The sequence below is a fragment of the Scophthalmus maximus genome, chromosome 22, assembly GCF_022379125.1.
Source record: "Scophthalmus maximus strain ysfricsl-2021 chromosome 22, ASM2237912v1, whole genome shotgun sequence".
NCBI lineage: Eukaryota > Metazoa > Chordata > Actinopteri > Pleuronectiformes > Scophthalmidae > Scophthalmus > Scophthalmus maximus.
Window position 1 is genome coordinate 10,253,634 of NC_061536.1, and position 142,392 is coordinate 10,396,025.

The 142,392-nt window shown below is 44.5% G+C and overlaps 9 protein-coding genes across 14 annotated transcripts in view; 5 read left to right on the forward strand and 4 right to left on the reverse strand.

Annotated features, from left to right (window-relative positions):
* The window catches only part of tfap2e (transcription factor AP-2 epsilon), a 13,423-nt gene extending 12,008 nt beyond the window's left edge, over positions 1-1,415 (forward strand). For both annotated transcript variants that reach the window (XM_035620383.2, XM_035620384.2), the window contains exon 7: positions 268-1,415. In XM_035620383.2, coding sequence (XP_035476276.1) covers positions 268-529 — 262 coding nt within the window. In that variant the 3' untranslated portion in view covers positions 530-1,415. The remainder of the gene's footprint in view (positions 1-267) is intronic.
* A 3,164-nt stretch (positions 1,416-4,579) lies between these two features.
* Positions 4,580-14,660, reverse strand: psmb2 (proteasome 20S subunit beta 2). Its single transcript, XM_035620726.2, has 6 exons — positions 14,532-14,660; positions 13,890-14,012; positions 13,511-13,581; positions 5,772-5,934; positions 5,414-5,463; positions 4,580-4,802 (listed from the first exon to the last, which is right to left on the reverse strand). The coding sequence occupies exons 1-6, from the start codon at positions 14,620-14,622 to the stop codon at positions 4,701-4,703; spliced, it is 600 nt and encodes a 199-aa protein (XP_035476619.1). The 5' UTR covers positions 14,623-14,660; the 3' UTR covers positions 4,580-4,700.
* Positions 14,661-14,735: 75 nt separating this feature from the next.
* Positions 14,736-16,749, forward strand: cdca5 (cell division cycle associated 5). The gene has a single exon (XM_035620724.2). The coding sequence runs from the start codon at positions 14,890-14,892 to the stop codon at positions 15,670-15,672; it is 783 nt and encodes a 260-aa protein (XP_035476617.1). The 5' UTR covers positions 14,736-14,889; the 3' UTR covers positions 15,673-16,749.
* Positions 16,750-28,893: 12,144 nt separating this feature from the next.
* Positions 28,894-32,612, reverse strand: LOC118292427 (UPF0500 protein C1orf216 homolog). 2 transcript variants are annotated; one of them, XM_035621365.2, is made up of 2 exons: positions 32,478-32,612; positions 28,894-30,503 (listed from the first exon to the last, which is right to left on the reverse strand). In XM_035621365.2, the coding sequence occupies exons 1-2, from the start codon at positions 32,480-32,482 to the stop codon at positions 29,384-29,386; spliced, it is 1,125 nt and encodes a 374-aa protein (XP_035477258.2). In that variant the 5' UTR covers positions 32,483-32,612; the 3' UTR covers positions 28,894-29,383. The 2 variants fall into 2 exon arrangements, with proteins under 2 accessions (XP_035477258.2, XP_035477257.2); XM_035621364.2 differs by lacking the exon at positions 32,478-32,612 and adding an exon at positions 31,852-32,050.
* A 6,580-nt stretch (positions 32,613-39,192) lies between these two features.
* Positions 39,193-50,333, reverse strand: LOC118292246 (claspin). Its single transcript, XM_035621010.2, has 24 exons — positions 50,053-50,333; positions 49,115-49,232; positions 48,333-48,757; positions 47,868-48,011; positions 47,577-47,639; positions 47,394-47,466; positions 47,157-47,259; positions 46,442-47,049; positions 46,157-46,345; positions 45,875-46,038; positions 45,610-45,782; positions 45,360-45,412; positions 44,451-44,644; positions 43,762-44,290; positions 43,553-43,577; positions 43,293-43,371; positions 43,076-43,209; positions 42,790-42,951; positions 42,491-42,612; positions 42,025-42,152; positions 41,723-41,843; positions 41,141-41,217; positions 40,479-40,640; positions 39,193-39,767 (listed from the first exon to the last, which is right to left on the reverse strand). The coding sequence occupies exons 1-24, from the start codon at positions 50,077-50,079 to the stop codon at positions 39,639-39,641; spliced, it is 4,002 nt and encodes a 1,333-aa protein (XP_035476903.2). The 5' UTR covers positions 50,080-50,333; the 3' UTR covers positions 39,193-39,638.
* A 917-nt stretch (positions 50,334-51,250) lies between these two features.
* On the forward strand, positions 51,251-71,697 carry ago4 (argonaute RISC component 4). 4 transcript variants are annotated; one of them, XM_035620577.2, is made up of 20 exons: positions 51,251-51,445; positions 54,302-54,364; positions 57,596-57,767; positions 58,036-58,156; positions 58,749-58,930; positions 59,536-59,672; positions 61,026-61,160; positions 61,922-62,009; positions 62,182-62,329; positions 62,433-62,552; positions 62,765-62,926; positions 64,105-64,253; positions 64,713-64,897; positions 64,976-65,135; positions 65,323-65,494; positions 65,761-65,904; positions 66,037-66,171; positions 66,299-66,400; positions 66,802-67,001; positions 67,195-71,697. In XM_035620577.2, the coding sequence occupies exons 1-20, from the start codon at positions 51,427-51,429 to the stop codon at positions 67,301-67,303; spliced, it is 2,703 nt and encodes a 900-aa protein (XP_035476470.1). In that variant the 5' UTR covers positions 51,251-51,426; the 3' UTR covers positions 67,304-71,697. The 4 variants fall into 4 exon arrangements, with proteins under 4 accessions (XP_035476470.1, XP_035476472.1, XP_035476473.1 ...); XM_035620579.2 differs by having other exon boundaries at positions 64,120-64,253; XM_035620580.2 differs by lacking the exon at positions 54,302-54,364.
* Positions 71,698-72,990: 1,293 nt separating this feature from the next.
* cldn35 (claudin 35) lies at positions 72,991-75,356 on the forward strand. The gene has a single exon (XM_035620975.2). It carries the CDS (start codon positions 74,185-74,187, stop codon positions 74,872-74,874), a length of 690 nt encoding a protein of 229 aa, XP_035476868.1. The 5' UTR covers positions 72,991-74,184; the 3' UTR covers positions 74,875-75,356.
* Positions 75,181-78,986, reverse strand: c19h1orf109 (c19h1orf109 homolog (H. sapiens)). Its single transcript, XM_035620976.2, has 4 exons — positions 77,882-78,986; positions 76,212-76,391; positions 76,000-76,118; positions 75,181-75,674 (listed from the first exon to the last, which is right to left on the reverse strand). Exons 1-4 carry the CDS (start codon positions 78,148-78,150, stop codon positions 75,634-75,636), a joined length of 609 nt encoding a protein of 202 aa, XP_035476869.1. The 5' UTR covers positions 78,151-78,986; the 3' UTR covers positions 75,181-75,633.
* On the forward strand, positions 78,855-82,729 carry cdca8 (cell division cycle associated 8). Its single transcript, XM_035620974.2, has 11 exons — positions 78,855-78,994; positions 79,279-79,384; positions 80,301-80,429; positions 80,591-80,631; positions 80,764-80,839; positions 81,047-81,114; positions 81,246-81,328; positions 81,411-81,509; positions 81,627-81,756; positions 81,884-81,970; positions 82,080-82,729. Exons 2-11 carry the CDS (start codon positions 79,294-79,296, stop codon positions 82,113-82,115), a joined length of 840 nt encoding a protein of 279 aa, XP_035476867.1. The 5' UTR covers positions 78,855-78,994; positions 79,279-79,293; the 3' UTR covers positions 82,116-82,729.
* The last annotated feature ends 59,663 nt before the right edge of the window (positions 82,730-142,392 follow it).

Below are 142,392 nucleotides of genomic sequence, written 5' to 3' on the forward strand. Positions count from 1 at the left end.
TTCTGTTTAATTTTTTCCTGTAGTCACGCTTACTGAATTACTTACAAAATTACTGAATGGAAAACAAGTTTACTCTTTAAACCCTGTCTCAATTATAAGTAAGCTTAGTTTCTTCAAAATAAAGCTGTGTCTCTGGTGTAGGTTGATCTGGAAAGGGTTCAGCCAGGTGTTGTACAAACACGACCGTGAACCACGAGCAACCTGTTGGAATGAATCTCCCCGTTCCCCAAAATAATTTGCGAAACAAATCTCCCTGTTTCTTCTCAGGGAAGTCTGCAAGGAGTTTGTGGATCTCATGTCCCAGGACCGCTCCCCGCTGGGTGGCAGCCGACCCAACCCGTGTCTGGAGCCCGGCGTCCAGGGCAGCCTCACCCACTTCAGCCTGCTCACGCACGGCTTCGGAGCGCCCGCCATCTGCGCGGCGCTGTCCGCCTTCCAGAGCTACCTGATGGAGGCGATCAAAATGCTGGACAAGGGAGAGGGTGGAGGGAAGAGCCACCACGACAAGGAGATGAAGCACCGCAAATAGAGGGGGGGGGGGGACAGATGTGTGGTTAAATGGATGGATGGATGGATGGGCGGATAGACGAGAGGCAGAAAGGAAGAGAAGAGAGGGGAAAAGACTGACTCGTGCCCCTCTGCGTCTTTACATCTGCCCTCAGGATAAAAAAAAAAAACTGAGACTTTTACCTCCCAGAAGCCCCCGCCCCGCGGTCCCTCTCATCAAGGAGGCGGGGCTGATGCTGATGCTGATGCTGATGCTGATGCTGATGATGATGATGATGATGATGATATCTGTACTGTAATATGTGTCCACAACCACCTCACTCAAGCTGACGCATGGACCTCTCTTCTCAGTAGTTGGTTTGTGTCACGATGGCGTCGGCAAAAAACATCTCTCCAGGATGAGTTCGCACACACGGCGGGACGCTTTCAATTTGTTTTGACCCTCTTTGATTTACTTACGTCACCTTAAATACCTTTATCTGTGTTTTAGGAGCCCCTGCCTTTATCAGTCTCCCACACACACACACACACACACACACACACACACATATTTTTATTTTATTTTCTTTTGGACTGAACTCATCTTGGGAAGCATCGTAAGCCATATCCTGGAGAATAACCTGCTCTTTTTGCTCCTCTGGAACTTTGGGAGACTTTTAACTCCACCTGTTTGGACAAAGCATAGCTTCCGTGTGTAGTTATCCTCAGTGGGTGGTCATGGGAAATTGAGTTCTCTGGGTTCTCTGGCAGCGGGCGGTAAACGGGAGTTGAAGGCAGCTAAAGGAGATTTGTTTTCTTTTATTTTTTGAAGTACTGCGTGTTGGTAACTAAAAAAGAAAAAAAAACACAAATCATTTTGTACTTTCTGTGTCTGTTTATTATTAATGTTATTACTGTTGTTATTATTATTGTATTACGGCATAAATGTAATATATTATTAAAGAATTAAGAAGTGATCGGTTGAGCGTTGCGAGTGACTTTTTACGTGTCAGGACGATGTAGAAGTAATGGCACCTTCAACTGCAAGTGCCCATGTATTATTTTTATTTTTTTTATTCCTGCAGGCAGAGCTGCAACAAAAATTTCCATTGCCGATTAAAATTACAAAGTGTTTAATTCAGGGATGAATTGCTTAGTTTCATAAAATTAGTTTCGAAAAATGTCCCAGAATCCAAAGTGACATCCTCACATTTTTTGTGTCCATTACTAAAAAACCAAAACATTAATAAGACACAATGATATTAAACAGGAAGAACAGATAAAAACCAGTGTTGTTTAATCCACCACTCTGATCCAGATTGTCTCATTGTCATGAAGTCTTGCGCAGACATTGATGGTCCCCAGAGGATGAATCCTATACTGACGCGTCTTCTTGATTAATCAGCAGTTGAATCAGAATCTTCTCGATGAGATTGGGACAAAACATTTCAGCAGAGACGTTCATGCCTCCCCCCGATGTTGTACCCCAATAACTTTGGTCACTTTTCCTAGAGGTCATCAGGTCGAAACTTCTGATTTTGTCTGATACTTTACCTGCAAAAATTGGTGACAAATTCCCATTTACCAGGCAGAGTGGACCTAAATTAAAGGAATTATGGGAAGTGTAGGATCCAGTGTTTTTGGAGCTTGGCCCACACCCTGATGTATATCCATCACAAAGTCCATCACAATTTCCAAGAGCCCAGGGTGACGTCTTCAAACGGCCCGTTTTGTCCAATTGTCCAAATTGTCTTTTGAAAGATTCTACAATCAAATTGAACCGAGAACCGCAGCAAATCTACATAAATATGAGAGCACTTGCTTTGTATTATTTTTCTTACTAATTACTTAATTAAGTATTTTATTAAAAACGGATTAATTTTCTGCCAACCGAACAATCAATTAATCAACTTACGGTTGAAACCCTTTTGGGCACAGGATCGGCTCCTGGAGCCTGAAGGAATCCATCGCTTTGCCAACACAGGACGCGGAACGCTGGCTTTACTTCCTCACACACACACACACACACACACACACACACACACACACACACACACTCGACTGTACTGTGTTGCGTGCTTTGGACAAATCTGCTGTGTCCACCCCAAGGGGCCTCTCAAGAAAATCAGGGCCCCGCTCTGCACGCAGGGGCTCGACCAGGGAGACGACGACATCACAGCTGCAGCCCTGAACACTGTACCCCCCCCCCCAGTGCCCAACAAGCCACACACACCTCAGTTCTCCCTCAAAGCATCTGCTTCACATTTCTCTCAAACCCCTGACCTCATGGCGGTCGTTCACTTTACTTAACCAGGATGAGGTACTCAAACGCAATCACGGCTTTCCAGGGACTGCACACACACACACACACACACACACACACACACACACACACACACACACACACACACACACACACACACACACACACACACACACACTCCACTTTTTTACCTGCCCTATCTCCCCCTTCTCTCCTCCCATCTCATTACCCTCCTGTGTCAATTCCTCCCCATCCCTTCATCTCCCTCTCTGTAACCTAACCACCACCACCACCGCCGCCACCACCACCACCCCTCCTCCTCCTCCCCCTCCTCCTCCTCCTCACCCCACCCTCTCCCCTATTCTCTCCCTCTCTATCTGACACTCAGCGGGGCTGCGCTCCATCTCTCCCTGTGCCTGCAGGCAAACATATGCTGCTCTTCCCGTCAGATTCCGGTGTGTTTGAGAGAGGAGGGATTGTTTAATGTTTATTAATCACCTGTCTGTGGTGCGGAGAGGAGACGGTGATAGAGCCACACACACACACACACACACACACACACAGGCAGGCACGCGTACGCACGCACACACACACACACACACACACACGCACACACACACACACACACACACAGTCTGTCTCTCTCTCTCACACCCCTATTCAGCTGTGATTTCACCAGCTTGGCCTGGTTTTCCCGTACACAGCTGTATACAAGTATGCTCATTTACTGTAACACTCCTTGTAAACAGAAATGAAGAAAATAAACCTTTTAAATTATCACAGCAGCTCCTTGTTGGTATATCAGTAAGGTTGTTTTTTTTGTTCATGTGAAAGCTCGTTGTTATTATTATTATTTTTTATTAAAAATATCAGCGTTAAGGACGTTTAAAATTCAATCACTTTGATACGATTACATCTCTTCGGAGCCTTTAGTTTGGAAACTACGTTTTGGTTCTAGACTTCGATTGGTTCTCATCGCCCAACAAGTAATGTAAAATTGGGAATGATTTGTACAATGTTCATGAAAATATATAAATAAACCTTTTCCAGAAAATGTATAAAATCAAAATTCATAAATTATACAAATACAAAAAGTATGAGCCTCATTGATCTAAGAATTACAACATGCAACACAACTGTTCATAAAATTCTATTGCATCTATTGCGCTTTTGCATCAATTCTTGATCTAGAGGGAAGTTTTCTCATATTTTGGACAAGTTTACCTTATAAATCTATTTTCATATAAAACTTTTATTGTACACCTTGGAAATAGCAGTGGTGAGAATTAAAAAATCTTAAATCACTGTCCATGTACAGGCTCTTTTTTAAACTTTCAATTACACTCATCACAGAATTTTCAGAATCTGTGTAACGATTCAAACATCTGTACAGTTAGCTCTTCAGTTATGACATTTACTGAAACGGTGTTACCGTAGTAATTTCATGGACCATATTTGTGACATTGCTTTGATTGAAAGCATGAAGACGCCACTATTAATAAACAACTTCTACTTTGAACTGTAAATCACAGCGAGGTGATACATGGCATTGAAACAAATTTAATGAATTGTCTGACATTTCTTTCGAGTTGGGTCATTCTGGGACAGCGGATAAACATTCTTTCACCCCCCCAATTCTCATCATATTTCCAGAAATGTTTTAGTCCACGTGTACAAGTGTGGGGAAGTGTACATTACCCGCACGCACCCTCACGGAGAACAAGTGCAGAAGTACACTGCAGAAGTACACAGCCGGGAGGCTGTTCTCTTTCTATGTGCAGATGAGCAGACTAGAGAGCAAGACGAGAAAGCACCACAGGGACAAAGAGCTTGTATCTCAACTGTGTGTGTCACTTTTTTTTATTGGAACAGAAAGAGCAAGGAGGTCAGCAGTACAAAAAAAAAAAAGAAAGATCGAGGGCGTCGGGGCTGGGAGTTAAGCAGTGAGCGGTCACTTGGCGCCGTGGGTGAGCTTCTCCAGGTCATGGATGCCCTCCTTGTCAATCAAACGGACGGTGAAGGAGGGGAGGTTCATGATGAAGCGCTTGTTCAGCTGGAGGAGGGAAAACGACAATGAATTATATATGAAATATTAAGAAGAAAAACATAATAATTATAAAGGAGCAGAACGAAAATTGTCGTGCAAATTGAAAACAAAACAATAAGGAAAAATCTGAGATAAAAAAAAAAGTGAAAGGACAAAGAAGCGTTTTTAATATACGTCAATAACAGAAGAAACTGATTTGAATTCATCAAATGTATAAATCCACACTGAATCCGACTCATTTTAATGCTATAAGTCTGTTTTTTCCAAAAATTTAAATTCCACAGTTTAAAATACACAAATCTCCTTCCGTCTCCATTCCCATAAAAAGAATCACTGACTCGATAAATAAAACAACGATGGCTTCTTCGCACGGTACTGGAACTATTTTTGTCCAGTGACATTCTGCTGCCAATCAGTCTGGTGAAAAGCGTGAAGACTGAACTGAGGTCAAAGTTTTCGTGTGGACAGAACCGGACAGAACGCTTCACTAGATCTCATGCGGCGCTCGCGTCTGGAATATTGAGCGGATTCTCAGTAATTCGAGGAAGTCAAACACAAATCGCAAAGACCGAGCAATGTACAGGACAATCAATCAAGATGCTTATTCTTCAACTCACTTCCTCGATGCACTTCTTCAGCAGATCCACTGCCTCCTCTCGGGTCAGATCTAAAGCAAGAAAAAGAACAGAAGAAAACGAGATTACGGAAATGGGAATAACAGACATGAATCAGATTTAAATAACAGTTTCATTACCAAGACAAAGGGTGTAGTTTGTGCTAAAGACCATTATGGAATTAATATTTCAGCTGTAGTCATATGCCAAAAGGTAAAATAATTTCCCAGAGTCTGTATCAAAGCGGGATTCGAATCGGTAACCTGTAACATGAATTATACTTTTCATTTTTCTTTGTCCAGTCAGACGCACAGGAACAATAAACAAAAGAAAAAAACAGCGGGTGTTTCTCTGCACCGACCTGGTTTGTAGTAGCGGTCAAGAATAGAGAGAGTGAGGAAGGCTCCGTAGCCGTGGGCAGCGAAGGGAGCCTTGGCCAGGGAGGACAGGTAGTCCATGTAGAAGAGACCCGGGCCATCTGTGTCATCGTAGCCCGCCAGCAACAGGTTCACATGGTACGGAGTCTGGAGACAGAGGAGGGAGGGAGGGAGGGAGGGGGGGAGTGGAGGAGTAATATTCAGATTTAAAACAAGGCTTCTTACAAGGTCTGAACCTGGGACGCAAAACTAGTAAACAAGGTCAATGTTCCTGATTAAATGTTGATGAAAATTAAATTTTTGCCACTTTTTATGGGCTTTATAAATAATGGCATCAGCTAATGTGGGGGTGAAATCGTTGGAAAAAAATTGTGAATCTCTTAGAAAATAAAAACTAACCCAATAAAGAAAATGAAATATCATATCCTTCAATTCATCAATATTTTTTTCCTGCTTTTTGCTGAAGAGAGAGAACAACCATGGTGTTTGTTGGCAAAATGAGTCCTCCATATTCATTTACAAGTTCCTAATTTGAGTGACATTAAAGGGGTATTCCAGCCATTTACTTTTGCACATCCATCAAGTTGGGGGACACATTAGGGGCAAGACAAAAGCAGCGGTGATCAAGGATATCGTGATTAAAAATTTTGAATCTACATGGGACTTGATAAACTGTTAAAATCTATGAATAAAATGTTTTATAAAAAAAAGAGGTGAGTGCCCCTTTACCTGCAGCAGGATGTGAAGAGAAGTAGCAGCATCACATGCTAATGAAGCTCTGTAATTTATAAATATGAGGTGGCAGAATTTCTGCATTTAGTTATTTTCTTATCTCTCTCCAATTAAAAGGTGCCAACATTTGCATCAGTGTATAGATTTGGCTCAATAGTGTCAATGACGGAGCCTCATCTCATGTAACTATTCCTCTCAACAGTCACGTTGAAACAAGGGGGGGGGGGGGGGGGGGGTTGCAAAGCGACCTCTCACTCGCATGAAAAGTACAACCTCTCTTCTCTCAACTTCTCCCAAATAAAACGCTGCTAATTATCGACTTTGATTTTCCCAACTCGGCACGCAGACTTGGAGTTGACGCGCACAGCGGCAACACTAACGCGGCATAAACACCGGAGAGACGGAGAGAGACACATGCACGCACGCACACACACACACACACACACACACACGAGAGGCTGACGTGAGAGCACGGGGAGGGGGGAGGACGGAGAGCGACGGAGGGAAAGGTGAAAGGGTGTCGCAGGACAGAGGCGGTGTGTGTGTGTGTGTGTTGGGGGGGAGCAGGGTGTCACTGGCAGTGTGACATCTGCTGGGAGTCAGCACCCCTGTTGCTCCCTCCATGCCGCTCCTCCCTCCCTCCCTCTTCATCCCTTCTTTTGCTCCCTTCCTTCCTCCCTCCCCTCTCTGCCGCCTTCACCCTGTGCCCTGGAGTAGTGCCAGGGCTCATTAAAAACTTCTAAAGTCGTTTCTTGCCCCTATACCCCCACCCCTCTCTTTTTAAATTACATCTTTTACGCTTCCAGCCTCTTCTCCCTTCTCTTTCTCCAAAACACTAATTTTCTCTCTTCGTTTTTTTTTTGCAAGGGCCTGTTCCTCATCATGAAAAAATATAAGAAACCCTTTAAAAGCCAGACAATTTTCAAAGCAACTCATACGGCCTGAATTCTTTGCGGAGATGTACCCAGTCGGATTGGTGTCTTTGATTAAAGTGCAACAAGAAAAATAAGAGAATGGCATTCTGGGGCCGTGCTGGAGAGGCAAACGTGATTGATGTGACGCCGGGCGAGTTGCGATCCACACACCTGCCCTCTCGTCTCAGTTTCGCTCCCAGCCGACCTGCTTATTCCTGTGACTTGTGTGTCAGAGCCACGTTTGCCACCAGGGCAATGATGATTGTTGCGCTCCCCGTGGAGTAGGCTTTAGTGTGTGTGTGTTAACGATGGTTTCTGAACACACACACACACACACGTGAGAAAGAGAAACAGTGTTTGTGAGTATGCACAAGGGGTGTGAATCTCAGGATAAAAATCTTTGTGTGTGTGTGTGTGTACGTGTTTTTAACTCCTCCGTGAGCCTGCGAACGCCCCAGTGGCGCCACCCCCACCCACCTGCCTCACTGGTTACATTGTAACAAATAATGCGGACTTGGCATCAAAATAACCTTCCCTTCCCATGTCACCTCGGAGGGAACCAGGCACCTTGTTAACCCCGCCACCTGAACTCACACCCAGGATCACATCGTATGTTTTCATCCCCCTACTGCGAGTCTCGCCCTCGGCCACGCAAGTCGAACGCCACAGTGCGCCACCGAAACAAAAGCTGCACCTGTGCATTACTGCCGTCGCCTCCTGTGGTTAGATGAGAAGCCGGAAAAAACTTTCATATCTGTTATTGTGATTACAGAGGAAGAAAAGATTAGCTAAAGACTTGGAGAAGGGGGAAACTGCTAGCCTGGTTCATACAAGAAAATGTCTGACGCATGAATCTTCGCTTAATATACACGGATGTGGTTTAAATTCAGATGGTTTATAACACAATTAATTCAAAAATAAATGCTGGTCATCTTTCTGTTATAAGCTAGCTTTAGGAGCGTTGATATTTGGATTTTGCTACCGTTGGATAACAGTTTCCAGCATTAAAGCTAAGCTAATTAGATTTTGGAAGTAGCTTCATATTTACAGAACGGACAGGAGTGATATCAATCCTCCCATCCAACGCGCAAAATGTTGAACTATTCCTTTGAGGCATCGGATTCGGAACAAAAACAGCGTTGGCTGTGACACAAATTAAGGTCATGTTGCTTGTAAAAACCCCCGCCACAAACTCATCCCCAAACTCGCCTCGTCCACGTTCCAGCACTCCCTCCCCTCTCATCCCTCCCCCTATTTTTGCACTCTGCCCTGGGGCATGTTCTCTTTATTGGCATTTCTCCTCAATCTGCTGTATTAATTGTTCATCTGTGCAGGAGCAGGGGAGCTGCGTGCAATATGGCGCCAGTAATTATTTGTGCCCATTGTGTGCTGAAAAATATTTTACAAACCCATATGGGGCCAGCTGTAGATCACCGCGGCACCGCGGCTAACTGTTGCTGTGGCCTCACAGAAAACTCTGAATAAATAAAATAACTCAATAGATAACTCTGCAGATTGACTGAATTCTACTTCTTTGGCGTACTGCAGCAAACATCCACATACATACAACAACTAATGACTCTGAGGCTTTTAGACTTCAACATAAACCTCTTAAAAAAAACTGAAATGTGATATTTATAAACTGTCAGCCTCCCCCGAGTTCCTCGCTTTCAATTTAACCTCACGTCTCCCGACACCTAACGAATCCCGCTAAACTTTTCAGACTACCTCGCTGCAGCATCTGTCAATATCCATCAGTTCAATCTGTATTTATCTTAAATATACACAAATATACCATCGCGGCACATGAAAAACGGGGGGGAAATAAAACAAACAGAATCAAAGGAAGGAGCTGGATTTTTCTATGCCCCCAAACTTTGCAGTTGCTGTTGTCTGTTCTGTGGTGAATTTCATGTGTATCATTACTGATATGCATGCAGCAGAGTCAGGGGGGCCTCAGGTGATTATGCTTACCGCCAGTGTTTTGTTTTTTTCTTCCCTTTCTTTGTCTCGCTCTCTAAAGCTTGGGTGAACGCAGCACTCCAGAGGTTAGCGTAGTTGTTTTTGTGGACGGCAGGCTGGTAACTACACAGTCGTATCTGAGCAGGGTTACGCTTCCCCTGCGCCGACATGCGCTGCTGACTTTAGCTAACTACACCTCCTGGAGGTCTGCAGCCACTTGGGTAATCTCATCTGTAATTTATCCTGCAGGAATAAGGCCATCAGAATTAACAATATACCACTGATTAATTTAGCAGTCAGTGGTTTATAACCTTGGGGTCTGGACGTGCAGGCAGGATCACATTATGGCTTTTTTTTTTAGAGAGGGTTCAGGAGATAAATTAAGGGTAGTAGGAAAAGAAGAAAAAAAAAGAGGTTTGCTATACGTAAAAGAGCAGATCATTATCTTGCCTTTCATCTGCAATGATTTAATCAGATTAATTAAAAACAGATTCAAATATATTCAGTCCCCAGTGATGACCTGAGCGAGGTCTGTTTTTCTCAGAAAAGAAAAAAAATCGACAAATAAAATTTTCTCTTTAAAAGAAAACAAATGAGCTTCATCATGTCTGAGAAACCAGCCTGCAGGGTAATGGACCATCTCTGCCGCACAGGTTGCGAGAGGACAATATTTTGCCTTTAAAGGTTATGGACCATAACAGGTGAACTGCACAACTGTTCATCTTTAATAATTTTCTGGAATTGTTGTTTCCATTAGAGTTAATTTCCCTTAAGAAGACTTGATAGAACGGGTAAAAGGCTGCAGTAAGCTTTCAGTCATTTTAAGACAAAATTCTTAAATTTCGCCAGTTCCATCTCCACAAATCTGAAGATTTCCTACTTTTCTGTTCTTTTTAAGTCATTTTAAATTTAATACATCTGTTTATTTGTCGTCCGCTCTAAAAAAAAAGGAGATTTGAAAGACATTTCACTATTTTCTGACACTACGGACAAAACAATAAATCTATTAATCAAAAGTGTAGATTTGACACTGATGAAAATAATCAACCATTGTACTAAATGATATACTTTCCAAAGAGAATAATTATTGACCCAAAATGTCAGATTCAAAATGCTTAATCTTGAAGTAAAGTTTCTGTCACACTTCTTAATATTATACAGCTCAATACTTTAGCAGATCCCATTCCACATTCAAATGGACAACAAACATTACGCATTCCACATACTCAGGATGTTCTGGAGGGGGAAAAGAAGAAAAAAAAAAACACCATAAAAAATGTTTATACAACATAATTTGCAAATGTCCGCGTACTCTGGAGGTTGATGGATGTGAAAAGAGCATAGCTGGAGGAAGGTGTGGGATGCAGAGGAGAAACTGCTACTGCTTCAATTTCTCAGCACTCCTGAGAACGTGGCTTTAGTGAATCCTGCACTCGTAAAAAAAAATCATAACCGCGAGGCACAAAAATAACGATACAGTTGCAACTTATGACAAGACATGAATATGAATGTTATCCTCCACAACATTTACAACCTTGACGGAGGAACAGGATTCCTGATCCTATAGGTCCCTCTGTATACATGTATGTTGTATCTGTGTGCGTGTTGATGTCATTCTCACACTCCGGTCTGTGCGCTGTTGTCTACTGGGCCTGGTTGTTCTCCCCTAGGAACCCCCCTCCCCTCCTCCTCCTCCTACTCTATCCCCCATTCGATGTGTCCCACATTCCCTTCTCTGCCGCACTAATTGTTTTTTGTAATTATTTTCACCCTTCTGCTATTGTGACAGGCAGCGGCTGCACAACTCTTAACAAATTAGTGCAAAAGATGCAGCGACTAGATACAAGGAGCTGGGACGTCTTGGGAAGAGTGTGTTACATCAAAAAAAAAAAATTGCGCGTGAAACCTCCCCCCCAAAAAAACAATGTTATGAAAGAGTTATCACCATTAGCGACTAACCTGCCATGTAGTTTCTTGATTAAGTGTATTTTTGTGTCCAAAATGCCAGAAAACAATAAGAAAGGTCTATAAGTTTCCTGAAGCACAAGACAAGGGCACGAAATTGTCGTTAATTTATTTAAGCAATCATCCAAAATATGAAAAATATTACATTTACTGCCGCAAGTTTAAGAAAAGAAGCAAACCCTCACAAAAATGTATCATTTAAGAAAACAATGGCTGGTAATGTTTCTAATCGATGAATAATTGGCTGCAGCTTTAACTGTGTACAGCAAGTTAACTGATTAATCAATGGGATGTGAATCATCAACTATTTTCTTCTGGAGTTATTGCAAATCAGATGTGAAGATTTGTTGTTTATCCGATTTCTTATGTGATATTAAAATGAATATCTTTGGACGCTGGACGTGTGGCCAGACAAAACAAGCTAGTTGCGGCGGTGGATTGATCAGCTGCAGTCAGGGCACACCTGGGACAGTTTGCCGGCCTATCCCATGGCTGACACAGAGGTAAAAGAATTGTTCACACTCACGTTCGCACCTTCGGGCAATTTGGAGTCGCCAATTAACCTACGCTAACCTATTGACCTAAATCTCTCCACCCACGTGGGAGGAGAGACACACACGTATGGGGAAAACATGCAAAATACACACAGGAAAGTCGATCAGTATGAATGTACCCAAATCTTGCTCGTTTGCCTTCTGCTGTTCTGCACAGTGATTGAGTGAAATGTGCCTCTGAGGGGCTCTCAAGTAAATGCAAAGACAGATAAACGATCTGGTTAACTTGCCCGTTTATAAATCCAAGCTTACATTAGTAAATGCTGCGCCGCCACATCTTTTTTTGGGGTTAAATTTTGGTGCTGGTGAGTACTGAAGGATAAATCCCTGATATTTTGATAATATACCCAGAGGAGCAGTGCAGTCGGGTGGGGGGTTGGGGGGGGGGGGCTGCTGCAGGCTCAGGTGTTGTGATACAGTCTCAAAGGGGAGAAACCTTTGTCACCACTCACAACAAGCTGACAAATGTACCTGCCTCTGTCAAAATGCATCTGCGGGTTCATCTCAGATGTCTTACGCTGATAACCACACAAACGCAGGTATAATTGTAGGCGGGACTCGATTCACACCTGAATTTACAAGTGACGGCTACTCCTCTGTCACTATCACGACTGTGTCACACCATCAAAACAAGCAAGGCCTCAGTTTGAGCCATTTCATTTCCTGTTTCCTGACCACAATAAAAAAACAAACAATTTCAAGCAGATATGTTAACATTTTGCCGATAAACATATGGTAACTGTACCTGCAATTTGCAGTAAGCATTACTTTAAGTTATGGAAATTAGTCTAGGGTTGCATCATTTGGTCCCTGGGGCAAAATGAGATTGAAAATGCTACAGGAATGTAATTAAGTTAAAAAAAAGGAAATTGGAATATTTATAGGTATATGTACTTATCACTCCACAATGAATGTGCATAATTCAGCGAATGACCACTGGTACAAGGGATTAATTAGCTACCGTTTTTTTAACTGAGAAAATAACCATGTGGAAAGTCTTTGCTGAATAGTCTGTTTGAGGACACGGGTAAAAATATTTGTGGAGAAACCATAGATCTGTTAGGCTTGTTTTGTGTGGATAATAACGTACGGCCTAATTTTCAGACAATATCACAGATTCATATCTGATAGTAACGTATGAACAATATTAAACAATTGACAATAAATGAAAACTATTACATTATATCGACTATCTTTTTGGCTTATAGAAATTATGAGTAACTGGTAACTGTTATATTATGTTAAAATGTGTTAAGCAGGTATGTGCACATCAATTGACTATACACCTAAGAGCTTGTTTCCTCGATCAAAGTATACTTTATAAAGTTGGCCCAAAAACTTGAGTGACATCACACGGAAATTGAACTATATTACTGGCAGTTGTGTGTAAATGTGCCTTTTTAAATTTTTAGAAAATCACAATGGATGGTGTTCACCGTTTACAAAAAGGTGTGAAATGGATCTACAAAGAAAGCTTTAAAACTTAAATTCATACTCATGGGATTATTTATTCAGTTTTCGGCTGTTCCCTCTCAGTAAAAAAGTATGTTGTAAATGGACTGTATTATTTTATGTAGACGTTTATGTATACGTTACCCTGCTCCGAAGGTAGTCTGCGAGGTTCTTTCGTGTGAAGTTTGCTGCTGCTGCTGGACTGAGTTCATAACCTAAGAAATGGAAAAGGGAACAAAATGACATCAGACACACCGTTTTGGGTGTGTGTGTTTATTCTTAGCAAACGTATTTTTCTTGCAAAACTAGACATTGATTCGTGATACTTTTTTGCAAAGCAGCAACAATTGTCGTCACTCGTGCTAGTTTTGTTAAATAACAGCTATTTTTTCAGTAAGACAAATATCTCCAAACAAGTATAGTGTGAGTATTTGAACCAAAAATTGCGTCGTGCATGGGAACCTGTATTGACAAAATGTCAACTAATATCCAGCTGCACTATTCAAGCATCGTGGTTACTTACCATTCCTCATCTTGTAGAGCTGAACATTCTTCTGGATGTACTCTGCAAACTGCACCGTGTCTCCTGCTTCTCCAACACACAGCAGCAAGATCTTCTCGCTGAGCTTGAACATCTTGTCATAGTCTGAAGGGAAAAAAACACAGAACACACAATAGGACTCGTTTATTCGTTTATTGATTACTCATTGAGATTTACAGTTTGAAAAAAAAAAACGCCGATGCACCAATGACTTTCACTTTCACTGTTACAGGTCTGCTAGAATAGCTTGTATTTTATAAAACACAGCCACTGGCTCAACTCAGAAGAACGTACATGTGGTTTTCCGTGCGCTGCTACAAGTTATGAAAATAGAAAGGTCCAAACTTAGCAAAAAACACATTGCTAGAGATTAACATGCTACGTAACTTAGCTCCAGTTAGCTTTGTTAGCTCGCATCATATTGAGACTGCGCGGTTAGGAAACATTGAGAGCCTGTAGGTGAAGTTACACATTTAAATACCGTAAGAAGATAAACGTATAGTAGTTGTCTGTCAGTGTGAAGGAAGAGGATAGATGTGTGCGTGTGTGTGTGTGTGTGTGTGTGTTAAATGATCTGCTAGCTACCGGCTGAATGGCTAATGCTAAGCTAACGCGTTGTCATACCGTGTTTCATCTGAATGATGCTGCTGGCTGCGACATTGTCGGCGGCGACGAGGACGAAATCCTTCCCCTGTATCCCGACTAAATACTCCATCGCGCGTATTCGCTGTGCGCTGGAATATGAATAGGATAATTTTGAAATAGCAGTCGACTGTCGGCCGCGGACGTGCAGATTACACAGCAAAAGTTTGAGACGCGCGGCGCACACTGGAATACGTCACCGGAAAACACACCCTGCGTCACTGCTACGCGACCAGGGCGGGCGATTTGAGCGGACTCGCCGAAACCAGGATAAGGACAGTTTGTATTTTTCTAAATACACGCGTCAAAAATCGACTCCTTCCCGCCGCCGAAGGTCGGTATGAACAGGGGGACACCTCGAAGTATAATGTCCGAGTCGAATAAGCTCGATAGTTCTCTGAGGAGACGCTCGCCGCGGTTGAGTTCTCCTCTCCGGGCCCCCTTGAAAATGGCGCCGGCGTCCGTCGCCGTGAAACGTTCAATAACCGTGAGGAAAATAGCTCCGAGGAAAACCGCTGCGCCGTCGGAGCACGACAAGGAGAACACGCCGAGGCGCCCGGAGACGGGAGGCAGCGAGCAGAAGAAGCACAAGGTCTCCACCCCGGGTCCTGTCCCGGGCCGCCGCGGCCGCTCCTCCTGCTCGGCTGAGGGGGAGAAGACGAAGGAGAAGGCCGCGATGCCCTCGCCGATCCTCCCCTCCTCGCCGCCGCCCTCCTGTCCCCTGCTGCCGGCGGCGGCTCCGGGGGACGCGGTGTGGTCGCAGAGAGTGCGCCGCTCCTACAGCCGGCTCGGCGACAAGTCCCCGAACAGCCCCGACTCCCGTGACACGCTGTTCGGCTTCGAGATGCTGCAGACGCCCGAGGTGGCCCGGCGGGTCCGGCCGGGCGCGGACGCCCCCGGCCCGCTGTCCTGTCTGAACTCATTCACGTCTCTGCTCGACGCGGACGACTGCGGCCCCGCCGTGCCCGAGCAGGATCCACACATCCCCGGCGTGGTCCTGGTGAAGGAGAGGAGGAGGAGGCGGAAGGTGCCGCAGATGGGCACCACCGAGCTGGACGCGCTGGCCGCGGAGATGAACGCGGTGTTCGAGGAGGCGGCGGAGTTCGAGCTGGTCGTGGAGTAGAACGTGAAGACCGAGAGACTTTGACGGGACTGGAGGAGTCTGTGATGGCTGGAGAGAGAGAGAGAGACAAGACTTACTGGTTGTGCTTATACTATGAAAGTGTTTGTATATTTCTTGCTCTTTCATATTGTATATTGATTCTTTGGAGCGTCCTGATTGGTTTGTTCATTTAAAGGCTCTTCAATGTGGTTGTTTGGGTCCTCACGTGCACAGTGGAGTCACACGTGGTGTTGTTGTTGTTGTTGTTGTTTTGATTTCAACATGATCAGTAGTTTGACCAATAAACAAAATGCATGCCACGCCCACACCTCCAATATAAATATAGCCTCTTATACACATTGTATTTTAGAGATGAAACAATTACTCGATTAGCTGATTTGACAGGGAAATAATCTGCGACCATAATCTGCGACCATTTGCTTCTAGTGGGGAAAATCCTAAATATTCTTTTGCTTGTCTTGGTTTGTTATTTATCACATCCGATCATTGCAACCTGAATATCTTTGGACTTTTGTTCGACGCCAACGACAGGTCAAAAGGTGTCGTACTTGATTACTGATCGAGAAAATAGTTGTCTCTACTTGTCGCGTCGACTTCGAATGATGAACCTGCGTTCGTACGTTTAGTTTTTTCAAATGGGCTTCGACCGTGATTGTTGTCTTCTGTTTATAGTTGTTTACCTGTTAGATTGTTCAGAAGGTTAAATCAAAGGGAAACTTGTGGTTTTAATATTGGTTATGAATACATGTGGAATCTGTAGGTGGTTTGTAAGAACACAGCCGTTGGCAGGACTGGTACAGTCGGATTTTCAGGAGTTTCTACCCTTTATAGACCAAACTAGTGTTTTGTTTCCCTCCTGTTTTTGTTGCCGAAGAACAACAGAAATGTGAGCAGCAGTTCAGAGGTCTCTCATCACTTTACTTCCTTTTTAATAATGTGTTGTCGTTCCCATTCAACTGACTGATAACATTGTACTATGAAGCAGCACCTATCCATGTTGCTCTTGGACTATCTTTTCTTTTCTACATACATTATTTTTGCTCGACTGTACATGTAAATAAATACTCAATGAAAAGATCTAAACTGAGAGGTTCTTTCAGTGACAAGAAAACACCCCCCCCCCCCCCCCCCCCCCCCCCCATGCATTTTGTTTTTTCATTCATCAAAAGGAAAACGGCCAGTTAGTTGTACAACCTGGGGAAAGAATCTAAATCTTTCTAAGTCTACTTTGAAAACATACTAATATAATCAGCACACACTATACTGAGCTTTGACATGTATTTGTTGAGTGAACAGTTTGTGGCCACTCGTGAAATTAAATGGTGTCTTTAAAAGAAGACACAAGCCAAACATGTTGACTGACATCACATTCCTGTACACGTGGTCTCCAGTGATGCTGATGAGACTGACTGACTGGCTGAATGAGTGGGTGGGTGATCTGTCTGGGTTTAATGAGAACGGTGGACAGGTAGAATCACTTTCCTCCAGAGTCTCTTAAAGGTCTAAGTGGATGTGTTGCAGGATTGACACAAACAAGGAGGGATGCCTTTTAATTTACAACCCATTGGTATGTATGACTGACTGCATATATGGAGAACCAGTATTGTCACGTATCAGCTCTGACAGTTTAATTGATTCATCGTTTGTTCATGAAACAAATGTTACCACAGTTTTTGACTGTACAGAGCAACAGTAGTGTTTCTTTTGATTTCAGCATAATTGTATGAAGTTGGGTTTGGACAGCGTTCAATATTTTGGATTTTGTCCAAGGTGAAAAGCAGGGTTTTTTCAATACAACTCAGGTACAATGCCGAGCTGCAACCAAACCGCTATTAATATTCACAGGCCAGATTTTATACTGTATCCTTGTGATGCCTTTTAAAAGAAGCTTTGGGAGACAAGTGGTTCATGCTGATGTGGAAGTTTTTCTTATACTCATGTTGTATATGTATTATTATGAAAACACTCTTTTCTTGAGTTATATGTACAACATGGGTCTGGGCCCCTGTTGTTGGGGGGGGGGGGGGGGGGGGGGGGGGGGGGGGGGGGGGGGGGGGGGGGGGGGGGGGGGGGGGGGGGGGGGGGGAATGAAGCAATTTGTTTAAACAACTTTAGAAACATATCTGCACAATATTTACTAAACATTAAATGAGACCATCAAGTTTTGCAAGATAGATTTTTGGACACAAGATGGAGGATGTAGGGCCTTGCCTTTTTTTTTACCCAGTTGTTTATCCAACCCATTGCTGTTAGTAAAGACCGAACACGCCACAGCTTCCACTGCAACACATTATCAGGTGGAATCATAATAAATAAACCATGAGGACTATTCTATTTGAATATAAACAAGTGATCCACGGCGTTGCCGAGGATGCTGACGAGTGTATCCTCACCCTACCAACCTTGGAAAAAAAGAAAAACACCCATGAATAAGCTATGAAGTTCGATGTTTACCTCTGCTTATGGCACGGAGGCATGCTGATAGTATTTGCGAGTGTGTGTGTGTGTGTGTGTGTGAGAACGAGACACTATAGGGAAATAATGAGTGTGTGTGCGAGCGAGTAAATCCACAATTTGCTCATGCATTTGTTTTCTTCCTCAGGTGCCATTTCATCTTCATACTCTTCATTTGGCATTTCAGCTCCCGAGGAGAGGAGGCGTCTTTTTTTTTTTTTGGCAATCTTCTTTTCCTTCTTTCTTTCTTTCTTCTTCTTTTTTTCTTCTTTTTTTGCTGCAGTGCACAACACATGGTGGCTTCGCCTCTTGTATATTTTTAACAAGGTATTCATGTCTACTTGACACTTCCACTGGAAGTTACAAACAGAGTGAAGCAGGAGGGTGTTTTTGAGCTGTCACTGCCAGAAACAGTTATTGATTTACAATGCTGCTGCTGCTACTTGCTTTGGAGTCTGTTCACATTTTGGGAGGTTGGATATTTTACACTCATATTCATGTGCCCCCCCCACCACCACCACACACACACACACACACACACCACCACATTTCACTCACGGCAGTTGTCGCTGGTTCAGCTTGACTGCTTCGTTAGGGCTCATCATTTGCATTCAGATTAATTATCTAATTACCGACAAATGTCCGGCGGCCACCCCACACTCCGGCTCGTCAGCTCTCAGCCTGTAATTATTTTAATCATTTACTTTCATCTGGAGCGTTCCTGCCATACTCCTGTGTTTAGAGGCCATTCTTAATTACCCTGCCAAGACACTCTTTTTCATGAGAGGGGGGGAGAGGGAGGGTTGGTTTGAGGGGAGAAGAGAGCAACTGGGTGAGGGAACGTGTGTGTGTGTGTGTGTGTGTGTGTGTGTGTGTGCGTGTGCGTGCAAGAGAAAGACCTATGGGGACATGATCCAGAGGCTTTGACAGCACAGAGGAAGCTCCCTGCACTGCTGGATGCTCTTTCCTCCCTCTCTCTCTCTCTCTCTCTCTCTTCTCCCATCCACCCCCACCCCCGCGTCCCCCTCACCCTGCCACCTCCCCCAACCAACTTCCTCATCTCCCCCCCCCACACACACACCCCCAGCCCCACCACCACCGCCCCCTCCTCCACGCCCCGCTTCCACCGTTATACTTCCTCCCTTTTTCCCTTTATCGCGAGCACACACAGGAATCGCCCGTGGGCTTCAGTGCTCTGACTGCTAATACACTGACGCACGCACCCACACACACACACACACACACACACACACACACACACACACACACAGAGAGGGAGAAGCAGGCAGACAAGAGAGTCATGCGCCCTGTTTGTGGCACTCATCACGTGGCACACATCTTTCCACTATCTGCCTGGAAAATCTATACTCTCTCTCTCTCTCTCTCTCTCTCTCTATGTTCATCCGTCTGCTCCTGTCTCTTCCTCCTGTCTCCCACCATCCCTCCATCCATCAAGACCCGCATGGCTGCACTCTACATATCTGTCTGCTGCCTGTCTCCCTCTCTGTCCGTCCCCTGCGTGGTCTGAATCCCGGTGTTGGGACAGCCCCGCGCCGGGCCCCGCCGCTCCCTGTCCTCCGCGAGGGACGGCGGGTCATCTCTTTCTTCCCCCCGTGTGACCGTTTCATAATGATGCTCTCACTCGAGCCTAAAGCCGCTCACCCCTTCTCCCCGACTGCTCTCGTTAAGAAAAACAGGAGTGAGGGGGAATGAGAGAAAGAGAGAGAGGGAGATACAAGCTCTGTAATTGGGCTCTTGAATATTTAAGTCACTGGGGATGAAAGTTTAATGAAAAGATGATTATCTACCAGTTTATCACACCACTGTTTCATATTTCATTTTCATATTCTCGTCGCGAGGCCTCGATGTCCATTTGGCTGCTGTAGATACAGAGCTCGGGATCCAGCGCGTGTCGGAAAAATACTGAGCCAGAAGAGGCAAAGATGGAGCCATGGACACTGTGAAGACATGTTCGGACCGGGTCCAACGTCTCACTGTTTGTGGGGTTTGGGTTGCTTTGACACATTTGTTTTGTCCGCGCTTCGTCCATTTTGACAGCTGCAAATTATCTGAGTTACAATCAACCCCCCCCCCCCCCCCCCCCCCCCCCCCCCCCCCCCCCCCCCCCCCGCCCCACACACACACACACAAAAAGATGATAGGGCTATGATACAAAGGAAAGTGTGAAAGGAAAGGCATAAGGGAAGTCATTGTCCCATGAAAAGGCTCCTAGCCAGGATTTTTAGAAATACTGAGGCTAAAATTACTTTCAATGCACCGTCCACAAGCATTCACAAACTTTTTTTTCCAGAAACCACAGGGACAATGTTCTTTCTTTTGTCAATATTTTTTAGACCTGGTGATGTATTCACCTACCGGAGTCCGTCTCCACAGTGGTGCAATTGCTTAACTCAGGGGGGAAAAAAAGGGAACAAGCTTGTCAGCGACTTGAACTGGACCGAATAATAATTCTGACCAGCAAAACCGTTCGCAATTTCCACCTCTGATTAAAACTCTTACGGGTCATTGTCCTTTTGTATTCTCCACATTTGCATGTGCATCAAGAGCAGACTGTTGGCGTCCCAGTGGAGTCATGGCCACCAAGTCTTGAATCTCACACACTTGCGAACCTGAACCCAGTCTATGATTGTGCGCGTGTTGGGCAGCGAGTCACAGATTGTTTGCGTAAAATCACTTATCGTCTGAAAAAAACAAAAAACCCAACGTGTAGAAAGCGTGAAACCACCATCTCCTTCAGATACGTATGGCCCTGCCCATGATGAGCTGTCATGAGCACGGATACACAACATTGGTGAAGTTTTCCACGCTTGTCATATAATAATTCTGATCTTCTGAGTCTGATCTGAGAGCGTCTACTTAGACATTAATGAAGAGATGGATTGACTGCCGGCTACCTTGGCTCGAAGCATCAGACGGGGGAACTTAACTCGCCGATTTCATCCCGCTCTGTTGATTGTGTGTCACCTCCACAAACCCCCTGGAGACAGTTCAATAAGAAGAGCACAAGGACACTCTTTTTTTCCTTCTATTCAATCGCGCCGGATAAACAGACGGCTGTTTGTTATTCATTCTCATTATTCATAATAGTCGAGACATTAATCCCCTTTTTGCTTGAAGATGGCGTGGAAAGAGAAGCCATTGAGCGTCGCGCCGCTTTGACATGTAGCACTTTTGCCAAACCCCAGTGGAATAGCAGGGGACCGCAGAGTTTTCGAGGGGGATTATGTTGAGAACCCACACATAGCCCCGGGCCACCGTTTGGAATGGGGACACAGTTGGGATGGTGGAGATTAGAGACCGTACCTTGTGTGGTGCAAAGAGGCCATTTCCAGGCACAGACACGTGGGGGGGGGGTGGCGGCTATCTTCTCTGATAAATCCATTCTGGTAATAAGACACAGGCGTTATTGTGAATGCATGAAAATAAAGATAAGAGGCGATTTCTTCCATTACAGGGCCGCATGACGAGAGATCAGTCTGTGAACTTAGACGGTGGACAATTCTTCTGGTTGTTCAGGGCGCAGCGACAGATTCACACGAGCCGCGCGACGCCAAAACAGTTTCATCCTCATCCACACACTCCTACATCCATACGCCAACATGTGTCGACGTCTGCCCTGCCAAATCTCCGAGATCTGAAATAACCTGTACGGAGAAGGGGTTCGCCGGGGGGGGGGGGGCTGGGGGGAGAAAAAGGCTGCGTTCACTCTCCCTTACGCGTAACTTGGCATTCACTGAGTTGCGCAAAAACCCCCATCGAAAGAAATCTATCACTCGTGTTGCTTATCACTTTAATCCACGATTACACGGCGCTGGGGCGGGCACGACCCTCACCGCTTGTCGCTTTTGTGGACAGGGTGTCACCGTTTAGCCCCATCTCCTCGGCTTGGAAGTGGGAGGAGAGGAGAGGGGGGGACCTGGGAGACCAGCTCCGTCTCTGGGTCCGGGGGGGTTGGCAGGGAGAGGAGAAAAGAAAAAAAGAGCAAGTTAAATGGAAGTGACAATCTGCAAACATTCCTGCCGGCAGCTGCGCAGCATTCTCCACAGTTTCACCCTGTGCACGGTGACCGTGACCCCCCGTGACCCCCCTGCGCCTGGCGCACGCACCTGCCGCTCGCAGCCGCGCTCTCACCGACAGCCAGATAATCTGTGGGCGGGTCGCAGCCGGGCCCCCTCTCAATGCGCTCTTGAGAAAACCCCTTATGCGTGAAAGAGCCCCCTTTCTCCGCCTTTTGTCCGACACAGTTTTACGGGACTCCATTGGGCATTATGAGGTCGGGGGGATTTTTCACGGGACTCTATAGAAGGGTATAATCCTTTCAGGCGCGGGACGAATAAAAAAGTTTTAACCTGCTGTTTTCATATTTATTAGCTGGTTATAGCAGGCGAGGCAGCTGAACCATCCACACACACACGACCCCTCCCTCCTCCTCTCACACACACACACACACACACACTCACACGGGCGCGCGCACACACAAGCTTCGCGTCCTGGAATTGACAAGCAACTTGAGTGGGGTCCTTATAATGGACCTGATTGCTTTAACTGAATTGGTCCAGAGAGTCAAGTGGGTGAGTGACACCCCGGGGTCACGAACTCGGGCCTGAGCTGCTTCTGTTGTGTCAGTCAACAGGTTGTGACGACACATTATCAGATGTTTCGGTTCATAACGTTTCAACGTTTCCAAGGAAGGGTTCGACCAGTTGTCTCCTTTGTCAATTTAAATTGAAGATAATGTTGGTGTCTTTTTCTTTTTTTTTTTTAAATTTCATTTAAGCTTCCGGTCAAGTCAAATTTTCAGAACAAAAGGTCACGAGGACAATTTGATTTTCTTAATATGTTGCTGGTGAGCCTGTGACTCGATCAAATTCAAGAGCGGTGCTCTGCTGGAATGAGCGGAAAAATTATGCAAAATCATAATTAATAGTTGAATTGATGAGCAATTTAATCAAACAGGTACATTTCCTGTCAGTTTAATTTCATTTTTGGAGCTTTCTGCCTTCTCTTTAAACTGTACTTATTACATATTTGGCTTGGTATTTAACCACGACAGTCTCTTGAGAGCAATAGAATACTGACATTTACAAAAAGGAACTTTCATGAAAGATTAGAGGGAAAAATAAATGGGAAAACTTATTTCAATCCATTTTAAGCCCAAGATTCCTGTAAATTATTGTTTGAAATCCTTTAATTCAACCAGCGTCCCGGTGATATTTAGATATTTATAACAGGAATGAAGAAAAGACTGATAAACTTGTGAGTAAATCCTCAAAACTATACGTGAAAATCGTTTGCACTTGCCCATTTCAAACCTCACATCGTCCACGAATGAATATACATATATATATATATATATATAGGTATGATAATTAGACATTTCAAAGTAACTCGGTTCTGTGCAAAACATCTTAACAAAGGTTGTGTCCTGATTATTTTAACATAAAATTACATTTTTAATTATTTCAGGCTGCTGTGAGAAAAAACAATATGATCATATGTTGGGCTTAGAAGCAAAAAGCTATCTATCCATCTATCGATCTATACATCTATCTATCATCTATCCATGTGTCTGTGTGTTGTGTTGTTTCTCCTCTGACGACTGGTCTTTCTATCCAGTTCATCATACTCAGGCCCCGGGCAGCAGCCTCCCCTCACCCCTCCTCACCCCGTCCCTCTCCCTTTATCCCCTCCCTCCCTCCCTCCCTCCCTGCTCCTCTTCCTCCCCTCCATCCCCATCCCCTCCACCACCACCACCACCACCACCCCCTTTCTGTCAGAGCTGATTGTTTCCACGCCAGCAGAGTGCTGCGGGCGAGCACACTGTCACACTACATCAGGCAGAGGGAAGAAGGGGAGAGAGAGTGTATGATAGGGTATATATATATATATATATATATGTATTTTCTCTGTTCAAAAAAAAAGCTCCGCACAACGGCTAAAGCCACGACTGCAGCAGGGATTCCCAAACTTTTCCATGTCAAGGGCACGCGAATGTAAGAAGAAAAAAAACCCACGGACCCCCAGAGTTGATCCCGAGGAATCTGAATAGTGAAAAAAGGGACTTTTAGAGAAGAAACCGTCTGTGCAGACGGGCACGTGAAATCTGACAGCAGGGAGAATTTAGACGTCACTGTGTCGTGACTGTACAAAAGGATGGTTTCCATTGCACTGCAGAGGATCTATGCGTTATGTCTTTTGTCTTGTTTTTCAGGCAATGTGCAAGAAATGCTTGGAAAAAAACCCAACAAGACTGAGGTGTAGAGAAGCCTTTTTGAACTTTTTAGACAATTATATAATGAATATTTTACCCCCTTTTTTTTTTATTCAAGCTGCTCGCTAAAAATTCACTGTGTGGAAATTGACCCAGTTTGAGTCGATGGGGCAGAGTCTCCGTGCCGGACCCAGTCATGGTGTGATGTTGGTGTTTCTTGTTGTTGTTGGATTTCTGTTAAACTGGGTCAAAATAGCGAGCGTTTCGCACAGACGAATTCAGGTTTCACCACAGCATCGTCACCAATGCATCGTGAGCTGTACAAAAGCTTCAGAGGAGACACATATTACTGACAGAACAGTGACACATAAGTTTAAAAAAGTGGGTCGATCTTTAACGTTAAGTGTTATTTGTATCATTTTATTTTTTTTTATCACTGGGTTATTTTACCCAAACTAAAATATGCAGTGTTGAGAACTTTGTCATAAAACAAACTTGGTGATTGGGTAACCTGTTTGGAATTGAAATTTCATCCGTCCAATGGGATCTGTCGTGTGTCTTGTAGTCTGTGGTTAATTGTGATGGACGTGCTCTGTGGAAGTGTTGTGGTTCTGCAGACGGAATGGGGATGTTTTTTTGATTGGTTGTCAGTGTTTCAGTCTTTGAGAACGATCCCAACAATACTGGTCGCCACTGACGTTGCCGTTTTTAGTTTAGCGGCGTGGACTCGGTTTTTAAAACGATTTACTCGTGGCCAATAGTTATCTCCAGAGTTCTTGGTGCGATGCTCTCACTATTGGGTTATTTACTTAAACTAAAATATGGTTTGAGTAAGAATCACTGTTAGACACAACGACGTCAAGTGTTGCCTTAAAACTGCCCCAATTATTTATTGTCAGTTTTTATTGTTATCTACAATAAGTAATAAATAGATAAGACTGCAAAGAGCTGGATTAGATTATCAGCTGCAAAATGTCTTTCTTTGTAATTTTAGCAAGATGAGACAAAAAAGAAATTCTTTATCGTACAGGGAAAATCGACTACCTCAAAAATTCTGTGTGAACAATCTGTGATCTTGAGGAAAACAAGAAAATGGCCACTAGCTGTATGAGTCATTTCCTGTTTTCTTTTCTGTCCCTTTCCTTTCTGTCTTTTTTCTCCCTGTTCATTTCTGGCAGGTCATCTACTTTTCTGGAAAAAGTAAGAATTGCAATAAAACTACAAAAACCTATAAACCTGGAATAAAGAGTGGTCCTGCCACGTTGTGTCAGTGTCTCTTGACCTTATTTGACTTCTGACCCCTGAACACAAAGTGCCCTTGCACGTGTCTGCTGAATCCAGGCAATTCAACCAAATTACTTTCCTCGTTTTATTTGAATTTAATTTTTGGAACCATCAAGAAGCAAATCAAAATGTGTATAAAAGATAGCATTTTTTTTATTTTATTTTTACTGTTACATAATAGCAATGTGGATTTTTTTTTGGTTTCGTTTGCATCTCTGTCCTGTTATCCATCAGATGTCTCTTGGCCCTGACCCCGGTGTTGCACTGCATGTCATTATTCAACATGCTGTGAAAAACAGTCTACTCCTCCCAGTGGGAATCCTTTCATGGATCCCAGGTGCCCCCCCACCACCCCACCCCCCTGTTAAGCGCACCACTGTTACACACTTAACCGGCGGATGAGGCCCCCACGTGCACACTGCTGCCCCCTGGCGTCACAACACGGAAACAAGCGCAGGTGACGTTCTGGTCGGAGCTGGTCTGTGATGGAGAGTCTCCCCCTAGTGGACACTGTTTCCTTATGTGTCCTCCGGGTCAGAAATGCCTGTGCGTTGGTGTTTGTGTGCGTGTGTGCGTGCGTGCGTGCGTGTGTGTGTGTGTGTGTGTGCGCTTGTGTGTGTGTGTGTCTTTTTTATGTGTTCAGGAGCAAACTTTTGGAAAGATTGTTTTGCCATTCGCTTTGTTGGGATATTGTCCTTGATGATTTACTGCTGCACAGAAATACCATTTTTTTTTTAATCATCCAATAGCCTAAATTCAATAATTGAATTAATATAGGTTTGGCAACTAGCTTACTACTCACTACCCCTTTTTCAAAAATGTTTTTTTTTAAATGATGTACATGAGATCTTTAATGGGATTATATCAATAAGCCTTTGCAAAGGCTAAAAGAAGTATCAAATGTCTGATTTGGGGAAAAAATATTACGTAAATACTATAGCCTATTTTGTATAGAGCATTAAATGAGCCCTAGCTCAGAAATATAAGAATGCCATTTAAAATCCTAATTGATAATTCAGATTTAAAAACCATTGACAAGATGTAGGCTATAGGCATTATAGTAATGTATCTGTGGAATACATAACTATAATGCGTTACAATCCATAACAGGATTTTTGTGCTCTCTCTGTTGTTCGGAGGTGAAGAAGGTGAAGTGTATTACAGAACAGAAACACGCAAGATCCTTCCTCCTGGCGCACCAACGTTGCCGTGGGGCTGCCACAAGGCCCAGCCGTGCGCGCTCCACTGCTCCCCAGGAAGTTTGGCATTGAATAAAAAAAAAAAAACATCTCACAATTAACATGTCTTGTTGTTTTTCTTCCCCTTTTTATAGCCGACTAAATTAGTAGGTTTGCGGAGAAAGACGGCGGTCAGCAGAAGCCCCAACGGTCACACCAACACCCTGCAATCTTAAACACCGATTTTCTAACAAGAAGGCATTTTTAAAAAGGTGTGTATGTTGTTATTGTGATGAAGTTATTGTTCATTATTAATTAGGATGCTTATCCTTCACTGGTGTGGACACTTTCTTTGACTTTTGAGCTCTTTGGTTCGTCAGGGAGGCCACATCATGACAGCGTATGACCTCTGACCTTCTGGAAAAATCTGTTCTGTCACAACTTTTTACGCTGAAATTTGTTGTCAGTGTTGTTGTTAATGCGTTTGTTATCAGGAAATGTGTGACACTTATTATTAGTTACATATTGACAATTATGGCTGCATCTTTCACTTGACTTTTTCTCCTTTTTCTTTCATTGATATCTCACCAAATAAAAATTTCACAACCTGGAGAACTGATTACAACTGGTACACAAAGCATTATTGATGAACTCTTACTAATCCATTTAGAAATTGTGCCGATAATCAGAAGGTGGCACCGAACATTTTAGAAATATTTGAGTCTGTGCCGCCACCTGCATATATTTTCATACTGTAAGATATTTCATGCTCACGTCAAAGATGCTGACAATGTTTTCTATCCTCGGGCACAGCTGGTCCGGCGCTGCCTTCTCCTGGGTGACTTTCAGTGTTATTGCAGCGTCCGGTCCTCGTTTATCTCCGTGTTCCATGAGCTTTATTTGGACGCATTCATAAACCCTCCCTAACTACCATGAAATCACGCCTCAGTCGTTTACAATATCACAGTCAAAGGCACGTTTGTTCTTCCTCTGAGGCCCCTTTCTTCTTCTTTTCGAGAGGGGATGCTGCCCTGCACGTTGCTTACGACAAGTCACCATTCCGGTGTAAACGTGTTATCCGCTCGGCCTTTGTTGAGGCCTCCGCAAACATCCACCTTCAGCCAGCGAACAAGGGATCAATATGTAAATGGCAACCCAGACTCTTCTGCGCAATGCCTGCGTCCAAGAGAGGCGATAAGCTTTCAAAAAAAAATAAATAAGTAAGATCGACGGGAGTTAGTTTGGGAGGCATTGCCTGGGATTATCCCAAACTTTGCCCGGGGGTTTGGCTCCTCATCATCCTCCTCCTCCTCCTCCTCCTCCTCCTCCTCCTCCTCCTCCTCCTGCGCGCAACCGGACCGCGGCGTCCGGATAGGACCTGCAGCGCCCCGGGGCGCAGACTTGCAGGCTCCCCGGGGGGGGCGGGGGGGGGGGGGGGGGGGGGGACCCTCCTGGGCGGCGTGTGCCCCCGAGACTCGGCTCATGGATTGGAGATTACAGGGTGGCAGTGCGGGGCTGGTATCATCTCTGAACACACACATATATAGGGAAGAAGAGGTGAGATGATGTCGCAGTGCCCGCGGGCTGCAGAGCCATGCCCTCAAAAAGATTGACGCTTGAGCCTCTCACGGCTATCACACTCCCTGCAGACAACACTCACACTCTCTCACACACACACACACACACACACACACACACACACACACACCACGGCCCCTTGTGATGAGCCGATACAAACCAACTTTGTTCGTCTGACAAAGGAGCAATTGTGAGCTGAAAAGGTCATTTGCCCCCAAGGGCTCCAGTACAGCAAGTATAGAAGATATAAATAAATAAAAAAAATAAAAAAAACTAGAGCCTCTTTTGAGTCATATCTGCACTGAGGGAGCTTTGATTAAACCTGCTCCTCGGAATCAACATGCTGATCTGGAATGAAACAAAGGGCTCTGAGCTCCAAACTCCAATCCGCAATCCCTTCAGATTAATATGTAAGAAATGTGATAAAAAATTTATTCAAATCTCATTAGAGCAAGTCTTATGGATGTATGGGGGGGGGGGGAAGAAGACACAATGTTGAGGTATAAGGTCATTTTATTTATACTTTCGTTTATCATAATTATGTACAGCATCTATAAATCATCTCTTACCCGGTTAAATCTATGATATTCTCTTTTTTTCTGGTAAAGTCAGAAGAGTTTTATTCTCATAAGTCAATACAAGCAACAACAAGAATGTGCACGTAGAACTTTTTTGATTTAAACATCATAATAAAATTTCACAATAAAGTGTTTCCATTGCTTCGATCAAAACACAAAATCCTGAACGTCATAGATTTGGTTTGGTGGTGACGTCGTCCTGAATGAAGACGAGTGGAACATCTATTGCTCTGGGTGGGACGCCAGAAAGAAAATAAGCAAAAACAATAACACGTTTTTGTGACGTCACAATCAGCTACATTAAAATGCCAAAGAGGATGATGGGAGATGTATTTTTTTTTTTTCTTCAGGGAAATTGTCCTCCACTTCCTGTCAGTCCCTCCCCCCCTCACACTCTCTCTCTCCGTTCATGACTGTCCGACGGCGGCGGCGGGAGCGGCGTTGGCCACGGCGGCGGCGTTGGCGGCGCCCATGCGCAGCAGTTCCTTCCTTTGAGTGAGGATGACGTCGAAGCTGGACTGCAGGCGGTTCTGCTGCTCCTGGACGCGTCCCTGCAGCGTGCGGACCCAGCGGATCAGCGCCAGGCGCCGGTACATGGTCAGCTGCACCTGGTGCTTCTCCATCTCCTGGGCCTTGAAGCGCTCGCGGTCGCGCAGCGTCCACACGGCGTCCATCAGCTCCGGCATCTGGCCGTCCGAGTCTGAAGACTGGTCATCCACGTCGTCTTGCTCTTCCGCTCTTTCCTCCAGAGGGTTGCCCACGACGCCTCCTGTCAGCGACTTGCGGCCGAAGCTCGGGTGTCTCGCAGCGACTTCGCCGTTGCCGTTTGTGCTCTGGTCGCTGTCCTGGTGGTTTGATTTTGGCTCGCCGACACCGATGCGGTCCCAGCCTCCCATCAGCGTCCCTTCTCCTCCGTTCTCCAAGTTGAGGGAGGACATGCTGCCGCCGGACCGGAAGCTGTACTCGGACTCAGAGTCGCTGTCTCCCCATTCGTCGCCGTCCTCCAGCTCCAGGACGCCATCCTCATCCTCTCCTCCTCTGAATCCCGAGCTGCCTTTCCTCTTCTGGGGCGGTTTGTCTCTCTGCTTCATCCCATTCTGCCTCATCATCATCATCCCTCTTCCCTCTTCCTCCATCCTCCCTTCCTCCGCTCCGTCCGGGGGAAACCGACCATAGCCGTCCTCCCCGCTCTCGATTTCGGGCAGGGGCTCCAGGGGGCTCCAGCAGGGCATGCGGGATCGCTGTGCGTTGTGGTGGTACCCAGGCGACGGCGAGGAGCTCGGAGGGTCCCGACTCAACGGGCCCAAGCTGCGGGGACGCACCTGGTTTCGGTTCTCGTCTCCTCCGCCGTTGCTCGTGAGGCCCTCGTCATCCTTCCCGGGCAGGAAGTTGAAGTTGCCATCTTTCTCGCACCTCCGGTTTCGAAGTGAAGAGGACGACTTGTTTTTGGCGCCTCCCTGCCCTCGGTGGCCCGAGTTCAGAGGTTGGTCCTGATGGTGAAGCATCACTGACCTCGACTGAGCCTCACTGAAACGACAGAGAGACAATATATCGTCATTCAGCCAAAGTTTTCTGTTCATATCCATAGAAGAAAAATCAACTTGCGGGGACAGGACATTTATTAACACACATCATTTTTAAACTTTCTGAGATCTCATGTATCAGTTTCGAGAATCCAATCAGATTGCAATGCAAAGCCGAGTCCATCTTATTTCTGCTGCCTGAAATCACAAATCATAACTTTACATCAAATAACTTTACAATCTCTTGTGCAGTATATGACACAAGCAACGAGGAGAGAGGAAGAAGAAAAAAAAGAAGAGCAACGGGAGAACAAACTATTGTTCGTGGGTGAGAGAGAGAGAAAAGAGAATGTAATGTTGAAATCGAACATTCCAGTCTTAAGTCAGGATATAACACCAGCCCTTTTGACGTGAAACCATGCCAAGGTCACACTGTCCTGGCCACAAAATGTGCTGTTCTGATTTCAGAAGCGTGACTCCGAGGACAAAACATTCTGTAGCTTGTTGATTCCCCCGTCTTGAATTCCAAGAAAAGTTCCGCGAGTTTTCGGAAAAACAAGTCAAGCTTTTCTACTGCGTTACCACGGCGGACATGACCAATTCAGACTTTTGGCAGCAAAGCAAGATGTTTCGCCGTGACACATTTTTCCAAAAAATTCTGTGTACAAACAGGGGTCAGCAGCACCGGCAGCTGTGTAATACGATAGACACATTAACGGGCAACTGTGCGGCTTTTGGGGGGGGAAATGTTCATCAAAAGATGTGAAGAAAAGAATCTCAGAACAACAGACTACACACACACGCACACACACACACACACACACACACACACTCCTGGGTCAGACCCAACTCCTTGTTTGTGTCTATAACTACAGGCTGGTCTGCGCACTCCACTTCTATCAGCATCAAATATTTACATGTCTCCTCAGAATGGAAATCTCTCTAATCCTGACTTCAGGCTGCTGTCAATCACTGCACCACTACCCCCCCCCCCCTCCCCCGCCCCTCCCCCTCCCACACCCCATCCACCCCCAAGTCCTCCTCCTCTGTGCACGCGCGTCCGTCCACGTGGTGCTGAAGGACAGCGACTGTGGCACTGTCGGGAGCGCGCACGCAGCAGCAGCAGCAGTAGAGGCGCAGACCGATGCTTGATCATCAGGAGGAGGAGAATTAAAATAAAGAAAAAGTGAAACATCTTCTCTAGCAGCTGAGCTGAATTCCTAAATGGGATATATGGTCAATATTGTCAGAATGGATAATGCGCATTCTGTCTAATATGAATACAGCCGTGCCCAGGCAAAACAGATATACAACAGCAACACGCGATGGATGAGAGAAAGGGAGAATAATACCGAAGGAGTCCCTCTGTGCCGCGGGCGTTTCTGATCGCGGCGCACAGACGCGTGTTTCCGCGCGGACGACGCCAGAAAGAGAGGAACACGCGGCCGATGGCGCGCGACGGCGGCTGCATGTTTACGCCCCGGCGATGGATGGATGGATGGATGGATGGTTGGATGGATCGACGGATGGATGGATCGACGGATGGTTGGATGGATCGACGGATGGATGGATGGACGGATGGATGATTGGATGGTTGGATGGATCGACGGATGGATGGATGGATGGATGGACGGATGGATGGATGGTTGGATGGATGGATCGACGGATGGATGGATGGATGGATCGACGGATGGATGGATGGACGGATGGATGGATCGACGGATGGATGGATGGACGGACAGACGGATGGATGGATCGACGGATGGATGGATGGATGGATGTCACGTTGACATCCACTCGAGACGCTTCACAATCCTAATAATCCACATACAGAAAAACCCAGAGTCTGAGGTTTAAAATGAAATGTAAAAATGAACCAAAACAACATTTGGCGCGATGAAAGAAAACGGGGGAGGAGAGAATAAAACAAACCAGAGAAGAGGGATATTTAATAATCGCTGCGTTATGTAACGCTCACCCCATGTCAGTGCCGTCTCCTTCTCTGTGCCCCTCTCAGTGTGAGAAGCCTCGCACCCTGCCTCGGTCATGTTGTCGTTGGCCGGTTGCATAAGTCGAGTGACTGACACACACATGTGGGGAGATATTTGCATGTTCCTACCGTCTTTTGGGGCTGGTCTGCTGCTCGCTGGCTCGGACGCTGCGCCCTCCCTGTGTTTTTCCCCTCCTCCGGTCCTCCTATCTCCTATGTGATGTTTGTCTTCCTGTTCCTCTCCCTCCCTCCCCCTCCTCCTCCTCCTCCTCCTCCTCCTCCTCATCCCCCCCCCCCCCCCACCTTCTCGCTGCCACTGTAGTTATGGGAAAAAAAATAAAATGAAGGGCTGACTAATAAGACTTCCTAAACTGGGCTGGGACAGGAGGAAGGGGGAATGAACAGAAACAATGGGAGGACCACAGAGGAATGTGACTCAGATGAATTTATTGTTTCACATTGTACTGTATTACATATTTAATAATAAAGGGTTGACTCTACAGCAACAAGCCTATTCTATAAACCTGTACAACACACATATATATATATATATGTATAGACATAGAAACACATATCTGTCTGTATGTGTGTGTGTGTTTGTAATGTATGTATATATTACATATATGTACATATGTGTATATGTATGTAAACATGTATGTATATATATATATATATATATACATACATACACACACATACACACACACCAATATATATATATATATACACACATATTCATTGCATGGTTGTACTCTCACACACACACACACACACACACACACATCTATACACTATACATATACACGCGCACACACATGATGTTAAATAATTACAAGGCTGCAGTTGTTCATGTTCTTTCAGCCCCATGGCAAAAAGAACATTTTAAGACAGTTTTACAATATGTCCAAAGATGCTCGACAGTGTTTCTGTGTTATGAATGACGTCTTTCAGGGGGACACAAAAACATCATCAAGAGGAGCAGGTGACATGTAGTAATATATCGGTAAATTATTCATGCCTGTGTGAAGTTTATGATTGAAATATAACGACATATAACCTAAATACTGAACGTCTTTGGGCTTAAAATGTTGTACTTTCACTTTATATAATATAATTTTTTTAAGGGGACATCATCATAATTATCCTTTGTAGATAAAATAAAACGTATTATTTTCTTTTTGTCGCCTGGAAAAGACGGATGTGTATGTGTTTTGTTCAAACAATAATCACCCAGCCCACTAATTTTAATCCAAATTTAATCTTTTTTTAACCACTTAGTTATGCTGTATTCTATGTGAGCTTGGGTAGTGGGGGTTTAACATGGTTTTTATAACATGATTTATGTATTTTCTTTTGTTAAATTCATTCTAGGCTCAACTCTGTGTGTGTTCTGTGTTTCACCGTGAACAACACAAATGTACCTGTGGGATCCAAAAAACAAAGCTACACTGCACACCTGCTCATCCGATGCTGTGTGGCAGCAGTGCGATCCATCAAAAACCACGGAGACGCAGGTCAGGAGCTTCAGCGGTCACATCCATCATCTGAGTGGCGAGAAGAAGAAGAAGAAGAAAAAAAGGGATCTCAGTGACTTTCACCATGTGATCTGCTGGGATTTCTTTACACAACAGTGTCTGGGAATTTACTCCCAATGGTGCGAGAGAGAAAAGAAACCCACAACAGCTTTTCGAGCGACAGCTTCTTGCTGGAGGAAATGCCTCATGCGCGACGGGGAGAGGTGACAGGTCCAGGCTGATGGTGGGGTAATAATAAAGACCTTTTCTTGGCCCCTTCATACCAGTCAATCACAGTTTGAATGTCAAGGCCTAACTGAGTATTACTGCTGAGCATAAACACCCGTTCATAGCCATCATCTAATGATGACTTCCCGCACTATAATGCACCATGTATGTCTCACACTGGTTTCACCGATATGACAACAAGTTCAGCGAATCCATGTATCCAGATCTATGTCCATTAGAAAACACCTTTGGTATCTCTAGGATGACACACAGCAGCATGAAATGATGTGATACACGTCAACTTGGATGCCACAAAGAGGAGAGGAGAGGGTGAGGCCTGTAACTTTTTTCGAAATTTCCAGATGCAATATAATCTTCGTTTGTCTTTTTCCCCCGACCTAAATGTGAGAATCAAAATAGGACAACGCAGGACAAGATGTGGGGGTGTCTCAAGGTGGAGAAGGAATGTAACCCAGTAGCAATATGTGACCCAACCAGCGGGTTTACAACACGGCTGTTTCCTTTCGCTGTGCTCATTTGCTGATCCGTGTGCTTGAATGTGCCGTGAGTCCATCTGCAGATGCTGAATTCAATTTTGCAATTGAAAGAATTGCAATTTGACCCTGGCATTAAAGACGCCCGTAATTTATACAAAACCTGCATCTTCTTCCCGCCATCACATAGACAAAAACACATGTGGAAGAAATGGGTGGGGAAATATGGTGTTCCTAATAAAGTGCTTGGTGAGTGTAGCTGTGAGAGAAACGTTCCTTCTTCAGCAGATGAATGCAAAAACGAACAGGGCGAACATATGTGATTCTGCACAAACAGGATTTTAAAGAAGATTTTGGAGTGGAGGGAGACTTTTGCTTGCAAATGGCCAAAAAACAAACAAAAAAGGTGTAAAAGTCAAAGCAGTAAGTAATTGCACCTTCCCTTTTTTGTCGTGATATCTTATATTGAGATATTTCCAGCTCAGCCAACGATGTTGGTAGTTTGATTGCACAGCATTTTGTTTCTTTCATAGACTTCAGCTGTAAACACATTTTGGTTCAGTCCGACCTTCAGGGAGATTTCCATCGTTGGAGTTAAAGACAGTGGGGAAGAAAATCATCATCTGTTACATTTACAGTGTTATAACTGTTCCCCTGTTTCTCTCCTCGCCAACAAGCGAGGTCATGCCCATCCTCTAGCAGGCCGCCGAAAAGCATCCTGGGAAACGGAGGAAAGCGATAAAAAGTGAACACGAAGCGCAGAGCGGTATATTCCCCCGCCTCCAGTCAGACACTGAACACATCCACGGGAAGCTGCTGATCTACCTCGTGAGCGTCTGATGGTAGATTTCTAAAAGAAAAAGACCAAAAATCAACCGCATCGCTATATTTGACAAGACGTCCAAAGTTACAGGTGCATTAAAATGCGCCCAAAACGTCACCCACAATGCAACGTTTGACAGGCAACGTCACGTCTCCACTGCGTCCGCAGAGGGAGGAGCGCAGGATTTGATGCTGTGTGATACATTCCTCCAAACTGGTGACTGACTGCTTTTGTGATTGTCAATCTTAGATCTGAGGGCATGGCAGTATGAATGTGTGTTAGGGTGTGTGTGTGTGTGTGTGTGTGTGTGTGTGTGTGTGTGTGGTATAGGGAGGTTACATCAGACAGACTTAACAAGTGTTCACTGTCTCTATCCTTCCTGCCCTCATCTCCCTGTCATGTCGTCGCTGAAGGCAGAAAAAAACAAAACTCGAGTCCCCCCCACCACCACCACCCCCTCTTCCCGACACACACACACACACACACACACGCACACACACACACGCACACACACACACGCACACACTCACGCACACACGCACTCACGCACACACACACTAAACACACACGCACACACACACACACGTACACGCACCAACCGAACACACACACACACACACACACACACACACACACACACACACACACACACACACACACACACACACACACACACACACACACACACACACACACACACACACACACACACACACACACACACACACACACACACACACACGTCTCCATCCTCCCCTCCTTCTCTCCTTCAACAACATCCCCATTCAAGTGCATCAGCTCCAGGCCTCATCCCTCCCTCCCTCCCTCCCTCCCTCCCTGCCTCCCTCCCCATCGTTCACCAGTAGCCTAAGCACATAAAAAATACATCAAACACAGCCGCCCGCCCAAGGCCCCGTCACACGCAAAATCATCTCTCCCTCCATCTCGCTCCCTGAAAAAAAAAGAAGAAGGAGAAAAACCCCAAGTTACAAAAGACAACTACAGAGGACACTGATAGGAGGAGAGATAGGGTGAACTCGCAGGACTGAGGGTCATCTGAGAGGCCTCCTGGGGGGAACAAAGATTATTGTGGGCCAACGTTGACACCAACCTCCCTCTCTCTCCCTTTGACACACGAAGAGTAAAAAAAAAAAAAAGGAGAAAAAAAGCATGACTTACCTTGTGCATAATAAGACCTTGTCGGAATTGTACACAGCCCCCGGCGCCCGTGACCCATTTCCCTCAGTTCAGCTCCGCGTCTGCTGCAGCACCAGTCTCGGGCCGTGACAGCGGCCGAGGGCGGCCGGCAGCGCCCGTGGGCCGCTCTGTCAGATCCTTGGTGCGGAGATGCACGGAGACTGTGAAGAGAAGCCTGCTGGACCTCCAGCTCACAGCCAGAGCTCTTAAAAACATTTTTAAAAAATTTAATAAATCGGCCAAGACGTGCTAAACTGAACCACTAATCCAGCACGGGGGGGGGTCGCGTTGCCCACTAATTATACGCTTTTATTTTAAGGCCTAGATGTGAGCAGACACATACAAGTGCATACGTCACGACACGAGCGAGCACACCCCTGGGTGCTACAGCTCATGTATCTCTTCAATTATTCTACCCTCTGCCTCCTCTCCTCCTCGTAATCTGAATAAAGCCAGATCTGTGTCCTCTAGATATTTGGAAGCCGGGGCCTCGGTGCCAAAACATGTAACCTTCCTCCTCTTTCAAGTGTGGGGCTGAATGGTGGAGGAGGAGGAGGGGGAGGGGGGGATTCTGTGTTGACCTCGTAATATCCACTTGGAGGTTAAACAAAGTTGGGGAAATTCAGTTTGGAGAAGTGGGAATGGTTGTCGACGCAGGGGAAGAGGGGGGCGATTGAACAGCAGGATGATGCCAAAGCTAAATTACTCTCCAACTTGCAAAAAGAAAAAGAAAAAAACGTTATTCCTATTAAACTCCAATTAGAACTGATCTCTTGTCCTGACCCTGCAAACGGAGCCTTAGGATTTGAAACCAAGTCTGTATCGGTTAATTGTGTGGTAATGGCGCAAAAGTGTAATGATAGATGCGTGTCCACGGCAAAATCTATCCAATTGCTCCTTTATTGTGCAAAAGCATCCCGCCACGTTTTGGAGACCTGTTCGCTCTCTGGCAAACAAGCCAACAAACCATTACCTCTTCGACAGAGGTAAAAAATAAATAAATAAATAATGTAATCGTTGCTTTAACAACACCAGGATTAAGCCTGTGTGCCTGCAGGTACGGCAGCTCGCCACAGGCAGGGGCCCAGCGTGGGGTTTCATTCCAGGCCCTCCTGGCGTTGGCCCCTAATGATGTGTAATGGGGCCTCCTGCGCCCGCTCCTAACCCCAGGACCTCCTCTTAATCACCGTGGCCGCTAATGAGATGGAGAGGCACGAATGGGGGCTCGTTAGAAGTAACTCCCTTTAATGCCCGGCCTTTTATTAGCCACTTGCCAAGTCATTAGTCCCTAAACTGCAATTATGCGTCAAACCTGCAAGAAAAAAAGTGAAACGAGGAGTCAAAAGGAGCGTGTAGAGCGACGAGGGCCGGTGGAGAAGTGTGGGTTTCAAACCAATAACACCCCAACGAGGTGGAATTGAATTGATTAAAAGCTTCCCCACTCTAGTAAAGTGTTTATTTTGACCAGGTATTGATTCTGTGGAACTCTAAATGCCATGTTTTCTTTTGTCAGCATGTCTTTTGAACCCGTTTCCCCACAGCATGTGTCGTGTGCCGTACAGGGATTGTTGTAGAACACTCAATTTGTTGAATTGTAGTTTGAAGATCAGACACATTGCATTCTTATGAGGTCTGACAACAAGAAGCAACAAGTAACAACCTTAGAGGAAGTTATTAAATGCTTCTTTACATTTTCAAGCGATCTTGAACTAACTTTGTTGCACACAATTCCTGTCATGCACAATTTTTTTTCTTCTTCTAGAAAGCCGTTGAAATAAAGCTGAACATACCAACAACTTATCTGCCCAAAAACCAGACATTCAGTTTTAGATCTGACAAGCGATCCAACCAGAGACGCCCTGATAGTCACATAGTCGGTTTTGATTATAGCGTTGTCGATGAAAACCTGTTGTGTTCAGGAGACAATAACAAAAAAAAATTTGGACCTCTGACAGCCACATGCCCATCAAACTTAGGCCAAGGTCGTACAGGATTTTCAAAGTCTATTAACAACGTGATAAGTTGCGATGTCTCCTTTATCAGATTGGACGCACTGAATTGGATTTGATTCATCTATGGCCATGTGATTTCCAGTCTGATCCTCAGTGTGACCAGAACAGTGAGATTTGTCTCAGATGTGGATGACGGTCCCGAGTCAGATTTACACAAGCAAAAGGTGCTTCGAAATTTCAATTTGAAAAGAGATATTATAAAGTAGTTATTCAACAGGAAAAGAAATTCTTAGCTCTTTCAAGATAAGGGCGTCTGTACATTGCCCTCAAATGTTGACTATAGAGCCCAACAATCCCTAGACACACAATTTCTCAACAGAAATTTCAATCACGTGTGAAATAACAAATGAAATCTGTTTCATACCATTATACTGATCCTGCACTGTAGCTGGTAACATCCAGCCTGAGCAGGGGAAACAAGCAAACAGAGCAATGTCTTAAAATACACTTTTATTTACACTGTAAAACTAATACATTTAAAAATCATCATACATAAAAACAAAAAACCCTTTCCGTTAAAAACAACAACAAATCAATCCTATTTACACAATAAAACATTTAGAATGGACATAACACGAAGCAGTCCAAATGAGGTCGAGTGAGATTGTGACACGTGAACGGTCCTGAAGCGGATTTCAAATTGAGACCAGTGTATGTAAGAGAAACGCTCACCAAGTAAAAGATTTAAGAGGATCCCTTATTGCTGCTCTTTAGTTTGCTGTTTTAAGGCAATATAAACATGTAAACACACACATGACCATGTACCCTTGTGCACCTTCAGAGCCTGAAGTCAGCCGTACTCCTCGCCGCATCCTTCATTTTTCGAGTCTCACTGCCTGCTGAAATAGGCGCGTAAAAGTTCTGGCCGATAATCATCAAATTCAGTGGTCCAGGAAGTTGAAGATGCTCCTCTGGGCGCCTTTAGTCTGTCCCGCAGGTTTGTTCTCCCTGCAGACCCTCTTCGCTGCCGGGTTCGCCGCCTCCACCTGCCCCCTCTTCTTCACCATCACCTGAGGAGCCAAACGCATGCAGTTAAATGCCTCCTCACAGCTTCAAGGCTCTTACACACAATCAGAAAAACAAGAGCACTTGCAATGGTGAAAAAAACCCAGCCTGATCCAGGTCTCTCCAATATGTAATCTAGCTTTGATAAAATGTTCATAAAAATCCATAAATAACTTTTTGAGTAATCCTACAAACAACACAACAAACAAACAGACAGACAAGCCGAAGCCTAATTACACTACCTCATTAGTGTAGGAAACCATGTCTGCACAAAAGGATACATAAAAGGGAGCAGTGGGCTTTGGCTCCACCTAGTGTCCTATTTAGAAAACATCAGAAACAATAAAATCCCCCCCATCACACATTCACATGACTATCACACTTCAGAGATCTTTGGAAAGTATTTTGTTTTTGCGCTTATTTTTAGAACGGGAGATATTGCAGAGGAGACATAACACGACAAGAGAGTCACGGCGAATCAGGAGGACAAAAGTACGGCAGATAAAAATTTAACATTGAAGTTCAGTGAAACTGCTTGTTTTCAAAATGACAAACGATTCTTTGATTATCAAAATAGTTTCTGTCGGCTAATTTGCTGCAGCTCCAGTTTTTTCCTCTCCCTCCCTTTGATGTTAAGTGAGGAGTGAACAACAAGCTTTGAGGGATAAGAATCGCTTCTTAGACAACGACCCATGCGAGGGAATACGCTCGCTCACCTGTTTCTGTGGAGCGTTTGAGGTTTTGCTGTCCTTCTCGGGTGAGAGCGTTTGAAACAGGAATCCGCGGCTGTTTCGGGGCGCCAGGGGATTCCCCTCCGAGATGGAAGCCAGTTTCTGGAGGACGGAGTGGGGCTGACTGAGCAGCGAACCCCTCCTCACCTGGAAGAAACCAATAAAAAAACATGAATCTGTCATTGCACAGAGTAAGTTCAGTAATGAACTTTGCTTGTTAAACAATCACAGACGTTCACTCAGACCTCTCATGCCGCAGCATTTTTCCTAAACACCAATTACATAGCAGAACCCCCCCACCCCCCCGAGTGAAAAGGTCTTCACATTTAACGGAACAACCACAAGATTTATAAAAAGCCAGAGAACTGCAGGCAACGAATGATGAGGTTATGCTATTTTTGTAAAGTCAGATGCTTCCCGTTTGATGAAGAAAGAAAAAAAAAAGTCACAAGAGATAACTTCTCACTTTAAGGCTGTCTGCAATTGGACTCAAGAGTTAAGTGAAGTTATGTAATGAGAAATTCCTTATCGGCAAGTTGTACAGATATACCGTGAAACAACCAAAAATGGCAGAATTACAACTCAGAAAATCTTCAAAATAATAATATCAAGTGGTTTGTGTGTCTGTTACATCGACAGTGACATACCTGTACAGACTGTGAGGGTCTCTGGAAGGGATTGAGAGCTGAGGGCTTCTTTTCCAGTTGTGGTGCCACAGAGGAATCTGATTTAAAACATTGTGAAAATTAGTGAAATAATCGGAATGAGATTCCCTTTATAATGACCAAAGGAGTTTGTGTCCGAATTATTCAATTATGAAAGTGAAAGTGGTATAAAACATGAAGTATATCCAATACGCAAAACTCATGAATATCACAGGTAGCGAACCGGTTTTATTCATATTTCTTTATATAATTTAAATAAATGCAACAACTTCCCAGAACAACAGTGATGGAACTTTTAGCAAAGACAGTGTTGGCAGCAGTTTCCCGTCTGTCTGCTTTAGTTTAGTTTTATCAAGTTTTCTGAGAAAAAAAAAATTGTTCAATTCTTATATTGATTTCACATCGGTGGCAAGTTTAGTTTACACATGCCAGTGTTTCAACGCTTTCAAAGTTATTTCACTGATTTTTCAACCCTCCACGTTCTTCCTTCCTCACTTGAAACCTCAAGTGACTCATTTCTGGTTTGTCGGTCACTTCACCTAAATGGCGTCGTGTTAAACCGACCTTTTCTCTGCAGGGTCTTCGCTGTCACTTTCTTGGCCAGCTTCATAAAATGACTGTCTTCCTCTCCGATCCTTTCGTCGTCTGCATCCAACTCTTCCCCTTTCTCCGCCTTTTGTTCAGACTATGAGAGGAGACAGAGAGGAATAAAGATGACGAAATGACAACAACACCTCTTCTACTCATGCAGCTTGCTTTTTTCAAAATCACCAAATCCCATAAAGCAAAAGTTGGAATTTTTTTTTACTTATGTGTGATCAGGAACTTTTTAATATCTGAAATCACAAATTCACAATGCGACCTACTTGTTCCCTGAGCCACTGTTCTCTCTCCAGTCTCTCTTTCCTCCTTTGGACTTCACTCTGGTCGATGTCTTCATCTTCCTCCTCCTCCTCCTCCGCCCCCATCCGGTCTATGTTGAAGCCGTTGTCGTCTGGAGGAAAAGATTCAAAATGGAAACTGGATGAAATGACAATACTGAAGGTCGTTTTAGTTCATTTGTTAGAATTAGAAACTGAAATATAAATCTGCGAGACTCGAAAGTTCAGACATCCACTTTACAGTTGTTGTTATTATTATTAATTATATATTAATCACCAGTTCCATATAACTGTTATGCTGTGTGGCTACCTTGTAAAACTTTAAATAGCAAATAGAATCTCACTTATTCTTGGTCTGTCTTCCTCGAACAACTACTGTCTATAAATATAACATGACTTTACAAGCATATGGCATTTAAGGACATTAATTCCCTCATCCTTGAAAACTCACCAATGTTTTTCCAGCGGAAGCGACGAGCTCGTCCCGGGCCGTCGGTGTGCAGGTCGCCATCAGCCAGGAAGCGCTCCTGGTAGAGCCTCAGGCGACGCTTGTCGTCATCCATTATCTGCTTCCTTTAAGAACAACGCATAGATTTTAAAGTTAAAAAACATGAACAGATATAAGCTTCTCCACAGTGACACAAAAGAAACAAATAATTTCAGGCAGTGAGAAGAAGCATAATCACCACGGTTTAACCAATGATACAGAAACTAGGTGACAAACGTGGTGTAAGAGCAGCTGTTACTCACATGTGGATCTTGTTGACTTGGTCCTGCAGCTCTTCGTCCGAGGGAAGCTCCTCGAGGAGCTCCTCTTCCTCGTATTCGCTCCCTCTGTCGCCGTCCTCGTCGTCGCTGTCCTTGTCACTGCCCGACAGCTCAGCCTCCGAGTCTAGGTAGTCGGTCAAACGCCTGTGGACAACATGCAAGACGCGGTTAAAACCTGCGGTGCGGCGTGGATTTTGGATTTTTTTAAACAACCCAATTTAATTCTGTAATGCTACGAACATTAAGTTGGATTTGATTCGTGACTTACATTTTCTTCTTTTTCTTGACTCGGTGGGACGCAAACACACCCTGCATCTCTTCCTCTTCGACGGCAGCATCTCCCTCATCCTCCTCCTCATCGCTAGGTTCATGCTCCGCGTTCTCCTCTCCGCCATCGTCCTCCTATAAAGCCACAATTCTTGTCATTTGCCCCTAAACCATAACAGGAACATTTAGGATCAAATTTTAAGACAATTCTTTTTTACCTGTTCACTTTCTACATCTGACAGAAGCCGGAACTCGCAGTCCTCATCTTCTTCCTCCTCCTGCTCTTCCTCCTTTTTACTATATAAAGAAAAATATCACTATGAGAATCTTACATTGATATAAATATTCCAATAATATTCCTTAATCAAAATGGACTAAAGCAATGAGAAAAAAAGAGGGACACAAGGAGAGAAGTTCTGTAAAGCAGCAGCTTCTAACTTTTTACTGGTTTATCATATATTCATTTTTTGAACTGTACCTTTCTGGTGCTGGTGAAGCCGAACCTGAAATAGATGGCAAAAGAGACAAATCTCAATATTCTGTAACTTGAGGAAAATCGCTTAAAACAGACGCTTCAATATTTTAAAAACTAAAGACATGAAGAAAAACAATAGAGATCCCAGCATGAAGAAAGGATTTAGTGCAGTGGATACTTTGACTCTAGTCACATATGGCACACTCCTTTACCTGAACTTGGAAATTTTCCTGAGCACAGCCCCAGCAGCTGATCCATGGGATTGTCACACTCTTCATCCTGTCCGCCATCTTTACTCCCATCTCCTTCCCTCGGCTCCTCTACCTTCTGCGTCGCTGGAAACGCTCCGGAGCACAACCCGAGCAGCTCGTCCTCTTCCGTCGATCCGAGGCCTCCGCCCCTGCTGGAGTCGCACTCCGCTGTGCCAAAAACACCTGAGCACATCCCCAACAGCTCCCCCATGTTGGCGTCCATCGCATTCTCATCCAAGCTGTCCAGGATCAATTGTCTCTTGTGGGAAGGGGGCGCACCAGGGCGCGGCCCCACGTTGAGGAAGCCGTCTGCGTCAAGTAACTGGGAGTGAGTGTCGTCCTCCAAGGAGAAGCGACCTTGGGAGTCTCCGGGGACAGAGGCCGCTCCGCCCAGGGGCCCAGAGTCGGCGCCTGGGGATGGAGGTGCGTAAAGGTCCTGGGAGTCTTCAACGGGGAGGCAGAGCGAGGGCTCAGAGAGTTTGCCTGAACTCTAATGGGGGGTGAAAGGAAAAATTAAGCCACAATTTGAAGCAAACACCATGGTCTAAATGCAGAGATGACTTATGTGGATTTTTACTTTTACTGTGCCTTTTCAGTCTGGCTGAACTCGCACTTGTTCAACCCTGAGCATAAACCTTTTTTAATCTTACCTTGGAGGCAGAACCGAGGAAGCTGGGCCTGAAGAGGGAGGGGGAAGGGGAGCGGAACATGGCGTAGTTAGAGACGCCTCTTCCTGTGGAGCGCTGATGACTAACGGGCTGGTAGGAGGTGATCATGGAGCCGGCGAGCTCAAAGCTGCTGTTGTGGCTGTTGTCCTTAACCAGGGACAGAGAGTCGTCCTCTTCTGGAGACGAGAGTGGCAAGAGTGAGAAAAGTATACATAATACATTTTTCTTTCCCCAAAAGAAAAATACCAAATACCAATTTCAGGCTGATTTAACCCCTGGAGGAGAAAACTGGTCTGGAACCTTGGTCGGTACCGATAATTAGCAGTTCATAAACCTCCTGAACTGCTTCATATTTCGGATTTAAAATCAGGATGACTACTGTCAACGAGGGACGAGTTGAGCAGCTGAAAGTGTTGCCACGCTTGGGTTGCAAGCAACACCATCAGCTACTTGACATTATAGACCTTTGGATATGGCGGCCGCGAAACAAGGTACCGCACGAGTGCGGTGGACAGCTGAGTCGGAGGAGAGGATTGTCGACATGTGGCAAGAACACGAGTTCCTGTACAACGTGTCTTGAAAGACTCGTTCCTTTGACTTAAATTTTTTTATCACTGCAAAGCATTATTATCGATTACAGTCTCCATCGTGTTTGTTTTGTTTGCTCCGTCTTCCTCATGAGAGTCACCTCTCTGCCATGAGGTGGCGTGTCCCTCCCTCTCAAGAGATAAATCTCCTGTAGTGTGCGCTGTGCCATTATTTTTTCAAACCTTGTAGCGTGTGCGCATGTTTGAGATTAGAGAGAAGAATATCTGCCATCATTCTCCTCCGGTGTATGATGCAACCGGATGCAAAATTGGTCAGGATTTTAAAAACTCTCCCTCTACTCACCCATCTTATTGCTGCTGTCCTGTCCAGAAGGACCAGACCGTCTGACACCATCACTAAAATGCAAAATAGAACATGACGCTTTACCACCACACACACACACACACACACACACACACACACACACACACACACACACACACACACACACACACACACACACACACACACACACACACACACACACACACACACACACACACACACACACACACACACACACACACACACACACACACACACACACTCTTACCCAGTGCGAGAACAGGAGTTCCCAGGGAATAGCATGAGTGTGCCGTCTGTGTTCACGAGGTCAGGAGTCAGCGAGGGTCCAGTCAGTGCCACGGGAGATGTGCTCCTGATACTCTGAGTTCTGCTGCCTCCCTCCTCCTCCCCATCATCACCTCCCAGTAAGTCATCTATGCCCTTGGGATGAAAAGATCAGGCTTGATGTGAGCGCAAAGAGACAAATTTGTATCAAGTAATTTGTTTCAGAGCAGCAAAAAATTACAACTTACCTCTTCTTCTTCTGAGTCATCCGTCAGGTCTTCCTCCTCCTCTTCTTCCTCTCCACAGTCTTCGTTGTCTAAGCGATTCAGCTCGGCCTTGCGTGCCCTCTCCTCCTTTCTCCGTTGGGCCATGGCAAGCTGCAGACGCTGCTTCAGAGTCAGCAGTTTCTCTCCTGAGCAATAGACCAGAAGAAGTTTGTCATGTTAGGAAAAAATCAATCCCAATTTTTCCATTCAAGGCTCGTGTAACCACCCCCTGTCTGTTTGAGCATGTCACAAACGTATCCTCACCGGGTTTGCTGGGCACAGGCTCATCTGCCCCCTCCTTAACAGTGACCGTGACCGACTCCGTGCGCAACTCTTCCTGGCCGGATGGGGTGTTATCTTTGCGGATGATGTTGAGTTGCATCGTGCGCTCTCCATGGGGCCTTGCGGGGGGCTGGACATGACGAAGATAGCGCTCCTTCAGGGCCACCACGCCTGATTGAAGAAGAGAGGAAACACCAAGGGTTTATGCGGACACATTCTTATTCCACATCTCTTGAAATCTTTAAAAAACTAATCATCATGACTCACCGGGGTTGAGCTGTGGAGGCTCGAGCTGAACAAAGGCTCCATCATCCGGACACAGTTTAGCAATGGGTGGGGGGTCCAGTCCGAGCTGTTTCAGTCTGGCCAATTTGTCCTTCTTGGGCTTGGTAGGTTGCTGCACTAAAGAGTCTGCTGCAGCTGAATCAGTGCTCCCACACTGAGCAGCCACAGGCTCCGCAGAAGTCCCAGACACAGGTTGTAATTGCAACGATTCAGAGTCGGACTTTACTGCAGTGTGACTTGGTCCTGGGGGAACTGCAGAGGTTTCTTCCCCGGAGTCAGAAACAGAATTCACTGCTCCATCTGTTGTGACCGACTCCTGCAGACTCTCAGAGAGGTAAAGCATCGGGCCACATTCCTGGTTGGAATCTAGGCTGGCAGCTGCTTCTCTGGCCTGGTTATGGCTCTCCTGCTGTGGGGACGAGGTGGCGGCGGGATGAGGCAAGGGCTGGATCTGAGTGCACGAGAGAGCCTGAGACGGAGAAGAAGAGTCCTGCTCGGCGGACTGCTGTTGGGGATTGACGAATGGGTTTACAGGGGGTGGAGGAGGCGCGGGTGGAGTCTCCAACCTCATTGCTGAATATTTTGTAGATCTGAAGAGAATAGGATTATTATCATTAGATTTGTATGGTAAAATTGTGACAACGCGTGGTTCGTTGCACTGGCATGCGTGTGCGCTATCTGTTATACTTGTCTTTACTTTAATAATGCCATGGCGGGACCCTCTGGCCTGGCTTTCCTCTTGAAAAACTGGTCGATGGTCTTGGGCTCAGGGATGTGGTAGGGCAGGCCAGGTGTGGACTCTGCAAAGACGGAATAACATTGGACACTTCTTTAAAAACATGAACCATATGATGATCTAAAAATAAAAAAAACTTTCAAAACCAAATAAGAAATAGTAGCACAAAGACAAAAGAAATGTTTATTATAAACTGACCTCTGACCAGTCTCTGAGACTCGCTGTGGAGTTGTTTCATCGCGTCTTTGCTGGCACGTGCAGCTTTCCTCTCCTGAGAACATCACACATGTTGAAAATTAAAAAAAAAAAAAAAAGTGCTCTGGTATTTTGTATTAATTACACAGCATTCAAAAGAAATTCAAGCATTTTGTCATCACATACCACACGCTGAGGTTTCTCCTGTGCCTCTTCGTCGTCTTCTTCATCATCATTCAGGAGAGGTTCCTGCAGGAATATTTTAACAATGATCAACATCTGAAAAAACAGACCTAACATTTTCCTCCCCCAACAACAATTTAACCAAAAATGTAATGTTTATGCATTATACATTGTATCTTGTATAGAGATACAATGGTTGTGATAATGTGAAAGATTGAGCGCTAAACATAATTCGAGTCACAAGAAATAATGTTGAAGTCTTGACTGAACGATTCCAAATCATCTTTTTTGTACCTTATGTTTTTTCATCTTGTGTTTCACTGCAGCTCTAATGGCATCGAGAGACTCTTCCTCCTCCTCCTCCAGACCAGTGTCAAACAGGTCTGTGTCGCCCAGCGGACATCCACTGTCATTCAGAGCCCGAGGGAGAGGTGTGTCCTGAGGAAATAGGTTGTAAGTTTAATAATAAAATAAAATCCATGAGTCGAGTCACGTAATTCTACTTTGATTGTTACTTAATTTTAGTTCATTTCCAAAATTTCGTACATTTATATAAAGACTTTCCTTAATGGATACTTACACGGGAATGTGAAACAAGGATTTAAATATGGAGAAAATATTAAGTGACATAAACAGGAGCATGCCCTTAATATAAAACATACTTTTCCAAGGTTTATGAGCACTTTTCACAAGTATGACAAAATGCTCAATGGAGGAAAAGTACAAGTACGGCAAGAGAAAAGGTCAAGCTGCACTTACCTCGTTCATTTCGGAGAACCTCCCTTTCTTTTTCAGTTTTTCCACCGCTTTGCTGCGTTTCTCCTTTTTCTCCCGATGCCTCTGGCTGTTCTCTCTCTTCTTCCGCTCCTTTGATTTCGCTCCCTTCTTCGCCTCATCCTGTTGCTCCTCCGTTTCTCCACATGCCGATTTCTCGGGCTCGCTGTCTTCACTCTCAATCGGTGCTCTGCTTATTCTCCTGCTCTTCTGCGCCCCCCCCTCTCTCCCAACGTCCTTCTCTTCGGCCTCACCCGTCTCCATCTCCTCTCCGCTGGAAGCAGACAAGACCAGCGCTTCGGCCATGTTGACGCTGTTCTCTGCAGCCGCCTCCTCCTCGCTGTCACTGTCTCTAATGGCATTACGACGGGGCTTTCTGTGAGCTGTGATGTCTTCGTCGTCATCGGAGTCTGGAAGAATAGCAAAAATGGTCACCCTGAATCGTTAAAGACTTTTTGTGAAGCAGCATAATTCTAAGTAGGATTAATATCCCTGAATAAACATACATATAATCTCAATCTCTCCTTTAAAAAAAGCTTTAAATAAATATGATTCTTCAAAGTAATCATTGTATTATTGTGAGGTTATTATTATCTTTAAAGTGCAAGTACAGGCAGTCAAGGCACACCTTGCGTGGTACATAGGAACATTTCATTTTCTCTATGTGCTTTAAAGACATTGACCTAAATGTATTTGCTCATTTACACAACCATAGTGGCTCTGGCCAGTCTCAGGTCGAATCGACGCCTATTGTCGTGTCACTTCACCTGGAAGCTTCTCTCTTTTGTTGGTCGCCTGCGAGACCACCTCCTCTGCTGGAGAGCCCACCCCGCTGTCTGAGTCGCTCTCTGCTGCTGTTCGGGCCACAGCTGGAAGCCCCTCAGCCTGGGCACGATGACACAAACAAAAAAAAACATTATTCAACCACCATGCAGTTGCTTTTTTGTCTTCTCTCCTGTAAAATGGGGCATTGCAGTAGTAGTCTGGTATCATGGGTAGTGGGAGGCTTCACAGTCAAAACACACATGCAATCTTCCAAATGTGGACACGCTGCAAAAAAAATACTTGTTCTCAGATTTCCCTGTTTTGCAGTGTGCACTGAATCTTATCATTTTCAAGATGGGCACAGGTGATACTATTAGTGATCTTATGTCACGAGTAGGACATTAAAAACTATATCCATGTGCTTGTATTTGTCAATAAAGCACACAGGGACACGCCATCTGTGCACAGAGTCACCGGGAAACATGGAGGTCGAATGGTCGAATGGTCGAGGGGGCTGTTAAACTGCCCCAGTGGCGCCTCGACACGAACCACACAAGAAGCACAAGTTAGCTGGAGACGCGGCTTCCAGTTAGCTAAACGCACAACTTAGCTGGCTCGAGTGGTTGGTCTCGCCATAACAATCCCCTGGAACACGATCTGCTCATGGCTTTCAAGTGGTCAGCAAAGTAAAATGCATCACAAACACACATTTAATCGACGCGACCAGGCCAAGGCGACGACCACCGTCCCAGCTGGCTAAAACCTAACCTAGCTAGCTAGCTAACAGGCTAATCGCTATTGCTAGCATATCTTAGATTTTGGAATACTGCGGACCTTCTCCCGTAACTTATAACCGACGGGGACACTGTCAACCAATCTGATAGTACTACGCTGGATAGATGTCGACTGTAGTTGTTGATATCTGAGAGCATTTCCTCACCTGTTGTTGAGAAAGGACGAGGCTCATCTTTGTCCGTCCGATAGATTCACGCTCTTTTATAAAAAAAGAAAAGAAGCCGGCGGAGACAACGACTCAATGACGCTCGGCGGCCACGGCAGACGTCGGTAGATAAATGAAAACCACTAGTTTATACGTTTAACGCGCATTTAGAGAGCGCTGTGGCCGGGCTGTTCCTCTTCCTCCCGCCTGTTCCATACAAACGAATAGAACAAAAATTTTGATCTTTCGCGCGCCGTGACAGCTGGCCCGCAGTTTTTCGCCAGCGAGGTGTCAATCGCCCGGTTCTCGCTCTCCCATTGGTCCGCTGCGGAGATTTGTGTCCGCCTGCTGTGACGTCATGACTCGTTTGAAACGCATATTTTACACACCGGGAATGCGCGGACGGGCGGGGCCTCACTCTAAAGTGAGGGTGATTTTAGTGGCTGTGAGAAAAAAGAAAGAAACAAAGAAAGAAACAATTGCTATTTCGTTACTTAGTGTTCAATAGACCAAACCTATTTTAAAGTAAATTTCTAATTTTAAAGTAAAACCATCATGTTCCTGTGGTGACTTGTTATTGTTCTTTTACTTGGGCTATTGCAGTATCTTGTATATTGTCTATTTCCATCTTGGCCAGCTACAACAGTAAAAAAAAAAGATTCTTAGGTTTCTGTGATTAAAACCCAAGAATATAATAACTACAATAAAACACTGTGGTTCTACTTTGAATGCTTTCAGAACATTTCATTTTGTAATACTCAAAGATTTTGAACACTGGACTTCCATTTGTCATGAAAAAAAAATTATTGCATTAACCAGTGTATCTGAAACATGGAGCAATGAGTACTCAAATAATCAATAAAATACAGGGTTAAGCATAACTTTGTCTTAAGCCATTCAGTCAGTCATGTGACTAACCACAACTGGTCTCAACTTTATATATATATATATTTGTTTTTTTTTACTAATTCATATACTTAACATGGTGCCAAGTCTATTTGCATTTCCGCCCTTCATTATATTGTCTTGTGTTGTATTATAATTTACATGATTATAACGACGTCGCACTCCTCCGCCTCACCGGGATCATTCATAATCATAAAGTTTGTTCCAGCCAGTGCGGTAAAGAAAAATCAGCGCGTGCGCACTGCGACCTGAAGGGCTTCTAACTGACGCATGCGCAGTTACAAATCGTCAGAGGCAGCAGAAGCGGTAGCTCGGCTCTGTTGGTTCAGGCAGCAGTCGTCCACGCATCTATCTATATTTCCCATTTTTCTTAAATTAGCCCCTTTAAGCTTCGCGATACCGCCCCCAATTTCAGCGACGGTACGGAGCCGCCAGGCCGGGACTGAGACGGAGAGAGAGGCCTCGGCCATGGAAGCCCTCGGACCCGGTAAGAGATTTAAGAAAACAAGAGAAGGGGGGCGAGCGGCGGCGGCGAGCGAGCCGTGTGCGGGACGCGTGTCCGCGGAGGCGTCGCTTCACTGGGGGCCGCGGCTGCAAGCGAGGCCTCGACGCGCTGACGGGGGAAACAAACCCGAGGCCCAGCCCGTGTTGTCCCGTGTACATTACACAGTGTGGCGGTATTTACGCCGAGCGGGGAGCCACGTTCCGCGTCCGTAGTGACGGTCGCCCGTTTTTTTTTGTGTGTTTTTTTTGTCGGTCGCCCAGTCGTTGTCTGCGCGGTCGTCGTGTTCGGGGCTCTCGCATTGTGTGACTGGGGATTTAACTAGGACCTTCCTTCCTCCTTCCTTCCGCGTCGTGGTGTGTTTACGTTGTGGCTTGTTCACCGTGTGCTGTCTCCCCCCCCCCCCCCCCACACACACACAACCACGACCGCATTTCGACACATTTTGTCGAAATGTGACATAAAATACTGCAACAAAACCCCCCCCCCAACCCCCAGTTACATTCGCACAGTCGCCGTCAGGGACAGCGTGTCTCTTCGGGTCCAAGATGACAGCGGTGGGTGGGAAAAAAAAATACAAGATGAATGCCCGTAAATACACACGTTAGTGGCGTTGAGATGAGCAGGTGACCCGTTATTTACTGGTTGTTTTGCGAGGGGGGGCTGTCATCTGGTTTTACGCACTTCTCCTTGGGCAGCAGCAGCAGCAGCCATGCGCCCGGGGGGCTCCGCAGGGATGGATGGCGCTTTTATCGATCAGATATAATATATATATATATGCAGGCCAGCTCCATATTACTCATCTCCTTTATGATAACAAAGGCACTTAATTTATTTATTTTTTGCAGCGGTGCAGTGATCTAAACGATGATGCATGCAGGGGAAAGGCAGCCACACCAATCGATAAAGTGCTTTTTATTTATTGCCACATGCCAAATATGTTTACCTTTTCTTTTTTTTCTCAGAGAAACGAATGAATTAAATGCATCTTGCAGAATAAATCACCCATTCTCGCGACAGGGAAAAGAAAGTGTTGCCCACTCGGTTGTTGCCTCCCATGTTTTTCCACACATGGCATTAGGGAGCAACAAGGTGTATTATTTAAAGGAGGAAATTTGCTCTGCTGCAGCACTCAAATTAGTTCTTTAGCCGGTGCATGTGGTTGCACCGTAGACAGCAATATAATACAACCATCCACAGGTGTGTGTGTGTGTGTGTGTGTGTGTGTGTGTGTGTGTGTGTGTGTGTGTGTGTGTGTGTGTGTGTGTGTGTGTGTGTGTGTGTGTGTGTGTGTGTGTGTGTGTGTGTGTGTGTGTGTGTGTGTGTGTGTGTGTGTGTCCTGGAACTTCATTGTCACACACAATCAGTGCAGGCCTTGGGAGTTTTAATTCAGCAGCTGATATTTTGCGTTAAATTCAACTTTTACTTTCATTTTGTCATAGTAGAATCTATTGAGTGATCTTTCTATCTGTAGTGTGGCTGCAGATTTTCTAACACACACACTCCAAAATGCAGTTGCAAAACAGGCGATTAGATTGAGTTTGCTATCTGCGAACTTGTACATTTAGCTCTTTTTTTTAAGTTTCAGGTACAAACCCTTAATGTAAAAGCTTACAAAATTAAGTTTGCAAGTAGGACCCCCCCCCCCCCCCCCCCCCCCCCAAAAAAAAAGTCTTTGAGATAATGTTCCATATTATATAATTCCCACTTCTGTTGCAGTTGTATTAAGAGGTCCACCCTTGGCAAAATGAGATTGTTAAATATCACCTCTAAAATCAGCCAGGTAGTAGCGGCCAAGTCGAACTGGAATGACACTGCATTGCGCCACAGCTGTCGTACAGCGGCTCGACAATGCAGCGTCATTCCAGTTCACTTTTAAGGGATTTCTTTTAATAAAAAAAAAAATCCCGGCTTCTGTGCGGCTGGGATTGCATAGGCAGGGCCCCTCTAAAGGTTGTGTGCAAATTATGATTTGGATGTCCATCTGTTCGAGTGGTGTGTTCAGATGCAAACTAACGCATAAATGGAGGCGATCTGACCGTTTTCTTTAGGTGCTGTGAACTGTGGCAAAGCTGAGTCGACTGAAGTTGAAACAGTTTCAGCTTTGAGTCGGAGATTCGCGATCAATCCAAAATATGACTGGGTTTCATGAATAATACATAGATGGAGGCAACAAGGCCAAACTTGGGAGTTAAATTAATGAAACAACTAGTTTCTGCTAACACGTAGGAGTAAAATATTGATTATTTGAATTTGAGCTCCCACATGCAGTCACTTTTACACCGACGTTGGAAGCCCTTTCCTTGTGCACCTCCCTTTACCACAGTTCAGCGTATTGTACCTTTAATCCAGGTGATTTGCAGGTGTGGGCGTCAGAGCGTGTTCCCAGCTCAGTGCTGTTAGTCTGACTCATCACCAGGCCGAGCCATCATGCTCATCTTAAGGCCAGCTGTCTCGGCTTGTTACCAGGGACACACATAGTGTTAGTGGGCTCTACAGTGCACGAGTATTAAACCCTCGCTCAGCAAATGTGAGTTCACTGCACAAGATCCTAAAGGTTTTAAAAAAAAAAAAAATTAGAAGATAAAATCTGCGTAGTAACAGGCAGGTGATAATCTTTGTACTTTGTCATGTGAACATGCTGGTGGTTTGCTTTGGATACAAAGCTCCTGTCATTTTCTTTACCGGGAAAAGCAAATTTCACTTCCTCTGTGACACAGCTCAGTTTTCCATAGAATTTGGAGGAAGTTCGCTTGATGGGTTGTTTAAACTGAGACCTGAATGCCACCGGGGTCTCTTCATATTAAACCCTAACTCTGTTTTAAAATGTTTTATTGATAGGTTGTTCTGTCGGAGAGGATATAACAGACAGTCAGCCTGGTAACTCGGCGGTGGCTGATAAAGGTGTGTATAAAAACAAAGCTGGCATCAAAAATATGTTTTAGATTGAGAAAGAAAGGAGTCACATAAGAGGGTCCCCAGATGTACCGAATGTTCTTTTGTACTCTGTAATTTGTAATTAAGTTGTTCTCTCTAAATGTGTTTCACCTCAGTGGTGATGGGATGTTAATCATGTATTTTCTCCTCCTCTTTGTTAATTTTTTTTGTCTGTTTGCCTGTGCTCATATTTTCCCCCGTCACACGTCTGGTCCAGGTTGAGCCTCTGAAATATCTTAATTTGCATACATGTAGGCCAACTCGTGTGTGTTGTTATTGTTTTTTTTTTCCTTTTATCACAGTGGCAATACAAACCAACCCACGCGGCCGAACATTTATCCAACGCACTGCTCTACTTCCTTACTTGCACACAACATACTGTAGCAGTGCGTTTTGATTGAATTTGATTTGACGTCACCTGGACAGAGCTGAAAAGATGAATTGATCAGTTGGTGGACAGATAAAAATTTATGTAAACTGGATAATTGATACATTTTTAAGTCATATTTGCCATTTTATTTGTGAACATACCATTTACAGAAGCCCAGTCGAGTTAGATTCGCACCTAGAGCTGAAACAATGTTAACAAAAGTAATCGGCCACTCTCCTGATAATCAAAATTCATCATTTTGGTTGTTTTTTTTACCGTGTCAATTGCTGTTCTCTGTATTATGTGGTGGTAAACATAGAGGTAAACATTCACCTGGGCGTTCAAAAAAACCCACATTTTCGCTCGTCAAGAATATAACGTGTCAGATTACTCGAAAAAGGAGAACCCCAGAGACGGGTGTGGCGCTGTTGACAGTGGAAATAGTTGTTGGGTTGTAGAGGAAGGATGGGTTCGGGCATTTCACATTGACACACTCGCACGCGTTTAGAAGCACGATAGTGTGGCAGCTGAGGAGGCTATATATAGGTGCAGGTCTGTTTTTGGTTGAAAGTGGAAGCAGGAGGACCTCGCACTCACTGAGCTTTACACTTACACACACAGACTTACAAACACACACACACACACCAACACACAAACATACACAGAGTAAGAGCCTTTCTGTTGTACCTGTACATGCAGCCAGTGAGCAGAAAAACAAATCTGCAGATCTTGCAGTCTTTAAAACAAGCTTTTACTTTTTTTCTCCAATAAGTCCTTAGATGGTATTACAGTCTTATAATATTATTTACCAGAGTCTTAAATAATTTATCTTGCCCGCTGCAGGCAATAATGTGAGATGCAAAGTGTTTGTTTGTTTGTTTGCAACAGATGGTGAGCTGTCAGCAGATGTGACACACCTTAAAACTTAATATGGGATTGTTGCAACACTGGATTTAATTGATGCCAGGATACTAGATTAATTGATGCATTGATTTATGTATAATTATCGTGAGGACTTATTGTCATATGCTGCCACAAAGTGCTGACAAAAATGCGATTCAATAATAAATAATTCTAGGTTGTATCATCTGTATTGGTATGAAACTAAGTGAAAAAGGTTTAACTTTCTAAACCCTGCAGAAACAAACACAGTAGCCCTGCAATAATTTAAAAAATATCTGAGATTGTATAGAAGCGGTTATTTCCAGGCCCGTGTACATATAACAGCACAAAACACATTATCCTGCATTTAAAGTTTTAATACCCCATGCACAAATAATGGAGGGAAGTATAAATTCATTATTGTTGAATGTACATTTAAAATGTTGTGGTGTGCTCATGACACAATGGAAAGCTACGTAGACATAGTTGAGGTTGTCAGGTTGCTGCACCAGTGTAGAGCACTTGGTTCGCCTTTTGTTGTTATCAGTATCAAGGCCAGTAGGACAGAGTAGACTGAATCATCAGATGATTTTAATCTCAAGTTGCGACAAAGAACTGCAGACATGCAACAAACAGCTTCTTATTTAAAACCATGTCACATGCACAATGATTTTTAGAAAAGCTGAATGATGTTAAAATCAAGCTAATGGTTTGTTTGTATGATGATGAAGGAGGAGGAGGAGTGGGTAATAGGCAATAGGCAGCAGAGGGAGGGGCTGATTTGGGGCCCAGGCTACATGAGGGCATGTTGGGAAGCGTGTTTTCAGGAAGTGATGGGGAGGGTCCCGATTGTCTGTGTTCTTGCGCTTCACTTGCTAACTGGAGCGTGTGGGTACACAGAGTTCAGGAGGACCCCCGCAGTCTCTCAGCCATCAGTTGACAAAAGCTTTAAGCAGCCTCCTCCTCCTCCCCTCCTCCCTCAATACCACCCACAAAATGTTATTTTAACTTTAGTTTACAATTTTTATTTCTGTCTTGACTTTGCTTCTCTTCTCATGCTCACTGTTCTTCCTTTTTGTCTCAATGAAATTCGGGGGGCAAAGATGTACTCGATGTTTCCCCTTTCAGCATTTTGCCTACACACATTTTGATGGAGCGTCTGTGCCTGCGAGCTTCCATGTTTATAATATTGACGTGTGAAATAGATTGAGTCATTATCAGTTTTGTTGTCACTAGAGGAGGCCTGAGGTCTTACGTGCATATGTGCTGTTTTTAACTGGTAGTTGAATCATTTACGACACTCGCGTGCCGCCATCGCCTGAAGCTTTTAAAGTAACGCTACAACGTGAGATTGACAGGTACCACACCTGCGTAAATGCACACACATATACAGTGTACGTGGATGAGATGCATGTGTGTGTGTGTAACGGTAATCCCGGCATCTCTGCGTGGCACCTCAGCATATGGCCCTGCTGCTGTCTGTCTGAGAGGACCCCTGTCTTTGTCTCGGCGTGAGGGGTGGGAGCCCTGTGTGTCTGGGTGGAGTTGGGGGCGGGTGTAGGCATAATTGTTGTCATTGTTTCGCCAGCCCCCTTGTTGACCCATGTAGGTCAGGCGGCCGAGTGGCCCGTCAGTCAAAGGCATACATACGTGCGCCTCTTGGGCCATTTCGGTTCACTCAAGCAGGTTGTCACTAATGAGATGGTTTGCAACAAGCTTGGCGTTACGCCGCGCATATTCATCTTTTTCAGATTTCACGTTTGATGTTGAGACGACTGGGCCACGTTGCATGCTTGCACTGTCGAGATCTTATTGATTGCGATGTCAATTAAAGCCCATTTTTAACCCTGTGACAGAACTAATCATTTAGTCTCATTTTGCATGAAGCTGTTGTTATGAAACGGCGTTTATTAAAATGTAACCACTTTTCTCTTTTTTTCCTCCAGGAGCACCAGCTCCGGCCTCTCTGTTCCAGCCTCCACGGCGTCCCGGCCTTGGCACGGTGGGGAAACCCATCCGGCTCCTTGCCAACCACTTTCAGGTGCAGATTCCCAAGATTGATGTCTATCACTATGATATCGACATCAAGCCTGAGAAACGGCCTCGGAGGGTCAACAGGTAAAACCATCTCGAGAAAAAAAATATTTTTTTAGTGGACGTCTTATCCTAAGAACTTCTAATTTTCAAAATGCCAACTGCATCTGTAGCCACCGTAACCAAAGACTGCCAAAGGTGAATCTTGTCTGTCAGATGCAAGAAGTGGAGAAATGAGGAAAGACGTGTTTCATTATATTGCAGTATGATACTGCATGCCACATCTGTGCTTACATTGTCTCCAGAAGTATTAAGTTACTGATACATGTATGTGTGTGTCTCTGCCTTCTAGGGAGGTGGTGGACACCATGGTGCGGCACTTCAAGATGCAGATCTTTGGAGACCGGCAGCCTGGCTACGATGGGAAGAGGAACATGTACACAGCACATCCACTGCCAATAGGAAGAGACAGGGTTGGTATATCAGACACCTGACCCCTTGTGTCATGAGCGCATACACAGATTTATTCCAACCGGAATGATTTGTTTTTATTTTAGCATGTAAAAGGGTTTTTAATGCTTTCTATTGAGTAGCTGTAGTTTAAACACAAATGCAAAATGAGCCTCGTCTCTTTGAGATTACTTTTTAGTAGAGCTGTGATTTTATGTTGTCTGTGTTCAGCCTGTCACTGTTAAATTAAATAAAGTCAATAAGACATTCACCACCAGACAGAAAATGTAACCATGATTACAAAATGCAATTTGACTGTTACCCAAGTGACAGGAGAGACAAGCTTCCCTAAAGCGGTTTAAAAAAATATTTATTGCTTGTTAAGCACAAGCAATAAACATAAGATTTAAATAAACAAACAGAATTAAGTACATTTTTCTTTTTGTCCTCGCTTGTTTACACCTGTTGACGCTGCGTAGAAATGAAATGTTTATTGAGTCGTTTCAAAGACAAATTGATTCACAAAGGATTCTTTGGTGTTGCTGTCTCATTTTTTATCATCTACTTTGCGCTTGGGTATTTATTACTTATCTCTGTTTCTCCCTCCATCCATAGGTGGATCTGGAGGTGACCCTGCCCGGCGAGGGGAAGGATCAGACGTTCAAAGTGTCTTTGCAGTGGGTGTCCGTGGTCAGTCTTCAGATGCTACTGGAGGCCCTCTCAGGCCACCTGAACGAGGTCCCCGAAGACTCGGTTCAGGCCCTGGATGTCATCACGCGGCACCTGCCTTCCATGAGGTACCACCGCTCATCTATTGCCACTTAACAAACACACATATCAGCCACGTTCTCTGCATGGTGACAAGAGTTATTGCTTTTCATCTTTAATTTGACTGCGTTACTTTCATTTCCTGCTGTCATGCGTCGCCCCGGACAAATAAAATCTAACTGCGATGGATTTGTCTATCCATTTGTTATTACAGTAGTGCGAAATGTATTTTCAAGGAATTTGACTCAATTAAATCGGCTTTATCAGCAATGACGCTTAAACGCCAAATTTACTTGACACACTGCTGCAATATGAGAAACTGATATTGATGTTTATATCTAACTTTTTATTTGGACTAACTACTAGAGTAGTTCCTGAAATCATTAATTTAATTCAAAATGTCTCACTTTAGCCTGTTCAACCACATTCATATTTTAAACTGCGGGCATGTGAATCTGCCTCCAGCTGCTACTCTTAAACAAATAGACTCTTTATACTGTTTTCGGTCATCAAGGTTGTAAACTGGGTTATATTTAAAAACTGTTTTATTTCTGTAACAAACGAACATCTGATTCTGTTGCTGCTGAGTCTGATGGTCGTGTCTGCGGTGGATATTCTGCGTTGGTGCACACAGGTACACTCCAGTGGGGCGTTCATTTTTCTCCCCTCCGGAGGGCTACTACCATCCCCTCGGTGGAGGCAGGGAGGTGTGGTTTGGTTTTCATCAGTCTGTCCGTCCTGCCATGTGGAACATGATGCTCAACATCGACGGTAAGAAATGATCTGCTTTCAGGGCTGTGGACGATTTTTTTTTACGTAAGACGGTGTTTTGTGATCGATGATGTCTGACTGGTTGTTTTACCAGAACTGGTTGTTATCTCATGTAGGTGTTCAGTCATTTGAAGACATATTGTCCTTTCTAATGATGAAGCCTCAGCTACAGCTTAAAACCCTGCTCAGCAAGATTTAGTGTATTTTCTATGCACGCAGCCACTGTAAACACGGATCTCTTTATTATCAGGTAGAAAATTTCAGGTTAAAAAAACTCAGATACTTTAATAAATTAATGAATGAATAACCAAGTTATTTCTTTCTGGAAGGCCAAGAAATATTCTGGATTATTTTTTGTTCTAAATGTGTATTTCTGTTGCATAATGTTTCCACTCAGTTTGTTTCAAACACAGTTCATGTTAAATTGTCAGCAATTTGTTTGTGGGGACGTGCGACCACAATTGGTTAATGTGAGTTTCAATTAGAACGATTTGCCTCTGTGCACATTAGAAGCTGCACTGAAACAGCCTTCAGTAGGTTGATTAGGGGAAAATCAAGAAAAATACGATCATTCACCCCTCCATGAAAAAATGGCTGTGGGTAAACAACTGTGTGGTCTTTTAGCAAAACGACAAAAACTTGTGTCCTATGGCAAAGTGGTGCGTTGGCCTGTCAAACACACAGGAGCTTACTTTCTTTCCAGGTGGTTGACTTTGTAACGCCCTAATTCCACTGTTTATCTCTTGGTTGTTGGAATGAAAAGACTTAAAGTGATTGCCGCAGTGAACAGTTTGGGCGTTTGATGATAAGCCTCAAAATTCCTGGATCTGTTTCACAGCGTCACCTGTAGCTGAAAACACAACAACACATCTTCTTGCATTTTCTTTCCAGCACAGGACACTGAAATCAGTTCCTTGATTAATGTAGGTGTAGTGGGGAGTTTTAGATGTCCACTCAGCACCAGAAACAAAACACTAACTGTGACATGGTCTCACTGTCATATTTAAAAATACTCTATGAACACATCTCCTCATGTTTAAACTGGACTCTGATTATTTGGTTGATATTATATTTGTGCGTATCCACTATCCAAGTAAATCCCAAGGAAAGCTATTAAGCAGTTGAGATGAGGGGCCTTTATTAAGGCTGCAGGACAATGCTTTGAGTCACTTTGAAAGACCCTTTTTTTTCATCTTCCTGCTGCCTCCCCCCTCCCCAAGGCCACCGTCTCGGCCTGACTCCTGCCTGCGATATGCACCGTCTTTGACTTTTTTTTCTTCTTCCCCCCCAGCTCACTTGTCGTTATTAATTTATGAGGCTGGTCGATAAATAATGCCCCATCTCTTTTTACAGTGTCGGCCACTGCTTTCTACCGCGCTCAGCCCGTGATAGAGTTCATGTGCGAGGTGCTTGATATACAGAACATCAACGAACAGACCAAACCGCTGACGGACTCGCAGCGTGTCAAATTCACCAAGGAAATAAGAGGTGAGCACCCGTCGCCAGCACACAATCAGAATTATATGGACTTACATAATGTGTATGTACTGGAGGGTTGGCATTAACAGATATGCATACATTATACACACACAACTTGTATGACTCAGTGTGTTACCAGTTCACCACAGACATGTAGGTGTGAGTCTGCATTTTTATGCAGTTTGTAAGAAACAACACCCGCGTCTCCTGATATATAATCATATGACTGTTATTTTTCTGATTGGATGTAATTTTGAAACCAGACTTTGGAATTTTAACTGCATATTTTCTACGCCGGACGCTTGTAAACTCTTTTCCCTTTTTCCTTGTGGTTTGTTTAATACAATTATGACAATTGCCTGAAAGGAAACTGCAGAGAGCTGTAAAAAAATTGTCAGCATTTAATCTTCGTTGTGGCCAGAAAAATCCAGTAGATGGAACAGAAAAGTTAGAAGTTCAACCAGTGAAATTGAAAGATGCGTAAACGTTTGAAAAGGCGGCTGGTGGGAGAAGTATCCTGCTACTTTTCTTTCATTTTTGTAACTGTGTGTGTGTGTGTGTGTGTGTGTGTGTGTGTGTGTGTGTGTGTGTGTGTGTGTGTGTGTGTGTGTGTGTGTGTGTGTGTGTGTGTGTGTGTGTGTGTGTGTGTGTGTGTGTGTGTGTGTGTGTGTGTGTGTGTGTGTGTGTGTGTGTGTGTGTGTGTGTGTGTGTGTGTGTGTGTGTGTGTGTGTTCTCCTCGTTCGTTCGTTCGTTCGTTCGTTCTTGACAAGGCTTGAAAGTTGAGGTCACACATTGTGGTCAGATGAAGAGGAAGTATCGTGTGTGCAATGTCACGCGCCGACCTGCCAGCCACCAAACGTAAGCGGCATTCTCATAACTCATCTTTTCAACCTCATATTTCAGCAAAGGTCATACTGTATGTGTCGAATAACATTGGAAAATATGCAGTCAGTGCAACTTTGGTCATGTCTTCCACACAAACTCATGAGAACCTTTGTGGCCTTTGCCTACATATTCCCTTCACTCACAGGTTCCCCTTACAGCTTGAGAACGGCCAAGCCATGGAGTGCACAGTAGCTCAGTATTTCAAGCAGAAGTACAATCTGCAGCTCAAGTATCCACATTTACCCTGTCTGCAAGTGGGGCAGGAACAGAAGCACACCTATCTTCCCCTGGAGGTGAGAGAAACATATCTCTCCATGGTCACTTTTTAATCTCCCACCGATGTTTCTCTTGTTTAATTAACGCAAAGGTGATTTTTTTCCCCCTCTGCTCCTGTAGGTCTGCAACATAGTCGCAGGCCAGCGCTGTATCAAGAAACTGACAGACAACCAGACATCCACCATGATTAAAGCAACAGCTCGCTCGGCCCCCGACAGACAGGAAGAGATCAGCAGACTGGTGAGTGGCGTTTCCCTCTCAGGGTAGGAGTGAGAAAAACGAGCAGAGCAGCTAACATATGGTGTAATGTCCCGTAAGAACTTGTAAATTTAAAGCTTTAGTGGCTGCTTTGAATTCAGAGAGAAACATAGAAGACTATGCTGGTTTAGCGGTTTATGTAAATACTTTTTGGGTCCTTCTCTTTCTCAAATCTCACTTTTTTCTTCTCACAGGTCAAAAGCAACAGTATGGTTGGGGGCCCGGACCCTTACCTGAAGGAATTTGGCATTGTGGTGCACAACGACATGACAGAAGTGACAGGGCGTGTTCTCCCAGCGCCCATGCTGCAGTACGGGGGCCGGGTGAGCACGGACACAGGACGGGACTGTGGCAGGGTGAGTACTGGGAAGGGGCTGCACACATGGGGGCCGCAAGCATGACTGGGAACGCACAATGTGGGGTGGGTACAGTATGTGCTGCAAACAGGAGGATGATAAGACTAGTAGCCACCCAGCATCAAGGTGAAATCTAGTCTAGAATAGTATTCTCCAAAGCCTGCAGAGTGAGTTTGATTTTTATCTCCCATCCGAGAATAAGAAAAAAGGTTAATATGAATACCACAGGGGCCGGAGTAAAACTCTCCATTCAGTGACGGCATTCAGCGATTTCGCTGTGACGAGATGAAACTTTAATGATCCCTGTGGGCACATTGCCTCAGTTCTTTGGCTGGTGTTCTGAGCTTCATTTAAAATTATTCCTCGGAATCAAAGCAGATTGTTGCTCGTCCGGGGGGGGGGTGCACCCGTGCCAAGCTTAGATCCAACTATTGGCTGCCTGAACTACACGCTGGCTAATTTACCAAAGATCCGATCACAACTCTCCTGCTCTCTCTGCTTGGCCACTTGCCTGCTGGGATATGGAGTCTAATTGGCTTCCAGTGAAATGCACTTAAATGTAGACCGAAAGCTTTTACCATCTCTGTGATCACTTGGTATGAATGAAGAATCATTTATCAGATAGTTTTAAATCCTGAAACAACGTTTGCGTATTTTGGGGATAACTTGTAAATATGATGGAGAAGCTCTGAACTTTTCTTGGCGCTGCCACACTCGAGTGGCTCAGTCAGTGTTGTCACTTTGTTTTTTAGGATGAAAGCTCCTAATGATCTTTGGCAAATCCTGTTAACTAAATTGAAAGTTACTGCCCTTTTGGATTTGTATTCACAACCCAACTCAAAGTCGGAGCACTCGCCCTAATGAGGTCTCTTCGAGTCGATGCTTTAAACGAGCCTCACGAAGTTTGGCTGGAAATTGATGTTTTGTCTTAAGCAGTAAAGAGCTCTGTAGAAGACTAAATTAAATGTTTTATAAATATATCAAACTATTCGGGATTCTTTCAATATGAGGACAATACTTTATTTATTTAAGTCTGACAACGTGCAGTGGGACTGGGTGGGGTTTTGATGCATTTTATTGTTTGTCTGCTTTATGGAAGGGAAAATGTAAAGTTTGGGGTTGGGCTGTTGTGCGTTTCGTATTGGCTGATCCAAGCGGTGAGTTGACTAAGAGAGTAGGGACTCTCTCCGCAGAATAAGACGGTGGCCACGCCCAACCAGGGCGTGTGGGACATGAGAGGGAAGCAGTTCTACGCCGGCATCGAGATCAAGGTCTGGGCCGTGGCCTGTTTCGCCCCTCAGAAACAGTGTCGAGAGGACCTGCTCAAGTGAGTAAAGTAGACTTGTATATGACATGGGAAGATAGTTAGAATAAGGCAAATACGGATGAGGCTTTTTCAATGTTTCTGTTTAGTCAACATTTTCCTGAAGATTTCCAGAGAACACAAATGTCCACAAATGTTGCCCTGGACATTTTCTTTAATTTTTCCTGCCAGCGTCCTTGTAAAATGTGAGTGAGCTCATGTGAGAATACAACGGGAAAATCTCCAGAAGATTCACGGCGAGCAAGTGGGCGCCTGAATGTTCCAGAGATGTTCCTGCTGGCTTGGAAAATATGTGAATGGCAAATTCTGGAAACTGTCCTGACCCAATTTTCCTGACGTATTTCAGTGATCATGTTTGAAAACAGCCAGAACAGAAGTATCCCAGCTGTATTTGAATTTTCTTTTGATGGTCTCTGTTCATCCTGCTGATTTTCCTGATGAGCGTTTAATGCTTTTCTGCAGGAGCTTCACTGACCAGCTGCGAAAGATCTCAAAGGATGCTGGGATGCCAATCCAAGGCCAGCCGTGCTTCTGTAAATACGCCCAAGGAGCCGACAGCGTGGAGCCCATGTTCAAACACCTCAAAATGTCTTACGTGGGTCTGCAGCTGATTGTGGTCATTCTGCCTGGCAAAACACCTGTCTATGGTAAGAAAAGCTTCATTATTGATTTTTAAACAGTGAATTAGCAGTTTTTAAATTACATCTTTGTGATCCCGATCGCAGCTGAGGTGAAGCGGGTGGGAGACACGCTCCTCGGCATGGCCACACAGTGTGTCCAGGTGAAGAACGTAGTGAAGACGTCCCCTCAGACCCTCTCCAACCTCTGCCTCAAGATCAACGCCAAGCTGGGAGGCATCAACAACGTCCTGGTGCCTCATCAGAGGTCAGCGTGGATTTTTTTCATATCTGCGTCGCAGTCCAGACAGTAGTCTCTTCTTTTTTTCTGCACATGATTTTCTCCGTAGTGGTGCCGCTCTTGGTTCGGACACTAAATAAGAAATATGATGTCCTGGCCTGTGATGCACAGTCTCTCTCTCTCCTTTCTCTTGTACGTCCTGTTCTCGGTTCAGGCCCTCCGTGTTCCAGCAGCCCGTCATCTTCCTGGGCGCCGACGTGACCCATCCCCCGGCGGGCGACGGCAAGAAGCCGTCCATCGCTGCAGTGGTGGGCAGCATGGACGGCCACCCCAGCAGATACTGTGCGACGGTGCGAGTCCAGACGTCACGGCAGGACATGTCCCAGGTAACTCCAGTCGCTTCATTTTCGCAGGCAATTGTCAGGCAATTGACAGGAAGTTGATAGGCAACTGTTTTTGATAAATTAATAGTTGTTTTTGTCAAATTTCAAGCAAAAGTACGCGGTTCCTGCTGCTCAAATATGAGGCTTTGTGACCTTTCTTTGTCATGTGATAGTAAATGAAGTGTTTTTTCAGTTGTAGATTGGATTTTCCCCAGTTTTTCTTTCCTGACGTCAGCCGGTAACCTTTTCCCTCCCAATTGTCTCTCCAGGAGCAGCTCTTCAGCCAGGAGGTTATCCAGGACCTGACCAACATGGTGCGGGAGCTGCTCATCCAGTTTTACAAGTCCACGCGCTTCAAGCCCACCCGCATCATCTACTATCGTGGCGGCGTGTCCGAGGGACAGATGAAACAGGTGAGACACAGTTTTTTCCTAGTTATTTATTTTATTCTCGTCTCCGGGTTATTGTTATCATATTCACGGAGCTGTGACTTATCGTGAGGGGGATACCATTCAGAGTGGATGCATGTTTTTGTGTATTTTCAGGTAGCGTGGCCAGAGCTGATAGCCATCCGAAAGGCTTGCATCAGTCTGGAGGAGGATTATCGGCCGGGCATCACCTACATCGTGGTCCAGAAACGACACCACACTCGTCTCTTCTGCTCTGACAAAGCCGAGAGGGTCAGTGGGCGTTCACTCCACCATGACATCATCGTGATATAAAGATTTTCTACTTTACAACCACTGCTTTGTGTTAACGATGATCTCACTGATTGCTCCCCCCCGCCCCCTCTCCTCCGCCCTGCAGGTTGGGAAGAGCGGTAACGTCCCAGCTGGCACCACGGTGGACAGTACCATCACACACCCGTCCGAGTTCGACTTCTACCTGTGCAGCCATGCTGGGATTCAGGTGAGAGAGATTAAAACACACACACACACACACAGACACACAGACAGACAGACAGACAGACAGACAGACAGACATTACGCTTAAGAGAAGATCTCGACTTAAATTAGAAATGTGTCCAGCTCTCTTTTGCATCTTTGGAAATGGTGCAGGAATTTGGCACATTTACACGCAATCAAACTAAATTATAAAAAATAAAAAAAGAAGGATATTTTGCTCTGTGGTTACTGCAGTAATGCTGAATGACGATAAACGGCATGGTTGGGATGCTTCTGTGACCCAACCTACGGTGTGGCTGAAGTGATGCACAATCCACAAACTATCTTTCAGTATAAAACCCTTGTCGTCTTTAAAATTAAAAAGATAGCTGCAAAAAATGACTACATTTTTCCTTCCGTCCACAGGGAACCAGCCGTCCCTCCCACTACCACGTCCTGTGGGACGACAACTGTTTCACGGCTGACGAGCTGCAGCTCCTCACCTACCAGCTGTGCCACACCTACGTCCGCTGCACTCGCTCCGTCTCCATCCCGGCGCCGGCCTACTACGCCCGACTGGTGGCCTTCCGAGCCCGCTACCACCTGGTGGACAAAGACCATGACAGGTGAGTCCACCGTCGGTCCAGCTCATACCTGATTGTGACTGTGTCTGTAATTTTTTGAGAAGCACGTGTTTCCACACACGATAAACTGACGAGGAATCAGCTTGTGATTTTTGTTTTCACATCTATACCATTAATTTCCTGTGTTTTTTTGTGATGAAATATCATAAACCTCGCCCTTCTCTTTACGTTGCAGTGCTGAAGGCAGCCACGTGTCGGGCCAGAGTAATGGTCGGGACCCCTCGGCACTAGCCAAGGCGGTTCAGATCCACTATGACACCCAGCACACCATGTACTTCGCCTGAGCTATCGAGCACGTCAGCCAGTCCACCCGCGGATTCCCCTCCCCCCCCCCCCCCCCCCCTGTCTTTTTATCTCCTTATTTGCCAGTCTCTCTCTCTCTCTCTCTCTTCTCCTCCTCCTCCCATATCTCTTTCTCTCTCTCTCCTTGTAGTCTGTCTCCTTCTCTTCAATAGTCACTCTACATTTTTCTGAATCTGCACCAAAGCGACTCTTGGACAGGAGAGAGGCCGCTGTGTCTCCCATGTCCAGCGGTTTCTGTTCCACGGAACAATCTCCAACCAGCGTTCCCAATCGAGTCGCCCTCTCTAACCAGCAATCAAGCACTGCGAACCCCCCTCCCCTCCCCCTCCCCCTCCCCTGAGGGGTTCACGGTGCACAGAAAAACAAAAAAAAAGAAAATGAAAAAACAAAAACAAACCATACACACACAAAAATATATATATATATATATATACTACAAGTTGAGCCATTTTTTTTAGTTTGTTTTTGTTTTTTCTATTTGAATGTCTGCACTCTTGTGTTTGTAAGATACACTGAGCGAGGGAGTGGACCGGCACCGTCGGTGTCGGCGCAGCTCTTCAGCTCTCCCAGCTAAGCAGGACTCTTATCTACCTTTACCTCAAAGCCCCTTTGGGCAAAAATCTGTCACAAGGTCTCGGGTTTTATTGGGTAGCCGGGGGGGGGGAGTGGGGCGGGGACTCTACATGAAAAGAGATGGAGGGGGAGTTGACCTTTTGAGAATGATATATATATACACACACACATATATATATATATTTTTTTTTTCCTTTTTATGAGCGTGTGTTTTAACTTTTTCTCCTTAACGGTCTTTTACAAGCGAGGTGACCAGGGTGTCCATGCCCATTATTACTTTTCTTTCTCCCATCTTGGCAAAGAATACGCAAAAGTGTGTGTGTGGGAGTTTGTGTGTGTGTGTGTGTGTGCGCGTGCATCTCTGTATATACATGTACTGCTGTATGAGCGTGTGTTTTATGTGTGCATGTTTCATGGCAGGCCACTGAATTGTAAAGGGAAAATCGAGGAGAGATAACTGCTGTAAAATGCCTCAGATTTGTTGTTTTTTATATTCACACATAACAGTACAAATAAGCATATATTTACATCTCTAGAGAAACTTTTGAGACATATGACTTCAACTGGCCTAATAGAGGCTGGTGGTGGGCGTGTCGGCCCTGGGTCACTCCTTCGTTGAAATGTTTTCCGTTACAGCTCCGTGTTGGTGTTTGCATCTTTTATGCCTCACAACATCACTGAATCCCAGAGAAAAGAGTCACTGAATTCATTTCAAGAAGCGAGTGGGGCCAGGTCCGACCAGTAGCAGTAGAAACTGGCGGTTCTGGCCCGTGGCGGTCTCAGCACTGGGACCCGTCGAAAGGCCGAAGGCATTAGAAACAGAGTATGGTTTTATCAGACCCTCGCTTTCCGTGTGAGAAGCGGGATCTTACTTTTCCTTGGACCTGATTATCTAAAAGATTATATGATGACACTGCTGGACGTTGCTTTTCTGTCTTTTTCTTTTCTTTTAAAAGTAGTTTCAAGGGCCGGAAACCAACAAATTATTTTTTATTTTTTTGAGGTCTTCTTTGCTAATACTGGCCAACTCATTGCACTGACCCGGGACGCTAGGCAAGCAACAGAGGGCACTCTCGATCTCTCTTTACCTTTATGCATTTATACATATGAATCAACAAAGCAGATTTGTAAAAGTTTAATATAAGATGTTTTGTGGTTATCTTAAGGAAAAAAAACTGTTGTTTAGAATTGGTAGTTCACCATTTGATGTCGTCGTCGTCGTTATCGTCGTTGTCAATGTCGTTGCTTATCGTGATGAAATATTTTTAAGGACGGCAGCGGAAAAAGCCAGTTGTATAGTTACTAGTGCGACTTCAGGAATAGACTTCGGTTGTTGAGCTGCAGGTTAAGGAGTTGAGCTTTTGGGTTGGAATTTTGTTTTTTTGATTTCTTTCAGCATTCTGGCTAACGGTGGGAAAGAAGTAGGCCCCGGGATGGATGAGTTCATGCTTCCTCTGTAGCTTCTGAAGCTTTTGCGGCAGGTCTGAAGTTATTGTGTAGCACTCCCAACCGGTTTTTAAAACAGATCCGCCCGCTGTGCACGTCGCCCGGCTGACATCAGTTCGGTTCTGATCCGTTGGATGGAGACAATCGGGGACTGTTATCAGATTTGAACCGAGATAAAGGGATTTTGTTTAAAAGCAGTTTGTGATAGGCAATGAGTTGAATTTGTAAGCTTTTTTTTTTTTTTTTAAAGAAAAGAAGAAAAAAACGGTTTCTATAACTCTGTGTGTATTTGAAGTATACCCAGCTTAAGAGTCTCTACTATTTAACAGTGTTTGTTTCCTGTTTATATGCATTTTTAAACACTGGATTAAATGAATTGACGAATAAGCATTAGCACTGCCCTTGGGACCCCCTGCACTAAAAACACTCACGAGGAAAAAAAAACTCACGACGCTGACACAGTGACTGTGGCAGAAGTGGTTGCCCCCCCCCCCCCCTGTTGATGTTGCAGGTCGGACAAAGTTGCGGGACTGAGGGGTTTTCGGAGAAGTGGTCGGCGCGCACGCCTCTTCAGGGGGGGGACAGCTCAGTGAAAACTCTTTTGTAATAAACCAACCGTAAAGCAGCAGGTTTACTATGAATGAGTTTGAGCACCTGCCTGTTGAAGGCGTGGGCGTTGGCATCAGCTGAGAGCAGAGAGGGAGGACAGGACGAGGGCTACGGTGGGGAGGTGGGGTGGGGGTGTTGTCCAGGCACTGCATGCAATAAGTGTTAGTCTTTGTCTAAAAAAAAAAAAAGGGGGGGGGGGGGGTTGGGTTCGATCCATTCTTACAACATGCACTAGTTTTACCGAGCCAAGTGGGCTGTGACTGAATATTCATCTGGCATCTGAAATGGGAAATAATTAGATGTTTGTTTTTTGTTTTTTTAAATCTCAATATTTGATCATAAAAGAAAAAGATCACACCCTCCATTTGGAAACACGACATTGCAAAGCAATATATTAACCCAGTTTCTCGTTTTCAAATGTGGAAAAACAAAGCTATAATTCTACTCATTGTGGTCGTTGGTCTAGTTTCACTATCGTGTCTCTCTGTACTTATATATATCTATTTTTTATTCTTTTGTGTTTTATTTTATTTTGCTTGTATCAATCAGTGGGAATGTGCATTTGGTGGAATAGTTAAGTAGTCTTTAGACAATTTTTCTTTAAAAGTAACAAAATTTTAGACCTTGCTCGCCTGCATGCCGGCGTATTGTCCTTTTTTTCTTTATTTTTTTATAAACAAAAAACAAAAAAATCTTTTTGGAATCATATTTATTATGAGAAAGGAAAAAATATAAATGCTTTCTTTTTGAGGGGAGGGAGGGGGTAAATGTTTATCAACTTAGTTGGACTATTTTAGCCTAGCAATATTTGTCCGGTCTCTCGAAGATGTATTTTAAAGATTCCTACACAAATGTCAGTAATTTGGGAGGTACAAGCTGTTTTCCGAGGCGAGGGGGGGAGGGGGGGGTCCGGCTCTTTGCGTAGTGTCCAAATTCAAACGAGGTACTTTCTTCAAATGTGGACCCTTGAAAGACCGAAGCCCCCCCCCACCCCTCTTCTTTCCTCTTTGCCAGGTTACGGTAGCGAGAATCTGTTTTGTCTCCTCGTTCCTGGTTTGTACCTGTGGCCATGCCTTTTGATCGGAGGAGGGGGTTGGGGGAGGGGGCACTCTCCTGTCTCCATGACAACTCTGATGACCCCCTCACAAATGCACTTCCTCTTTGTGAATGGGTCCCCCATGGCATCGACGGAGCAGGATTACCTCTTTTTAACGTTTGTAAAAAAAAGATCCAGAATTCTTTCAGTGCCCCAGTAGAAAGAGAGCATGAATTATTTTTTAAATTCCTCTACCTTTGATATATTGTTATATCTTAACGGATTTGTAATTTGACATTGTGTATTGTGTATTTTTATCCTTTTTATTTTTCCCTTTTTTGGTTCCTTTCTTTTCGGGGGGTTTGTTATAGCTCTGCTCTGTATTTTTTTTTTTTTTTTTTCTTCTTCTGCTAGTGGTCTCTGAAGCTGTGTGTGTGATTGTCTAATAGCAATAGAGCCGAAATGGAATTGGAACGCTCCAATTCTGTGAATGGAACGTTCCGATCCTGTGAATGAACACATCCCTTTCCGACCAGTTGTTCGGAGGTCGGGGGCATGTCTTAACTCCACCCCGCCAGCAGAGGGCCATTCACTTACTGTTATTGCTATTATGTGACATGTTCAATTTTATTTTAAATTTTTTTTTAGCCTGCAGGGAATTCTTGTGTTAATGTGCAAAGTAATAAATTGGTATTTTATGCCTATAACAAAGTTTGTGCGTCCTCATCATTAATCACAATTGGTATGTCATACTAGTTGACCAATTCACATCCATCCATTACTCTGTGTGCGTGTGTTTTGTCACTAGATGGCATTCTTTACCAAGGTACTTAGATCACATGATTACTGAGAACATTAAAACATTAATGAAGGTACCATTTTGTCATCTGAGAACGGCTGAATGAGGAAGTGATTGTCTCAGTGATGCATTAGAGATCACGTTCAAACAATTATATTAAATTAAGTGATTGTGTGCACATTGGTGTCTGATATACAAAAAAAAAATCTATGAAATACTATCCAACAAATCGCACGCACGCACGCACGCACGCACGCACGCACGCACACACACACACACACACACACACACACACACCTTTCCATATATCCATTGACACAGGATTGCCATCGTTGGTATGTGTCACCTTCCTCTCTGACTCCCTTTGTGTATCATCACCCTCTCCTCTCTCCCGTTTCCTGTGTCCTGGGCCGGTCGCCATGGCCACCGTTGCCAAGGCGAGCGGAGGCTACAGAAGAAGAGAAACCCGAACCCGCAGATCTTGATGCCACGATATTTAATTCATCGGCACGACGGAACACCAAGGGTTCAGTGTAATGCAGATGCAGCCAGCGAGAGCAGCCTCGGCTAAAAAGGGAAATTTCTTTCTGACTGCGAAAGACAAAGAGCTGCTGTCACGTCCTTCTGTTACACAAATTCTTCTCCTCTGGCTGTTTTACTTGGAAACATATTGACGATAACTATGTTAAATGACCTGATGTTTTACGTTTTAACCACTCTTCTGGGTTTTTTTTTCAGATTTAGCTCAAATGAAATAATTAAAATTAAACAAAAAAAAGCATTGTTGGGTAAAGCGTCAGAATTATGGAGTTTTTGTCATTTCCTTGAATTAAACTCCTGTTATGATACAATGACCTTTTTTGAAATTTTTCAGCTATAACCTGTGGATTTTCAGCCTTTACGACCTCATTGTCGGAGGAACTATGACCCCCACTTTGCACAGGCCCCGTCTCCCTTTCAGCGCTTTGTCAGACAAAAAAGGGCAAATGAAAGCTAATTTTTTTGTGAAAGCTCCCTCTAAAACACATGTGGGTTTGCGTGGCGTGGACCAACGCAAACTGCGTAATCCCCATTGTCCAGGCCCCTCTGTGTTGTCTTTGTGTCAACTGATCCACCTACACACAACTGCTCCATCCATCTCGCCCTCCTTTTGTTGTCTCACCCTCTTTTGCCCCCTCCCCTCCTGCATCACTGTGGGGTTTGTTCTCTCTCTCTCTCTCTCTCTCCTGGGGGTTCAGTGTTGCTTTGCGCAGGTTTTGACCGTCACCCGTCACGTACCGCGGATGGCAGGGAGAGACCTGATGCTCCCTGTACCCAGAAGTCCCGCCGTGCGGCCCTGATTTGTTATTTATGCTCTTGCTGGAACCGGACTGACCCATTTCGGGGCTGTGCGGACTGGACACCGAAGGACGCGGTTCCGGGGGGGAGGGTGAATCCTGAAGTGGCCTCGTCAAGGCTCCGAGCCCGGCGTGTTTATTGTGGACAAGGACGCACTTCAAGCCGGCGACGGCAGGAGTGTCTGGTGATGAGATCTGCTGGCGGTTTTTCCCTGTTCCTTTTTGAATTAGACAAATTAGACTCAAATAAGGGACCAGAAGAACCTCTTTTGATGGACTGTTGAGTCTCCGGTGGATTATCCGCTTCCTGTGGAGGACCAAACATTGGACGTCTGTCGACCAAGGAGGTCAGCTTGTTATTCTGCGTGATCAGCCTTAGCTGTGTCCGGATACACTCACGGGCAGCGTCGTTGGCCTCGAATCCCGAGTATCAGGTTATATCTGTCTGATCCACCTGGGTAAGGCTACACCAAGACCAGGAGGGTGGCATTGAAATACACTGCAGCTCAACAACCGGCCCCCCGGGTTAGAACCACAAGTCGAAGGCAAGGAACAACGTCCAGACAACACAAAACAAAACACCAAACAACAGCCTGGCTGGGATCCATTTTTCCCCTTCACAAGGCCTGGACCGTCTGCCACAGGTGACTGCACAGCTATTGGCTACTCAATAATGCATTGACTCGAACACAGGAGGGAAAGAAAAAAAAAAGGGGGGAAAGTGTGCGAGCTTCCGATCCTCTGAAAAGAAGGTGGATGACTGTCAGGACAGAGAGAAAGTCGCCGATTGCTTCTGGACAATCGAGGAGTCGTGACACGGGAAAACAGTGAAGCAGATGTTGAAGAGAAAAAGGAAAAGAGACGAAAAATGGCAGCTGACAAAGTGAAACTAGGGAGAGGAACTCAGGAGGCTTGACCCAAGACAATAGGCAGACAAGTAAATCCAAGCAGTGGACTTTGAGGAACAAAAGGAGGATTGCAACAAGATCTCGCCACAGACGCGACTGCCGTATTATCAGATATTGGTAATAGTCTAGCAAGTCTAAAGAAAGTGTCGTCACCATGGTGAACACCGGCATGCAGCTGATCAGCTTCACGTGCGCGGTGACCGGCTGGATCATGGCGATCGCCGTCACCGCCCTGCCCCAGTGGAAGGTCTCGGCCTTCATCGGCAGCAACATCCTGACCTCGGAGATCAAGTGGGAGGGCATCTGGATGAACTGCATCTACCAGACCACCGGCCACATGCAGTGCAAGACGTACGACTCCATGCTGGCGCTGCCGCCGGACATCCAGGCGGCCCGCGCCCTCATGTGCGTGGCCATCTTCATGGGCTGGCTCTCCTGCACCGTGTCCTGCTGCGGCATGAAGTGCACCACGTGCGCCGGGGACGACCGGCGGGCCAAGGCCGGCATCGCGCTCGCCGGCGGCCTCCTCTTCATCCTCACGGGCCTGTGCGTCCTGATCCCGGTCTCCTGGACGGCCAACACCGTCGTGCAGGATTTCTACAACCCCAACGTACCGCTGATGCACAAACGGGAGCTGGGTCAGGCGATCTACCTGGGCTGGGCGTCCGCCGTCATACTCATGATCAGCGGGGCGGTGCTGAGCAGCACCTGCCCCCTCATGGAGAGGGACGGCCGGTACCGCAGGGGCTACGCAGGCCGGAGCTTCGCTAATTCACCCGCCTCGGCACCAGACCCCCCGAAACCCATCACATCCAACAGTCTCCCGATGAAGGAGTATGTATAGGAGGAGGACGGTGGAGAGATGTTTGTCTCTGGTTCTTTTCCCAAATTTACTGTCCCAGGTTTGAGGTCTGTGACATTTAACCTACAAATTGAGATCTATATATTTATTATATTCAACCTATATTTTGGTCAGTTTGTTTATCTCTTTGTAATGTTAAACCCTGACTTCAGTACTGAAGAAAAACATTCACACTTGTTTGAAATTTGACTTTGACTGCACTGTGATTTATTTATGGGAATGCCTGAAGAAAGCCCCGTTGCCCGTCATTGTCAAATCCACAGCGTTCGCAAAAAAAAAAAAGAGTACGATTGTTAAGGCGGCTTTAATGATGGCTTGTGTTGTGGGGAATGCAGTGATATATTTTTTTTTGATCAGTTATTCTTTGACAGTGTCATTACCTCTTGATCGGACACGTGAAGCCTCGACTGAGATTTGCATACCGGTACATGAAAAATGTGAAATAAAATAAGTTTGGTAAAGTGTTCTCTGAATAATCGATTTCCTTTGGGTTATTTTTTACACTATATATATATATATATATATAGGTTTATACAGTCTTGTGCGTGTACATACTTCCCATCCAAGAACAGATCAGGAGACATTTCACCAAACTAAATAGAAATCCAGTCCATTTCACGTTTAAGTCCGTTGAGTTTTTCTCCATCCGGTTCTTCTCCTCCAGCCTCTTCTTTAAAAAGCTCCCGAAAACATAAATCACAAGCTGGTCCTGAGTTCCACTCGTGTCAGTTTTAACCCTCCTCACTGGGACTCCATGAGGAAGGACACTTTGCAAAGTGTATCTGAAAGAGGACAGAGAAGTGATTAGGTCACCTACGTACATGGATGCATCCACACTCCTCTGACACGGACAGCTATAGGAGATAACAAAGCCCCTTTAATAGTCAATATAAGTAAAGTAAATAACGGACATAAACAAGTCATAATTTCTGACATTTTTGCTGTTGTTTTAGACTTTCTAAACTATTTTTTGCTATCATATGTCCTATCTTATCTTAGAAAAAGCTACACAGTAGTCATTTGTTTTCACAGCAACATTGCAAAGTAAATAAAACCTTACTGTAAGAGAGAACAGTTATTTGTGCACATCAACATTAATCCCTTTACCTGTGATGCAGTCTTCTGCACTCGGACAGTCCAAGGATTTCCATCTCTTGGGAGCAGATTCTAAGAGGGAGAGATTGTCGGCTCTCAGCGTCTGAAGCAGCGTTTTCCTCCTCAAATATCTGAACACACGAGTTAAGGAGAAGCAAAAAGAAAAAAAAACACCCTACCTATCATAACGCACGACCCAGACCAACGCAAACATTAAAGGATACTGTCGTCGATAGTGACGCTCGGCATCCTGCAGCCACTCCAGCATGTCGGCGACAGACGGGGTGGCGGCCGAGCGCTCGGTCACGGCGGCAACGTCCAGGCCGTCTGCGTTCTGCTCGTAGAGTTGGAGGACGGCGGAGACCTGGTTGCCGACGGCATCTCGCACAGACTGGAGAGAAGACCTGAGGGAAAGCGGGAGGAAAGGGACGCATGGACGGATTGATCGACTGTATATGTGATAAAAATCCAAAATATAGTTTTCAGCTGATTTTGAGCTCAAGTGAAATATATTTCAAACTGGCGTCAAGAAGTGCCACATGGGAAAAGTTGTGTGTAAATATGATGAAGTTGCTATGTGTGATGTCGTGATACTTAAGGGGAACAAGATACACAGAAAATGTGTGAGGAATGAGCTTTTTTTTCAGTGGCATATGCCAATTCAGTTTTAGGCAAAGCCACCGTTGTTCTACTGGCTTATGGCACTTAACAACAGTATGTCACACCGTCACATTTTACTCACAGATGTGACTTCTCTTTTCACTGCTGATCCTGATATGCTGCTGCCTTTGTGTGATTTCCTGTTCCATTGGCAGATACCATCTTTCACCGGCGTGCACCGATGGTGCGCCACTCTTGTTTCATTGGCACGTGCCAGTGGATTGCGTGGCAGTGAGACGTAAGTGGCGTATACTGTTTATCAAATCACTTAACTAGAGCCATAACTGTTAATCGATTAGTGATCAACTACTAAATTAATCGGCACTTTTTTTGACAATCGATTAATCTGTTCACGTAGTTTTTACGAAGAAAAAAAAAGTGAAAATTCTCAGATTTCATCTTCTTAAATGTAAATATTTTTCTGGTTTCTTTGCTTCGTCATGACAGTGAACTAAATACCTTTGGTGTGTGGACAAAACAAAACATCATCTTGGGGGTTTGGGACATTTTTTCACCCTTTTGTGACATTTCATGGACCAAACAACTAGGCCTGTGACAATAACTACTTTATTGACTAATTATACGATTCATGAATATGACCTCAATTATTTCTATTGACCTCAATAACAGCCATTGTGTTGCATGCATGTTTGTTGACATAAGTCGTAATCAAATAATTTATTGGTCTATAAAAAATGGATGGATTGTTTGTTTGACTGGGCCTAAACTTTTAATAACACTTTTCTCATCAGTAGCACAAAATCGTGTAGGATCAATATACTGCAAGCTCACACGATTAGTATCAAAAAAATTGTCTTAAAATCTTGATAATATTCTTCATCGCAATAATTTCTGGGACAATATCGTGCAACAAAAAGTAGTTATCCTCTTTTTATATCGTCTTTTTATTTCCTTTTTTTATACAGATATGTTACCTGAAAACCGTATTATTGTTGGAATGCTGATTTTAATTGTCTGTGATTTGTATGTTTTTGTGAAAACACTTTGTGAAGCTACTTCTGAAAGGTGCTATATAAAGTAAATTTATTATTATTATTATTATTATTATTATTATCGTATTATCACAGGCCTACCAACAACTAATGATCGACAGATTCATTAAGTCACGTCTGTGATTTTTGTACATCACAGGTAAAGACTGTGAACAGTATGGAGAGGTGAGTCTGTACGTCATCACTACAGTTTGAATTTGCGCTTCGCCGTTTCCACTTACATCTTGTCGTTGAGTTGGCCCAGCGCGGCATCCGTCGCCAGTGCGAGCTTGAAGCGCAGGCGGTCCGCCAGGTCGGGGAAGTCTCTGAGCGGCGTGTTGGAGATCTGCACGTTGGCCAGCGCCCGCGACTGCTCCGCCAAGTTGCCCAGAGACGCCATCGGCGGGCCGCACTCGGCCAACACGCTCCTCCACACTCTCTGGTTGTCTCCCAGACTCTTGAAGCTTTTCCTCAGTGCCTCGTGAAGCGACGACAGTGCGAGTTTGGACATTTCTGTGCTGCTGCTGCTGTTGTCTTTTTACACATTAGCTGACCTGAAAAGAAGCCCGCACGTGTCCGATAAATGAACCATTGTATTCCAAAATGTATTTTACGATTAAAGAGCAAATAGCTTCGTTAATACGATTGCTGCGAGTCTTTAAACTGTGACCATGTCGCCGCTGGAAACATCACATCTCCACCATGTTGCTTGTGCCGCCTTCACGTACCAGTCGGAAGATCCTACTTCCCACTCGTGAAGTCGGGATTACGAGTCAGAGAATTACCAATGTCATGTTCAGGTGCTTTGTTGTCGGAAAGAATTTATTTAAAAAATGTATTGTTAATAGTACATTGATTACAGATTAAAATTACTGCATGTACACAAGCAACACCTAATCCGTGTTGCACTGTTAAAAATAAAGAAGTATGTACCATCCATTACTGAATCTGTCTTCTTCTTCACATGTTAAAAGATACTGCTCACCCCAATCCGGGAAACTCGGACATCAAAATTCTCTCCCGAGTTTTTCCCACTCGTATTAACGACTTCATTTTTCCCACTCGTAATAACGACTTGAGGGGGGCGTTCATGTGCAATTTCCAAATGGGCAACTCATTTTTACCATACTTACAATATTACGTGAAGGCAGCATTAAACTTCGCTTCCGTTTCCCCAGCGTGGACGCTGACGCATTTTGCTATGATAGGTCAAACACTATTTTACCGTGACGCAGAGAAAAACGCGCGCCGCAATTGGCTGATAGGGGGTGTCGGCCCCTCCCCGCGCGTAGATTTGAAAACTGCCTTGTGAAGAAGGGAGAGCCGAGTGTCTGAGGAGCAAAAAACATAACCAGGTAATGAGTCTTTTGTGAAATATTCATTATGTATATTTATTAATAAAACAGTTGGTAGAGTGTTTATGGCTTGTTTGTGCGTGTGAATTAAACGATAGAATAAAGCGAGTCAGCCGAATTGCGAGGCCGGATATGACTCTTGCTAGGCGACTAGCATTAACGGTTAGCACGCTAACGTTAAATTTGACTGTGAGGGTCGTCGTTTAAGAAAAAAAAAAAGATGTCAGTGTAACATGGAGATATCACCGTGTCGCGTGGTGTAAATCGAGTCGTTTTCCCCGCAGCTTGTGCCCGCAGACATGGCTCCCAGGAAGAAGACCGCTAAACCACGGAAGAACAACCCCAGGTCGGCCAAGCTCGAAGCCTTCCTGGAGGACTTCGACAGCGAGGGTGAGTGTGTTCGAGTCATGGCGGTCTTCTCTGATCGGGGTTCCTTCGTGGCGACGCTGTGTTGGACATCCTAAAGATTTTTTAGAAAAGCCACTTGTACAAACACACTCTTTATACTTCATTATGAAAGCAAGCTAGAAAAAAATGGCGAATTCTCCATCCGGGCCTTTTGTATTCGTCTTTGTTGTTGTATTCATCTTTGTTGTTGTATTCATCTTTGTTAAACTGTTCTCAGCATATATGTTTGTATGCAAAATGTTTCATCTGTAATGCAACTATTAGCTAAAGCTGTCATGTTATTGTATTGGAGCAGAAGTACAATACGTCGCTCGGAGCTGCTGTGGCACAAAATTGAAATGCTCATGTTAGAATATGTTGAATTTATACTGAAGTATAGTAGGTGAGTAAATGGACATGGTCACATTCCACCTCTGATCAGGTGTATGGTCCCAAGTCTATTAAATTACATCATATTTTAGAGTCTATTTAATATATTGAAACTTGAGAGATGAATATTGAAACATATGTTGTCATATTCCAATATATCAACCAACTGTTTGAGTATTTAAGAGTTGTACAGCTGAACAAATGGTGCAGCAGACAAACTTATACTGGTATTGTCTCTCTTACTTATCTTTGGCCTGTACAGAAAATTCCCTTTTAATTTATAAGTCATCTTATTTGCAAAAACTGACACATCTACAATAGGCTTGAAATTGGCCCTGGTGATTTATCAGTGGTGCTAAACATATTAATGGATAACTAATACTCATGCATCATGACATAAGTAGCATTTTTAAAGCATTTAGTTTGTCAAAGTCGAGACAATTCATCTTCATTTTTACCTCATAGACCAACTGGGTAGTGTGATTTGTGACGCTGCTTTAACACCAACACTTGTTGTTGTTTTTTCCAGTGAAGACCAGAGTTGGACAGCTCCAGGAGAAGATCAAGCAGCTGCTGAAAGATGTTGACAACAGCTACAACATGGCGCTGATCAAGCTCCCCAAGGCTGTGAGGCAGACGCCCTGGATGGAGCACTGCAGTGAGTGGACACAAACATTAGTCCCATGAAACCCAGTTACTTCTTCTACTTTTTAGTTGCATTTTTTTTTTAATCAGTAGTGAAATGTTTCTAATAAAAAAGAATCAGATAATTTGCAGGTTTATCCCTTAACTCATCTTTTACCCCCCCACTCTCTGTAGAGTCTGAGAAACCAAAGTCACCGGAGGTGGACGCTACAAAGGTGAGCTGATCATCTTCGTATCTCATAGCATGACGTCTCAGGAAGTTTCAGGTTCTCTTTGGCTTGTTCAGACTCAACCTGTGCCGTATGAAACATGGATTCAGTTTCTGATTCACGTCTGTCTGTTCACAGAGAGAAGAGGAAGCTGCCATTGTTGAGAGCGTTGTAGCTGAGGACCACGCAGTCCTTCTGAAATCAGTCAAGAAAAGTAAGCCGAAACTATTTCCTGTGTTTAGTTTTCAAGTATATTCTTAAACAAAGTTTAGAAACAGAGTACTATTGATGATTATGCTAATTTGGATTCAATGGATGATTAAAAAAAACAAACAAATTCATTCAATCCAGTCAATCATTTGAGGTTCTGAGGATGGTTTATTCTTTCATTTTTTCACGTTTCATTTTCTCCAACCCACAGCGTCAAAGAAAAAAGGTGGAGCCAAATCCAGCTCAGAGGATGAAAACAGTCCGGGCATAACGAAGAAGGTGAGCGGCTGGTTTTCATTCATTCACATGCAAAAGAAACAAAAGAGCCTCACTGATCGTTGAATGTAAGGGAATTTTATTTGTGCGCAACAGCCCCTTTGTGTCGTTTAAACATTTGTTCTTTTATTTAGGGGAGAGCAACACGAAAGCCCCCGACTACGTCAAAAAGAGCCAAGGCGCTGGCAGTCAGCAAGCAGAGCACCTCCATCAGACGGTCAGACATTTTTCTATCTTTCTTTCCTTTAGCTCCCCCTCTCAATTTTGTGATTCTAACATTCGTCTCTGTGTGGGTTCAGATCTTCCAGGAAACCCATGGTGACGCCTGCCAGGAGCATCATGGATTCTTCCTTGATGATGGGACCCACTCCCCTCATCACCCCGCGCTTCGACCCAAGGTGAGCACTAGTGGCCGACCGGAGACTTGTTCTAACTCGCTCACTTCAAAATCAAAGACATTACCCCCTCCAGTGAGCAGATTCCTATCACTCACCATGGCTCTCTCTTTTCCTCAGGCTTCCTAAGACCCCTGCTGTGAGAATTCCCCGCCACAAGGAGAGGGTCTACAGCATTTCAGTCAACGGATCTCCCATCGCAGCAGGAAACGAGGACATCGTCATCAACGTCCCCATCGGCAACGGAGAGGTGAGTGCTCAGTGAACCGGGTCTCAGACCTCTGGGTCCAACAGGACGATATTATCATCATCAATATGTTTGTATTAGCGAGAGCAGAGTAATTTACTTACACATGTCTTGAAATGTGTCGAACCAGAGCATCCAGCTGTTGGCCAGTCAGATGGACTCGGTGGACCTGTCACTACTGGACGAAACTGCCCTGAAGAGCATTCGTCTGCTGAAGGTACAGTCGGTTTATCGATCACCTCTGTCCAACATTCCTGCAATGTCACTGTGGAGACCCCTTTTCTCATTATTTCTGTTTTTCTTTTCTTTCTTTTTACTACTGACAGAATCGCCTCACAACACTGTGTGGAAAATCAGAGTGAACTATTCGCTGCTGCTCTGACTGGACCGACTATAAGATGGTTTTTTTTTCAGGGTGTCAGGTTTTAAGGGGTGGGGGGGGTAGATTTTAGTTGTTCTGCTGTACAAGACTTGTAAGATTATTTTACTGTTTATTCTTTGATTTCTTTTGTAAATAATGTCTAATCCCACTTTTTTTTGGTTTCCACTCAACCTCTCTATAAAGTAGTTATCATTTCCATTATAAGTGCAATTGCATACTTCGTGTACATACTTGAATCTTTGTCTGCAAAACTGATAAAGGGTTTTGTATACAATCTTAAAACCGTGTTTCTTTTTGGTTCGATAAGTGGCTTCAACACATGATATTATTCATTTGGCAGTACTCACTGGACAAGTTTTTTACTGTATGTGCACAGTTCATGCCTCTCCAAACTGACTGTACATTTGCATAGTGACCAGTAGGTGGCAGCATTTCACTGTGAAACTTTTGGTTGCCTCGAATACTCGAAACTGCTCCAGCGTACTGTCAGGGCTTTTCCTCATTATTCTAAGTAGTCAAACAAATCAATCTGTTCAGGCCAAAGATCAAAAATAAAAAGGCAGGAATTGAGCTTTAAGTATTTCCACAGTAGAAGGAGAAGAATTATTATTGAGATGTGTCAATTTGCTGAACTGACCTTTTAACGTTGTATTATTGTGTTCTCGTTAATCTGAATATTTAAACACATGGTTCGTCCCTGAGTTTCAATACATAATATACATAAGTTACAGGAGACAATGAAAATCTCTAATGTCGTGCTACATTATTCAGCTTTATAGAAAGGTTAATAATTATGTTTTAAAAAAAGTCTTGCCAGAGCTGCCAGGAAGCGGCTCTGTGACTTTCTCTTTGTGTGCGACGTTCCTCCTGTAGGTTAACCAACTCTTGCTTTTGCTTATGCAAGAAGTTCCTCTTGTCCTTTTCGCGACCTTGTTCACACCGAGGGGACATTCGCGAGTCACGTGGCGCGCTCTTGGCAGGAAGTGGCGGCCCTCTTTCCACTCCTGGCACAGGACACCTGCACTCTGACTTCCGTCGACATCATAGCGCTGCCAATTAGAATTCCCGTTCAGGTCCGTTAGGCCTGATGAGCTTGTTAGGCTTCCCACCTGGGTGACGGTGATCTGGGTCAGACCCGGGCCTCACCTTGGGCCCAGGCGGACGAGCATAACTCTTCACAAATCCCCCGCTGGATTCTGAACGCATCATACGCTTCCGTGCCACGCCGCGGGATCTCTGCCCCGAGCCGAACACTGGGGCCCGGCACCTTCCATCTGTATCCGTCCCGAGCGCTTTATCATCTGCTGTCTCTTGCTGTGCAAACTGTGTTGCAGAGGCAAAACAAATATTATTTTTTTTAAAAAAGCCCAAACTCTGCAACCCCAACAAACGACAGATGTTGTGGTCAGCGGTGCATGCAGTTCGGTTCCCTCGTTAGCCGAGCGCCAAGCCCTCGCGCACCTGCTCTACATATCATAGGATTTATTTTTTTCCCCCCGAGCGTTGCCTCTGAATGGATTGGGTTCTTTCTTTTTTTTATTCTCTAGGTGGGTGGAAAATTGCCATTTTGCACGGATGGCTCGCTTCTCAGTAAGCACGCAGGCAGTGGCACGGTTGACAGGTGCGGTATGGATGGGGCGGATTTTGAGGTCACAGAGCAACGCGGCTACATAAATCACCCGCCGAGATGTTCGGGATGAGGGACTGGGATCCGGGGTGTGGGCGAGAGGGAGCGACACGGTGCCGAGATGCTCTGTCGCAAGCAACTCGCTGCCAGCGTTATCCTCGTACACTAACTTTGCGTTTGTCTTTCGGCTCACTGTTTGGATTTGACGGCTCGTAATTTCACACTTTGGGACAATTACGGAAGGAGGCTCTGCTACATGCTCAGCTATGTGCAGTCTTTACAGCTGCCTTTCGTTACTTGTCCTTTGTTCCGTCGGCAGCGCCAATCCGATCTCCGAAGCCCGAACCCACCTTCCTACCAACCAACCTCACCCTCCCACAGTCTCTCATTTTCCATTCCCCAAATCTGTTATCATTAACACACGCTTGACACAAATGTGCAGTATTCCTCAACAAAGCCGCCCTCCCCTCCACCGTGGCCTCACAAACTGCCGGAGCCGCTGGTTAACTGAGCCCCTGGACCCGGGGAAACTGCCAATTTTTTCCCCCCGCCAAGACGAATGAACCCGGCCGAGGCATGTTCTCCCAGCGAAATTAATTCTGCGGTGCGTCGAGGCCTCCTAAAAATCCCATCCGTCAAAGTGCGCCGCTAATCGATTTATTCATGTACCCCCACCTCCGTCTGCCACCGTCTCTCACTCAGCTCCCATCGAGTCAGCCAGGGGTCGAGACTCCTCTCTCGCTGAGTCGGTTTTGTCGGCACAAAACCCCCCGGCGCTTTGTTCCCGTCTGTTTTACCGTGACGGGAGAGTTGCAAGGACACGGGGACGAGAAGGTGACGTGAAGTGGCAGAGGGCAGGAAGCGGTAAATGGGCCTGAACTGCCCCCACACGACGCGTTCATGGCCATGTGTTCGTCTGGTGGCCAGCGGGGTCCTTATGGCGCTTTGATGGGCGGGCCCCTCTGTCGCTCAGGCAAACCCTGACGGTGGCAGAGGTGGAGGGGGAACATCTGCCAAAGACAAAACCCTGCGGAAATTACAGGCCCTGAACATACAACGACTCGCTCGGAGGAGAGGCGGCAGGCGGGGAGGCAAAAACTGTTGCTGGAGAAGTCCCATCGTGGCCCCATAATGCTGTCAAATTGGTCCGGGTGACGCAGCAGCGCGTGTTTTGCAAGTCTGTGATTCAAAGGGGAGCACTTACATCTGTGGGCCGCGCACAAGTGAAACAAATTGATTTGTGCAGGTGAACGTCTTCACGCAGGACAACCAACCGACAACCAACCAAAGGTTAAGAAACATATGCTCCAGAAATCAGCTGAAGGGCTTTGAGCCAGTGAAAAGGGAGTTCATTACCTGTAGCAGCAACGTGTCGGCCGAGGCGTACGAGAGGATAGCGGCTGAAATGAGTCGATGCCCAATCCCGAAAGCAAACCTAACGTCTGAAACGTCGAAGGAGCTTAAAGCAGCTGAATTGTCGCTTTAAGACGAGAGGGCTGAGAGTAGCTCGACGGTTATTTGAAGAGTAAGAGATGGGATTTCAGATCACAGTTGAGAACTATGAACAATGAAGTGTGAACTTTATTCTTTTCAAAACACCAGAGAACGTTGAGGCATGGGCTCAAAGCGGTTTTTAAAAAGTGTTGCCAAATTACAGGGTTTTTTTAGCTCAGGGAGATGGAGTTCTGCATGAACACACATGGAAGTTGTTGAGTCAACATTTGGAGTATGAACTGAACGCAGGTTAACCTTCAGAGCAGCAGAAATGTGTCTGTGTCTTAGCCATGAACAAAGAGAGAGTTGGATTTTGCAAACTGACCTGTCTTCTGTTGCCTTGTACAATTTGTTCTTTGCATCCTTTTCTGTGTAGTGGTTGGATGAATATTCTTTCTGAGGTGTAGACATTGCACGATTGACCCTAACACTATCACTTGATATCAGTTTCCCTGTGTGTTATATATATATATATATATATGCATGTTCCCCCAAAGTTAATTAGAAACGGAGGTGGGAATCTTTCCGTCGGGCCATGCGTCAATTTGTGCCAACAGTACAACTTGACTTGTCAGCCATTTTGTTTGCTTGGAATGGTTTCACACTCGAGGGCACACAAACTTAAAGTTTCCTAACAGGAGGAACAACAACAACAACAGTGTCCGTACACGGGGTTTCGATGTGGAAAGCGTTAACAGTGGAGGCACCGACTCGAGCGTATTTCAACCTGGTCCGGGCAGGTTGAAAAACGAGCTTTTTTCTCATTTGCTTAGACAAATATGAGTTTCGGAAAGACCAGGAAAGGGCGCGCCGGAGCACGGACGAAAGTAAAGTGAATTCTCACCCCCATTCATTACCTCCGTCGGAGAAAGAAAGAAAGAAAGAAAGAAAGGGGAAAGTGACCATAAAACAAGCGGCTGGAGCAGCGGCGCCGGGGATTGCCTTTGAGAAATAATTAAAGCCTCTTTGCAATGCTCCCCCAGCCTCCGGGAAAAATCCCCCGTCTCCTCTACGGTCTACAATTGATGTTTGGCTCACCAGCTCCTCTGTATGAAGCAGACCTTCGATAAACTATATCACCCTATTTGTTCGAGTAATACAGCCCACTGCAGTCCTCAATTAGGTATAAAATGACACAGCAAATTGGAAAAATTAGGAGGAGAGGGAAGGATAATTTGCACCAAAACGGGCTAAAACCAATTCATTAGGACACCGGAGGGGGAGGGGGGGGGGGGGGTGACAAAGGGCCTGTGTCTGTCCTCCAACAGTAAAATCCCACTTTCGAGTTCCGACGCCTCTCCCGGCTCATCTCATCCCCTCACATGACTCATCGTGTTGTAAATAGTGGAATTACAAGTTCCCCTAATGGACGATGTGGTGAGGAGAAGAATCTCACTCGTTCCTGCAATATACTTCCCGATCAAACGTACAATCATCCATAGAGGAGGATAATTGAATATAAACAGCCAACACCGCATGTAGCGTCGGACGTAATTCATGATGCTGTAAAAGAACAAAACAAATGGCGGGTGACCACGGGACGGCGTGGACATGCAAAGGGCCGCTCGGTGAGCTGGACCACGATGCTGCTGACAGCTGAGGCAGGGTGGAAGGGCCCGTGTGGCGGGGCGTCCTCCGACGAGCTTCAGAGCCACCGCCGCCTCCCCCTCCCCCTCCCCCTTCCCCGCGTCTCGGTGTGGCGATGGCTCCTGTCCAGTGATTGTGATTCTGGATACGAATCATTACAGAGATGAGGTTGCTGGTGATTATTATACTGCGAGACAGTGATTATACACACACACACACACACACACACACGCACACACACACACACACACTGGCTCTTGGATCATTTGAGAAACACCTGTCTCTCTTGGATTTGTGGCGGCAAACCGACATGATGGGATAAGTTGGAGGATCAATTTGTCTTCATTTCCAGCCTCTCTTTTTATTAGATGCTGTGGTGGGTGATGTGATTAGTGGGGGGGGGGGGGCTGCGGCGTGATGGGCCCTCCTCTTCCCTACTGCGCGCGCGCGCACACACACACACACACACACACACACACACACACACACACACACACACACACACACACACACACACAATAAGCTTTTGCTGTTAGAGCCCCCGAGTTCTGGATCTCGCTGCCCATTGAATTTAGCCAAACCGAGTGTTTAGCTTCTTTTAAATCCCCAAACGTTTCTTTTTGTAAAAGATTTTTACGAATGGTTTAACACTGGCCCCTCTCAACATTTTTCTGTGCTCGTGTTCCTTTCCCTTATTCCATTCGTATCTGCCTGTCCGGTGTTGGCTCTTCTCTGCGGACCACTGATTGCTGAGAAAAGTTGTTTTATCAAAAAGACTGCAGTGATGCCATATCTTTCACACAGGAAAGTAAAAAAAACTAGCACGAGTAAGTTGGAGAGCTTCACTCATCAACTTGCCCCCAGCACCGATTTCCACAAGACGTCACTTTTTTTTTTTATTCACGTCATTGCCAACGAGTCACTGGCGGCTAGATACATGATCATAGGAGAAGTTGACACCGCACTGCACAGCCTCTGTGTTTGTCTGGCATCGCACAGGGTGAGCGAGCTGTGGTGAGCGGTACCAGGCTCAGCAGACTGTTAAAACTCCCAGCAACAGGCGGTCCCGTTATCGCAGCGCTCCGTGGATTACCCTGTGATTCGAGCAGCTCGCGTAGAGGAGACAGACGGCGAGGAAGCTTAAACCACACACGGTGTCTGACTGAAAACAAAGCAAATATGGACGCCTTGCGTCAGCCACAGACATGGTGTCATTCCGGGTTGTTGAACCCACATTTAATGGATGCGGCGCTATACTGTGTGCGAGCAGAATTTGCTGTCTCTCACATCATCACATTCGCAGTCACACAGCCGCCCTGAGCTGACGGGAACTCTCGATCGTGTCCTCAGACCATCCCGCGACGGTGAGCCTTGTGTATTGCAAGAGGGAGGGTGCACACACTTAATGGTAAGATTTAATAAAGCGTCACATCAGCCGGCATCCGGTTTCGTCTAATTGAGAGTACACGAGGCCCCCTACATGTTCGTGGCACCACTGTGAGTCACCGCAGGGAACATCCGGGGCCTTTTATTAATAACAGTCTGCCGAGAGAAGAAAGCCACACGCATAACGCTTTCCCCGCTGAGGGACCGGTTCAGGCAACTATGAAAACTGTTTTATCATCCTTCTTTTTGGAAAGTGGTTTTATGTTCATAAGGCATCTGTCAATAAAATGACTTTGGAGAGCATTGATTCAGTCGCTCCCATTGTGCCGGCTGAGGAGACCTTCTTCTCCTCTTCAGCTGCTGGCATCAGAAACTTTTCTTAATCCACCTCCACTGTGTTGACATGGAGGCCGAAATCTGGTAACATACAGCCAGAGAAGCTGAAGATGGAAGATATCTTGAGGGTATATTTTTTTTATCGCCTTCATTAGAGAATAGACAGTAAAAAAAAAAAAATGACAGGAAGAGATGAAGTCCAGAGCTGAAATCCGTTGTTTTTTGAGTCATGTTTTTGTTCCACATCATGCATATGGATTCCACGTAGCGTTTTTTTTTATAACAATAAAGTTGTTCTCTACGCCACAAGTGTTACTGGAGTTTTGCAGCTCGGGAGTCGTTGTGCCCGAAGGACCTATATACTCTGCTTCCACGGCACACCGGCAAATACGCACAATGACGTGCAGTGAAGACGGGCTGCCGGGCCCGTCAGCCTGCCGATGTGTACCTCCGCTCTGCAAACACATAAATCCAGAACCAAGTGAGCAAAGAGTGGAGTCAAATATATCATAGGAAATGGTTCCACTATGCATCTCAGAGCTCCCCGGCATGTTTCCATTTCCTTGCCTGTTTTTTTCTGGAAACAACACAAACAACGTTAAAGGCCCTAGAAAAAAATCGTGACCGTTAAGTTGCTGAGTTTGCAAATTTCATTCCGCTCCTGCATAATCAGTGTAAATTACATTAGCAGCGGTGATTTGGGTTGTTTTTTTTGTCTCTTCGGTGCGGCCTCCAAGAAAGGACAGCCACTGCTGATGGGGCAGATTATGGAAGTCGCTCTGTATTCGTCAAATTCATTTCCAGCCTGCTTACAGCCAACGATTCAGCATTCACATGTTCTCAATCATGCTTCGGCCTTTCTTTCCCCTCTTGGTTGCACCATGAGCTAGTTTTCTTTTGACACTACAGTGGCGAGAGAGAGCAGGATTTTTTCCCCCCCTCTATCTTCCTTGACCTCCCTTTTACAAGAAGCGACATGTGACACGGTCTACTACATGAAGGACATGTTTGGAGTAAAAAACACACTGCTGTACAGAACCACGTCAGGTTCTGTACATCACTAATGTGATTTAAAGGTACAGTATGTTTAATTCAGGGGGACGTATTGGCAGAAATGGAAAATAATATTCACAAGTATGTTTTCACTAGGGTGTAATCCCCTGAGACTTGTCAGTGTGTTTTCATCATGCTGAGAATGAGCCTTGGTCGTCTTCCATGTGGTACCGCCACGCTTTTGGTCTCTTGCAATCTGCGTCCTCGCCACTAGACGCCACTAAATCCTTCACGCTGAGCTTCTTCTTTTGACCGAGGGCTGTGGGTGAGGCTCGTGTGTCTCCGGCTCTGAGGCTGTTCATCTTTCTGATTCCGAGATACAAACCGATGCGACAACATCCATTTCCACGCCTATTGTGCATCTTTATATCTATGCTCTTAAATCTTGTAAAGTTATTCTACTCAAATGACTGATATTGCATGCATTGCGGCCACAGCGCTGAGCGTAAAATATCCACACAGTTGCTTGTTGCCCCATTTATTTACAAGAGGAGAGTGATGCGGCCATATGCAGCATCATATGGCCATCTGCAAATATATTATCTAATAAATAAACCTCACTGCGACATATTGTCTCTCTGTCTGTTCTTCCCTGCCACATTTCTTTTTTTTTACCGGGCAGCTGCTTTGCAATAATTAAAGCTGCAACTTATTGCCTCAACTGGTAGAGCCGCTTGCTTTTCTCTCAAGTGGGCAAAGTTTGAGATTGAAGAATTAAAACTTGTCACATGCTCATACCGATACTGTATTTGCAGTGAAATGCAAGGTGGCGGACTCTTGAGGCTGAGTCTAAAAAAAGATTCATAATTACTATGAGATTAAAAAGAAGAATTGGAAAAATAAATGCAAAAGATAGACATTAGAGGATGAAAAATGTATATAAATGTATGTAATATAAGTGGAATTTAAATACTGAAGCCTTTGGTGACCATGGGGATTTTCCCATTATATAATTAAAGAGTATTATATAAAATATAAGGAATACGCCGAACCCAAACAGTTTGCCTGACGCCCCATGGTCCACATAGGGAATATGCAATACAATTATTCATAATAAAAACAAACTGAACTTAAGTTGTCTGTTGTTCTGACTGGTCTCACATGCAGAGTTAAAACTCTCCCTGCCTAAGAACATCCTGGATGACGTACAGTATAAAAAACAACTCCAGGCAGACAGAGACATTGATGCTTGTACGTAAATGGCGTAGACTTTTGGACTGATATTCTAGATTTACTTTTCATATCAATCAATCTGTTCAAAATGCAATTTGACTGTTGTTGTCTCCATCCTCATGTGCACACGACATCTGCCTCATCTGTTTTGATCTTTACAAGGGTTCTCTTCCTTTTCCTTTTCCTTTGTTCAGACTTTCCGAGTCCGGGCGTCTAAGGACAGAAGGTGTCCCATGCCGTGCATGAAACAAAACAAAAGACCCTGAATGCACAAAATACAGTTTTCCAGGGCGGGAGATGCAGAGAAACACGCTGGAATTTTTGATCGGACTGACAGCAGTGTAATCGACTGACTCTCACCCTTAGCTGTGGAGGTCGTCGAGGAAATAGTACCAAAAGAATTGATGCGGAGATTGACTTTTCAGCGACCTTGCTCCTGAATGACAGGTCGATCCACTTGCTGCATGAGAGCCCTACATTAGAAAAATGTAAACATGTGGAGGAATAAAATCTCTGCCATATTGTCATATAACTGCTAATAAGACACAAATAATAAAAAAAAAGTAATTTCGGCGAGCACTCAGCTGTGCCCACTAAAAGCTACAAACGGGGGAAAAGTACGTGCGCATTGATCTGAGGCTGAGCAGCTTTAATACTGAATCGATACGTGTCAGGGCGACTGCATGTGTGCAGACACATTAAGTGTCAGGCGGAGGTAATGAAAAGAAAGTCTCTGCCGTCAGATATGACCTTATTATCGGGCTGAGTCGACGCGTCCACAAGTTATGAGTTCGCCTGTAATCAGTAATTGGAGCACCGCCTGCTCAGCGTGGACACGACGACCACAAAACACCTTTATCATGACACCATGCATTTTCCTGCAAAATACATAATCTTGTCACAGAAAGACAAACAGGGTTTCGTGTAGCTTTGCTTTTGACATTAGTAATTAAACAAACTGATCATGTAGCAGGGACATTTTATTTTCCTGTGGCCGCAGAATAATAAAGAACATTCTTATATTGCTTTCAAGCTATTCGTTGCATATGCTTTATCACCTGAAGAATAGAGAAAGTAAAAATCCTCGCGTGATGTATTTCTTCTTACCTCCAATCCCCTGATATATTGGTGGCTATATTACACAGCTGAGTCTATCTTTGAAGGAATCAAGGCAATAAAAGCCTTTATTTACCTTTATCTGGAGCAGGGACCCTTCCCCACCAAAAAAACCTCCACGGTCACAGGCCGAGACACTTTCAACAGGCGGCCCCGAAAAACACATTCCAGGTCCTGTCTCCTGGCAGGATTTTCTCCTTATTTCCGTTTATTAAAAAGTCTTATTCCTTGTCACTGTGCATTGAACATTATTGCGCCCGATTCCTTCGCAGGAATCATCTCCCGTGAGCTGCCGAGGCTAATGCAGGCAAGGCGCAGAGGAAAAAGGGAGAATGAAACCTCAGGTTGCTAAATCAGGTCTTGCCTTTGACCACTTAATAATGAAAAGCAATTACAGGCAGGCTCAGCGAGGGAGTTTGCTTTTACTTCTCTTTATTATAGAAGCCCAGTAGTCCTGGAAGCCTAATGCGTGTTGTCAAGGATAGTTTCAAGCATTGCTTTTATGCTTTGCAGACGCACCGACTTCGGTGTCAGCTTTGTTCAAGCATCTTTGTGCGATGAGAACGTTTCTTCTGCCGGAAGAAATGTTCTGGGTTTTTTTCTGAACAGTCACGTTTCAAAGTTGCGATCTGAGAACCAAATTTGAATATGTAGTTTGTGTGTTTCCATCCTTCGTGGAAATAATAACATCTTTGATTTCAAATAAAACAGTTTTAAATGTTGACATTAAAGCCCTTACAAGTATATTTTATGTTGTAATTATAGATCTAAAGAAAAAGTTAAAATAATTAAAGGGCCAGTGGGGCATCTATTGGTAAAAATGAAAATAATCTAACTATGTATTGTTGATCTTTATTGGGATCCGGGCCTTTTACATTAGGCCCGCCATGTTGTGCTGCTATGTCTCTACAGTAGCCTGTCTGTCTGTCTGTTTCCACAACCACAACTTCAAACTTTGCAGGTGTATTGAAACATAAATCCAACACCCGGCGGGTTGTTAGCATAAAATTCTGTTCCACACATCATGCATCGCAGAGGCATCGAACTCCAGAGCCCCGTGTTTGTGAGGTCAGCCGCACAGAACCTCCCCCCCCCCCTCACTGACAAGTGATAGTCGTCTGGACACTATACTGGCAGAACCGACACCGACAGAGCCTCGCTGTGACTGCGACTGAAGTAGGTGTCACAATATAATGGCTTTTTGGCACTTGCTCATTTTGGGACAGTACCTGGCAGTGCCTCCGGCTGGTGGTGATGCTTTGAAAGTCAGTCTACAGTAAACTGTGAGGATTCCAGGATGTTAGTGGCGGCTGCAGCAAGGAGCAGAGGGCAGATCTTTGACCCCATGACCTCCACAGGAGCACCCGTATCCTGTGTGTATAGCACCTTTACAGCCTGGAGAGTATAGTGTCTACAGTCATTAACAGTAAGGTGATAACTCCACCTGGCATTGTGTTAAACTGTGTAACTCCTGCTGCTATAACTGTGAACCCCTCACTGTGATGCATGAATATTTGATCGTACAGCGAGAGAACCTGGGGTTAAAAACTCGGCGATGAGCGACTTGCAGCACGTGGGGCTTTTGGGCAAGGTCGCGATGACGCACGGCGACCTTGTCGCCTTTGGCTTTCCCGTGCAGCGGTGAAGACGCTGAAAGACGAGACGAGGCAGCGTGGTTGGGATGAAGGTCACCTGAAACCGAAAGTGTCAAATTTGCGGTGTGAAACACGAGTCAAACTGAACTCTTGGCGCAACGTGGCGATGCTAAAAAACTGCCCTGAGCTCCGTGACCTGTGGTAGGAAGCCACTTATCACAGGTGCAGGCCGCAGGAGGCGAAACAACGGGCCCGGCTGGTGCGAGTGCCAGTGTTCACACAGCAGCGGTGTGCTGCACTTTCTAGGTTACGCCTCTTGAAGTGAAACACACACTTTACCGCGATGAGCCGCTCTCAGCGAAGTCGCTTAGCTGCAATATAAATAGAGACGATTGTAGTATTCACTCCCACCAGAGGTCTCAGTCCCTGCAATTTGTTCCCTTGGAAAATATCTGTTGTCGCAGACTTTTATTGTCCTTGGACTGTTCCCGTTAAAATAGCCCTTCCTTCCCGTCTTGCGTGACTTGGATCCGTGCCCTTCATGTAAATATCCCCCCGTGACGTGGTTCCGGAACAAAAGAGGAGCTATACCCTTGCTCCGAGGCCTCGGGTTGAGACATTCCCAATGGGGCCAATCTATCACCATGTGATTTATAGGCATTACAGGGTTGTGGTGTGAAAAGGAAAGAGGGAAGGAGCAGAGGTGGGACCTGCAGGTATAGATGGGAAGTTGAAAAAAGAAGAGGGAGAGACTAAAACGAACCGCAGAGACAGAGATACCAATAGCAGAAGTTATAATTTCTTTGTTCCCACACTGGCAGGGCCGACTACTCATTCATTATTGATGATGCGCTTTATTGCAGACGGATTAACGTCTTAGGCTGCGGGAAGAAAAAGCACAACTCTAGATCAATGTTGCTCAGAGTGAAATGCCACACGGACGTCGCGCTCACAAAATGTAATCGCCGACGCCGGTGGTGTCGTGATGCTACTGGTGTTATTGCATCGCGACACCAGTTGCAGTCGAGGCCAATGAGCCAGTTTAAATTGCACACTGCGTTAAAATGCACTAATAGGGTTATAATGTTGAACAAAATCTGTCTGTTTGGTTGGTTTTGGACATGATGTGCACAGCTGCTGGTGAGAGGAGAGTGCTGTTGTTTGCGGAAATGCTGTTGCAAAAAAAAAAAAAAAAATGCTGATTTCCCATTTAACACAAGAACAAACAGAGGAAATACCGTTTATAAAAACTCTCACACCTTTTGCCCACACCGCTGCCGTCCTCCCATCCTGACCTCCCGCACAGACCGCCCCGGTTGTGACCCAGAACGATGATGGCGGAGGCTATCAGTCCCTGTCAGGCCACACAGTCAGGCGCCCTTCCCACTAAATCCCAGTCAATCACTTCCCTCTGTATCACACACTCCCAGATGGCAGTCGCCATGTCAGCACTGTCCCAATCCATCACACGTCCGATTCTGTGAGGCACTAGGTATTAACGGTCTGTCAGGGGGTGGTGGTGGGGGGATTTTTTACTGCTCCGCAAACCCACAAATCTGCCAGAGTACAGGTCAGAGGTTACTCTGTCCAGAGTGAGTCACCTGTGACCTAACCCACTTCACTGTCCATTACTCAGAACTACTGCTCACGAGGCTACATAACCTCTGCGCACCTCTAATGTTTCACCCCCTCGCAGCAATTCCTCTGTTCTTGTCGATGTCCGTACACTAAATCACACACGCACAGACACACACACGCACACACACATACACACGCACACACACACACACACACACGGCTCGCTGAACTCCATTTCAGAGTACACGGACTCCCCCAGCCTTTTCTCCTTGTACACTGTTAGGTTGATGCTATGCAACTAACATAGTGCGGTACATGCAGTTATATTTACATGTAGCATGAATGCAAAAAACATGAACATTAATAATGACAAAACAGCAGTATTTTTAAATGCTGGCAAGTAGATGGTGTGGCATTCAAATAAAGAATTCTGTTTTAAGAGCACGTTCAATAACAGCTTTTAAAGATGTTACATGTATCTTCATGCATGGTAAGGAGAAAACATTTAATAATACATAATATAGTAATGTAAAAAAAAAGAGTAAATAGAGTTTTAAAAAGTTTTATATATTATATTCTATACCAGAAAGTTATTGGTGTTATAATGGTCCTTCAGAGGGATCTTTATGCTTCAAGATATAGGGTAGAAAAAATACAGTGAATGAAATAAAAAAAAATGATGGCACAGTAGAACATGCATGAATAAATAATCTAACCATCAGAAACAACCTATAATTCCTTTATAAAGAATGTATAATTCAAAATCAGCATAGATTTGTAACGTTTTTCTTTTTTTAATTGGCAAGTGCCCATCATCTTTTACCTCTAAATGCTGGCCACATATATAGAGACACAAATCCATAAATACATTTCCTACATAGATTTTTCATTCGTGCTTCATATCATTAACCCCAATATGAGGGTCCCTTTCACCCATACCGGGCCATTTGTTATTTTAATAAACAACCAAGCTGACCCTGTTGTCACCGCACCTCTCCTCCCGTCCTAGTTCAAACCCAGAGTTGTGCCTGCATGCAAACACGGGACGTAGATCATCTGTGAGTGAATAAGGTTGGCCACTGGTGACCTTTCAACTTTCTTTGACCTTTAAAGTTTTAATTTTGTTTTTTTTTATCGATGTTGCAGGAGCATCCTCGTGGGAGCTCATCGCTCTCTGAGCATGAATTAAACACAGTTTCATAATAGGAAGGAGCGGGGGGATCTGGAAGGATGCGGGGCGATTTTATTATTAATTGGATTGGAGAGTTCTACCTGTGTCAGCAAAACGTCTGCGTTCCTGTCGTTTCATTATTGTCCAGCTTTTTCAGCAACTTCATCCAGATGATGGGGTTTTTCTATTCCGTTCTCTTGTTGTTTAAAGTTTACTGGAAAGGAGTTTTTGAGATCATTCAGAGTCCCTGAATTATTCATAAAACATCGAGAAATCTTTTGTGTCGGAACCAAAACACCTCCAGGTGAATAGTTCAATAGATTCTGCAAAGAATCATGTGAGGACATGTTGAATCTATATCATGGTTGTGAGGTAATGAAGACAATAAGGCTATTTCCACATTTTATTCCCCTTTCCCCCCAAAAATTATATATATTATATTTTATATTATATATAAATATATCATATATATACATATATGTTAAGGTACAGACCCTGTATTTTTAGATTAAGTAACAGTCATGCAATATGAAGAATGATCATTGTGCAATGGACTTACCTTTTTTTATTAGTATGATATACTAGTTTTATACTCATTTTGTGCAATAACATGCATATATCAACCATCAAGCATGATGTTTATACTGTACTTAGACATGTTTACATGCACACAATACATGACCACATGTATAGTAGCATATAAAGTAACTCACTACACTGCCCACTGCCAACATTTTATAATCTATGTTGGTTTCATTGTTGTTATTTTTTTCCTTACTGTCTTGTTCTCAATAACCATATGTTTGTGTTTACTTAAGTTTGTTCAGCGAAAGGAATACCTGTCTGGACTGTGATAACCTACAAATTCCCATCCCTCAGTTTACATGTAGTCTTTGGAAAAAAGATTGAAACAGCGCCCCACCTGGACCACAACAGCAGGTGCATGTACGGCAGCCCGTAAGGTCAAACGCGTTGTCGCGCCGACAGCTCTCATGACTGACGAGTAAGTGAAGCGACGCCAGGTGAAATTGATTGAAGTCACATCCTTTCACACACACACACACACACACACACACACACACACGACGTCCTCTGTGCCGCCACATGTTGAACTCTGGAGGGAATAACCGGTAGACGATGGCTTCATTTGAGGACTGTTGCAGCCTCCCCAATTAAAGTTTCAGAGCAATTTGAACTTTAATTTTAAAAGAAAATGAACCGCGGATATTCTTTTTTTCCCCTGCGCGTCTGGATTTGCGCGGGACTTCTCACCTGGGCGGAAATGGAGCAGGAAGTGAAGAAGAGCCACATGTATGTCGGATAATGAACCATCACAACAGGGCGAGCTGTGACGGGACCTAATGGATGAAGAAGAGTTCATCTCCATGAAGGAAGAGAAAGGTACGTCGGTCACACATGTCTGTTATATATAGCAGTATATATATATATATATATATATATATATATATATATATATATATATATATATATATTGACTGCTCACTCACAAAGTTGACTTGTGTTGTGGAGCCTGCAGGGGAAGTTTTTTTTTTTTCCATCCTTGTTTTGTTTTTAAGCTGAAGATTATAATGAGAAGTCGGTTATTAATCAGGCCTTGAGGGTTTTTATTTATTTTTATGCCGAGGAGATAAAAAGGAATTTCAAAAGTCTTATATTTGATGCATGCATTGGCATTTTTATTTATTTGATCTAAGTGATATTAGTATTCCCGAGCGATCTGTGGTGCATTTCTCTAGTGTGTGTGTGTATTCTGAATGGCGAGATGAGTGTGCATGTCATGTGTGCATGATACAGTCATTGATTCTTTTCAGTGTTCTGCTGACATTTATAATTCATGCTTTTCACATACATTACATGCAAGTTTGGGGTGTAATGTCTCACCAAAGTACATGCGGCAGAGATGGAAGATCAGATCACTGATTTGTTGGATTCGAAGTGTCTCTACCAACTGCACAGTCATGAAAAGAATCACATTAACTAACTAAATGCATCCGGGAGGGGGTTGTAATACGGAACACTTTGAAATGCCATGACTTTCTCGCCTCCCTAAGAAGTTTTAACTGAGCTCACCACTCTTTGCCTCCTCCTTTATATTATATAATTTTGCGCAGTAACGTCTCACGTTTCGTGTACAGCACCAGCCCCAGAGTTCATCCCAGCACAGTTTCACTGTTTCGTGTAAAACTCCTCAGGGGGACACGCACATAAAAAGACTGCGCGGACTCGGGCCCAAAGTCTTCAGCCCAAAAAAAGACCTCAGGAATTTGAGTCGGAAACAAGAGTGTGAGTCAGGGACACAATGTGCAAGTGGATGAGCTGCCGGAGTTCTTTCAGAAGACCTGACCGATTGTGGGAGTTGCAGCTAAAGTGTGAAGAGTCGGGGCCTGTAGTTATATTTCTTTACAGTGTGAGGACTTTTAACTCATTTTGCTTTACACAGCTCGGTGAACAACAGATGTAATTTGTCAGAAATAGTTTTCTCAAGGGGGTTCCCACTGTGCACGGACGCTGAATAATAACCCGTCTGATCTCCTTATTAGGAAAAACAGTGGTTTTGAAGGCCAATTAACCGACCTGAACATAAAACAAGACGATACACACCAGCCAAAGCAAACTGTTGAACAGAAAATAGGGAATGGGGAACAAGGAATTGGTGATTATTTGCGTCACTACAAACCGACTCCTCGTCCGTCTGTAGCATCAGTTCTCTCTCTTTGCTGCCCTCCTGTCCTCTGAATCATTCACAGTTCCTTCATTGCCTTAAGTACTGATGCTTAATTTCTTGTAAAGTTATGGCAGCCCACTGTCAGTCTGATGCAGTACAAATACAAAAAAATATATTAGCAAAGTTTCCACCTGCCTCGGCGGTGATCGTCTCCTCTCTGTCTGCGTTCGTGACAAACCCCCTCACCTGCGCCTCTGCTTTCCACTTAACAAACCCTCTGTCTGCCTGTAGCCACTTTACCCAGAATTCCTTATTAGCCGATGACATTCCTCTGCACCTGCAGCAACAACACACCTTTCGCCTGACCCCCTTCCCCCTTCCATTGAGCTGCCTACACACTCGCCGTCTTACTTCCTCGGCTTGTCAGCGGATGGACAGACGCTCGGGCGGTGGAGGTGACAGCCATCAGCTTGTTTATTCTTCATCCTTCCATCACCGCGAGGAGGGCAGAGGGCAGTTGCTCCGGAATCTGCACTTTTGGTAAATAAGGAGACAGCTTGTCGGCCTGTCGGCCTGCTTGTCTCTCCGTCAGTCTCTCCCTTGCAGTCCACCTGAAGGCTGCTACACATATCTACTTATCTGCCCGTCAAGATACTTCATTCTTTTCTTGTCCCTCCATTGTCTCTACCTCTGTCTCTTACTGTTACAAGCTGCTTTTACAGTCAATAGTTTCCCCTTAATGACAACGTAGGCTCCCAAATGGCTCATAATTATGATCGTTGCAACTGCCGCTCCAACGTTTAAGGTATCGCTGTGATTTCTTTTGATAATTCTTGTCAGATAAGTGTTGTGTGAAAGGCTTCTCAAAATGAATTCCGGGAACTGAAAAGTGCATATTATTATTTTATTTTCCTTGGCAAATGCAAAACGACTAAAACAAATTTTTTTTAGGCACATAAAAGAAGAACACTTCCGAGTCGGTGCTCATTACGCTTACTTTGAAAAATAAACACTATTCCTCGCAGCTATACATGAACTGTAAGTAGCAGATGTGTCAGCGATGTACAGACATCCGAGCTAATGATCATTTTGAGCACTGACAGAGCAGAAACGGAGAGTCTGCTCGCTAATTCGTCTGCTCATCTGTTTGTGCTGACGCAAGTCGTCAGCCCGATATCTGCACGGAGCTCTAAAGCTAGTGTTCGCTATCCGCCAGGGACGGACTGAGATAAGAAGAATGATCAGCACGCTGTTCACTCAAATACTGACAAATATGTGATCTGTAGATTTGTTTCGAGATCGCCAGAGTCAGGTAACCATCCGGAATCGCCGCAGTTCCCTCAACTGCAGTAGGTCAACATAGACGGCAACTATTCACATCAGTTTACGGGACTGTCGTGACCTTTTTCTGTGACCTTTTACGTGCCATGCGGCTTAAACTAACATTTAGATGGACATGTTACTGAGCAATTGCGTAAATGTAAAGACCAATCCAAGACCAAGCTGGAAAAATAAGACGTTTTGATGGATAATCAAGTTAACTTGACAGAAAATAACAATAACAAGTTTGAGTTTTTCGATTGTTTGCTCTACATCCTGTATCACAACCCCCAAACAACATTCTCCTTACCTGTCAACCCCTTCCTCCTCCTCGTCTCCAGCCCCCCCCCCCCCCCCCACCCACTCTTTTCACCTGTCTTCACCTCCAGACTACTTATTTACTAATGATGTGCAGCAAACGCTTACTCTTGTGTTTTCCTGCTGCGCTCTCCACCTCGCCCTTTCACCTCGTTCCTCTCCATCCCCTCACCCGTCCCCTTCCTCCCGTTCCCAACCCCCTGACTCCACCTCTCTCTACCCCCTCAAGGTGAAGCCCGAGTGGCTTTAATTGGCTGCTATCAATTAAATTCCGAGAGCACATGAACTCACAGGGGGGGACAAGTAAGTGGACTTCACTCCAGCTAGTTATCTCTGCTGCCGTCTCCTCCGTGGCCTCCTTGGACTCCTGGACCTCGGTTCATCCTCAGACATGGAAGTGATGCCTCTCGCTCTCCCTCTGTCCAGCCAAATCTTCCCTTTCATTATGTGGCCGTCTCTCCTTCTCCCCTATCTCTCTCTCTCTATCTTCCTTATTCATTCTTTCCGCCACTTTTAAATAGATCCCCGCGGCAGTGACTGAGCCAGACATGGCCTCCATCATGGGACCAAGAGGAGGCTAATGCCTTTTTAATGAGGCCTCGGCCACAATGTGACACAGTAAAGTGGCAGGAATCGGTGGCTGGTGAGCCCTTGGTCCAGGGTATTTATCACCTAAAACCCTCTGATCCACTGGGCCTGTGGGAGGGAGAGGGGGAGAGAAAGACATTTAGATGGAGAGTGGGCAGGCAGAGGTGGACGAGGAAAGAGAGAGTTACCAAAAAGACGGACGGAGAGAGGTAGTGAAAACGGAAGAGAAAAAGTAACCCATGTTTTTAATGTGCCACTGAGGAATAATCAACTTGATTAACAGAAACTGAGGTAGAAGAAGACGAGTAAAAGAACCAGAGAGGGTAAAGAAGAAAAATGACTGGTTTTAAAAACCCTTACTCTCTCCTCCTCCTCCCTATCATCTTAAGTGGATCGTACCTGTTTAGCATTACACCGCCGATTGCCCCTGGAAGCTGCATAATGTGGAATCATAATAATAACCATAATGCTCTGACTGTCATTAATATTCCCTCCATAGATATTGCTACAGAGCCTGAGAGAAAGGCACCGCGAGAGGGTTTGCCTCAAGTGGGGGAACTCGCATTATTATAATCCCACTTCATTCAATATTAATGCCCATTGGGCTCAGTGTTCTAATATGAGATCCAGAGAAACGGCCTTAAGTGGCTGAATAGCAAATAAGAAAGATTAGCAACAAAAGAAAACCCCCTATTTTTTTTATTAACACAGATGATTGAAGGTAATGGGCAGGGCACAGGGGTGAAATCTAAGGCTCTCTGTAATATGGACTGGTGGAATTCCCTTTTAAACTCCATTTCGCCGCCACCAGTGAGCTCGCTCAGAACTTCAGTGGCAAGCGATTATGGCTCTTTACCACATAATGGGGTCCAATAAACCGACTCTTGTAAGAAATCGCCCATTGTGGTTACTTCAATCTTCTCAAACAGCTGCCTCGAGCTCTGAAGTGTCACAGTCTTTTCTCCCAGAGACGACCTGATGCGTATGGCGTGATTTTTTTCATTTTATCAAACCCAATTTGGATGCCTCTGTTACTATGGATTTTTTGGCGATGCTTTTGCAAACTGTAACTGCCTCTTCATGTTACTGACTGTGTGACTCTTCCGTGCACATTTGTGGGAACCAATATATAAGAACTGAATGTCGTCCGCAGTCTCCCCCTCTGAGAAAGTGGGGGCCAGAAAAGTATTTTTGCAGAACATTATGATGTCATAATGTGAGTTGAGTTACTGCCTCGTGGTTGTACGCCTCGGCCAACCCATCGAGTTTGTTTACATCCATGTCTGTCCAGACTCATATAATATTTCTTGTAAAGACTTTGAAGACACCTCGTGTATGTTGTCACCAGAAACGTATGAATTCTTGAGTTATAGACGGAAATGTGTGTTGTGAGGTCACAGTCACCTTGACCTTTGACCGTTCACAAAACGTGAATCCACAGCGACCTTGACCTCTGACCAACAATTTTTTTTAATGAACGCTTTTGCCAAAAAGATATTTTATTCACTAGGCCAGAAACACGTTTTTAGTCACAGTGACCTTGACCTTTGCCCTTACACCATCAGAATCGAATGAGTTCATCCTGGAGTCCAAAGTGATCCTTTTGTGCCGCATAGAGGGATTCCCTCAAGCTGTTCCTGAGATTTTAACGAGAGCAGGACGGGCAACCTGATGAATCGGAGCCTCTGGCTTTCGCGGTCGCCAGCGCAGAGGCATAACAACACAGTGTTTAACTCCAGAATCCAGCATGTAGGTGTTTCTTTCTATTTTCACAGTTGATGATGGTGAGGTTACTGGAGAAGAGTGGGGTGTGTGTTGCAGCCCCATGGCATTTGTGTGCCTGGTGGTGTACCCACTATATATAGTTTTCAAACTGGTAAGTAGGTCTACAATACCCTTGACACTCTAGCCCTCCAACTTCTTCATTAGATTTTAATCTCCTAAACTCGAGCCACACAAATGTGCAATCATGCAAAAAGTCATTTTTAGGCTCAGCTCTCCCCTTTTCAACTAAAGCAGACTTCTAATTGATTCACTTCACTAGAACAGTGACATCTGCGGTGAGGACACAGACACTGTGTACTGAGAGAGATGCAAGTGGAGCGGAAAAAACCCCAAGTGGGCAAAGAAATGGCTTGTGACAGGAAAGTTGCCGTTGCAAATCTCAATCTGAAATGACTCGGCAAACTGCGTGCCCTTGAGCAAAGTCGTGAAGCTGGTGGACAGTAGAGGCTGGTGGACAGTAGGCTGCTGTGATTCCCCCGGACAGATCCTACAGGTGTAGAAAAAAAGTGAAGCTGGGAAAAAACCCTCACAGCGCATAGTCAACTTTCTATCCACAAACTACGGAGAGAGCAAATAAAAAGAGTGGTGTATTTATCTCCGTATAGATATTGCCGTCTCAGAGGTCCCACATTTCACAAGCTTATCACGCCAGCGCTGCTGCACTGTCGCGTCACCCTCCGTCCTGCCGCTGGGACACGCCGGCGACCGAGGAGGATTTTTTTTGATTTACATCCACGCGGGAAGGAAGATCAGAAAGACAAGGTTGTTGCCCCCTGTGGGGAAATTTGTCTCGGACTCCAGACTGCATTTTTTCTCAGAAAAGGTTTTTAAGCAGGGTGCTGCCACCACCAGAGGATTGGTGTACTGCTGTCTGGTGTAAAAAAACACAAAAAAAACAAGAAGAGACATACCAGGGACTCTCCCAGTCAGACACCAGATAAGCTGTTCGACAGTAATAGTACTGGTGTTAGCATCAGAATATATGCCCTTCAGTTTTCTGCTGAAAGCCTGTATTCCAGACGGTTGTAAATCTTGTATGAGTCTGCGGAGGGCCGGGGGGAGAGGGGAGGACGGAAGAGGAAGGAGAGGAAGAGGAAAAGAGAGAGAGAGAGAGAAAGACAGAGGAACAGAAATCCACTGGATAGAAGCTGCAGTAGAATAAAAAATTTTCAGGTCAACAGATTCAAGGTCGGGAAGTATGTTTTATTAAATGCAATGCACCTTTAATATCTTTAACAAGTCTGTGTTCATGTTTTACTATTAAATAAAAGTAAGATTAAAAGACTCCTAAATAATCCTGGCCTCACTTCATAAGACCTTGGTCCTCATTGCTGAAAGGTTTAGAAACGTCCAAACATGAGAGGATGAGAGAGTCCCCTCCTGTGTGTGTGTGTGTGTGTGTGTGTGTGTGTGTGTGTGTGTGTGTGTGTGTGTGTGTGTGTGTGTGTGTGTGTGTGTGTGTGTGTGTGTGTGTGTGTGTGTGTGTGTGTGTGTGTGTGTGTGTGTGTGTGTGTGTGTGTGTGTGTGTGTGTGTGTGTTGCACGACCATGTATGCTGTAGGTTTAAACAATCGATAAGAAGTCCTGCTTGTATATTAAAACAAAGCCATCTACATTAATTTACATTTGGCAGCAGCCTCGTGGACTTCACAACAAGCTCTCAGCAAGTATTTAACCACGGAAGGCATCAATTCATCACAATTCACTTTTCAGGTAGCCTTGTGCTGAGTGGTGCGTCTTTTTTACTCCCTGGAAGTGTAAGATATCTGGAGATTCCCAGAATCTAATATTTTGAGAGAATCCATGAAAGTGTGACATCTCACTCCCTCTCCATTTTCCCCCCGATCTCCCATTCTTTCAAATGGAATCCCTTCAATGCATCATTGCTTTCATCTCGGGCCTGCAGCCACTGTATTGACCCCCCCCCCCCCCTCCTTTTCCATTGCTGATTAAGCTGCAGATTATTTTTTCAAATAATCATTTGCTTTATAAAACGTCAGAGTTGTTTGTTTAGTTCCAGTGATGTTGAAAAATTCCTTGAAAATGAGCAATAAAATATTTAGTTCATCACATTAGACAAAGAAAAGCAACAAATCTTCACAATTTAGTACTTTGACGATGAATCATTTGTCAAAATGGTTTAATAGATTTCTTTTCCTGAACCGACTAGTTGATCAATGTGTCGTTCCTTTGCTCCGCTCTCTTTATATTTTCTTCCTTCCTCTCGTCCACCCCCCCCCCCCCCTTTTTTATCCTCAGTCAAAATAAAATATTCTTCCTGAACCGATTTATTCTCATTCTTAATTCATCTAATATTTACTTTAATGTATTCAGACTCCGCTGGCTTCATTAGTCATTATTCTAAATGAATTGTAGTAAAACTAGGAGGGGAAGAAAAAGCACATCCAGAGGCAGAAAAGCCTTGGCAACAAACAGTGTTCCTCCGCGGGCTGATGTGGGGCAGTGATGAATACGATGGCCTCCCTGTCATTAATCAGACCGCCGCTTGTCTCTCCATGGGATGGCCCCCTCGTCAGACACCCGGGCCCCCCCCCCCCTGGAGGGGCCCTCGGAGGAGGCTCAGCAGACACCGCAGAACACCCCTTATTTTCTTTCCTCTCCCTATCTCGCTCTCCGTCCACCCTCCTCCTCCTGACAGCTATCACCCCCGTCCTGCAGTCCCTGTAGTGAAGGGGGCTCTCCCTCAGTGTAGATGCTAAAAAAAGGTGCCTAGTTGTGAAGCAGTCGAGGCCGAGGAGGGGAAAACAAGGAATACACAATATGAAAATGGCGGCGGGGAAATTATGGAAGAGCAGGTCGTATGGTCTTAAGGAGGGAGATGTTTTACGCAGGGAACCATCGGATGAAAATGAGGAAATAAGGTGTGAAAAAGCGGATTGAGTGGAGCAGGTGGGATAACAGGGCGCTCCTTTATTTGTAATCCTCAGGCCCCTCCACATCCGCTTGCTCCCACCGACAGAACACACTGGCCTGTCTTTAACAAGGCGCCTGTCCTTGGGAGATTTCTCTCGTCATCAATCAACCGCGGCCGGGGAGTCACGCCGGGCAGAGAGCGGGTGAGCGAGATTGAGAGCATGAGAGGGAAGCCGAGAGAGAGAGAGATGGAAGGAATGAGAATAAAAAGGGAAGAAGGCTGAAATTGATTTAATTAATAGATGGAGGAAGCAGTGAATGAGGTGAAGGAAAAACCCTGGCCCCGCGCCTCTATTCCTCATGTCACACACGCCGCTGACGACAGACTCTTTGATTATGAAGCAGGGCAGCAACATGTGGCACAGCTCACCGCCGCCGTCGTCAAGGCCGACGGAGTGCCTTTGCTCCTCGGATATTTCAGGTGGGGGGGGGGTTAATTTACTCACCCAGTGTCAGACCAAACTCTTTGAGAGAGCGGCGCATTTGTTACCTTAATCACCGGACGTCCGTTGGATGATCATCAGCAGCTTAAATGACGAGAAATAACTTTTCCAAAGCCGTGTGACGGTTCCAGATTCTGCACGTTTTGTTGTGGATCTTTGTGAAGTCAATCATTTTAATATATTGGCCAGTAGTAACATTTTCTTAGCCAGAGCATATAACATACGGATCCTCTAGCAATTAGTCATAGTGTTCATCAACATTTTTTTCCCTGGCGAAAAACAAGACGAGGACTAAATGGAGACTAATCTGTGATGACAAAATGTACGACGTTCATTTGACTCTTTCTGTAATGAACAAAATCGAGGCAGAAATGTTAGGGAAGGAGGATTTTTGAAGGGATCCAATGAGAGCTAATGTCTTTATTTTGTAAGGAAGTTAGATGCACAATAGTTGAATAGTAACTTATTGGTTCACCTGGCCGGGAAGTCATGAAGAATCGAATGTTATTTTATCAGCTCACCTGAGATGACGTGTTTCTCGCCGAACTTGAGATGCAATGCAAGCTAAAGGGAAAACGCCGCTTTCCTAGTGTCCTGTACTGAGTAGAGAAGTGAAGGACCCAGAGTTGCTAATCTTTGATCAAAAATTGAAAGAGCGCTTTACATGCAAAACGTAGTGAGTGTTGACTTTCCTCCTCCTCGAATTGAAGCAAATATGTGACAAAAATAAGGCAAGTTTGGAGAAAAGCAGCGTCTGTAATTGTAGCCATGAAGGGAGAGAGGAGCAGAAGTGTAGTGAGGGGATTGAGAGAGAGGAATGGGAGACCTTGACTTTTTTTTCTCCCCCTCATTAAACATCACAGATGCCGAAAGACCTTCGATGGCAGTGAGTGTAAATAAAGCTGGAGCATCTTAGAATATTTCAACAGCTCTTCAAAGTGCTTCAAAGTATAAAAATGACTGAGGAACGACGGACCAAGGTGGAGGCCGTAGCAAAGAGGGACTGGATGCACATGATTACATGTGATTGAAGAAGGACTTTGTTCTAGTGATGGAGACAAAGAACTAAGATAACAAAAAAATATCTTATTGACAAACATGATGAAAATGAAAAAGAAACTGTCTGCTGCCCAGAGCATCTCTGACAACTAAATAATCCGTAGTGATCAGCGATTTATTAATTTATTGAGCCTAAAGAAATAATAAACACAACCCCACGTGTTTTGGTCGTAATCTGTTTCTGCTCAGACATCTATCGCAAACATGAAATCAATCAAGTGCAGTCGAGGAGATTCCGTGGCGAGCTCTCGTGTAAACACAGATGCAAGCAGATGTTTTGGTGGTCATGTGTGTAACTCCATTTTCTCTCCATCTCCATTAATCTTACGTCGGCTCTGTTCGAAACTGACAGCTTGTAAATTACCGACGAAGACGGTTAACGGACTTTAGATGGGTGGGGCAGTGGGTCAAGATGTTGGAATGCGTGTATTTTGGACTGACGAGGCAAAGCTTCATAACAACAGATGGTCAAGAACTGGTGCAGATGCAATAGACAATAATAATAATAGATATAGATAGATTTCATTTATAGAGCACTTTTCATTGCTAAAAGCAATCTCAATGGCACCTTTATTTTTATCTATTTCTTTCTAAGTTGTGTGTGTTTTGTGTGTATCGCAGTAATATCCCATCCATTGTAGCACAACCCACTGGATGCTTGATGCCGGCTGAGCTCCTCTTTGTCAGGGAGGGAGAGTCCAGCTCACCAGCCAATATTATCAACCCAACAAATTGGTTGTAGTCTCTCATGTAGGCCTTTTGTGCATCTGTGTGTTAGTGTGTGCGCACAATGTGTGTGTGTGTGTGTGTGTGTGTGTGTGTGTGTGTGTGTGTGCGTGCGAGAACCAGAGCTCCTGTCACCATTGTATGCTAATGAGCAGCCATAATGTGCCATCTAGGGATATGCATAAATCAGATTTCCTTTTTCTTTGTAGTGAGTGAGTGTCCTGGGAGAGTGGACGGTGCAGAGATGAGCTCACACGCACACACACACACACACACACACACACACACACACACACACACACACACACACACACACACAGAATTTAAAGAAGTATGAATTATTGCCTCTATCATGTCAACCAGCTAAACATCCACAACTTCGTGGTCCTTTTCTCTCTCTCTCTCTGTTTAATCTCTCTCTGTCTCCTCGCCCTGCTCTGGCTTGTTCGTCGGTGCCCCTCTGTACTCAGACAAGCCGTGTGCTGCCTCTCATCTCTCTGTCTGTGTGGGACACTCTATACCTTTCTGCCAACAGGCAGGCGAGTGTCCAGACACGTGACTCTCACAACACAGAGGAGGTGTCCGTCTTCTTCCCCTGAAAGCCTCTCTCTCTCTCTCTCTCTCTTTTTTGTTTTGTCCTTTTTTAAGATCACACGAGCTGACGCGGTGTCTTCGAATGGAGATGCATTGTTAAGCTGTCACCGATGCTGGATGAAAGATGCATCACATACACATGTCACCAACACACACACAGACACGCAGATCTACGGAAGCAATACACACGCAGAATCTTTTCGTAAACACAACACTTATTGGAACGGACACAAGCACTGGCCACACACACACTTGCCACAGGCAGAAAAAACTGATGAAATTATCTGCCAACTCTCAGAAGCATCCCCCCCCCCCCCCCCCCCCCCCCCCCACCCCCCCGTCTTCAGGCTGCCCAAGGCAAACAGAGCATGTCACAACTCCCGCACTGCCTTCTGCGAGTTCATTTCCATGTCGGCGCAGTCTAATTGCTGAAGGTAATTAGATTAGGGAAGGCTGCGTTAGAAATAAAGGTCTCTCATGTTTCTCAGCACTTTAACATGGATGGGTACGAGGCCTTTGAAGGCAGCGTCCGCGGCCAACTTAATGCTTTCGCTGTCCTCTGCTTCTGCTCGCCCATGTCTTCTCCTGCTGCTGCTGCCGCTGCTGCTGCTGCTGCAGGGAGAATGGCACGAAAGGGAAACTTCATTTCACAGAGAATGATCTGGTTGGTTTCCTTAGACGAACGAGAGGTCGGAGTTCAGAAACGTCCAGACTTTTTTCTGGGGGAGGTTCTTGAAGCGAGGACGTATAGTTTTCGTACCCGAGAAGGGGATTTCGATCACATCACATCACATATATTTGCCTGTGACATGTTTTTTTTTGGAGGGGTGTAATTGTGTTTGTGTGTGAGGACATGGTCTGTTTTTGCGAGTTCCTCTGTAGGGCTGTCGCGATGACCGCAGGCTTGCAACCCCCTGCTATTGACAAGACAAACAAATGTTATGTTCACAATTGGTGGCGACTGGAAAAGCACTCGAACAATGATACCTAACGATAAAGATAATTCATGCAGCACTAAAATCAGGATAAAAGACAGACATATTCCTGTTTGCTCGTGAGTGTCTGTTCAGTGTCTGAGTTGTGAGATGCACAAAATGTGTAATCTACCCACAGTCTCACAATGGTTTATGAATTATTTTTCTAATTATGAGTGAAACCTATTTCACTGTCTGTACCAACAGGTTTACTAAAACCACACATTCTGTTACTACTCACTTCTTTTTCAATGCCTAATAGGAAACAAAGTCTTTGTCTGATCTTTATTCTGACTATTGGTCCTGAGAGCAGTTCACCATAACTTCTGTTATAGAGATTTGACAAACACTCTCATTCCAACTGACGCAAGAAATGCGAGCCTCCTGCCCTCTGTGTGTGTTCCTGTATTCTCCCCGACATACTGTACACGACAGTCTCTGAACTCCGTGTTTCTCTCTCAGGTGTTTATGCGTCCGGGTCGACCGTGATACCCGGTAATTGATGATGTGACGGAGGTTTGTCAGTCGTGTCCGAGGGACTGGCAGCAGTTGAGAAAGCTCTGTTGTCCCTTGTCTTTTGAGGGCCTCGCTGTTGTTTTTCATTTTGTTCTCTCTCCTTCCCCGCACACCTGTCTTCTGTCTCTCTTGCTGTGTTTTATTGTCGCCCTGCAGTGCCCCTTTGTAGAATCAGGCTGTGAAGTGGCCTTGTAGTGAGCAGCGCTGCGTCTCAGATGTCTTGTCCCTCATAGATGCTGTCTGAAGGAGCTGCCGGCAGCAACCTCTCTGTAGTGTTTGTGTCTCTCGTTCCTTTACCCTGGTGTCACTCTCTCCGTCGGACCGGAGGCCCTAATGGCTCGTTAATCACAGGCTTCACCAGGTAAAGCCAGCAATGAGCAATTTCCTACGAATCAGGTTTGATGGGGGGAGGGGGGGCGAGACGGTAGCGGGAGAAAGATGAAGACGGGGGAAAAGCGACGGCTTTCCATCACGGCGCTCATACTTCCCGTATCACACCGCCAGTTAGCAGAGTTGCCGAGAACAGGAACTTTTCTTATCAGTCGATACAGATAATTATCGTGATAAATGTCAAGTGTAAAGGCTGATTTATTATTTTTTTTATGATTTATAAAACCTTCACTCGGGAGGAACAGATTCTTTCCCGACACACACGGAACCGACAGCGTCCGACAGCATACCGTGAGGAAACATTCGCAGAAATTTAAAAAAAATGGTATTGGATTAAACTGATCTACTGCCCCTTTGACATCCCCAAATCTAATGTTGGCGATAAGAACATAATATGTAACAATAATTGCGAAAATACAAGGGCAGGTAGTTAATGATGTGCTCCTTTTTTAATTGGAAGTAAGGCTTAGTTACTTTCAACCAGTGATTGCAGTTTTCATTAGAGCATTCACACATATTTGTCTTGTGTTTTTGATTGTGTCAAGGCTGAAGAAAACTCAGACCCACGTTCCAGAAGTGTTGTTTTTACACAACAGCCTCGTGCACAGAAAGGTTTACCAGCAGTTTGATAACAGGGGAGATTCTAGCTTCTGTTCTGATCTACTCGTTACATATTTAAATATGATGGTGACAGTTTGGTGAGTTTTTATGTGTGTTTGATCTGCAGACCTTGCACAGAAGTGGCCTCATCTGAGCCCCTGACGTTTTTTAACAGTTTACAGATGAGTATCTTTCCATCGGAGACTCGCATCATACATCTCAACATATGCTCAACGATCCAATTCATAAATGATGTATTTTGAGCTGCGGTAATTTGATATCGCCTGGTTTTTCTGTGCGCAATGCAACATAATGTGGAATGATGTGATGTGATTCAGTGGGGCACAAACAGCTCCATTTTAATTCTGCTCGTTTTTATGTCGCTTGCGTGGAAAAAGAAAAAGATAAAATCTGGTAAACATAAATCAGCACAATGCAGTTAAGCGAGAGAGAAATTCAAATGGGTTTCCCCTCGCATGCTATTTGCGATGACATTTATAACAATGTACTGGATGTTTTTCAGAAGACGGAAGAAAGTCAGATCACTTACTACTTTAAAAAAATATCTATTTCATACCATATATAAATGATTGGCTTCAGAATTATATGCTTAATTTTTTAAAGAAAAAAAAGAAAAGAATGAATAAGTTATGTTTTGGTGAAGAGCTGGTTATTTTAGTGAAAATGACCAATCAATAATTAATGACACCATGAAGCCTGACCGCTTGTGCTTCTGTCCGTAGCAACATCATCATTAGCATTCAGAAAGTCTGACTTTTGGGTCAAAAGGAAGTGGAAGTGAAGGTCTGGGAGATCTTGACTTTGATCTCAGAAATCACCGGCAGGTTTTTCTTTATTTGTTCTGAAAGTGCCCCAGTGGTTTGGCCCTGGATTGGGGCAATCAGGAAGAAGCTCAGGAGGAGTGAGGCTGCCACTTCATGGCTGATTCAGACAGGGTGATCATTACTTCAGATTTCTGCAGTGCCGTGAACACGACAGGCTGCTGCTCGGAAAAAGGGAGCAGGCGGACGCGGGCTGAGCTTTCTTACTTATCCCCGGGGGGATTTCAGACGCACTTGAACTTCAGTGGCTGTGACACGGCGTCTTCTTCACTTTCCCCAGCACTCCTGCTGCACCTTCCGCACGCGTACAGTTTCCTACGATGGCCGGATTTGCCGCGTGTACGCCGCACGTCGTTTCACATCAGTGTGTGTGTGTGTGTGTGTGTGTCTGTGGTTCAGTTACAGCACTTCACGCTTTAGCTGTTTAACCCACTCCTCCACAAAATTGTACAGAAAACCAATCAAACAAACTAGAATGGCACTCAGTAGAGCACATGCTGCTGCCAAGGCCCAGCAGTCCCCTTATATTCAGTCAAGACTCACCAAATTGGACACACACAACAGAATAATTCTGTATAGTCAATTCTTTATGGGCCAACATGCAATGCCGAATGCCAATGGTCTGCGACAATATCTTCTGATATTTTGATGCAGCTGATAATTGGTCTTGTTCCTACAGATGGATGTTGCATTTTTTCAGGAACTAGCAATATCAGGAGAGGTTTTATGAAGTTTTTTCCAAGCTCAAAGCTATTTCACAAATCAAAGGATTGAAAAAATGAACCGGGGTGGGATGGGATCACATGCTCATTGGCATTTTTGCAGCAGCACTAGAGTTTCTCATTGTGGAGGATTAGGTAGGAAGAAAGCTTGACAGTTATGAGTAGGTGTTTGTGTGTGTGTGTGTGTGTGTTAATGAGGAAGAGATATCACTGTTGAATCTCTGCATTTGAAGTAGGCGCAGTAATACCTGCAGAGAGCTTTCACAGGAACTAAAGAAACTGTTCCCTCACACATGACGCACACAGACACAGACAGACACTCACTCATTGATACTGACAAACAAGCACTTTATGACTAGACTGAGAGTCGGGGCTCTATATTAACAATGCACTGTGAGCTCAGAGACATAAAGCACAAGGTGCCAGTCAATTTATGAACTATCCAAATCCACTTTTGCTCGTTTAACGTCAGAAATAACGGTATTTTTTGGTCACCGGGGCTGCATTTATTTGGAAAAGGTTTCTTTATTGTCTTCTCTCTTTATACTCATCTCCTTCATCATGATCACTGCAGCGCGTCTGCACGCCGTCTGTCTGCTCCTTTACCTCGGATACGCACTCTCAAATCTCTCTCCTCCACTCGCGTTCCTCGTTTTGTTTCATTTTTCAGCTGTCAGTCATGAAGAAGATTGTCTCAAAGATGATCAGTGCTGGCAAGAACCTTAAAAAAAAAAAAAACCTTCCCTCCGTGAGCTGTTTTGTGCCATTATGAAACAGACGAGATTACATAAGGACTGACTATAGAGGGGACTGCTTCAGAACAAACATGGTACGACTTCATTGCTCCGCCGAGGCAGCCGCTGAAAAGCTGCAGTGTATTTCTGGCATCATCCGCTCTGACAAGAGTTCCATAGGAAGTGGGATAGAGGGACGCAGAGTTATTTTGACTGTTGTGATCCCAGCAGTAATAGAAAAGTTTTGACAGAACTGCATGATTCAAAATGAGTAATTTGCCGACATGATTTATTTTTAGTTTGCATGATTCCTCTTTGACCTTTTCCACCCTTTGCGTCATGATATAGTTTGCTCAGTGACCTATAGAGGGCGCCCTTTCACTGCACAGTGTCAGACAAGCATGACCTGGCATTATCTAACCACAGTGAGCCTTGTAGTCTCTCTCTCTCTCTCGCGCGCGTTCTCTCCCTTTCTGACACATACATACCCTCCGACCCTCCGACCTGTCGCGCTCCGGCTGTATAGACAACCTCCTGCTCTCGGGGAAGAAGTGACGAGCAGCGGGAGGAGGAAGTGGAGACTGATGAGCACGGGGAGCGATTGGCTCGCTGGCAGAGGATTTGAAGATCACTCTGCCCCCTGAAATAGCTCACCAGGTACGAAGGTTGTCTGAAAGCATTAAAAAGTCATGACGGACCCGCAGCCCTTGCTCTCTGTGTGGACGCGGTGTGTGTGTGTGCGTGTAATGTATTTAAAGTATTGTGTTGAATGTGTGCGTGTGGTAGGTGTGTGAGTGCGTTGTGTGAAAATATCTTCAATCTTATTGGATGATATGCTCTGTTTTGTGTGTCTGTGATGTGATTATTAGCTGATATGATATTCAGGTGAATGAGCCTATCTCTATATTGAGTGAGTGTGTGTGTGTGCCTGTGTAAATGTCAGGATCTTGATATGATTAATATTTGGAGCTGTCCTTGACACCTATTTAAAAAAATGGTTTTCTCAGATTTATCTAATATGAAGGAAATCATTTGTGGAGGAATGTGAAAGTGTATTAAAGGCACAATCCATAATATAAATGTTAACAAAAGTATCACCTGACACTCTTAAAATGGATATCAGTTCCCTAAATATGCCTTCCATCATGGTCCATGTTTCAAAAATGTCAAAAAAACAATCTCACTATGTTAAGGAAAGTGGAAAAAAAAGAATTGGATATGCCCCTTTGTCCAGATCCACGGCCAATGGTAATGCTCTCGGAGGAGATGCAGAGAGAGGCTCATTCACCTGAATATCGTGAGCTTGTGAGCACATCACATGCATTTATCAAAAAATACTTTCAGTGCGATCGTCTGGACTTTGCGTCTCAAAACACACGCATCCACAAAGCCGAGGCCGCTGGTCCGTCATGACTTTTTAATGCTCTCAGACAACCTTCGTACCTGGTGAGCTAAAATCAATCCAATAATGTTGGAAACCGATGTCTGGTTCAGTACAATTGACGGGCCCTTGTTTTGCTGAGGTCTTGAAGTATTGACGCATCTCTTCATGTGATCCGTTTACTTTACATAAGCATTTGCAATGCAAAGTAGGATCTCTGCTCTTTTTACCTTTTATGATTAATGATTTATTCCATCAAAGCGTATTCATTTTTTATGATGTTAGCAGAGGTCTCCTTTGTTCCAGGGGAGGTGGACCATCTTGGTTATAAAACACGGAAAAAAAACAAAACACTGATTCACACCAAATGACAAATAATCCAAAATAAGAAAAAGCACTTTGAAGCCGTCAAAGTTTTGTTTTCCTTAAAGTAGAAAAGTAAAATACTGTATGTGACCAGCTTAACAATACAGATTCTTTCAATTGCTTCAAATTACATATATGTTTAATAAATTTGGAGGATTTTTGCTCAGGATGAGTTGGACATTAAAAACCCCACGGAGCCCATGTTACAACTTCCATATCTGGCTTGGTTGATGACACTACAACGGAAAAACATTCTTTATCAACAGGAGGAAAAAAATAATTGTCTTCTGTCCCAACAAAAACGCCCAACTGAGCGAGCGTGGAGTTCACACTGTTCCCATTTGCATTCCTTTGCCGCCAGAGCTCCTACAGTGTGTAGGTCTTTTGTGCAGCGGCCATTTTGCATTTATCCCTAGTAAACACTCAGTTTAATTTGACTGGGGACTCAGCATGGCGCAAATTAAATCAACTCCCCGTGTGTACAATCATTTATTTTAGAAGGACAGAGAGCGAGCAGCCAGTTAGAATAATGTGACTCGACCATAAATCTGCCACCCAGTCCGACTGCAGAGCAGATAGCTGGTGCAAAATCAAAATGATGTAATCTCCCAAAACTGTCATGTTCCTTTGTCCTCTGCTGCTTGAAGAGACTCACTTCGGGTCTGAGCCGGGTGTATTTTGCCGACCTTTCTAGTTCTGATCGCTCAATAGGCCAGAGCACCTGGACGGCACTAATAGATACACACCGGTGTAATTTGTCCTCCGAGTTAATCAGCCCTGAGTGGAAGGGGGGGGGGGGGGGGGGGAGGATGAGAGGAAAAAAAATGGTGTAGCTTCAGTAAGTGGGAAAGAGAAAGAGGAGAGAATCTCGGTAGTTTTACAGAGAGAGGATGTGTGCAGAGAAGAAAAAACAGGGGAGAGAATAAATCAAGTCATCATACGTGGCCAGTAATAAGCCATTTTTCCTTTTAATAAATGACCCCCGCGTGCTCCATAAATATCATCTTACCCACACAAGTGTCACTTCCACTTTATCTCCTGCCAGCGAGAGACACTCGTGGAGGAAGGGGAGCCGGAGAAAGTGTCGCTTGTTCACAGTATCTACAGTGAAAAGGATAAAGGGATATTGGGTACACGTATCTACACGTGGGGTAATAAAAAACTGTGGGATAACGCCGCACGATAACCGCCAGAAAATGTCCTGATCCGACAGATGCAGGCCGTCGGGAAATGAAATGTGTATTAAGTGCGACCATTTATCAGTGTATCCCGCCTTTTAGTATCAAAGGGGGAAACAACAGATTCTGCATCCAGGGCGTCACACCACGTACAGAACAACAAAAACAAACAAATATAAGATTCCAATGTCTAGTTTATCTGTCAGACCAAAGCTGATTACACATATGCATCGAAAGTGGCCGTGTGAATATCTGCAAAAGTTGCCTCGGACATTTCCCCAAACTTTTCCCGCCAGCCTCCTTGTATAAGGACATTTTTCCTGTTCATGTCTAAAAAAACGAGCTCAATTTTTTCGGCAGGGCCACGATTACCAATGCTGCGAAAATCTTCTTTTATCAAGACATTTTCTCTCTGTGCATTGTGTCAAAGTTTAATTTCCTTTAAAGGTCTACCAGGGCAGTAATAATAGTTCCACTTCCAAAGAACCTCTGGGGATTTCATATTATCAAAGATCATTCTCCTGCCGTATCCTTTCATGTTTTAAGGTCCAGATACTCATTTCTGTAAAAAAAAAAAAGAAAAGGAAAAAAGAGAGATTCTTTTGAAGAGATTTTTAGCTGCACCTTTTTAAATCCTTTAAAAAGATTTTTTTAGAACTTAATCGTAGATCAGCTTTAAGGGTTTTGTAGTTATTGAAACAGACTGACAAATTTGGAGAATAATAGATCACAAATTCAAAAGCCAAAGGCAGTATTTATATTTGTATAGCACCTTTAATAAAAATTCATAGTCATTTACTTATAACGTATGAGCATGTTTCGTGTGTGTGGCTTTGTACACGTGAGGATTATAGCAAAGAAGTAATTGAATTTGTTGTTCCCACTTGTGAAGCAACTGTGTGTGTGTGTGTGTGTGTGTGTGTGTGTGTGTGTGTGTGTGTGTGTGTGTGTGTGTGTGTGTGTGTGTGTGTGTGTGTGTGTGTGTGTGTGTGTGTGTGTGTGTGTGTGTGTGTGTGTGTGTGTGTGTGTGTGTGTGTGTGTGTGTGTGTGTGTGTGTGTGTGTGTGTTCCTCCTCATCCTTCGGGGACATTCTTAACATTTTGTCCTGCAGTTTCTCATAGTATCTCACTGCGGCGCCTCAGGGGGGTAAATGCTTCATTGTTAACCGTGATAGCATCAGAACACACGATGATGATTCCCTGTCATGGTTCCTATTGTCTCTGTGATGTCCTCCTAATGCCCCGACGCCACTGAGCGTCATCGTCCCCCGGCAGGCAGGCAGGGCTGCAGAGCTTCGTATTGCATGATCACATATTGAGGATTACGTGTAATGCAATTACTGTAACCTGATTACAAATATCGTGACTGAAACCTGCGGCAAATCCTGAAAACAACAACAACAACCAAACAAAAAAACAGAGCATGTTAATCGAATGCAGGTGGTCTCCTGTGATTCCTGCAATGTCATATTCATGTGGAGCTAAAGCAGACCTTAGAAAATGGCATAAACTTAACATAATAACAAAATAACATAACTTGGGAATACTTCTTCTTTCACTAGAAAGAAAAAAAATTAATTGCCTAAATGGGATGTGGCCAATAAAAGGATCATGCTTTAGCTTTAGTTTGTTATTCAACCTGATAAGAACATTTTTTTTTATGGCTGGTGAAAATCGTGTCCAGGGAAGCTTTAGGCATAAACGCCGGATTACACAAATTTAAACACTAAAACTATACGGTAACAAGCTTTGATTTAAATTACACTAAACGAATGCTTGGAAGAGAGATTCGTATTTAATGTTGGATAATTCTGCTGATGGCCGAACTGAGCTGATTATTATCTTGAATAATAATAATAAAAAAGGGTGAAAAAAGGACTGCCATAACTAAATATTCAGATTTGCTGGTTTTGCCTGCTGCAAAACTTACTTCCTTTGTCACAGATTAACAAAAACAAATGTTTGGAACATGGCATTTTGATTGCTGTCTATCTCTCAAAGAAGCTGCTGATGGATTTTTCTACCAATGATTGACTCATCTAAACTCGAATATCGTGCCAAACATAAGATCAGCATGTTACGGATTCAGACATTGATTTTTAGACCTGTTAAAGCTAAAAAAAAAAGGACATCAGAGAGCGGAATCTCTCCTTACATCTGATCTCAGAACGGCGCTGTCTCTCATAAAGGATCTGACGTCTCTAGCTCGACTTCCAGCGGATCCATCCATCACATCTACGATTTTTTTCGTGGGTGTGACCTGGGATCCTCTTGACTACGGAATGTCAAGCTGACCCTGACGTACGATGTTCTGACATCGGGGTGTCTCTCCCAGGCGTGAAAGTCACTGGCAGTTTCTTATTGTGACCAAAACGTGACATCCCCGTGGGAGCAGGACAACAAGTAAACCACCGGAAAGACGGGAGCGATGAGAAACGCTGACGGGCCGTAGATGCTGAAGACAAACACCTCCTCGGGAGACCGGTGACGGACATTTTCAGGCCAAAACACGATGGACCAGAGTTCCGGTCTAATAATGTCAGACGGGAGATCAGTGGAAGCAGACAGAGCGGTGGGACAAGGGAAAGAGAGTAGAATGTAGAAAGTGAAGGCAGAAAGTGTCAAAGAGACACCGAGCGGGACAGGACAACCAAGCTGAAGCTGTCATGTCTTAACTCTTGTCTTTTGAGAGCAAAAGTAAGTCGGACGAAACTTTAAATGACTCCTCGCGCTGCTCAGTCGGCGCCCGTCCCATCAATACATTAGCAGGCTCAGGCACACAGTCAAAGCAGAACAAGGGAGAGCGAGAGTCAAAGATTCTGAGTCTGAGAAACCATTCAAACGTGCTGCACTCCATTTCACCCCCTTCTCACTGCTTGTCCTTGCCTCTCTGTTCGTTTTGGATGTCTATTTCATTTGGCTTCTTCGTATGCATATCTCTTTCCACTCTCCTTACCTCTTCAGGTGCCCGCTCCTGTCTTTTACCCCCTCCGTACCCTCTCAATTTTCCTCGATCAGTTTTCTCTCCCCACCTCTCTACTTTCATGTTTTTTCTTTTCTTCCTTTCTTCCACTCTCCATATTTTCGCTCTCTACCCAGGTGAGATTGGGCATTTTCTTCCAACGAGTTCGCTCCCTAAGTGGCACTGAAGGTGTCTGTGTGTGTGTGTGTGTGTGTGTGTGTGTGTGCGTGCGCATGTGGCCCAGCCATGTGTGTCCAGAAGCCATCTCACAGTTGGCTCTATTCAAAACAATATTCAGCGGCAGGGTAATTTCATCAGTCGCTTCGTGGTTCAGGGGGTCAACACCGATTCGTACCCCTTCTCTCGCCTCTCCCACTCGCTCTCATATGCTTCCATACATCGTGCATGCGTAGACACATACTGTACCTGCCTATATTGGGCACCTATATTTATATGCAATGCCAATGCAAGGGTGTAATTTTCATTTGAACTCGTCAGGAGACATCTAATGGGACCTGCTCGGGCCATTACAATAGAAGTCATCAGGTTTTTTTAAAGGCATATATTTATTTTTAATGTAGCCACTATATATGTTACCTTGTGCCCAACATTACATTTTGACCTGTGCATTAGGGAAAGGGGGACTGTTTGCCGTTATTCTTACTTACACTTGTAGCATGAGCAGTGGCCGTGATCCTATAAGGTTCTGTTAAAACTATGAATAATTGTAATTACTCTGGATACAAATCTGGGCCTGAACATGTTCTAGTGATTAAGTCTGCTTCGAGAATGAATTAATTCTAAAGCAGGACAATATGTTTTTGGAGAGGAGAAACACGTGACCTATTTAAGGACCACGATGGCACTTAACATGCTCAAACTCTGATTTGATGGAGGCGTTGGGATAGTTGAAGAGTTGTTGAACTGCGGCTCTCACACATCTCGATTTTACGACCGTGAAATAAAATAAGGCCTCAACTAACTATAATTTTTCTTATTTGATAAGAAAAATTATAGTTTTATTTCACGTTTTATTTCACGTTTAATAAGTTATTCATTTAATCTATAAAACATCACAATATCAAAGAGCAAAAGGCCACAAAGAATAACAACAAAGTCTCGCATTTGAGAACCACGACAATATCTTTAATCAAAATAGTTGCAGATTTATTGTCCGTCAATGGATCAATCAATTCATTGGCTAATCATTGCAGCTAACAACATTTAACACAAATAAATTAAACACATGCTCTCGTGTGTGACAAAAAAAGTAAAAGGTAAGGGACAACAAAAGTTTTGTGTCATGCAAACAAAAAAAAATTAAAAGGGCGATGTGGTTGGAGCAGCCAGCCTGACGGAAACCCAAACAACTACTATAAGGAACAGAAAACACAAAAACGTTCTCTGACTGAACTCCGCCAAGCCTTGTGGTTCCCAAACTGGGGACCAGGACTGCAAGATAAATCCTGAGCGGTCAAAGTAAGTCAAATGCTGGTTAATAATTACTGAAAACTACACGCGTATTAAACTCGTAACTGGAACATGAGGCTCGTGTTCAAGTACTTATTAGGTGACAATCGAAAGAATACGTGCACCCTGCGGCCGCCATGTTGGGAGAAGTGCAGTGCCATCACTCATTATGACACTGCTCTGCTCTCGGAGAGATTAATTCACTGCTGCTTTGCTTTCAGAAGTCTCTGTCACTGTCAGTGTGGCCTTTTCAACGGAGCATTTTATCAACAGCACCGTTCTCCGGCCGCTTCCGAATGTCTCTCGCCCAAAACATTCTGGTTCAGATCAATGGCGGGCAATCTGGCCAGCTGATATTTTTCGTATTGACCTTTTAACAAGAGATTCATCACAGATCACTTTTCTCTGGCCGGCATCACCCGAGGGAACCGCTCCGCTGCAGCGCAGGCGATTTCTGTCCTGTAACATGAAGGTGACGGCTTTGTATCTCATTATGTGCTGGGTTGTTTGCACTGTAAAAAAATATTTTAAACACAAAAAAAGCTCTATTTTTTTTACTGTGTTGAAATTGCAGCCTAATTTCTGCAGCACTTTCAATACCTTCATATACTGTATGTGTTGAATCAGATGTGTGAGATTTGCATATTTCAATTGCATGTAAAAAGTACATCCATATGAATTACACATATCTAATACATATTTTAAATCGACATATTTTGTCTCCTAATGACAGTGCAATTGAGAAGTTTTATTTCTGCAACTTACAGGGATGGTTGTTCGTCACAAATGTTAATACACAGTAAAAAGATATAAAACTCCTGGCTGACTATCCCTGCACAGTGTGAGACATTTTTCCGAGGACGTCCAAGCAAATCAGATCATATTCTTACCGCAGTGCAATTTTTTATTACAATGCATTTTTTTACTACCCAAATAAAATATCAAGGTACAGATCAACGTTTTAGGAAACCGTATCTCTTTCAGACTTTCAGTGTGTTTGGGAGGAGAACATGAACGAGGTATCAGTTTCTTGCAGTTATCTGTGTTTTTTTCACCTGATGCATTAGATGTATTTTAATATCACTGCACACAAAAATAGATTCTGCACAAATCTTTATCAGTGAATTTTGTTGGCCAACAGATATTCAAGTCGTACGCAGACTGATATTAAAAAGCACCGGCGCCTAAAAACTACAACGTGTGATTTTAAGCATCATCAACCAAGTCAAACTGAACTCTCCATTTGTGGCTTCTTCACCAAAATAACTAGTTCCACCTTTCAGTTCAGTGCCTCTGAAAACAAATGTCTTTGCAAAACCTGAGTAACTGAGTAATACAGACACGTCCTGCCTCATGATAGATTTAACCGCAGCAGACTGTTCACTGTGTGAAATATCACTGTCCCACATTGACCGAATGATATAATGAAAGTGTCAGGAGTGCATGTAGTACAGATGTTCACTGTCATATGGACTCTGGCTCATCACATAGTGTGTAAATGTTGCACACGCACACACGAGATATGTTTGGCCCGGGCATGTTGATATGCCCTCTATCAAGAAGGTTTATGGCAAAACATGCGAATTGGACAAGCCGGTCATGTTCATCTCCTTGTAGGTACATGATAGAATCCGATAAGTGACAGTGCGGTCAAAACTGTGTGTGTGTTTGTGTGTGTATGAGCAAAGAAAAGGGGAGCGCAAAGCACCCAAAGAAGCAAATTCAGGTTTGTTCAAGCCTTTTTTAAATCTTCCACTAAAAGTAATCCGAGGAAGGTATACAACAGACTGTCAAAATGTCAAAATGGGGATTCATATTGCGAAAAAGTGACACAGAAAACGGGAAGGCACAAGCAGGAGAAGCCGGGAAAAGGAAAATGGAAAGCTCATGGAAGAGGAACAGTTACGGTAAGCAAGAGGAAGAGAGATGAGACAATGTGGAGCATAAAGAAAAGGGACATGACATTAATGAAGATAAATGGAAGAAGCATATAGGCGATGCAGTAAAGGTGGAAATAGATGACAACAGATGTGTGTGCGGTAAAAAGAGGGGGTACAAGAAAGGATGAAGATGAAGATGATGAGGAGGAGGATATACAGGGTAGACAAATTAAGTTGCTCTGGATATTATCCGGAACTCTTCCTACCAGTGGACGCTCGACACAGACGCCAGCCCTCGCCTGGATTTTCTGGAAATGTTCCTGTTGTTGTGAATGCAGCTGACTTGGACTAGGTCCTCCTGCGTTCTTCATACGTGGACGGCAGACTTGACCTCCAGAAAATGCCTGGAAAAATGTCCAGACCACATTTTCCGGAGGTCATGTCTGAAAACAGTTTTAGTAATGCGTTGGATCGTACCACATACCACCAGCACCCTGTGGCTAAGATCCTGTGATTTCATGTCCAATCGCCAGTGACCCCTCGTGACCCCATTTCCAATCATTCTTCCGGTTTTGGGTATAATTTGTCCCCCGTCCGTGTGTGTGGCCGCTCGCGTCTCATGACTTCCCCTCTCCACACGGAGGTCAGCTCCGTCATCACGTGTGGAGGAGTGGAGGGTTACAGATATGAGGGAAGGAGCCCTCCCATAATGGATTAATACAGACCCCACAACCCCTTCCCTCGCTCCCTCTCCGTCCCTATCATTTATCTCTCCCTCCGTCACCCCCCCTCCCCTTCTCTCGCTCATCTCTCCATCTCCCAGACAGTCGTTCATCTTCGGCGGTGTGCTGCCGCTCCCATTTGTTCTCGCTTGACATGGCCTTTTACCTCAGATCCAATTCCCACCATTTTAATCGAGACAAAATCACATTACGGTGGGCTCCTGTTCCTGCTGGCCTGTGTGTGTGTGTGTGTGTGTGTGTGTGTGTGTGTGTGTGTGTGTGTGTGTGTGTGTGTGTGTGTGTGTGTGTGTGTGTGTGTGTGTGTGTGTGTGTGTGTGTGTGTGTGTGTGTGTGTGTGTGTGTGTGTGTGTGTGTGTGTGTGTGTGTGTGTGTGTGTGTGTGTGTGTGTGTGTGTGTGTGTGTGTCCCACCATCTTTGTGTTTGTAGGGCATTCTGCTGCTGTCTGAATATGTCCCATGTCTTCTTTTATCTAATTGGTCTTCTGTGTGTGTGTGTGCATAACAAATGAGTATAAACCTTATAAAACCACATCCAATATATCATGATGTCCAAAAATCTTTTATCACGGTACCAAACATTGTTATCAAATTATTTTCCCTCCACGTTTTATTCACCAATTTCTTTCTGCGTTGGCAACGAATGCCAAGGAAGCGATGGCCCTGGCTGCATGTAACATGACATCCTGCAACGTGAATGATATCTGATTGGCTTGTGTGTGGGAGTTATCTTTTTGTGTGTGTTGTTTTTCTCTTTGGGTCCCGTATCCCCTACTATTCTTTGGCAGACGGAGCAGCAGAGGGAAGAGGAGAACGAGTTGGTTGGAGAGAGAAAAAAGAGGAAAGAGAGAGAGAGAGAGAGTGAGAGATGTGAGTCACTGGTGCAATCACACTTATGCCTGTAAGAGAGGAGACATCAATGGCCAAGTTTCCATCTAAATGTAGCAGAAATTCGAACCTAATTTCCAGAAAATCGGCAAAAAGAAAATGCGAACTAATGTTGGTTCCCAGCAGAGAAGGGACGCAACATGATGGCACAATGCAGAGGGCAACACTCGGACCGCGAAATGGAGGAAACATGATGAGGGGCGAAATGGCATTCATACTTGTTTTATGTATTTGTTTGAGGAAGATTAGAGCCGGAACATGTTTTTTTGAATACATTTTCAGTTTCCACACATGACTATTTTCTTTTGCTAATTACTTTAACAGTGAGGTAAAAGGCTGAGCTTGATGGGTTTGAGGGATCCACACCCCACTTTGGGGCGGTATCTGACCTAATCATATTATAATCTTTAATGAATTGTTTTGTAACACTGATGTTACAGTTTGGTGAGGCACAGAATAACTCTACTCTCCTGCTGATACAGGTGAAGGATCAGAAAATGCTAACTGTATATATAAATATTTAAAGAGAAGAATGTTTTGTTGCTCTTTGACCGTGCTGAGGATGCAGTCTAGCTGAGGCGACATTTGCGAGGAGGCTTTTGACATGAGCACAAAAACATAGTAGCAATACCAACATCCGCATCACATAGTAGTGATTTCAACTTGTCATTTACTCTTTGGATACTCAGGGTCACTGTCACTGTAATAATGTGTGCAGTTGTACGTGTGGGAATAAATGTATCTACCAGGCCAATATATTGCACGACATATCCAGCTTATTGCAGACACAGCATACTGCTGTCAATGTGCATGTCCGCAGATAAATACAAAACCTATCCTGTACAGAAATGATCTCAGAAGCACCATGATCTGAGATCATTTAGAAACCGTTCCTCCTCCACATTGATTGTCCAAGACAGAGAGCTGACAAGATGATTTTTTTTTTCGACAGTAAATCACCCGGCATGTATCTTTATCAAGATTGTTTGTTTATCTTCGTGTCTTAGGTCCATCACCAGATATCCGCTAAAGATTTTCACTAGATTTGGTGTAAAGAAAAATCAAATATTGATAAATGAAAAGGCCTCGAAGGTGTGATGCATACTAAAAAAGTATTTTTGAACTATGCGTGACATCATTTTCTGACTTGGCGACTTCCTCAAGATGTCACTCACATGATATGACATCATGTGATGGGGAATCATTTTCTGCTCAACATAAGCTTCAGATCATATGCAGAGAGCTTTTTGGACCATACTTTTGTTGACGTTGACCTTTGACCGATCCCCTCCAAAAGTTAATCATCTGTAGTTACACTCGCAAGTTATATTCCCATGAAGTTTGGGGGAAAATCTGTACATGCTGGCTTGAGTTATCTTGCGCACACGCACGCACGCACGCACACACACACACACACACACACACACACACACACACACACACACACACACACACACACACACACACACGCACACACACACACACACACACACACACACACACAACTAACCACATAGTTCCATCCTCTCTGTGAGGAAACCGAGAGATAAAAGCACATGAATGAGCGTCCTGATGTTGTGGCTTGTCGAGCTGTGATAACTTCAAAGACGTAGTAGTGTGTCTGAATCGCCGACTCTGGACTCTGCTGGGTGTAATGCGCAGATTCATCTCTCTGCTGCAGGAGGGACAGATAATGATGGCGAGAATTGAGTGTCCTCCTGTTGTTAGGAGCCGTAAGAGGCCTCAGAAGACGCAGTGTTCCCCTTAAGTGCTTGTTTCATTCATTTTGAGGCGCATCGGCGTCCTTCTCCCCTAAAAACCATAAGAGGAGAGGAAGTCAAATGAGGACAGAGAGAACGGAGCTGCGCTTGTCGTGATTAGTCTCATCCCGATTGCCGAGATGAGACCACTACACTCCACCTGCCTCTTTGCTTGTCTAAACAATAGATAATATCTATTTGCTGAATGAAGTGGACGCAGAGTGATAGATGAATAGAGAAAACAAGTGTCCCCCTTGCTGGTTTTGCACAGTAGATGTCTGTGGCACTCACTCCTCTCTCTCTCTGTGAGTTTAAAACACTGATAACATCTATATATTAAAGGAAATTGAGAGAGCGCTATGATGCAGACAGAGAAAATGAGTGTCCTCTTCTTGTGCCTGTGTCCTCGAGCCGAGGTAGTCTGTCAGTTTCGGCCGGATAAGTTTGTAATTGGATAAAAGCTTTAAGCCCTGAATCCAGATAAGAGCTGGTTATGTAAGATTCATTTAGCGATACAGCTCTTCAAGAAAATTGGGGAGATTGAAATGAAAGAAGAAAAAAAAAAGTGCCCCAGAAATGACCACATTTAATACACCCTCCCGTAAATAGCAACTCATCTCCTAGTTTCCGCATCCTTGGAATAAAATCCCTCGTGTAATGCAAAGTGAGGAGTTTTGTGATTGCTTCAAAAAATGTGGCTTGGAAACGGAAAAAATAAACAGCTGCTCTTGCAAAATGCCAAATCCAACAGTAAAGAGAAAGACATAAAGAAATACACCAAGAGCTGTTGTGTCAAATAAAGGATTATAATTCATTAGTTGTCCACAGTTTTATCAAATAAACGCCGCCGTTGTTTTCCTGAGGGCAAATTCGGTCGACTCTTGTCGGGAACGCATCTGTCTGCAGGCTCTTTGGTGCCATAGCACTGTGTGTGCTGTGCGTTGGTGTGTGCATGGAGGTGAGCGAATGTGATGAAATTGGTTTGCGAGTGTGTGGAGTGTAAGTATGAGTGTGTGTTAAGAGGGGAAAAGGCGACAGACAGGCAGGACGAGAGAGAAGGAGCCCTAGTAGAGTATACTCGTCAGAGTTACTGTTTGTGATAATGAGTCTTACTGTGTGTGTGTGTGTGTGTGTGTGTGTGTGTGTGTGTGTACCATATTTAACACTGAGTGCATGTATCCCAGTTTTGTGAATGCCATATGTGTTTTTTGGAGCCTCCATTTACAGATTGTACTAAACTTAAATGTACATTGTCCATTTTGGGAAGTACGTCCCGTGTTTTCTGCGTTTGAAGCTGTGGTCAGGAGACAATTCGCTGGGAAATGGGGAGAAAAGAAGCCTGGGTAACAATCTGCCCATCAGCACCACTAAAGCTCATTGATTAGAACATTATATCCTGATATTTCAATCCGTGTAAAATACAACAAAAACAGGTTCAGCACAAGAGAATAAGAGAGAAAAATATGGTTTTGTGTAATCTGGGTGAACTGACCCTTTTAAGCTCAGTGTCAAGTTGTAGATTATTAAATCAGTGTGAGCAGTGTGTGTTTTTACATTCTGCAAATGTGTGTTTTTGGCATGTTTGAGTGTGTGTTCCGCTAGCCTCCTTCTGCCCTCCCGTGTGTGTGTGTGTGTGTGTGTGTGTGTGTGTGTGTGTGTGTGTGTGTGTGTGTGTGTGTGTGTGTGTGTGTGTGTGTGTGTGTGTGTGTGTGTGTGTGTGTGTGTGTGTGTGTGTGTGTGTGTGTGTGTGTGTGTGTGTGTGTGTGTGTGTGTGTGTGTGTGTGTGTGTGTGTGTGTGTGTGGCAGCCCTCCAGGCCCTCCCACGAGTTGACAATGAGAGGGAACCAGCACTTCCTGCCCCACGGTGTCCCAGCGGACTAGCATCTGTCAGTGTGATGCACTTTCAACTGGTACAAACTCCATTACCCAGTGTCCTGCTTCTCTGTCACTGTCAGACCCTCCCAGTGCCCATATGGAGCGTGTGCATCAAACACAAGTCGGATGTATATAGACGTGTACAATAACAACACACGCAAACGCTTGAACACACACAGGCGGGACGTTGGAACATTTGGGAGCTCCATCAGCACTCTGACAAAGATCGCCCAGAGATTACCCTCGCACTGTTGTCTATCTATCTCTGTGATTCTCTTTCACTCATTCAGTCACTCAGTCACCCTCCAGCCTGCACATACACACACGCACACGCACACGCACACACACACACACACACACACACACACACACACTCCTACACACATTACCTTGACAAGAGCTCATTCGAGCCCCTCTTTGCCTCTCTATATTTCCAGGGGGGCTCGCCATAATGGCTGCACAAGTCCAGAGAGCTCTTCCACAGCCACTTGTGTGGCTCTTTCATTAACGAACATGAACTCCCTCAGATTTAAAAGCTAAAACTCTGTGCTTTTACTTCAAAGGAGTTCAAAGCCTTTCATACTCGTCAAATACAAAGTGTATGTAAAAAAAAAAAGGGGAAAAAAAGTACTTTACAATTGAAAAGTCTTCTGTGAACTGCGCGGCATAGGGATCGACTTCCAGGATTCCTTTTCAGATATTGTTGGAACTTTATTAAGACAAGTACAAATGGAAGTGTGTTGCTTTCTCAGAATAACGTAGAGACTGATTCAAAACCTGTCAATATTTGACAGTTTTTGAATCTGTCAAAATACACCAATATTTTAAGGTGTAAAAAGTTCATTTAGTTGATATCAAAATATATGATTCAGCGATCCATAATCAGTTAACACCTAAAGTAAGTGTGCTGGGAGATCATACAACAGTACCTTCCTATTCTGTAAGGCCAGTTTTCAGCAGGTAGAAAGATTTTAATGACCTTATGGCATCAAATTGGAAGTTAAAGTGCTAACATTTCATTTGTAGTTTACAAAACCCTTTCCGAAAGGATCTGTTATCAAGCTGTGTTCTCGAATGGACTACCGTATGGAATTTTGTAGTAATTACAGGGAAAATAGACTTTATATTCTACTGGTAAACTTTCACTTAATTCATTTCACCTCATTCCCAATTCCCCAATAATGAGTACCAGTTTACACAGCTCTGCAAGCCCTAACCCTGCAAATTCATTGGACACGGTTAATTGGGAAATTAGGTAACATGAAAGGTTAACAAATGCCCTTTAAAGAAATGTTAATTCATCCCCCGACATGCACTGCTCTTCCATGGGAAAGAGATTCAAGTTGAGATTGAGGTGTCTTGCCATGACACGGCAGCACGGCAGCACATATTTTCTAATAAACCCTGTCTTTACCTTAACCGATTATGTTGGTCTGGGTCTGAAAGCTGGTTAAAAAATGCCAAATGAGTCGTTGCTGTTGTTAAAAATGTGCCTGACCTTTTGCTGTGCATCCGTCCAGTACAACTGTGAGATAACTGAGGGGAGACCAAGTCCATCGTTTATACATCGTTTAATATCAAGTTGTGTCGGCCAGCGCTAAGAGACGACAGCGGGGATGTGTGAAAGAAAGAATCTCTGATGTGGTGGTATGAAACTAAAAAGGGTGACACAAAAAGCTACGAGAGAAGTCGCTGTACACCAGGAGAATGAAAAGGAAAAGTAATTTGTATAATAAGTGTTGAAATGAAACACTGCTTGGAAATCGTTTTTTCCCCTCCACTTCTTCTTGCCTTAGTCGTCTTTGTCTCCCGTCCATCTGTTTTCATTTTGTCAGTGGAATGAGATTTTATATCTACCATATTCTTCCACAGCACTTCAGATAAGTGTGCGAGTGTGGTGAATTGCATTGAATTAACTACCTGAGTGAAATGAATTAGGCCATGACTCTCATTATGGCGGCGCTCCCTTCTTTCTCTGTCTGTCTCTCTCCCCTGAACACGCTTCCATTTTTATCTTCTGTGTCGTGTTTAAAACATTTAACAAAGATTAGAGCGCTTCTGATAATAACTTGAAAAAAAACCACAGCATCTGCCTCCCAAAGGTTTTTTCACCAATCTAAATGCTCAATATAAAAACAAAAATGAACATGTCAGGGTGAGAATAACATGCTGTTTGCACCAAAAGTCGGGAAAACATGTTGCCCAAGAGGAGGCTTGATGTTAAAAAGAAATAGCCGGGAAGTCTGACATTGAATTAAAGTGGTGTAAAGTAGAGATGTTGAGGTCAAACTAATCAGTTTCCTGCTTATTTTACTGCAGAATGTTAGACTTTGATAAGAGATGGTATGTAGAGCGGTTTAAAACTCAGTGAGTCAGTATTTCAACTCAAGGACAGGTCAGCGGGACACAAATGTTCATTTATGAACATGCATTGAGTATCATAAACGGCATACTTACTGATAATCTACTTATGTTTGTGTACATATAATTGTGTAAACTTTCGAAGATCTCACGGACGCACCGTGTCCGCTGGGATCTGACGTTTAAAACGTTCATTCACGGGGCGATCCGTGCTGCTCACTCCCTCCCTCTTTAGCCTGTTTATGTCACAGCCTATTTGTAGTAATGATCAGTGGCTCAGTGTGAGCCATTCTTCTGCCCGGGCTCTGTATCTACAAAGCAGCATCCGCGTCAGGATCCTCTGACGCCTGCTGCGACTGTTGTGCCCAAGTTACGTGACACACACTCGACAAATACACACGCACACGTACTCTTATTATGCAAAAAAAACCCCCCACCTATATGTCGATGCATGCGTACAGAGGTAAACGCAAGGTGAATATATGCGCGTATGCACAGAGCGCACATCCTGTGTGGAGCTACTGTACGAGCACGTGCACATACTTATTGTTGTCCTCGCGGGGCGGTGACACGAACGGATCGGTCCTGCCGAGCACTTCAGGGCGGAGTGGCCATTCATCAGCCTGACCTCGTTGTGGGACAGACACACTTTGTAACCGTGTATGTGGTTCAGGGCGTGGGGGCTCCAAAAACACATCTATACACACGCATACATGCACAAGGGCACAGGTTTGGCGGCGACGCGATGAAGCCAGCGGTTCTGGAACTAAATGCGTTCATGGCGACATGAGAACAAATATTGTGGTGAAATTGGTTGTTGCGCTTTTAATGATAACGACAGAGTGACACTAACTTTGTGAACTGCTGCTCTAAAACGACATAATCATAGTGACCTGATACTTTGTGACTGATAATTGTTGTGTTATCCATTTGACTAAAGTAACACACTGTACCAAAAGTTAAAAAAAAAATATGTCGATTCAATATTTTCTGATGCCCAATATCAGGGCAACTTCTCTGTTGTCTGAGAGACGGAGATGACGGTGAAACCGGCCACAAATCACTTGTAGCTGATCTTAAATGTTAATTGGTGAGGTCAGTGATTAAAGGGCGACTCATCAACATTTCGATCAGCTCCCCCATTCGCACGGACGCGAGCAGCTGGATAGTCAGATGAGACCGTTCACGCATATTAGAGTCAAAATCAAATTGAAACCGAAAAGTGGGTCCGAGGGCAGCAACAACAACAACAACAACAACAACAACAACAAAAAGGATTTTTAAACGTCCTTCCATCCCCAGCGAAAGTTACGCAGGCATTGTACACGCACCACCCCCTTCTGAAAACCCCTTTACCTCCCTGTAAAACAATCTCACCTGTTCATCTGCGCCTTCTATTCCGAATTCATTTATTTTTCACCTGTCCCCCGCTCCCTCTCGCTCCGTCTCCGACTCCACCAGCAGCTTACATTAATGATGCTGGCATCACGGGGAGGAGACACTTCATTGTCCCCTCGCCTGCCCACATCCGCCTGCTCCCTATTTCCATCTTTATTCATTTATGCCTGTTCCCCTCTCTTCCCTCAAGATGCATATTAATACTAATGGCGATAAGGTACAAAATTCATTGAGCGAGGGGAGAGAAGGGAAGAGGGAGAGGGAGACGGGACAAACCGTGAACAGGTCCGGCTGATGGGAAGAGGGAGACGATGATTGACTGGGAGAAGACGGGAGGGAATCAGAGGGGGGAAGATGAGGGATGAACGGAGGGCGGAGGAGAAGAGGAGAGATCAACATGGCACTAATTGTTTCCTCTGCACCCCCGCCGAGCCCCGATCCGCCATTCATCAACCCTCCGCAATCAGTCCGGCGTCGACACTTTGGCAAATGAGGCCCTCCTCGCACTCCGTCGGCTAAGACAGCAGCGACATATGTGGGTGCGCGTTTGATCCGGAGGGGAAGACAGATCTTGTGTGTGTGTGTGTTCATGTCTGTGGATGCTCGAGTGAGTGTGTGTTTGTATGACATAAAATAGATACTCGCGTGTCTGCTGGCAGATTACTTGATTTTCAGTGGAGTGGGGGGGGGCCCCAAACATATTATTCATTTTCTTCTCGTTTTGGGCGACGCCATCAATCAGCTGCGGTAAATCAAGAGGAAAATCATCGGCGAGTTCTTTTTCCGCATGACGCTGACATCACGCGGCGAATTAAGCGTTGAGCTGCGACACTGTAAAACACGGCCTTGAAGCTTATTGCTTTTATTAAATGGCAGGCAAGAAGGCATCCTAATAAGCAAGCGAAAATTAGCTGAGCCCCAGCGCCGTCGTTGCCACACTGCGAATGTCTCCGGAAATGAAAGTGCGACAGTGACGATAATCAAATCACCTAATATTAATATCTGCTGCCGCAACTCGACGACCAGCGTCGCTGCTTTCACTTACCGCCTCTACATCTTCTGTAGCGTGTCATCTAAAATAAGAAAAACTGTTTTAATAATACGCTGTAATATGCATTTATAAATCACATTGTAAATTGTAAAAATTCTGATTTGTTCTTGTGAAATGACATGGTTTTTGTATCAGTTGCTTCCTGTTGTGACAAGAACAAAAGGTATAATTTCCAAAATGGAGGGAGCAGCAAAGTGAGAATTTTCGAAACCATCAGAAAATAAACTCTACAACAGTTCAATTTCTTTAGTCTCCAAGTGTTGGCAGGACATGTTGTGTAGACCCTCGCCCCTCGAGCAGATGTGCAAATAATCATGTCAAAGAAATATTACCTATAGGTTTCGCCGTTAAAGATTCAGTTTTCATCAAGACAGATGGTTATAATCATTCTGCCATACAACCGTGCTTTTGTCATGTTCTATTGTAAAGCATTTGTGAAATCCCCAATTACATTCCAGAGCTGTCGATTAGACCTTAACCTTTTCATCCTCCTGATACCAACAGGCCCGTGTACAGTACATGGATCTCCACTCAGCACATTCCCTCTTTTTTCTTCCATCAGCGCGATGTAAAGTGCACCCCCTCTGCGTTGCCCGCGATCCAGCCCTTAATTTTATTTTCCACTGTTCTAAATTAATTACGGAACATGCCGGGAGGGAGTTTATTTATTTATTTATCGCTTGAACATCGAAGAAATTGCATTAGATGGGATGAGGCGTGCCCCATGGGAGCCTTTTCCTCCAAAAGCAGCTTGATTGTTTAGAGTGTAATCCACGTTTGTTTATGTGGCAGGGCTCTGCTTTTTTTTTTCATTAGTGGGGGGGGGGGCTCAATTAAGGCTCACAGAGACGGTGGATGAGGTGGGAACGGGAGGAGGACGACGGCGAGAGAAGAGATGGCGTGCGAGACAAAGAGCGTGTGCTCTTGCAGCCATGTTCATATATATACGTGTGCGTGTAGAAGTATGTGATTAATGTGCAAATTTAATTACACGTACATGCCTATATAATCTGCGGTGATGAGAATGTATAGACGGGTGCCGTTGGCAACAGAGATGCAGTGGCCTCATGGGAAAACGGAGAGAGGGCGGATGATGTACTCTTGAGACTGTGAGTCCCTTTAACTATCATGATGGTGTTGAAAACCACCCCGAGCCCGTATAGTGCAAGGCTTTTTGATATTATTACGTAAGCGTGCGTGACGCCTGCAGTGGCGCCCGCTCCCTGTGCCTGCAACGCACAGGAGGAAATGCAAACGGCTCTGTTGGTGCATGCGTGCCGCATGATTACATGCTGTATTTGTGCGACGCCTCTACACGTGTATGCAGATGAATCAATAATGCTTTGTGATGTGATGCTGGGTATTTGATAAGTAGCGCCCCTGGCTTGCCTTTGTCAGTTTCCTTGCCGTGGCACAGGGGCACACTGTGCTGGAGACGAGGACAATGAGCTTATCAGACCTACTGATCTTTCCTGTACCCATAATCCACTTTCTTCCCTCCTTGGTCTGATCTCACTCCTTTGCCAAGGCTGACTAACCTTGGTTCCTCTATTCTCTCTCTCTCTCTCTGGATTCACTTACTCTCTTTATTTATTATCCGTTCATCTGTGCCATCTTTGCCATCTCCCTTCAGCTTACCTCTGTCTTCTTTGCCTTTCAGGTCAGCAAACATTATGGCATTAAAAATGGCATTTTTTTTCTCTTCTAACTTGGTAATTTTAGCTCTCGGCTACGATATTTTATTGATATTTTTGTACAGTAACGTGCCTTTTCTGATCTACGCTCTATCTGCAATTTTCTCTAAATCCAGGACACTTCAAAAAAGGGGTTTCATGTTGTTTCATTGTTTTGTTTGTAAAATGCCACAGAGATGCAACATATGCAAATAATTTTTCCAAAACTCAAAAGAGATTGAGTTTATGATCACATATTGCAAAGACAGTTATCAAATCCTCATGTTCAAGTGAGTATAACTTTTCATTTGTTTGAAAATTATTTAAAAGACTATTCACCTGTCAAACCCTAACCCATTTTTTTTTTTTTTTACATCTAACACTTCTGTATTTAAACATCTGCATTGTTTCAAGAAATAAGGACATATCTCATATTTAAGATCTTAAGACATGAAAGCGTCGAGGTGGACATTTTTTTGCAGTGTACGGAAGCCATTCTCCTTGACATGCCCTTGTGTTTAACAGTGATGAGGTGGATTTATGTGTGCCTCTCAGGCAAGCGGCCGAGGCTATCATGTCATAAATTAGCGGCTGGTCACAGAAAAAGAGATGATGCACCAGGAGGGACAGAGGGGGAGTGAAGGGGGGGAGGGCGAGCTTTGTGTACACATGCTGTTGGTTTATCATAATCACGTCTTTATCCACCTGCTCCTGTTGTCCTGCCATTTTGTCTCTCCCGCCCTGATTCTCCCTCTCGTCCTTGGCGTCATCACTTCTCGTGACATTCCCTCCCTCAGTGTTCTCTTTCTCCTATTTCCCTTTATCCTCTCCTCTGCCTTTTTTCTGCCACCTCTGACCTCTATCTCTCCCTTTTTTTTCCTTTTTTTTTTTTGAAGGTGTCTTTGTCCACAGATGAAACCGTAGCGTTGACCCGTCTCACCTGAAGGCTCTTTATTGGCTTTGTCAGCATTATAAGGCTGCTGCAAAAGACAGAGAGGGGAGGATGAAAGAGAAAGCGGGGAGAACAGGATTGAAGGAAATATAATGTAAAGAGCTGAAGTCCTGGGTGTTGGCACGAGATTGCATCAGTGTACGTTTACGTGTGTGTGTGTGTGTGTGTGTGTGTGTGTGTGTGGATGATTGAGAGAAACCGCAGCAGCAGCAGGGGATTGATGCGGCGTCTGACTGTATGTGTATATTTGCAAACCCACCATAGATAAAGCAAATGTAGCGTGCTATCACATACACTGAAGTCAGAAGGGTTAAATATAATAATCAGCCCCACAGACAAATGCTACACAAAGATTAAGCCCATTCAACTCCATTTCCACCACGCAACTGTACTCTTTTTTCCAATTTAAACCCAAATCCTCATTCTGTGATTGTTTTTGTTCATCATCACATCTTTTCTGTGACCACACGCAGCTGAATTTAGCCATGCTCTACTTCCATTATAGCCTTTTAACTACAGAACTGTGTGTGTGTGTGTGTGTGTGTGTGTGTGTGTGTGTGTGTGTGTGTGTGTGTGTGTGTGTGTGTGTGTGTGTGTGTGTGTGTGTGTGTGTGTGTGTGTGTGTGTGTGTGTGTGTGTGTGTGTGTGTGTGTGTGTGTGTGTGTGTGTGTGTGTGTGTGTGTGTGTGTGTTTGTGTATTCACAAAGTGAATAAATGTAGTACTTTACTTTAAATCCTGGATGTAACCATAGCAGACAATTTAAGCAAGCGGAGCAGATTTGCATCTCTGGCTTTATTGTTTCCCTCTGTTTCGCATACATCTCTCCTCCTTTCTTTCTTTCTTTCTTACTTTTCTTTCTTTCTTTCTCCTCCTTTTCCTCTCTCCCGCTCTCTCTCGGCCAGCTGTAAGAGATAATTATTTCCAAACAAGCGGTCCCCTGGGTGAGACCGTATTATCCAAAGCTGCCTTCATTAAAAATTCCCGCAGCTGGGCGGACGTCTTCGCACTGCGATGGAGCGAAGGACGGCGATGAGTAAAGAGTGACACAAAACAGTGATGCAAAGAAAGAGAGAGGGGGGGACTGGGACTTGTTTGTGTCCTGGTTGAGACTTTCGAATAAAAACAAAAAAGATATAATAACACGAACCAAGGCGAAACAAAAAGGAGAAGAGTTGTTAATCAGCTGTATGAGTATTTAATCAAGTACAGGATGCAGACATATGGCGCACACGTCTCTAATGGGAGCCATCAGTACGTTGAGGTATTGCTGGTGTCCTTTGTCTCCCGTAGTTGTTCCAAATGTCCTTCTGTGGTATACACACACACACACACACACACGCACACACACTTGCACGCACCGCATCACGGTAGTCCGCAGGTAGATTTATGAGAAATCCGACATGACAAGATAATATGTAAATACGCATATTACCGCCGGGCCTGCAGCCATGTGCACACACACGTGCACACACACGTACACACACACATGCTGGCGTTCGTTCACGAGCAGCGAGAGGAGCAAGCGATTTACATAATAGAGTTGGACAGTGCATAGTGTAAAGGTAATGCATTCCCTTCTTATGTCAGCATAACTCCACAGACAGCAGCAGTCGGTGACGTGCGGTAAAAGATTGGCGCGTCCGCATTGATTTACATGAAGACATGCAGCGGGGCCGAGGTATACAAGGCTTCTATATCAACAAAAGCTGCAATAACCGACGAACAGTTGCTAGTTTAAACGTCTGATCGGTCTAAGTCCAATACTGACAATCTTGTAGCTCTGTTTTTGGGCTCCACCAACCCTGAAAGAGAAATATCTAATTTTTCATCTGCTGAATGCTGCTGTGTTTTCATCTCTTTTCTGAGATTGTACAAGGGGCTTTTAGAGCTTTTTAGTCGATCCTTTGGTTCTGAGGACTTTACCAACATGAGGCCGTTTTCTATCGATGCTACAGAGTTGTTATTTGGGCATTTGCTGAAACCGCTGCATGTTTTTTTCTTCTTGGGAGGACAGTCGGGAAGATTTCTGAAGGACGCATGGCGTCCCATCTGGAAACCGCTAAGCAGCAGTGGCCGCAGCCACCAGTGAAATCCATTTTACTTTTGACTTTGTCAGCAGATCTCAATGACAAAACCAAGGTCATCTCCTGCCCTGAAATCTGACAGGGTCCAAATCTTCTGAGAGGGAAAATATCAGAAGCTCAAGGCTGCAGATTTAGCTGACTGTGGAAAATCACTGGATGAGGATCAGCTGGATGTTTCCAAGGATGATGAATGTGGTTGCCGGAAATAGTATATGCAAAGTAAAAAACACTGTCTGAAAAATTCTTCCGTACTTAGACATCATTTTTTTATGAGGAATGGGTATCGTGGTTATTCAGAACTAAACTAGTGTGTCACCTACATCAGTGTGACTTTTATTTCAGTTATTTCACTTATGCATAAATAAGAAAATAGAACCGCACACAAGCAAAGTGAACTGATGGTGAACCTTTCCACTCTCAATAACTTCCTCCACATCTTAAACAGTTTCAGATTTTCCGCACAAAGCAGCTTTGCAAAAAAGTTTTGGGGTTATTGACCCACATTGTTCAACTAATAGAAACGTCTGCAGCACATTTACCATTCACTGTTGTGTTTAATTAGCTTACTGAAATACACCATGGTGAAGTTCCATTCTGGGATGGAAGCCAGAAATTCCCTGATCATAGGTTGTATAGCTGTGACCTGTGTGGACACGAGGTGTAAAGAGGGCAAGCTTTATATATACAGCACATTTTATGCAAAAGTGAAAATATCCATGGTGTTTAATAAGCAAAACCGAAAGTTTGAAACAGTGTGACCGGACATGATCTCGGATAAGAAATCTTTTTGCAGTTTTGTATTGAATGAAATATATAAATATGACACATACAGTGTAATATGTGTGTCCCAGTCAAATTAAATTTTTTCTAAGTAAACCCTTTGGATATGGCACACTTAAATTTTTTAGAATTTACATAAAATAGAAACATCTCAATCTGTCAAGAGGCCAAATAAAATGCTGACTTTTAATACGTAAAGATTAATGAATTTTTAACTTCAACATAGTGTCTGACAAGTTGAAGAATTCATGTTATAGGGTCCTTAAAGTGCAATAAACAAAAGTGCAAAAGACAGACAGTAACTTATGAATTCAGACTTATCTTTATCCAAGGAAACCTTTAATTTTCCTATCCATCCAGTGTTCTAAATATAAGCATATATCAACCTTCTGGAATTGAGGTGAGAGGAGCGTTTGCATTTGTACTCGTTCTCTATGTGAGTGGGTGTTTCTCCACACTCTTCCCACAGACGGGGGGACGGGGGGCCACCGGGTTCCTCTCCTCATCCTTACCTCTCCTCGGAGAGCAGGAAGAGAGACATCCACCGCAAATGAGAGGAGAGAGGCGTAGTGTGGGGAAGTCAACAGGACAGGAAAAACAAGGGAGAAGAGGGGTGAGAAGGGATGTGAGGGATTTTGAGGGGGGGGGGCAGCGAGATGCTGAGACAAGGAGAAGGGGGGAACGAGAGTAAATAGGAGAAGAAGGGGAGAGCGAGCGAAGGGGAGCCAAGAGAGGAGCAAGACAGGCAAACAGTAGATGAGACGAGCAGGGAATAGAGGGAAGGGAAGTGAGAGGCGTTTAAAGAGGTGGAGGAGGCGTGGATGAGCGAAGAGGAGGATGAGTTGTTGGGGGAGAGAGGCATCAGCAGCAGCAGACTGTGTGTGTGTGTGTGTGTGTGTGTGTGTGTGTGTGTGTGTGTGTGTGTGTGTGTGTGTGTGTGTGTGTGTGTGTGTGTGTGTGTGTGTGTGTGTGTGTGTGTGTGTGTGTGTGTGTGTGTGTGTGTGTGTGTGTGTGTGTGTGTGTGTGTGTGTGTGTTGGGGGAGAAAGACAGAAGTGAGTCCGACACAGAAGGGTATTGCTGCATAAGCAGTGTGTCCAGCTGTCTCGCCTCTGAAAACCAGTGGAGACGAGCGATGTCAGGACTCTTCTCTTCAACATCTCTCTCTCACTTCACAGTTACTGCTTCATTTCTCTTCCCTCTCTCTCTCCCCTCTACAGTTAGACTTCCTCGCTCTACCACTGCCTCTCATACCCATCTCTAGCCCCCCCCTCTTCTCTGTTCTGCTGTTTATTTGTTTATTCATGCAACGGTGAGATGTCTAGCTGCTGGGATTACAGCTCGAAAACAAGGTCTGCATGCTCATGAATGTGCGCGAGTGTGCAGGTGCATGTGACTGTTTATATTGCGCATAGTCTGAATGTGTATTTATTGATGTAGTTATCTTTTTTTTACACTATTGTATGATTTGTTTTGGCCTGAAGGGATGTGCCGACATTGTCCCATACTGCGTCCCCATGCAAAACGTTGTGTGTGTCTTGATACCACGGGTCTGAGAGTAAATTGAGACGTTTGCATATACATTTGTGTTCCCGTGGAGTGGAAGGAACAAGCCGCGAGTTGCACCATGCAGAGTTGTTAAATTGGTTCTGGGACTGGGAGGGGATGCTGATTTTGCACTCAAGGCCGCAGAGGTCCACCTTACTCCTGACGCGAGAGACTTTCCAAGGTTTAGGACCAACTCAGTTGTCCTTTTGACCTCCAGCACCCACGTGGTATCGACTGCAAATTGCACCTGGGCCCATCGGAGCGATCTGTGGGTGTGGTGCTCTCAAGATGAGGTGTGGTTATAGGTGCATTGTTGGTCCATTTTGAGACAGCGGGAAGCAATTGTTCTTTTGACCAACAACAAAACTGTGCACAATGCACGTCCTGCCCAAGAAGATCCGTTCTATTTGCAGAGAAGTGTTTGGGGCAAATCTGCCAGTATGATAGCAGTCTGCCAAGATGCTTCCTTTTCAAGCGAATGTGTGAATGCACTCTGACTGATTTATTGCATGTTACACCAAAAACACAACCACGATCAACTGTACAACCCTTTTCAACCATGCAGCGACTTTTTTCCTCCTCTGTTAAGCTAGCAAAAGTGGATTTGGACATGCCCTTGTACCACGCGCTCGGATTGGACGAGATTTATATTAGATTAGATTAAATGTTCCCTCTTGCTTGGGTGGACAAGATGGGAAAAGAACAGAGGGCGTTCATGCCACGTCTGTATGAGTGTGTTCATCAGGTTACCATCAGAAAGCAACATGCAATAAGAAAAATAAAAGTGTTGAACTGCAACATCCCTGGTTTGCGTCCAACTGAGGACCTTTTGCGGCATGTAATTCCCCGTCTGTCCTCCCTCTTTTCCGATCATGTCTCTGTTGTCACTTTCAGCAGATAGATGCCCAGTAAACAGTAGAAAAACTCAGGTCATGATACAAATGAATGGACCAGGAAACGGCAGTGCATGTATTTGATTGGCCAGTGTTTTGGCTGTGTTGCCTGACGATCCCGCTTAGTGCTGCTGTCCCCTGCATTGTTCCACCTGCTGCATCTTCTCTGAATGAGGCCCGTAAGACTGGGAGCAAACAATGCTCCCTACCACGACCTCATCACCGTGAAGTTTGTGGTCCTATGATGATGTCACGGTGCTTCCGTGCCTTGCCTTTTCAGGGGCAGCGGTTATTATTCACACAAACCAGGAGGTCCTCCAGGAGGTCCCTGTCAGGAAAATGGTTGTTTTCAGCATGAAGGCTGCTGCGAGGGGGAGGGAGAGTAAAGAAGACGGACACGCATGGAATTTGCTGTGATTTTCCTGTGACATTTTATCTTCTCAAAAGTGAAGCGTTAAGCCTAAAACTTCGTCACTGTCCACATCCATCTTTAATCAGCATGGGTCGTCACAGGTCATAGGTCAGCTTTCACAGGGAGTAAACTAAATACACCCCCCTAACCCTTTCATGCATGAAATATTAATCATTAATCACAATGATTAACACATACATTTTGACACCACTAATACATCTAAATACATACATATAGAGAGTGTGTCTGTGTGTGTGTGTCAGCAGTTGGTTTTTGGCAGCGCTCCGGCGATCCTCTGGTGCTGAAAGTTGAGATAAGATGAAACTTTAATAATCCCTGTGGGGAAACTGGCTTACTGCCGCAGCAGCGGCCACAATGTAAGAAAACCACAATGAAAACACAAGTCAACTCCGAAGGTACAAAAAGAGATTTCCTCATTATCTTTTTGATTTACACGTCAACAAAAATTGTACAAATACATCATGGGGAGTAATTTCGTTTGTTCTGGTCCTAAATGACTGTGTTCCTCACAGTGGCAATTAAATATGACAAATTCTGAACGAAATCTGGGACGATAGATGTGTGAAACTGCGGCAGCGTGGCAGATGGATGAAGAGGAAATGCTGTTGTGATACTGAGACACGTGGATAAATTATGAGTTGTTGAATTGATGCTAAATGTTGTCGCTTTCTTGACAGATCCTAGCTGTGAATATTAACTGTAATGTGTTTGTTTATATTGATAATTTATGATGATAATACAGATTTTTGGTATCCTGACCTATGAATTATATCAACAAATGGCACTGCTGCACATAAAATACATGATCCAGCCAACCATGTCTCCTAAAAATGTGGTTTCTATACAACTAAACAGCAGCACAACATTTTTTTTTTTTTAAAAATCTAATCACGATCAAATTTCCGTTCCGTTCCGTTCATAAATATGAGAAATTGTTCATACATTTATGTATTTTGCATGTTGCGAACATCTTCATACTGAACATAACAGAAGATAAAATGTATTTGCACTGCAGGATCAGATCATTTTGGCTCTGACAGCAGGTTAAGGAAAGATTGTGGTTTAATCCTGCAGAAAGACACAACATATAGTAATCATAATGATAATCTTTAAAGAGCACTTTTCAAAATTAAGATTACAAAGTGCTTCACAAAGGGAAAACAGGCCGTCAAATCAGTGGGTTTAAAAGAGAACAAATAAAAGCAAATGGAGACGTAAAAGAAAACTCCCTTAAAAATACA

Excerpts from the sequence above, each read along its gene's own strand:
- cldn35 (XM_035620975.2), top strand. The coding sequence starts at position 74,185 with ATGGTGAACACCGGCATGCAGCTGATCAGCTTCACGTGCGCGGTGACC.
- LOC118292246 (XM_035621010.2), bottom strand. The coding sequence starts at position 50,079 with ATGAGCCTCGTCCTTTCTCAACAACAG. Across the intron at positions 46,346-46,441 it reads GCCTCCACAGCTCAACCCCG|GCGTGGTGGCCCTGAAGGAG; the intron begins GTGAGTCATGAT and ends TTCTTCAATCAG. Across the intron at positions 44,645-45,359 it reads GGACAGCAGCAATAAGATGG|AAGAGGACGACTCTCTGTCC; the intron begins GTGAGTAGAGGG and ends TCTCGTCTCCAG.
- cdca8 (XM_035620974.2), top strand. The coding sequence starts at position 79,294 with ATGGCTCCCAGGAAGAAGACCGCTAAACCACGGAAGAACAACCCCAGG. Across the intron at positions 80,840-81,046 it reads TCTGAAATCAGTCAAGAAAA|CGTCAAAGAAAAAAGGTGGA; the intron begins GTAAGCCGAAAC and ends TCCAACCCACAG. Across the intron at positions 81,510-81,626 it reads ACCCCGCGCTTCGACCCAAG|GCTTCCTAAGACCCCTGCTG; the intron begins GTGAGCACTAGT and ends TCTTTTCCTCAG.
- cdca5 (XM_035620724.2), top strand. The coding sequence starts at position 14,890 with ATGAACAGGGGGACACCTCGAAGTATAATGTCCGAGTCGAATAAGCTC.
- LOC118292427 (XM_035621364.2), bottom strand. The coding sequence starts at position 31,970 with ATGCAGCCGCCGTCGCGCGCCATCGGCCGCGTGTTCCTCTCTTTCTGG. Across the intron at positions 30,504-31,851 it reads GGCACAGAGGGACTCCTTCG|TGAGGCTCAGTCGAGGTCAG; the intron begins GTATTATTCTCC and ends CTGTCGTTTCAG.
- psmb2 (XM_035620726.2), bottom strand. The coding sequence starts at position 14,622 with ATGGAGTATTTAGTCGGGATACAGGGGAAGGATTTCGTCCTCGTCGCC. Across the intron at positions 13,582-13,889 it reads GCTCTACAAGATGAGGAATG|GTTATGAACTCAGTCCAGCA; the intron begins GTAAGTAACCAC and ends TCCATTTCTTAG. Across the intron at positions 5,935-13,510 it reads CAGACTACCTTCGGAGCAGG|ACTCCGTACCATGTGAACCT; the intron begins GTAACGTATACA and ends CTCTGTCTCCAG.
- ago4 (XM_035620577.2), top strand. Across the intron at positions 62,330-62,432 it reads ACACCTATCTTCCCCTGGAG|GTCTGCAACATAGTCGCAGG; the intron begins GTGAGAGAAACA and ends CTGCTCCTGTAG. Across the intron at positions 66,401-66,801 it reads GCAGCCATGCTGGGATTCAG|GGAACCAGCCGTCCCTCCCA; the intron begins GTGAGAGAGATT and ends TTCCGTCCACAG.
- c19h1orf109 (XM_035620976.2), bottom strand. The coding sequence starts at position 78,150 with ATGTCCAAACTCGCACTGTCGTCGCTTCACGAGGCACTGAGGAAAAGC. Across the intron at positions 76,392-77,881 it reads GGCCAACTCAACGACAAGAT|GTCTTCTCTCCAGTCTGTGC; the intron begins GTAAGTGGAAAC and ends GCTTTCCCTCAG. Across the intron at positions 75,675-75,999 it reads TGCAGAAGACTGCATCACAG|ATACACTTTGCAAAGTGTCC; the intron begins GTAAAGGGATTA and ends GTCCTCTTTCAG.